Raw genomic sequence first — 144,179 nt, forward strand, 5'->3', positions numbered from 1 at the left:
AAGCAGAGTCGTGGATTGACCACGGGTTAGGAACAGTCGGTTACTTAGCTAACACCTTGAACTTCTTGGACCCAGACAAAAGACAAGCCCTGAAATACTTTGTTCTGACAGGGCTAAGGGAAGTAGAATTCCTGGCACACAAGGTGGCTAACCCAGTGGGCCAATTGGATGCTAAAACAGCTTGATGCTGTGAATTCCAGATTTCTCAAAGTAATAGCTTGCTGGAAGGGATTGAACCTTTGTAACTCACCCTTTAATGGTCCTATCCTATTTCCAGCAACAGAAGTAGAAGTGACGACTGAAAGGTGGAGGAAGGAGAGTCGAGACTCTTTGCTGCATCTTGCAGTATCCTTTTGGCAGCCAAAGACCGCCTCCACCTCAGGTCAGGCTAGAGCAACAGCTCTGCCACCACAGCCCTGTAGGCAGGCTCAGAGAAAAATCTCTACCTCGGGTCAAGAAGGCATCGAACCAGTACTTTTCTGGAGCCAAGGCCAAGGATGTGCAAGAGGAGGGGTAAAAGATCGAGGATAGGGATCCCAATAGAGGGCCCAATCCTTCTACTATACCACCAGTGGGAGAATGCCTGCAGTGTTATTGGAGGAGAAGGTGGTATCACAGAGCAGAAAGGTGGATGGTGGATGTCCTTTGATCCGGGTACCTCCTTCCGTTCAGCTCGCCCCTGGCCTGATTCCACCATTGGCGACGTTAGCATCCTATCTCCATGGATCACCAGAGTATCTAGCCCTTCAGGCAGAAGTCCAGGGTATGCTGGAGAAGGGTGCTCTCCAAGAGGTCGACAACAGTTCCCCATGCTTCTTCAGTTGACTCCTAATTGTTGAGCAGGCCTCACGAGGCTGGAGATGAGTCATTGACCTTTCAACCCTGAATGAGTTTGTTCAACAGACTCTATTTAAGAGGGAGACCACAGCCATGGTCAAGCAAGCGATCAGGCCTATGGACTTCATGATAACTGTAGATCTAAAGGATGCGTACTTCCAGATCCTCCAGAAAGTATTTACGGATGGTAGTGGATGACAGAGTATTCCAGTTTAGGGTGCTTTCCTTTGGCCTTTCAACAGCTCATCTTGTCTTTACATATAAGATCACTCTGGTCACAGCATGGGCACACGCCAATGGCATTCGTCTCCTCTGATACTGTACTTAGACGATTGGCTAATCCTGCCAGACTCGGAGGAAACACTTTGCCTTCACCGAGACAAGCTCCTTTTGTTTTGTTTCTATCTAGGGATCGGGGCTAAATTGAAAAAAGTCTGTACTGGTACCCATGCAAAGACTCGCATACCTCATTATGGACATGGACATGATCCATTGGAAGTTTTATCCATCTCAGGACTAAGAAAGGTAGCTCTCCCTTTCTTTCAACAACCACATCTGTCGGCACATTAGTGGCAGAAGCTACTAGGACGCCTGACATCCTTGGAGCACCTATTACCAGGAAGCTGTCTTCATCTTATGTCACTTCAGTGGGAGCTAAAGGGGAATTGATGCGGATAGGGAAAGAGGAAGGTAAGGGACTTACAGTAGTAGTTGGATGAGTCAAACCTCCAGAAAATTTTCCCACTCTTGACGTCTCCTCTGGAGTTCCTATTTTTCATAGATGCGTCTAAGGAATGTTGAGGAGCTCACCTCAGTCAACACATATGTGTCAGGGCTCTGGTCCGAGCAAGAGCTCTGAGAGCATATACAGTAAATATTTTTGAGCTTAGAGCAGGCTATTTAGCTACAGCATTTTTCCTTCTGGCAGGTCCCTCGGTGTTTATAATCAACAACACTAATGTAGTGGTCTGTATAAACAAACAAAGAGGTACTGTATCACTGCAACTATGTCATCTTGCAGTAGACAATATCAGTTGGCGGACCTCCTCTCTATTTCCCGGAAAGCCCGCTTGAAGGCAGGAGGAACGTAGTGACGGACAAGTTAAGCAGGAGGACACAAGTAGTCGGCTCTGAATGGTCTTTCAAGTCCTTGGATAGCGACTGAGATTCTGACTTCGTGGGTGGGGTTCGCTGACAGTAGACCTGTTTGCAACTTCTGTAAATCACAAGCTCCCCATCTACTGCTCTGTAGTTCGAGATCCAAAGACAGCATTCGAGGACACATTCCAACACCCATGAGATAGTCTCAAGTCTATGCTTTTCTGCCCTTATGCCTGATAAGGAGCGTCCTAAATAGAGTTCAAGCAACACCCAGTCTCAACAATACTTGCTGCTCTGAAGTATATTTAGTACCTGGACCTTCTACTTCTACTGGGGGAGACTGGGAATTGCCTCCTCTTCCCAATCTGTCATGCCAACTACAAGCCCAGATGTTTCACAGCACAGTGGAATCACTCTGGCTTCATGTGTGGAGGTTACCTAGCATCTCTCAGAGAGAGGCTTTTCATGCGAAACTGTGCAAGAGATGTCTGGAGACCACCGCAGATCCTCAACAGCAGTCTATTAAGCCCAATGAACCATATCCTGGGGTGGTGTAATGGAAGGGGTGTCTCTCATGTCAGAGCCTGTTTTCCAATAATTGCCAACTTTTTTACATCACCTATTCAAGGGGGTTGGAGGCAGGTCTCTCTCTCCTTTGTCCTTAAGTTTGTAGCCAAAACTCAGAATCCTTCAATCCCTGTGGAATTCCAGGTTTTTATTGTTTCAGATTATGAGGCTTAGAGGGGTGTCCTGTGAGAGTGCCGAGGTCCTATCTCAAGTGTACATGTTCTGTCACCTGCAACAGCTTTTTGTCAGCGCTAAAAGCCTCAATGCCAGAGTTGGCTGAATATTTACCTTACCTCTGAGGAGAGAGGCTCTTCTCAGAATTGGCAATGAGAGCCCATTACTTAGCCTCAAAGTCAGGTCTTTTTTCACTTTGGCGGATCTCTCCATGCTTATACGAAGTGATGGACAGACGTGTATTCTGCGAGGGGTGAGACCGCCATCCTCAGATGCTAAAGGTGTCTTCTCCGTTGAAGGTGTCCATGGAGAGGACACCTTTGTACTATTGGGGCTTACTTTGCACTGAAATCTTCCCTCAAATGGGTTTCCTTACTTGACTTAGCCTCCCAAAAGTAAGTTAGCATGCGTTACTTGTACCGAATGCTGGGAACTGGTCTCCTCTCCCCTTTGTTCCTTAGCTTCTAGATAAAATCCAGAATCCGTTTGTTTTTGATGCCAGGATTCTTTGTCTCAGATTGTGAGCCATAGAGTTGTAACAGACGATCAGGATCAACTACTTTTGGGGTTTTATAAGGCTGCTTGACTGCTACCTTAAGCATACACAAACATCTCGATCTTTCCTACAGCTCCTCTTCCTCAATACAAGGAGAGTGAAGGAGGTGACTTAATACAATCTTCTCCTTGCTGAGGCAAGTCAATAGTTGTACCCAGTCGCCATCCTGATCTTCTGTACCCAGTCTCCATCCTAACCTTCTGCTCCGGGAGAAGCTCGGTGTAAAACTCAGGTTACCAGGGGAATAGCTACAGCCCTGTTATTTAGTAAGAATCTCTCTGGTGCAAGTACTCGGGTAGAAACATAGAAATATCTGACAATGTTTTACTGCCCATTACCTGTGGTAATTGACCAACGGGTCCCTAGACACCTTTCGCTAGGATGTGTAGTAGCTACACTGTAGGTGGATAGCTGCCTTGGCTCCTTTCACAGGACTTATATTAGCAGATCGAGGATGGGAGGTTACGTGTTAGACTGGAATGAAAGTAAAGATTGATTGGCCCTTTCCTTTCCCATTTCATCTTCCCTTCTACTGGGGCAAAGCATCGGAAACCCTGTCAGGTAGAATCGATTCATCTGCAGGCAAGACCCACCTTACTGGTAGCTTTTCTACGACATGATATAGCAGTGTCATTCCACACACACCTTACGAGGAGAGGAGTGTGTAGTAATCAGGCAAACATTACAGTACTATACATATGCCACGTGGTGTGAACCAAGCAAACCCATTTAGATACATATACTACTTTGTTGGAATTAGGCAAACCCATTACTGTAGTACCGATATGTTTCAAGGTTACGACACCAAGATTTTCTGCTCGGTGTCCTTTATTGCACGGGCTGTGAACCCACTAGTATAGTGCATGAAGTATAAGGAAACTGAACTCTCGCTACCCAGAAGGTCTGAGTTTAGGAATCCTGGTATTAGTTTTCCACCCAGTTGGAACAGGAACTTCCTCCCATCTAAGGATGAGTCTACTATGTAAAGGATGAAGATTTGTATTTGTCCTGTATTTTTTTTTCCTTACTATACTCGTACTTTCCTGCCATCACCAATCATTGAGCAAGTATATCGGCAAGGCTTCCCCCTCCCAGTCAAGTAATTACTGGCCCCTTGTTTACACCTTGTTATAAAAGTTTTAACTGCTGTATTACAAGCTTCGTTGATATATTTCCTAAGTAATTGACTCAGGTTTATATAATTGGGAAAAAACTAATTATCTCCAATTCATTATATTTTAAATAACTATTTAGAGGAGTATGATGCCTAACTGTTCCCCTCAGAAAGTATGTTTCAAGTTAGAGTGCTAATGGAACTGATTTTTAGTTCAAGAGGAAATCAGCAAAAACTAGGTAGTTGTTTATTGCATAGATGATGACAAAATGACATGCCTAATAACTAGCCTGCCATGCTTTGTTAGTACAGTACAGGAATAAGCCTTAAAAGCTTTTTACGTATTAAATTTCCTTTTTTAATATCAGAAAGCCAGCGAGTCTGACTTACCTGCCCGGTTGTTTACTCTAACATGACTTCCATTGTCAGTTCTAGAGGTCAAAGTGTTTCATTCAGTAAGGCTTCTGAATGTTAGTTACGCCTTACACAGTCCATATCCTCTCATGGAACCTCTATTTCCTTTATATGCTTCTCCCGCTAAACCCTGGCATTTTAGCATTCCTATAGCCCTGGTAGGTATGTAGATTGCAAAACAGAGGATAGGGTTGGTAGTCTGAATCCTTATAGCCTTCCTCTTGCTAAAGTAAAAACACTTATGCATCCTTGTTTTTCTCTTGTGGATGCCTTTCATATTGTAAGTTTCTCTTAGTTCTTTATCAGATAAAGATGTTCAGTTGCATTCTCTTGTAGAAAAGGTATTTGGAGGCTAGATACCAGTCATAGATCTCTCAGCCTTAGATGAGTTTGTTCTCCAAACTCTGTTCAAGGTGGAGACTAGAGCAATAGTCAAACAGGCTGTCAGACTGAAAGACATCATGATCATGTTAGATCTGAAAGATGTGTACTTCCAGATCCTGATCCATTCATCCTCAAGGAAGTACCTAAGATTTGTATCTCATGGAAAGGTACAGTATACCAGTTTTGAGTGCTGTGTTTTGATTTGATGACAATATTTTCTGTGTTCACTCTGGTCTCATCTTGGGCTCATGCAAACAGCATTCTATCTGCTTTGCTATCTAGACAGTTGGATGGTTCTGATGGACTCAGTGGAGACCCTTCTCCGACACCGAGCCATACTTGTTGAATTTTGCCGCGATGTGGGAATCATGGTAAACTAAAGAAGTCATCCTTAGCCCCCATACAGAACGTGGTATGTCTAGCCATGATAATAGACACATTATTAGGGAGTTTTTCCATTGCAGGAGTAATACATCATACCACAACACACCTATTGCAGTGCCTGCTGGGCCATTTGGCTTCGTTAGAATGCCCATGCCCGTTGAGATATTACCGCTAGAGTTATTTGGTCCTTTGACTGGCCAGACATTACTACATAGAGTAGTATCCCTCTTTCTGGTTACGGCCCATTTTTCTTTGCCTACACATACATTGAATACATATTCTTTCCACATTCTCTTCTGTCCTCACAGACCTAACAACTCTTCTTTGTTCAAAGGGTTAACTACTGCACTGTAATTGTCCAGTGGCTACTTTCCTCTTGGTAAGGGTGGAAGAGACTCTTTAGCTATGTGAAGCATCTCTTTTAGGAGGACACTGTAATCAAACCATTGTTCTCTAGTCTTGGGTAGTGCCACAGCCTCTGTACCATGGTCTTGTCTTGGGTAAGTTTTTATAGTTATATATGAAAGATTTATTTTAATGTTGTTACTGTTAAAATAATATATTTCAATTGTTCATTACTTGTCATATAAATTGTTTATTGCCTTTCCTCACTAGGCTATTTTCCCTGTTAGAGCCCTTCTGAGAGAGGTAGATCTTTCTCTCCCCTACCAAGTTGATCTTCATGAATGCATCAAAAGAGGGGTGGGGCACTCGCCTGTTACATCACGTGGCCTCCGGACTATGGTTCTAGTCAGACTGGCAGTACCACTTAAACCTCCTAGAGTTGAGGGCAACCTTCTTTGCTCTTCGACAGTTCCTTTCAGGCCACCAGTAGTGTAGATGAGCGACAACATGACTGTGTAGTGGCAAATCTAATAGACCTGTTTGCAACATTCCTAAACCACAAACTTTCAGTGTACTGCTCGCCAGTTCCAGACCTACAGGCAATGTTTCAAGATGCTTTCCAACATCCATTGGATGACATGGATGATTATATGATTTCTCCCAATTTGTCTGATCCTAAGGCTCCTCAACAAAGTGAATCCTCATCCAACCTAACTACGGCGCAACACGCAGTGGTATTCGAATCTTGTATTGCTGCTGTCGGGAATTCCAAGGGAGTTGCCCTCCTCACACGAACTTCTTTGTCCTCAGGGTAAGATATATCACAGAGCAGCTGTCACTTCACATCCAGCATCTCACTCAGAGAGGCTTTTTGTGACCTGTGGTGAAAAGATGCATAGAAGTACCTTGGGAAGGCCTCTATCACCATCTTGTGGTTGGTGTCAGTCCTGTCGGAGCCACTATTCCCATCAATTGCTGAGTTTTAATTGCATCTCTTGAGAGGCAAAACTATGCTGTCTCGTCTCAGCATTAAAAGGCCTTGAGCTATAACTAGAGTGAAGGGGGCTCTTATTTCCTCTTCGGCAGAATTATCTTTGTTCATACGGTACTTTGAGTTGTCTTGTCCTCGGCCAGAGGCGAGACCTCCTCCTTGGAATGTGGTTAAGGTCCTTCGTGCTCTGAAGAATGCTTCCTATGAATAGTTATATAGAGCTTCATACTGAGTCCTTATCCTCAAGACAGACTTCCTCTTCACTCTCACCTCTGTGAAAAGGTTGTACTGTAAATAACAAGGGTTTGTATTCGTGTCGGAGCAAATGACATATTTGAAAGTAATTTGTACTTTACCTATCTATATAAACCTGAAATTCATTACACATTCCTATCTTGCCATCACCTTCCAGTAAGTCATACAGCAATCAAAATTGGTGGAGGTTGAGTGCAAGTGTGCTAGGCTGAGTGGGAGCCTCTCCAGCTACTCCCTCCCGCCCAACCGGAGGGATTGAGATGCCACCTTGCTTAGGTTTTTTATGGCTGTGAACACCCAGTTACACCAAGTTCCTCTTTATAAAGAACTACAGAATTATATAGTTAGGAAAAATACAAATTACTTTTAAAATTGTCATATTAGTGTAAAAGCGATAAAGGACTTGAGTAATCCAAAGTCAAAGCAAAGTTCTGTGATCAACAAAGCAGCAGAGGTGACTGAAAAGTGGAAGAACTAGGGTATGCAGGTGTACTGTAATTCACATGGCACTTCAGAGATACAGATGCATTATTCTTTATTTGCTAAAAGTTTGTTTAGAGAGATTATTTTACTAAGAACAGCCTATTCTTGGGTAAGCATGAAAGTTCCCGTTGATATTACACTCTTGCTACTAGAAGACTTCTCACAGTACATCTCTGGCATAAATAGTATTGTATTTGTATGCATATTGCAAGAGTTCAAAAGTCATCGCAAATTATATTCCTGACTGGACTGCAAAGTTGCAGAGCTCGATCGTGGCCACAGCGCCATGTAATCTTAAAGAAATTTGTTTGCCTTACACTTAACTCTGATGAGTTTATATTTTTACAGCATCCCATCTTCTCCCAGCTACCTTTTTCTTAAAGTTTCATTTTAGCCCTTCTCAGAAACTTCTATGACTATTTCTACAATTTTCTTCTCATATTAAAAATGAATACTTTGGGACAGGCTATGGATCCAAAAATGTAACTTGGTTGTCTGGTTAGGCCACTTTGAATTGACAATGTGAAGGTTAAATGATAAATCATTCATTTTGCAAGCTCTGTTTTTTCAAGACAACAAATGAATGGAAATATTCTAAGTGAAAAGTAATATCAAAATATTCCATCAAAATAATTACTGTGTTATTAGAAGATATAAATGAGCAAGCTTATTATTTTTTTTCTATCAAATTGTTTGTAAGTTAAGGATTAATAAATGCTAAGTGAAATATGCAGTGAACAAGAAAAGTAATTTATTCTTTTATATATTTCTTTTGGTATATTGTATAGGAATATTGAAAAATAAGGTGAATAAATACATTGCAGCATTTGAATAGAAATTTAAACATTATTTTTCCCTCTTTTAATTTTCATCAGTTAACAGGGCAAACTTATTTTGCATAGCTGTTCCTGAAGTAGAACTAGGGATATCATCTTCATTTTCCTCTTCTTTTCCATCTTCCTCTTCAATATCCTTGTCACTTACTGGATCTTCTTCCTCAATGTCGTCATCTTCATCTTGACTAAGTTCTCCTTGTGGATCATAATAGGTTCCTTCTCCTTGTGCATCATCATAGGTTCCTTGAATCAGTTTTATCCTTTTTATCTCTGAGTCCGACTCAAATTTTCCTTGAAAAAAGAAAATAATTTTAACCTTACACCATTTTGTTACATTCAAGTGAATTAGTTAACATCTGATTTCAGCACCTAATAACCAAATTCAACAGGCAATATCTGAAAGTAACTTGATTTAATCTATTTGTACAAAAACTTACTCATGATAAAAGACTAACACTGCTTCTCTTGCACATATATTACTAAACAAGGTTACAATTTAAAATTAAAGTTAACAACATAAAAACATTTGTTCTTAAACGAATACAAACTTTTCATCCTCTAAATAGATGCCAACTTCAGAGCACGGTCATTGAATTGTTGACAAGGTAATTTGTTACAGACATGCGAGATGAGAGGGAATCCCTGCCCACCTCTCTGACCAATTTCAGCCATAACCAGTTTGGATGCACTATTGTATCTTTTACTCACCTGATGGGCCTCGAGACATGTGGTAGAAAGGGTTTATTTCTTTAATCTCCATATGTTGTCTAATTTTTGTGGGGCTTACTGTAAGCACTCCTCCAACCCCCTTGAGAGTCATTTGCTCTTCCAACCAATAAGACGATGAACTCCACTCTGATTGTTTCATGGTAATAGCCTTTCCCTAAGAAGAGTTACTCTCTAAGAACAGTGTTGCCTATACTGGTGTGCCTGAAAATGAACATCACAAGTCGCCACACTCTTAGACCCTCCAACATGAGAAGTGCAGTGAAATGTGGTGCCAGAGTCCGTGTGTGTTTCCAGTGCTCCAATTGTTACAAAATGACAAAATGTTTCATGGTTTGTGCTGTGGTAAAGGAACCTCTTTTTGGTTTCCTTTAAGGGAGAGCAGTTCTTTTTGGTCACCCAAACAATAATTCCTCTGTTGCAGCAAGGAAGGGCAGTTGGCAAGGGGAAGTAGAGGGATTTTGGTCTCTTTATTCCTCCTCTACCTACCCATTCCGCCTCCTAGTCTCCTTGTCTGACACTTTTCCTTGAGAAGAAAAAATGAAGAACGATTGCGTGGGAAGGCCTCGCGCTAAAATCCGCTAACTGGTACTTTGGGTCATGGTGAAGTGGTGTGAGAGCCTAGTGTGCCAGTTACCACTGTTTTGCTGGATGCAGGAGAACGGTTCTCCTGGACCAAATACCAGCACTGTAGGCCAATTTTCCCATCACTATTGTGACATGGAGGATTGTTCTTCACCATTAGTCCTGAAGTCCATACTAAACTCACTTGCCAACTGGTGCTTTTGGGGTCGGTTACCGAATAGTCTGATGTGACAGCTACAGTACTTTTCACCTGGTGCAGAGGAGCAGTCGTACGCGAACCAATCCCAAGCACCATATGATAGGCCAAGGATAGTTTCAATCGCTACCCGGCTGAGCAGTTACAGAGCCTAAAACACCAACTGGTACCTTCGGGGTCGGTCATCAGAAAGTGAGCATGAAGTGACAGTTTTCACTGGTGGCAGGTGAACAGTTCTATCAGGACTGAACACCAGCACCGTAGGACAATGAATGTAAAAGGTACGCTTCTGTTTGAAGCTGTCCTCATCCTATACTGGGGAGAGACAATTTGGTAAGGCAATTGCTGCTTTCATACCGGTAGCAGATGAACAGTCCCTCCCAGGACCAATTACCAATACTGTCAAATTGTGAATTTTTCGTCCTCTGTTCCAAAATTTTGAAGGACCATTTGCCTTTTACCATTGACAGTGCTGAGCTGCGCAAAGCGACAATACAAGTTTAACCAAACCACATGCTTGCGCGAGAGGGAGGTTCGTTGAGGCTTGTGTGAGATCAGTACATGATGCAAGCCACCCACCTGCTTCTGAGCACCGAGCCATTCTCCAATGTCCATCCAAACATCATTACACATTCTTTTAAGTGCCAAGCCACACTTGTGAGTACCAAGCCATGCTCCACATTCTTTCGAGCACTAACCAAGGCTGCACATCCAGACCTTCCTTGAATCTTGCAATTCTGTCCTGCACTGAGATATTAAGGTATCTTATTTGCATTCCTAGGTATACTAAGTTTTATTTGGGGTACCAGAATAACTGCAGGTACATATATGCAGACGACCTGTGCATTTCTGCACAATCAGACTCCTTCAACACCATCAAAGAAAGACTACCAAACGCCTAACTACCCTCTCCTACTACAAAGAGTGGCACCTCAATGCCAATCCAAATATAACAGGTTTGTGCCTTCCACCTGAACAATCACCAGACAAACAGAAAGCTAAAGATCAAATGGAATGAAAAAGAACTGGAAAATCACCCCTACTCAGTCTACTTAGGTGTCACCCATAAAGTAGCAACTGGGAACAATCTCCTCAGCAAAGTCGCACACAAACTGTTACTCTACTCAGGAGTACAGTGCATTAGTGTGGGCAAGATGATGCCATGTGCATAAGGTAGACCTAAAGCTAAATAAGTCCTTTTGGATTATTACTGATACCCTAAAATCAACACCCTTACCATCTTTACATAAAATAGCTGGTATCCCACCACCCCATATGCGATGAGAAACACTGGGAAAAACTGAAAAGAAAAAAAAATTAATGACCCTAGGCACCCACTCCACAATCATCAGGAAGCAAGGCAAAAATTTAAATCTCGCAAAAGCTTTGCAACATTGGATGAACTAGAACCAATCCGGGCAGCTGCTCACAGGCTCGAGAAGTGGCAGGAAAGTAACCGATTTTCATCCCAGTCCAAACAAAGTCCTACCCAGCGGAACAACCCTCACCAGGAAGGACTGAGTAACCCTATACAGAGCAAGGGTAAAAGTGGGCAAAACTGGAGATAACCGCCACAAATGGGGATTAGCCACCAACCCTGAATGCCCATGTGGGGTATAGCCACCAACCCTGAATGCCCATGTGGGGTATCACCACAAACAATGGAACACATCCTAGTAGAGTGCCCAATGGGCCCTCATTGCTCAAATCAAGACCTCAGAGAGGCAAACAATGCCCTCCTGTGGGTTCGACAGTAGCGCGATAAGATATAATGACCACAATCTCCAGATCAAGGGAAAACTGAAGAAGTCTGTCTTGGTGAAGGAAAAGGGTCTCCTCCATGTCTGCTAGAATTAGTCTAGATAACAATGTCTCATGAACACTTGAGGGGCTGTTGAAAGACCAAGCACAGCACTCTGAAATAGAATACCCTATAGTGGATAACAAAGCAGAGGTACTTCCTTGACGATGGATGGACAGGGCTCTAGAAGTAGGCATCTATTAGATCCTATGTAATCATGAAGTCTTTTGGTCTTACTGACTGTGGCTGTGGTCTCCAATTGGAAAGAAGTCTGCAGAACAAATTCAAATCCGATTAGTCGGTGACTGGTCTCCAGTCTCCAAGATGCCTTCTCTACAAGAAATAGTCAATTTTAAAAGTCTCTTTGAGACTGCCCTTCTCTAACAGGGTCTAGACTTCCGCTCTTCTCTAAGTGTCTAAACTTCTGTCTGAAGGGCTTCGTACTTCGCTGACTCCTTCGTGAAGCACAATGATCTTGTTAGGGGAAAAATCAGGGGAGTAGGAGAACTGATGAACGGGATGACATAACTTTAGGAGGTCACTTGACTGCGTACAAGTTTGGCCAGTGTGGCACTGCCACCTGAGCTTCAGTCATACCCCCCATGGTAGTACATTGTCCACGTCTACCAGACTTCTCCTCCTTAGCCTTTAGCTATCTTTCCCTGAAAGGGCAGCCTCTGGGGGGTTACTCTTCTTGGTGTTAGACTGCCTTGGACCTTACTTGAATTCTTTATGGGCTTGTCTTACAACTGGAGGTGCTCTAAGCAAAGCAGGTGTCAAAAAGGTAGGCCAGGGTGTAACGGCTCGGTAGAGGAGGCAGTCTTGGCTCGCCTTCCTCCACTTCTCGGTCATTACCTCAATGTCCTCAAGAAGAAACAAGGAGTTCCAGAGATGAAGGATCTCCCTCCTTGGCACCTGCCCCTGGAACTCGGGGAACAACGTCACACCTCATCAGGTCCCAGTTGGCCCACTGGTTCGCCGCATTATGAGTTAAGAACTCCATCGCACTTGCATCTACAATACAGAACTCTAAAAATCTCAGGGTCTGAGAGTTCTCCAGGGTTGGCTAAATAGTCAACAGTCCCTGACCAGTGGTCCACCCAGGAGGAGACATGAAGAGTATCCTTTGCCATCCTCTCCTTGTTCACGGCATCATCAGTGGAAAACACAACTGATTGTGCTGCCAGCTTCTCAGAGCTAGAGCCTTACGCCAAGGCCGATGCTGCAGTGTCTTAAGGGCAGAGAGGGAAAGTCATCAAGAACACTATAGCTCTACATCACGAAAGAAGCTTTGAAGATCTCGCAGCCATAATGGAGTTCTTTTATGTAAAAATCTGAGTCAACCTTTGCAATAGACCACGCCGCAAACTTTGACCATGTTAACTCTGTCTGTTGGCTGTAGGAGCACAGCATAGAACATCTGTAGTTGCATCCTTCCCCTCCTGGATCCTCACTAAGACCATTGAAAAGTAATGCATGCTAGAACTTGCAGAAAGGTGGACTCTGATTCGCTTTCCAGCCTGTTTGAAGCCTTGGGGCTACCTGGAGGTGGGAGATCACCTACCAGTGTCAGATTTGTAACCAGCCGGAGTTGAGGTGGGTCATCGTCAACATCGGGAACTGCCACGGAAACTGCCACAGGGGAGAGAGGCCTTGGAGATTCGTTGACTGCTTCTGAAAACTAGGTCTTATCATAGATTGGAAACCCAGTTCGTCAAGAGGCGAGTTTGTGTCCTTACTTTCTTGAGCCTTATTAGCAAAACAAGAGAATGCTGGGTTCCCCCCTCTGCCCCCTTAGTCTCCAGACACTTATGTAAGGTTGAACTGGGATGGGCTTTGGTGGAAGGTGTCCTTGCCCTCGCTATGTACTCAATAGGCAATAGCCTTAAAGAGTCAACAAATAAGATCTTTCTGAAAGACTTCGATAACCTATGGGTCTGTGGGTGAAACCACGTCCCTGGCAGTGGTGGTACCTGTCTTCGGCTTATGGCGCCTCTTGAGTTGTCTAAATATGGTAAACCCCTAAGTCCTCCAAAAAAGAATAAAGGGTTGAGTTCAGCAGTCCTTGGCTTGAACTTCTGTCTCAAGGGGGTGCTGGGAGCCTCAAAAGTTTAAGAGGACACAGTTACCTCCCTAGGAGTTGACACAGTCTTGAGCAACCTGTAACACGTAGGTCTTGCGAGTCACCACTGTTAGCTCGAGAATGGAATGCGAGCCTTGTGCTATAGGAGTGCGCTACCCTCATTGGCGAGACATTCTCAGCTGATCATTGGTGAGCGCAAGCTAAAGGGGGTTGTGCTGGTTGAGCGACCATAGATGCACGCGAAGCAGGCTACCTTGCCAGTTATAGTATGCTCAAGAGTTTGTGAGAGTGAGCAAGGCACAAGTGGATGAGTTTTGCAGAGTAACACGCTGCTCTTTCAACCTAGCCAGGTGAGCGAGATGGTGTCGCACTTGGCGTGCTAACACCGAAATCTGTACATACTGGAGACTCGGAGAGTCTTGCAAAACCCGAGTGGCGTGCAGGGTGATACACTGGTCTGCAGACCACACTGTTGTGTGCTGCGCTACACACGTACTCAGAAGGATTGTGAGAGCTATCGTCCACGAGCTATGCTCCAAAAACCTAGAGCATGCAGGGAACGAATCGTGCTAGCGCTTCCAAGCTACCTGGGGAGAAAGACCCAGGGGAGGACAACCTCTCATGCTCGCAAAGGGTCAGTGGGCTCAGATCCCTGTCATTGCCTTGAACACACTCTCCCTGAGTACTAACCCACAGATACAGTACTTGGATGGTCCAGGATTGCCTGAGGACAAAGGTCTGGAGGCTTTAAAAGGGAAATTGCCAGAGCCAACCCTGGCAGGAGCACAAACTAACATCTCCAAGAGCTGGTCCACTGATAGTGGATCCGAAAGACCCAAGGATGGCCACAAGAGATGCAAGACACCTCAAGATACAGACTCCAAAAGGGAGGAAGGTTTTGCACTCTCACTAGGGGAGATGGTTAGAACTTCCTGACCCGAGGGTTAAATGGCCACTGCTCTTGCTCGATCATCCCATGAAGAGACTGGGGGAGGGTAGCAAGAGCAAGAGGGAAAAGTCTGGACTTCTTCAACTTCCATGCAAAGAATCCCTTTTAGACTTCTTTCTCCTCCTGCCATAATGCTCCCACTGGGAGGATGGCCATTTCTGACATTCGTCGTATGGAGTGTCCTGTGCACGCAGGGTTAAGTCGGTGCGGATCCTTCTCCAGCTTGAACATGAGCATCCTGCCACGCCACATGCCAGAACAAACCCACAAGTGCTTTCTCAATGCACACAGACCAAACACACCAGTAAAAGAAAAGGGAAAAATTTTTAATTTTGAGCCAGTGCCAAGAGCATGAAAGAAAATGTCTGCTCTCAACCACAGCTGAAATCAAACTGGAGTTGTAGTGAGGGGGGTTGCTTACCCTCTTCACATTGGTAACAACCAGTACAATTGTTAACACCTCGTTAAAATTTTTATAGCAGAGCTCCAACTTGTGCTGTTATCTTCTCCTATGTATAGAACAATGGTTTGTATTCATGTAGGAACAAATAAGTTTTGGTGTATTTTTCTATGAAATAAATTCTATACCAGATATTCAATATTATTCAATATAAAATAACATAAAAACTTTATCAAAATTTTATAACTAATGTATTTTCCCTTAACATTCCTATTACAGATAGAAAGTGAGGATGAAAAGCTCATTTCAAGTCAAGAAGATCCCCATAGATTAGGAAATCTGCAAAATTTACTTTTAGATTATAATTTAAACTTTCTATTTAATAAAATAATATTTGCATGTATTGTATCATTTTTATTCCTGATATGAGGCCATGTGCCTCATTTAAATTACTTTCAGATTATAGCCTTTCTTTTCATTAACTTACTAGAGGCATGTATCTATCGAAAGAAAAAAAAAGAGAAATTCTTATTTATGTATTTTAGGAGTAAATGTTTATAAACTGAGCTCCTGGAGAAGAAGCAATATGAACCATCACGTAACTATAGAAATAAATATTATTGTCAAAATTCTGTTTTTTTATTCTCTTTTAGTAGATAAAAAATTCAAATATTTAAAAATTTACAATCTTATAATAATCTTATAAAAATTCAAAATGAAATTATTTCAAAAGATTTTACAAAACTTATTCTTAATAATCTTATAGCTTTACCCCAGAATCCTACAATACAGTAGTTACAAGACTTTAGTAAAATGTGGTACTGTATTTGGGTACAGAATTTAACATTTAAGGAAGAACAGTAATGAGTATAGCAATACATGATGGCAAAAAAGCCTTTCAGAACATTACCATTACTCCTACCTATAATTTGATTAAAACTTTTATTTGTTACTCTAATGCCTCTTATTTTACCTATCTTTCTCATTTCTAACATTATATACCAAAGGTTACTAACCTTTATCCTTTGAATATCCTGGTGGCCTTTGGTACATGATAAGAGACTTGTGACCATTAAGGCAAAATCGAAGAATTTCATTTGCTGCTCGTGATACATCTGCCACACCTCGAGATTTGGTTCGATAATTACGTTTTTCTGCCCAAGCTGTTAAATTAATCCAATTATTTTATAAAATAGGAAATGTGTATTTTAATTTCATACAACAGGTTACAAACAAGTGTAATCAAATAGGCTATAACAAAAATATGCATTTTAGAATGAATATATGTCAGGCTGGGAGGAACATAGAGAGGAGAGGTCCTCCTTTTCTGTTTCATTTGTTTGATGTCGGCGAACCCCCAAAATTGGGGGAAGTGCCTTGGTATATGTATGTATAAGACTGAAAGCAACTACTGTATGGTATTGCCTTAATCAAGATGAGTGGTTAAAGAAAAGAATTCTTATGGATCTTTCAATTTTCATGAAAAAAAAAACTAATTTCTTAACCTGAAAAAAAAAAACCCTGAGTGAACTTAATGAAATTTACTCATGCTGCAAAGTAGAGATGAACAGTGAAGTTACATCCCCCTTTCAATTGCAAAACCCCTGTAATTTGTTGGCATTCAAAATGATGTGCATGATGCAAGTAGTTGAGCGCCTAAATGGGTCTCAGTGAGGGTTAATGTAGAAAAATAAGGACATCCCCAAAAACATATAAATAGCTAAAAGAATCATGCAATGTGAAACGCCATCCACAAATGGAAAACGAGGTTGCTTAAGAGAGCCTACTTTAGCGAGTGTAGTGATATTACGATCCAAACTAATAACTTGATCTGTTCAAGCTCCTTATTGGCTAGTAAAATCAATTTCAAATTAATTACCTGAGCTTTAAGGAGAATATAAATCGGCTAAATATCCCATTTTTAAGGTGGCTTTAAATATTTTAATTGATGGGGCTCAATAGAAGCGAGACATATTGATAAAGTTGAAATAAAAATGATGGGAAAGTTCAGGCAAGGTCAGAGATATTGCCCTCGGGCTAATTTTGGAGACAAAATAAAAAATGTAGTGTTCAAGCCCTTCAGTTCCCAGGTGAGACTTATATTGGAAAATCTTAAATGGATGGCCAGGAACAGCTCAAACGATTTAGGCAAACAACTATCACATTTCGTGAGTCACCTCTCATGAATTGCTAAGCTAAAACCTATCAATATAGTTATTATTATTATGCTTGGAAGGAACCTATTGGTTTCGGTTTCATATGATAAAACTCCTATGAAGGTAGCAACAAACAAATAACTAGAAGTGAGATTAATGTGAAGGAATAAAAAATTCTGGGGAGAAACGGGAACTAATTGATATTTTCCACACCTACATACCGTGCAGTGAAAGATATCTCTATCCTCAAAGAATTTCAAATTGATAAAACTAAAACTTTTTAATGAGCAATTTTAACACATAATAAACATCTAACCTTCGCATATCAAATAACTTGTCCATTCTGAATCCACATCATCCTTTGAAAGATGCAACTTGAGTATCTTTGGGATATCTAGTCGGGATGCTATATACTGTACCACACTGATGGGATCACGGACTTGTGCCACAGGAAAACTTCCAAGTAGGACCTGAAAATTTCAAATACAGTAAATACTTTTCTGATTATCAGTGATATGTACAAATTTCAAACTGATTATATTTTATGATACAATCTTACTTGGTGCATAAATCTTACAAAGGTAAGATGCATTATGCTAGATTAGAAAAATCTGATTCTTTTAAGAAAAATGTGGAACCAAGAGTAACGTCAAGACCATTTAAATGATGAAGAGGACCCTTAAAACTTTGGTAAAGGACATATATAGACAATAATAACAATGCTCATAATAATAATAATGCTGTCATAAATATATCAAAGGGCTTTATGAAATTTTATTTAAAATTTGATGTTATTAGTAAAAAGAGATGCTGTCTCCTACTGGGCAATTTCTCTAGTGTCAGTTACATGTTTATTATTATTAGCCAAACTACCAGGGTATTAAGCCCAAGGGCTCCAACAGGGAATAATATCCCAGTGAGGGCTCCAACAGGGAAAAATATCCCAGTGAGGAAAGGAAATAAGGAAATAAATAAACTACAAGAGAATAAGCAATTAAAATAAAACAATTTAAGAACAGTAACAACATTTAATTAAATCTCATATATAAACTATAAACACTAGAGAACTCTACCCCAAAACAATGGAAGACCATGGTACAGAGGCTTATGGCACCACCCAAGACTAGAGAACAATGGTTTGATTTTGGAGTGTCCTTCTAGAAGAGCTGCTTACCATAGCTAAAGTCTCTTCTACCCTTACCAAGAGGATAGTAGCCACTGAACAATTACATTACAGTAGTTAACCTATTAAGTGAAGAAGAATTGTTTGATAATCTCATTGTTGTCAGTTGTATGAAGACTGAGGAGAATGTGGAAAGAATAGGCCAGACTAATCAGTATATGTGTAGGCAAAGAAAAATGAGCTGTAACCGGAGAGAGGATCTAATGTAGTACTGGCTGGTGAGTAAAAGGACCCAATAACTTTCTATTATTATTATTATTACTTGCTAAGCTACAACCCTAGCTGGAAAAGGAGCTGGTATAAGCCCAGTGGCTCCAACAGGGAAAATAGCCCAGTGAGGAAAGGAAACAAGGAAAAATTAAATATTTTAAGAACAGCTGACCTGAGGTGGGGTCAGGGATTGGGTCATTCATATGAATAGAATAAGAAGAAGTTTTGGAAAGAAGTGAAGAGAGTAAGGAAGGCTGGCTCAAGAATTGAAAAGACAGTGAAAGATGGAAATGGAAGGTTGTTAAAAGGACAGGAGGCAAGGAAAAGATGGGCAGAATATTTTGAAAGTTTACTGAATGTTGAAGATAATAGGGAGGCAGGAATAATTGCTGTTGCAGGTGTTGAAGTGCCAGTGATGGGAGATGAGAATGAGAGAGAGATTACAATAGATGAAGTGAGGAGAGCACTAGATGAAACGAGAGTAGGAAAAGCATCTGGTATGGATGGTGTGAGAGCTGAGATGTTGAAGGAAGGGGGTATGACTGTACTTGAATGATTGGTGAGATTGTTTAATATGTGTTTTGTGTTGTCAATGGTACCAGTAGATTGGGTCTGTGCATGTATTGTACCACTATATAAGGGTAAGGGAGATGTGCATGGGTGTTGTAATTCAAGAGGTATTAGTTTGTTAGGCGTAGTTGGAAAAGTGTATGGTGAGTAATGATTAATAGAATCAAGGATAAAACAGAGAATGTAATCTTAGAAGTACAAGGTGGTTTTAGAAGAGGTAGGGGTTGTATGAATCAGATTTTTACAGTTGGGCAGATATGCGAGAAATATTTAGCAAAAGGTAAGGAGGTGTATGTTGCGTTTATGGATCTGGAGAAAGCATATGTAGAGTTGATAGGGAAGCAATGTGAAATGTGATGAGGTTATATGGAGTTGGTGGAAGGTTGTTGCAAGCAGTGAAAAGTTTCTACAAAGGTAGTAAAGCATGTGTTAGGATAGGAAATGAAGTGAGTGATTGGTTTCCGGTGAGAGTGGGGCTGAGACAGGGATGTGTGATGTCACCGTGGTTATTTAACTTGTATGTTGATGGAGTGGTGAGAGAGGTGAATGCTCGAGTGCTTGGACGAGGATTAAAACTGGTAGACGGGAATGACCATAAATGGGAGGTAAATCAGTTGTTGTTTGCGGATGATACTGTACTGGTTGCAGCCACAGAAGAGAAGCTTGGCCGATTAGTGACAGAAATTGGAAGTGTGTGAGAGAAGGAAGTTGAGAGTTAATGTGGGTAAGAGTAAGGTTATGAGATGTACGAGAAGGGAAGGTGGTGCAAGGTTGAATGTCATGTTGAATGGAGAGTTGCTTGAGGAGGTGGATCAGTTTAAGTACTTGGGGTCTGTTGTTGCAGCAAATGGTGGAGTGGAAGCAGATGTACGTCAGAGAGTGAATGAAGGTTGCAAAGTGTTGGGGGCAGTTAAGGGAGTAGTAAAAAATAGAGGGTTGGGCATGAATGTAAAGAGAGTTCTATATGAGAAAGTGATTGTACCAACTGTGATGTATGGATCGGAGTTGTGGGGAATGAAAGTGATGGAGAGACAGAAATTGAATGTGTTTGAGATGAAGTGTCTAAGGAGTATGGCTGGTGTATCTCGAGTAGATAGGGTTAGGAATGAAGTGGTGAGAGTTAGAACGGGTGTAAGAAATGAGTTAGCAGCTAGAGTGGATATGAATGTGTTGAGGTGGTTTGGCCATGTTGAGAGAATGGAAAATGGCTGTCTGCTAAAGAAGGTGATGAATGCAAGAGTTGATGGGAGAAGTACAAGAGGAAGGCCAAGGTTTGGGTGGATGGATGGAGTGAAGGAAGCTCTGGGTGATAGGAGGATAGATGAGAGAGAGGCAAGAGAGCGTGCTAGAAATAGGAATGAATGGCGAGCGATTGTGACGCAGTTCCGGTAGGCCCTGCTGCTGCCTCCGATGCCTCAGATGACCGCGGAGGTAGCAGCAGTAGGGGATTCAGCATTATGAAGCTTCATCTGTGGTGGATAATGTAGGAGGGTGGGCTGTGGCACCCTAGCAGTACCAGCTGAACTCGGTTGAGTCCCTTGTTAGGCTGGGAGGAACGTAGAGAGTAGAGGTCCCCTTTTTTGTTTTTGTTTCATTTGTTGATGTCGGCTACCCCCCAAAATTGGGGGAAGTGCCTTGGTATATGTATGTATGTAAGAATAGTAACAACATTGAAATAAATATTTCCTATATAAACTACAAATACTTTACCAAAACAAGAGGAAGAGAAATTAGATAGAATAGTGTGCCCGAGTGTAACCTCAAGAAAGAGAACTCTAACCCAAGACAGTGGAAGACCATGGTACTGAGGCTATGGCCCTAGCCAAGACTAGAGAAAAAGCTTTGATTCTTGGGTGTCCTTAGAAGAGCTGCTTACCATAGCTAAAGTGTCTCTTCTACCCTGACCAAGAGGAAAGTGGCCACTGAACAATTATAGTCCAAGAGTTAACCCCTTGGGTGAAGAAGAATTGTTTGGTAATAAATATCAGTGTTGTAAGTTGCATGAGGACAGAGGATAATATGGAAAGAATAGGCCAGACTATTCATTACATGTGCAGGCAAAGGAAAAGTGAGCTGTAACCGGAGAGAGAATCTAATGTAGTACTGTTTGGTGAGTCAAGGACACAATAACTCTAGCAGTAGTATGAGAACAAAATAAAATTACAAAGTACACGTACCTGCAATGGCATATCCACAGTAGATGGAAACACCAAACCAGGACAATCACAAAGTTTGATGTTCTTGGTCAGAAAAATTGTTTGGAAATGTTTGGTGTGACCAGGTGTTCTACTTACGCTTACAACCTACAAAATAAAAGAGTTATTCTTATAAATGCATTCAGTTTGCATTGAGTTGGCAATTTATAGTGGGATTTGCATTATTTTTTTTTTTAATATTTGTATTTTTACATTCAAATTCAATTATCTTTTATTACAGACAGATGTTCTTTGGCAATTATAAATACACATTCTTAAAACTCTAGAGGATGAAATATAAAATAGGTACTAAAAATTATTTTGAAATGAATGTGAATATTTTTTCTTCTGAACATAGACATAGGTAGATTACCTGAGTGACAGCACTTAAATTACCAATAATATCACTAAGCTGATAAAATACTACATCATAATGAAATATTTTACAGAGTACAGTAAGTAAACTAAGAATAGATGTTTTCCAATGCTTAAACATAGTTGAATTGTATAAGTAAAGAAGTTAGTCAATCATTATTATAATACCATTTTCTGACTTCTTTAACCTTTGTAAATAAAAGGTTATGGTTTTACACCTCAATTCTGGAAAAAGACGGTAGGCCAAGAGCTACAAAATGAGTGAATGCACTTACATGCCTTAGAATAGTCATGAGACTTAGTAGGCTATCATTATAGTACAGTATACTTTTATCTTATTTATATTTCGCCTTTTTGCTCCAGAAGATGGTCATATTACAAAAAGACACACAAAATTCTGAAAAAGCATTATCCTAAAGTTGCTACATTTAGTAAGATTTTCTCTCATGCACAGACCTCTGTGCAAGTAATCGAAACGGTTATCGTCTTATTTTTGAGTCGTACATTAATATTCTAGGTACTTTATCTTTGGTACAAAACATAGCAGTACCAGCCGAACTCGGTTGAGTCCCTTGTCAGGCTGGGAGGAACATAGAGAGGAGAGGTCCCCTTTTTTTGTTTCATTTGTTTGATGTCGGCTACCCCCCAAAATTGGGGGAAGTGCCTTGGTATATGTATGTATGTATGTACAAAACATAGTTTTGCTTTGTTAACAGCAACTGATGATATTTGTAGTGAATTGAAGTAGATTTTTTAATAGATCATCCATTCAGTCTTATTCACATTTAGTGATAAAAGCCTGTCAGATATAAAGTTATGACGTATGTTTACAAGCTGCTGTAGCCAACCTACTGAAGGAGCATATAAAACAACATCATTAAACATAAAAACAAATTATTTAAAATTAAATCGGTAGGATAATACTGTATCCCACTTTTGTCCTACTCTGCAGGAGCTAGGTAAATCACTCGACAATGCATGGCCCCATTTGACAGTCATTCACTGATTTTTATACCACACCTTTAGAAGTTCAACAATATACAGTACAGTAGTAAGGGACATCTCAAATTTTAAAAGTAATTTATATTTTTCCCAATTATACAAACCTAAGTTCTTTAATCAGAGTATTACTAATGGTCTATTAAATTTCTTATTCCTGATCTAGATATTAATCTTTGGCACCGTCGTTCAATTAGTTCATTATGCATGTTGCATAAGATTTTTCATAACTCTGACTATCCTTTACATTCAGATCTCCCAGGACAATTCTATCCTGTTCGTAATACTAGGCAGGCAGTTGATTCTAATAGCCAGGCCTTCTCCATCATGAGGCTCAATACTACACAGTATTCTAGAAGTTTTATTCCAGCTGTTACCAAGTTGTGGAATGATCTTCCTAATCAGGTAGTTGAATCAGTAGAACTTCAAAAGTTCAGAGTTGGAGCAAATGTTTTTATGTTGGCCAGGTTGACACGAGTCTTTTTATAGTTTATATATGACATGTCTGTTTTTGACGTTGTTAATAGTTTATATAGGACATATCTCTTTTGATGTTGTTACTGTTTTTAGAATATATTGTTAATTTATTCTCATCATTTATTTATTTCCTTATTTCCTGTCCTCACTGGGCTATTTTTCCCTATTGGAGCCCTTGGGCTTATAGCATCTTGCTTTTCCAACTAGGGTTGTAGCTTGGCTAATAATAATAATAATAATAATAATAATAATAAGGTGGAATGGCCATTAAAAATTTAACAAGATCGTTATAACTCCTGGCATGTAGCAAGGAAGCCCATCCCACCTGTCAGTCAGCAAGACTAGCAGTTTTGACCTTTAACCCCAAGACTTGCAAGGTGCTTGAGGTAGGAAGTGTAATTTAAAAGACTCGGGTTTGCATCATCATCATCATCATCATCTCCTCCTATGCCTATTGACGCACAGGGCCTCAATTAGATTTTGCCATTGGGTAGTTCTCTAAAGAGCTCTACTAAACATGTTAATAGATAAGGATCCTGCTTGCTTTGTGGTCATCAAATTGCCACAATAGTCATCCAGAGACCAGGCCTTATCAGGCTGAATAGGCAAAAGGCATTGGAATCCAGGTGATCCCATGGGTGTTGGACGACAGCATCCTCGAACACTTTCCAAGAGTTTAAAATGGGGGGAACCGAACACCAGGAGTTTTCTGTTTAGCCATGTGGTGAAAGGTCAATCTTCAGGTATCCTAAGAGCACAAGAAACCCATTTACTGTGCAAGGATGAAGGGAACACTCAGAACCTACAACCTACCCTAGCGACTGAGCATGTCTTCTAGTAGATTCCTTGCCTTGAATGAATCTCACTGACAGCTCTACAGCATTACCACTGCTCAGATATGCTCCTGGCTCATCAACTTGCAAAGCCTGTAAGAGACAGTTCCTCCTTGTTTTTTGATGAACTCCCCATTACTACTGTTGGAAAACTTGCAGTGCTTGGAATGCTACTTTCTTTTCCAACAGGTTGATATGTAGGAGCTTCTTCTTGGGCCACACCCCTGAGCCAATTTGCTTCGTCAGATGTATCCGCCCCAACACTGCCCCTTTGAATGCATTTGAGAAGGGCATCTCTGGAGGTGAGGAGTTGAGTAAAGCTCCCCAGGAAAGATTATCCCTTGCCTCCTGTTCCACTGGAACAAGATGTGATAGGAGATCCCTGGACGTCTACCCGAGATGGAGATATGGAAGGTGCAATGCTAAACTATAAGGAAGTAAAATAATCTCATAGTTGAAGCGGAGGTACTTCCTGCTGGACTGAAGGATGGGGTTATTTGGAAATACCAGTCATTCAAATCCACTAAAAGCACAGTCTTTTTCTGATGGTAGACCACATGGTAATTGGCATCTCCATACTAAAAAAAAAAAGTTTGATAACAAACTTAATTCAATGGTGAGAGGTCAATGACTAGACTCCAGGCCACCGTTGACTTCTACACCAGGAAAAGCCAAATGTAGAACCCAAGGAACTGTCTCCAATAATTAAAAGCACATTCTTTTCCTCCATCGCTTTCACCTCTGCTGCCAAGGATAGAACTTCCAGCAATTTTGGAGGGAAACTCTGGAATGCCATTAATGTGGAAGTGAGGGGGAGGTTGAAGCTCTTCTTAGGGTAGGTAGTATATGTCCAGAATGGATTATACCACCCACTGCTCTACTTCATGTTTCTGCCACAATGTCCAATGGCATAAAAGGCTTCCCCCACTTACGGCAGCTGGAGGAGGGGACTGCCGACTCAACGTCCCTTCTTCCCTCTACCACCCCTCATGCATTGGTCAGGCTGTGGACGAAAGGGTGGAGCACTGTCCAAGCATTTCATGAAGGAAGAAGAAACTGGAGATCCTAATCAAAGCTGATCTTGACAGCGTAACATGATCTCATCCCTGCTGTCTTCGAAGGGCTTGGACCCTTGAATGTAAATGCATTAAGAATGAGGGCGTCATGGCTAGCATTCCTCCACTTCTTCACCATTGCTTCTATGTCCTTCTAAGGAAAAAGACATGCCTACATCACTGGGGCGTTTCCCCATCTAACTTGACTGGAAAGTTAGGTGTCTGCAGCTGTCCTCTATAGGGACCCAGCGGACCTATTAGTTGGCTGACTGGTGAGTAAAGAAGGTAAGCACCTTTGCACCGGTTGAAACCCACTTGCTGTACTTCTCCAAATTACAAATCCTGATAAATGGTGAAGTGATAATATTATAATTATCAATTTTATCATTATAAAAGGTTGAAAGACTGTACCCTCTGTTTTGAGTCTCTCCACAGGCAATGCTGCTATCAAAGTAGAAAATGCATGAATGACAGGAAGAGGAGACAGGTTCTCACCTAAAGGTATGTAGAATGTTCTTTGTCAAGCTACTGAGGTTAGCAGGGTCATAACTGACCGGTTAGTAGTTAGACTGCAATAAATTCTAAATACACAAGAAGATCTTTTGGCAGGTATGAATGACAGAAACAAAGTGATGAATAAACTCATAAAATTCTGAATAGCCTCCCATCATAGCCAGAGCTACTAAAAGAGTTCAGAGACCTCAAACCATTTGTTATTACATTTACACTTGTTCCTCGAACATTTGGTTTATTTTGACTTAACTTCCAATTGGTCTCGGCGCAGGATGAGTGTGGTCATTAATCAATTTTTAATAGTTGTCCCCCCCATAATTGGGCAATGCAATGTTTTCAAAACCACTTATAATGTCTGGAAGAGGCATGGGATTTTCTTTTCTTACTGATTTCTCATCAAAACATTTTCACCCTCACTCCAAGACTAGTAGCAATTCCATGGGATACAATAACATTTTCATTTTCTCAACAAAATCTATGCAATGATTTTAATTGAGCTTTGGAGAATTTCATCTTAAAAATAAATTCCTCACATGGATTAGACTATCTCCATATTAAGTAGTTATCTTATGCGCACCATAATGGAGCTCTTTGATAAAAGAGTTTCAACTGGGAATGTGGCTGCCAGATGACTGCTGAACCACAATTATCATACCCAAAAGAAAATCTTCTATAACTCTATACTGGTTTTCATTTTGGAATAATCTTGTGTTACTTCATAATACTTCTGAATGCATCTCAATTTTATTTAAAAAATAGATTCCCTAATGTTTGAGCTTCATTACTATCTTGTATCTGCATAGGTAGCAATGAAACCTTCAAAGAAAGTGAAAAAGGAAGATGGTCTGACCCAATAATAGAATGCAACACATATATTGCATATGTTGTCGTCATCATCATCTCCTCCTAAGCCTATTGACGCAAAGGGCCTCGGTTAGATTTTGCCAGTCGTCTCTGTCTTGAGCTTTTAATTCAATACTTCTACATTCATGATATCCAACATCGGGCTTTATAGTCCTAAGCCATGTAGGCCTGGGTCTTCCAATTTTTCAAGTCCCTTGTAAAATTGGAGTGTAGACAAAACAGTTAAACCACCAGGTATGGCCCATTGCATCACTTTTCCCATGACTACTGTATAATTATAGGAGGTCATAACATCATCACCAATGCAATAACTACAATGGAGGAAAAAGCTTTGCAGCTCACTTCCAAAATATGATTCAGGTCAAGTATTAATATCACCAAATACCAAATCTTTCCATTTGGGTGATCTGACATAAGATAGTGTAATTTTTCTATGCAATCTATGTATACTGGATGAGTACAGAAGATAGCAGGTAATACTTATGAAATTTTTGTCTTTTCATACCAATACATATAAGTTTCACTCACTGTATACAAGTGGCAAGGTTTTTTCGATAAAAAAAAAGCAACTCACCCAAATAGACAACCAACTAATGAATTATCTGATGAATCTACTAGGATACTGCATAATAGGCATATTCAAAATTTACACTACTCCAGTAATCAGACTCATACACTGGAAGCAAAGTCCCCTGCAGACAGACTGCATCATCAGAAACACAGGTTAACTGAATGCTAAAATAAAAATTTTTGAGTAATTCACATATTTCCTAACTATAAAAACCAGAGTCCTTTAATATGAGTATGCTTTTACGAGTAGGTGGTAGTTACTGCAAGGTGGCGGGGAAACCCTACCCACCTAACAGACCACCGAGTCCTCACTTGGACCTTCAGTCTACGACTTGCGACAGGGTTGAGGTGGGAAGTAAAACTTAAAGGATTCAGGTCTGTCTAGCTATGAAAAATACAAATTACCTTAAAAATTTGTGACTTGTCACAACACAAATCCTCGTCCTTCAATGGGAGACTTTTCCTTAGGAGGAAGTCTCTATAACTAAACTGGTTGGTTTACTATCCCAGGAAATGTCCAGGAATTTTGGTCCTGTACAGGAACAAAAGTAATGACCTTAGTCAACCTCCTAACGACCTGAGAACGAGGGTGTGAATGTGTTAGGTTAGTTCACTACCAGGAACTAATAGATGGTCAAGGAAAACCGACATCTGTGTGGAGGACAAATTGTTAGGATGTATGATCCTGACACAAGACACAGGGAGTGAGGACAGTGATTACCCAGAAATAACTTCCTTGAACAATCTACACACCAATTACTCATAAGACCAGAAGAAAGCCCTTATAAGCACAAATACCCTAAATAACTCTTATGAATGCTTCACAATCTGGAGGGAAGACAAAGAAGATTCAATTTATCAAGCTCAAGTCAACGAGAAGACTTAAAGACAAAAGCATGTGCGGAGTATTGACACCGTGGTTATTGCCATTAGCCACTAGATTGTCTCATTACACTACTATACTAGAGGCCTAAGCCTATTGAAATGGAACAGAAAAGTTAATTTTTAGTTTTGGGTATATATATCGATGGATACCAAACTTTGAGAGAGAAGCAATATGAACATCAGGGTAAGTTCGCAGAAATATGTTATTTTCCTTAGTAAAATAAATTTTTGAATATACTTACCCGATGATCATATAGCTGCATCCCTGCTGCCCGACAGAAAAAACCTACGGGAGGAATACGCCAGCGATCGCTATACAGGTGGGGGTGTACATCAACAGCGCCATCTGTCAAGTAGGTACTCAAGTACTCGATGTCAACAACGAACCAATTTTCTCCTCTGTCCCACTGGTTCTCTATTGGGGAGGAAGGGTGGGTCCTTTAATTTATGATCATCGGGTAAGTATATTCAAAAATTTATTTTACTAAGGAAAATAACATTTTTCAATATCAAACTTACCCGAAGATCATATAGCTGATTCACACCCAGGGGGGTGGGTAGAGACCAGCATAACAAGTTGACATTATGAGCTAAGTATTCCGTATTTCATTTTAGCAGTTATTCAGAATAACAACCATAAAATAAATAAGTACCTGGTAAGGAAGACGACTTGAACAATTACTCTGCCTTTTTAAGTACGTCTTCCTTACTGAGCCTCGCGATCCTCATAGGATGCTGAGCGACTCCTAGGAGCTGAAGTATGAAGGGTTGCAACCCATACTAAAGGTCCTCATCAAAACCTCTAATCTAGGCGCTTCTCAAGAAATGATTTTGACCACCCGCCAAATCAAGTAGGATGCGAAAGGCTTCTTAGCCTTCCGGACAACCCAAAAATATTTCAAGAGAAAGATTAAAAAGGTTCTGGAATTAGGGAATTGTAGTAGTGGAGCCCCCACCACTACTGCACTCGTTGCTACGAATGGTCCCAGAGTGTAGCAGTTCTCGTAAAGAGACTGGACCTTCTTAAGATAAAAGACGCGAACACTGATTTGCTTTTCCAATAGGTTGCGTCGAATATATTCTGCAGAGATCTATTTTGTTTAAAGGTCACGGAAGTTGTGACAGTTCTAACTTCGTGTGTCCTTACCTTCAGCCAAGCTTGGTCTTCCTCATTCAGAAGGGAATGAGCTTCTCGTATTAACAGTCTGATAAAAATAGGATAAAGAATTCTCTGACATAGGCAAAGATGAATTCTTAACTGAACACCATAAAGCTTCAGACGGGCCTCGTAAAGGTTTTAAAATAGAACTTAAGAGCTCTTACAGGACATAATACTCTTTCTAGTTCATTACCAACCATACGATAAGTTTGGAATATCGAACGATATTGGTCAAGGCCGAGAAGGCAGCTCGTGTTTGGCTAGAAAACCAAGATGTAAAACATGTAGCCGTTTCGGATGAAAATCCGATGTTCTTGCTGAAGGCATGAATCCCACTGACTCTTTTAGCTGTGGTTAAGCATATCAGGAAAAGAGTCTTAAAGGTGAGATCTTTCAGGGAGGCTGATTGAAGTGGTTCGAACCTGTCTAACATAAGGAATCTTAGAACCACGTCTAAATTCCAACCAGGTGTAACCAAACGACGCTCCTTCGTGGTCTCAAAAGACTTAAGGAGGTCCTGTAGATCTTTACTGTTGGAAAGATCTAAGCCTCTGTGACGGAAGACTGATGCCAACATGCTTCTGTAACCCTTGATAGTGGGAGCTGAAAGAGATCGCTCTTTCCTCAGATATAAGAGGAAGTCAGCTATTTGAGTTACAGAGGTACTGGTCGAGGATACGGATACTGAATTGCACCAGTTTCGGAAGATTTCCCACTTCGATTGGTAGACTCTAAGGGTGGATGTTCTCCTTGCTCTAGCAATCGCTCTGGTTGCCTCCTTCGAAAAACCTCTAGTTCTCGAGAGTCTTTCAAAACTCTGAAGGCAGTGAGACGAAGAGCGTGGAGGCCTTGGAGTACCTTCTTACGCGTGGCAGACGTAGCAGGTCCACCCTTAGGGGAAGAGTTCTGGGAACGTCTACTAGCCATCGAAGTACCTCGGTAAGTTATTCTCTCGCGGGCCAGAGGGAAGCAACTAGTGTCAACTTTGTCCCTTCGTGAGAGGCGAACTTCTGCAGTACCTTGTTGACAATCTAGAACGGAGGGAATGCATATAGATCTAGATGAGACCAATCTAGTATAAAGGCATCTAAAAGAACTACTGCTGGGTCCGGGATAGGTGAGCAAAGTATTGAGAGCCTCTTGGACATAGAGGTTGCGAAGAGATCTATGGTTGGCTGGCCCCAGGTGACCCAAAGTCTCTTGCATACATCCTTGTGGAGGGTCCAATATGTTGGAATTATTGTCCCTTCCTACTGAGACAATCTGCTAAGACATTCAAGTTGCCTTGGAAGAAACTTGTTACTAGTGAAAAGTCTAGACCTGTTGAACAGGAGAGGAGGTCACTTGCGAACTCGTACCATGTCAGAGAGTAGGTCCCTCCTTGCTAGGAGATGTACATCAAAGCAGGGAGTTGTCCGTGTTCACCTCCACTACTTTGCCTTGAAGGAGAGACCTGAAGCTTTTCCAGGTCAGACGTACTGCCAGAAGCTTCTTGCAGTTGAAATGCATTGTCCTTTGACTCGAGTTCCATAATCCCGAGCATTCCCTACCGCCTAAGGTCGCACCCCAGCCTACGTCCGATGCGTCTGAGAAGAGAACGTGGTTGGGAGTCTGAACAGTCAGGGGAAAACCCTATTAAAGGTTGATAAAGTCCTTTCATCAAGTCAGACCAGACTTATCTTCCGGAAACCGGGATCGAGACCGCTTCTAGCGTCTTGTCCTTTTCCAGTGAAGAGCTAGATGAAACCGAAGAGGACGGAGGTGTAGTCTTCCAAGTGACACCAATTGAACCACGGATGACAGTGTCCTAACCAGACTCATCCACAGCCTGACAGGGCCGTGTTCCTTCTTCAGCATCTTCTGGATGGATAGCAGGGCTGGGGGTTGATCGTCTTGTTCAGCCATGTCCTCATCAGAGGGTTCCTCATCCGAAACTGATGAGGAAACGGCAACGGAGTGGGCAACGTCTGACTCGCTGAATCCGGTCGCACTGGTGGATGCGTGACGGAGCCGGACACAAGATCATGGTACTGCTGCACAGTCTGTGAACTGTCAACCATGGGGAAGCGAGGAAGTACAGCGACAACCCGAAACTGTCTAGACTGTCTGGGTTGTGCAGACAACCCCTTATCGGGTTGCTGAGGTTGCCGCACTGCGTCACAACAAGTCACCTCTGCTGGTTGTTGAACGTCTTCCCAGTGACACACTGAACGTCCACAACCACCTCCGAGAGTCGCTTAACGTCAACGTGCGACTGGCAACCCACACTGGGTTGCACCGGTGGAGGAACCATCTCAACTGGCGGACGTGAGTAGGATACCTCAGCGTCAACAGGGCGTACAACCAACCGGTAGGAAGGTTGTTGGCAAGAAGGTTCTTCTCCGTAAAAAATCCTCTATCAAGGACTAAGCTTGGACTGCATGTCTTGCAACAAAGCCCAAGGTCTATGGGAGCAGGTGTGGCAACAGACGGGGTTAGCGACTGAAGCGGAACCATTTACCCTCCCTGGAAGCATGTTATGCTTTAATTAAAGTCCATAGGAGGCTAAGCAGCTTAAGGCTCCTCTCCAAATGACAGAGTCCTCAAGGGAATATCAGAAGGAGGGAGAACAGCACTTTCTCATCTACAGGAACCATGTCCGAGAAAAGCTAGGTTATCTCAGTGAGGGTTTCACTGGTGCATAAGCAGCAGACCAGAAGGCAACGTTATGAAACTGCTTGACAGTCTGTGAACTGTCAAAAACTGAACTGTCAACCCCAACAGGTGCGTGAGGACATACAGCACTGGTGTATTAGTAGCACACCAGAAGGCAACGTCATGTAACTGTTTGACAGTCTGTGAGTTGGCAACAACCAAAGCTGTGTGGGGAAGCCTCAACTCCTGACTGACTAGTTTGCTGCGGGCGAGTGGCGGTAACCACAGTGTGTTGCGGAGGCTGACACACCGTGTCAAAACACGGCAGCTTGTGGTAGCTCACGCACGGCAACGGAGTGCTCCGTGTGTCTGTGGGAGTCAGCATGCGTCTGGCAGGGTCGACTGCGCATGGGTGGAGGAGCTCTCACAACAAGAGTGTGGGAGCAGGCAGCCATGCTGGGCGCACAACCGTGGCAGGCTGTAGGCCAACGGGTGCATCGTCAACCTTCTCCGCAGTCGGAGTGTGGGAGCTGGCAACAACAAAAGCGGAGTGCTGGTGCGTGAGAGGGACTGCCGTGGGTTGCGGAGCATGCCGCATTGCGGCAAAACACGGCAGCTTGACAGCACCTTCCCACTGCTGATGCGGTAGCTCACGCATGTCAACGGAGGGTGCAGCATGAACATGCGTCTGGCAGGGTCGACTGCGCATCGGTGGTGGAGCTCTCACAGGTGGAGTGTGGGAGCAGGCAGCCGCAGTATCTGCTGAGCGCACAACCGTGGCAGGTTGTAGGTTAACAGGTGCAGTGTCAACCTTCTCAGCACGATACTCCTGCATGAAGGAAGCAAGCTGAGACTGCATATCTGCAGCATGGACCACTAGGGTCTATAAAAGACGGCAACAAACGGAGCTACTGTCCGTTGTGACTGAGGGTCTAAAACAGCTGGTGCGGCAACAGACGGAGTTACTGCCTGTTGCGGTACCACCTTGCCTCTCTCGGAAGGTGTGTAGTCGTCGGATGACTGCAGCGAGTCCGAACTGACCCAGTGGCTACACCTAGGCCGTTGGACTTGCGCGGAAGGGACCGACTTGCATTTAAAAAGCTGCAAGATTTGGTCCATGGTTTCTGCGAGAAACCTCTTCCGCAGACGAGGAATAAATGGGCTCTCTCGTCTTTGTGTGGGTGGGGTGATCACGTCGGCAACGTGTGTAGATACACCCGAAACCACGGAGGGAAACGTCTGTTCGTCGATCAAGGCCTGTGGAACCCATAAGTCCTTCGACATTACTTCTCCCCTGGGCTTGGGAGCTTGTAAGAGGTATCGGACTAGGTGAACAACTGGCACGAACAGACGAACCCTCGAACGCAACACTGTAACACTTTGCGCATATCACTTTATCACTTTTGATTTTCTGTTTGCACTTATTTCACTGAAATCGAAACTTTAACTGATTTCCACCTGAAACACGTAATCCTATCCTTCATTAAAAGGTAGTAATTGCGAAAACAGTTTACAATGCAACAGAAAAACATAATTAAAGATAAAGAATTCAGTGGCTGGAAAAGAGACTAAACACTAGATCAAATAAACTACGTTTAAAATCTCTCACCGCATAAAGCCTGGGAACAAGAATAAAACTCTAGAAACGTTTTACCTTCTTCCCCTACAGCGACAAGGGAGAAGAGTAAAAAACGAGAACAACGTTACCCGCTTGAACGAAACGTTTATTCTCCTCTCTCTCCCTCCGTCTCTATCCTTCTCTCTCTTCTCTCTTGACTTAGAACCAAAGAGAAGAGCCCAATTATATATCGTTAAAACATATTATTTGCTAAAGGAAAAAACTGAAAGGTTTCCCAAATAAAAAGTTCCTTATTTAGAATTTAAACCATTTAAGCTAAGAAAGAATGAACGAAACGCTAGAATCGGTTTACTCTTACTGCAACGTGAAACCGTGAAATACTCTCTCTCTATCGTAACGATAGAGCGCATGTTGAACGTTCTGAACGTCAACAACTGCGGAGACAAAACTAAACGTTAGTTCATCTTTGAAAACAGTACGAGACTATCAAAGAAATTCTTTCAAAAACATAAAATTAAAAAAGGTATAAATTCTTAAAAGGTAAATACGATATGACGGGCTCAAAGTTAATTAACTTCGGTTCCAAGTAAGGACCGCCTACTATTAGGAAAGGTCGCATATAAACAAACATAAAAATTAATTTTTATAAGTTTATAATAAATGGAAAGTTAATCGAAGAGGCCTTAAAGGCGGAGAGATATAAAATAAATAGATCTATAACTTGTTAAGCAAAATTACCAAAAACCTAAACACACTTCCGTCTAAGGGAAGGGTCGGCCATTTAAAAGTGAAAGAGAGTCCATACTCTCTTCGAGTCCATACTCTCTTCGGCACCATAATTAAATCTATCCAAAACGAGTTCAAGTTTTGAAATGAAGATAAAACCCCTGCATAGCGAAAGCTCAAAACTGGAATAGTGTACTTCCCCAAATCAATGTGAAAACAAATCCAGTTAGGGACGGCGTATTTAGTAGGTCTTGCCTGTGGCACGACAGAGGGAAAATTGGTTCGTTGTTGACATCGAGTACTTGAGTACCTACTTGACAGATGGCACTGTTGATGTACACCCCCACCTGTATAGCGATCGCTGGCGTATTCCTCCCGTAGGTTTTTTCTGTCGGGCAGCAGGGATGCAGCTATATGATCATCGGGTAAGTTTGATATTGAAAAAACAAGGTTATGACATATCAATAAGTGCTTCTTCTTACCTTTTTTCCCATTAGTGCATTAATTAAAGATGATTTTCCAACATTTGGATGTCCAATGGTACCAATAGTCAAGATTCCATCTTTAAAACGTTGATAAGCCTCTGGTGCAGTGTTTTGTGAATGAACAACATTTGTTTCAAGAACATCTACAGAAGTATCATCTTCAGTTACTAGATCTCTCTCCTCTTCAATCTTTTTCTTCCAGGGCTTTAGGTTCACTAAATTAAATAAAAGAGAGAAGTATTAGTCAGTTATCTTGAATATATAATATTTCAAATAGACTACTAACTGACACTATAATAAATAATACTGAAAATAGCATAAGGTAGAAAAAAACTCTAACTTGAAAGAAGTTAAAAATATAACGAAAGCTTCAAATTAAACTACTAATAAAAAGCCACCAGTTTTAACCCTTCTACCCCCAATGGACGTACTGGTACGTTTCACAAAACTCATCCCTTTACCCCCATGGACGTACCGGTACGTCCTTGCAAAAAACTGCTATTTACATTTTTTTCGCATATTTTTGGTAACTTTATGAGAAACTTCAGGCACTTTCCAAAAGAATGAGACCAACCTGACCTCTCTATGACAAAATAAAAAAAACCTGTTAGAGAATTTAAAAAAAAATATATTGCAAAATGTTCTTGAAAAAGAAAATGCCAGGGGGTTAAGGGTTGGAAAGTTCCAAAGAGCTTGGGGGTAAAAGGGTTAACCAAGGTACCATCACGTTTAGCAAATAATTATTCTTACTTTGAGATTTAATATTGGACACTACCCAAGACTCGTGATATCAGTCACAATAAACTAGTTGTTAGGTTTCTTTCAACTAAAACTACTATGAAATATCCAAATGCATGACATTTTACCCGATACCACAGAAAGTGCAGAATTTCCAAAGGCAACAACTTGGATTTCATTCATATTAAACCCAATAAAAGGTAATGCTGAATAAAAAGACATGACGATGATAATTACTTTAAATTATACAGCCAATGTTATCTAAACTTCCAACTTAATTTCAAGCCTCATTGTCAGTCATTGTTTTATTTACATTAAATGTATAAGGTTTGCTTAAGGTTTCATAACCACTTCATATTTTACAAGGCTCAGCCTTCCTCTGTTATAATTAAATTCAACTAAAATTTTCTGACACAGAAACCCCCATCATATACAACATTATTGACAGTAGCCTAACAGAAAATTTAAGCTCCTCTCTCAGCCAAACGTAATTACTGTTAATGGAATCAAGGTCTCACCGGAGTCATCCACTAGCTTTTCACAAGCATCCACTAAGCCTAAAGCACTTTCAGCGGCCATCCTTAAGAGACCTCTCTTGCCTCTGCGTCCCTCTAGAGAAAAGAATGGAACTACAATTAACTTTGGGAAGTGCTGCGCAAAATAATGTTTCCAAGCTAGAATCAAAGACGGCGGGAGAAGGTCAGACTTGTTCATGATGAGGATGATACCTTTATTTTCCTTTTCCACTAAATGTTTATAAAGGTATGGAGGAAACTGTGCAACCTACGTAAAAGAAAAAAGAAAGAAAAATACTGTAAGCAACGACTTATCCAGAAAGGTGATTTCCTTAAAAATCTAAGTACTGTACTTGAAAATAACAAATAATATTTTCAATACAAATAACTTACTTAAAAAAAAAAAAGCCAAATTGATTTTTTCACACAGCAACTGAAAAAAAAGATGCCCTTCATCTACAGTCGTTTAGTCTGAACAACTGTAGGCCTAAGAGGGACAGTTGAGTGGAAAAATACACACTTAAAGAAATATATTTCATTATAATTGTGTGACTTCACAAATTTTTAGACTACAAATAATAAAAACAATCCTTCAATTCCACCTTGCAGTTAATTCATGTAGGGTCCATCTGGTTTTTGATTGCATACAGATATTGCTTGCAAGTCTGCCCTTACACAAATAGCTAGTAAATCTCAATCCAAATCAAGTTGTTCATTTTATATTATTCATTGCATATACATAAATAATTAACATTAATAGCTGTAATGGAAATTATATCACACACCATATTTCTAAATTCAAAATCCCAGAAATTCATAAGAGTAACAAGATGCAGAAGAGGCCTTAGTCAGGGGATCACGTGTTCCTGTCTCCTAGTGAGGACAATTTTTACCAATATTCGGTATTCAAAAGTTTAAAGTTGGAGCAAATGTTTTTATGTTGACCAGGCTGACATGAGTCTTTTTATTGTTTATATATGACATATCTGTTTTTGACGTTGTTAATAGTTTATATAGGATATATCTGTTTTGATGTTGTCACTGTTTTTAGAATGATTTATTGTTAATTTATTCTCATCATTTATTCATTTCCTTATTTCCTTTCCTCACTGGGCTACTTTTCCCTATTGGAGCCCTTGGGCTTATACAATCTTGCTTTTCCAACTAGGGTTGTAGCTTGGCTAGTAATAATAATAATAATAAAGAAGGAGATTTACCAATGAGTCGAGCTTGACTCTAACAGAGTTGGGATGAATAAATTCAGGACAGAAAAATATATATATTAAACCTAACAAAATAAAAAATAATCATTTAGTAAATATAAAAGATAAGAAATATATCGAGATAAAAATCTGTGATAAATAAAAATTTAATTTATATCGATAAAACTTGAGCTTTTTTAAAATGTTAAAATTTTAAATTACACATCCATGGGTTAATTTCATATGACCAATAGGCAATCTTGCTAAAATAACCGTAACGCTATCCTTTATCTTTCTGTTATTATTGTTATTATTATTATTATTATTATTTTTATTATTATTACATAACTCTTATTGGAAAAAACAAGATGCTTTAAGCGCCAGGGGCTCCAACAGGGAGAACTAGCCCAGTAAGGAAAGGAAACAAAGAAATAAATTAAAAGAGAAGAATAAATATTGAAAATAAACTATTTCAAGAACAGTAACAACATTAAAACAACACTGTTCTGATGATTCCCATGGAGAAACAACAGGTTTTATATGTTTTAATTCATTAACCTCAGATTCATTATTTCAAATATTTTACAATATTGATACTATGTTTTAGTGGTTACAAAATATCCTTTATGGAGAGTTTAATGTCATGTTGTGGTAAACTTATATCTGAAATAGCAGCATAATCTGCTTTTTCATTACCAACGATTTCAAAATGGGCAAGAATCTAGAATTAAGTATTTCAATATTTACCCCTTGAAAATTCAATTTGGTAAAGAGCACTTTAATTTTTAATACCAGTTGGTTCTTATGCATGTAACCTTTGATGGCTTCTATGGCACTTCTTGAATCGGAATAAATAACAAACTTGAGATTCACCATACCTTCAATTGTTTAAATAATGTCAGTTGCAAGACGCCTTTCCACTACCAGAGGATGTAGTTACCACTGTGCACCTTACAAGCTGGCCCTTGCAACCGAGTGTCTGCTAGTATATTCCTCTTGTCTGGAATGTACCTTGCTGACTACTCCATAGTGTGAAACACTGCCCAGATGTGTATCTGCTTCATCAGCTTGCAAAGGGAGTATGAGACTATGCCCCCTTACTTGTTGACGTAAGGCACTACGCTGGTGTTGTTGTTCATCAACATTAATGAGTGTTTCCTCAAACAACAAACAATAAGTTAGCGTCAGCCAGAAAAATGTTATTTTCCTTAGTAAAATAAATTTTTGAATATACTTACCCGATGATCATGTAGCTGTCAACTCTGTTGCCCGACAGAAATCTAAGGTCGGGATACGCCAGCGATCGCTATACAGGTGGGGGTGTACACAACAGCGCCATCTGTCGAGTAGGTACTCAGGTACTTCTTGTCAACAAGAACTCAATTTTCTCCTCGGTCCACTGGTTCTCTATGGGGAGGAAGGGAGGGTCCTTAAATTCATGATCATCGGGTAAGTATATTCAAAAATTTATTTTACTAAGGAAAATAACATTTTTCAATATTAATCTTACCCGATGATCATGTAGCTGATTCACACCCAGGGGGGTGGGTGGAGACCAGCATACATGTTAACATTAGAAGCTAAGTATCCCGTATTTCATTTTAGCAGTTATTCAAAATAACAAACATAAAATAAATAAGTACCTGGTAAGGAAGTCGACTTGAACCATTACTCTGCCTTTTTAAGTACGTCTTCCTTACTGAGCCTAGCGATCCTCTTAGGATGCTGAGAGACTCCTAGGTGCTGAAGTATGAAGGGCTGCAACCCATACTAAAGGACCTCATCACAACCTCTAATCTAGGCGCTTCTCAAGAAAGAATTTGACCACCCGCCAAATCAACCAGGATGCGGAAGGCTTCTTAGCATTCCGTACAACCCAAAAAACAACAATAAAAAGCATTTCAAGAGAAAGATTAAAAAAGGTTATGGGATTATGGGAATGTAGTGGTTGAGCCCTCACCTACTACTGCACTCGCTGCTACGAATGGTCCCAGGGTGTAGCAGTTCTCGTAAAGAGACTGGACATCTTTGAGGTAAAATGATGCGAACACTGACTTGCTTCTCCAATAGGTTGCATCCATAACACTCTGCAGAGAACGGTTCTGTTTGAAGGCCACTGAAGTAGCCACAGCCCTAACTTCATGTGTCCTTACCTTCAGCAAAGCAAGGTTTTCTTCCTTCAGATGAGAATGGGCCTCTCTAATTAAAAGCCTGATGTAATAAGAAACTGCGTTCTTAGACATCGGTAAAGCAGGTTTCTTGATAGAACACCATAAGGCTTCTGATTGTCCTCGTAATGGCTTTGTACGTCTTAAATAGTACTTAAGAGCTCTTACTGGGCAAAGTACTCTCTCTAGTTCGTTCCCCACCAAGTTGGACAGGCTTGGGATCTCGAACGACTTGGGCCAAGGACGAGAAGGAAGCTCGTTTTTAGCTAAAAAACCAAGCTGCAAGGAACATGTAGCCGTTTCAGATGTAAAACCTATGTTCCTGCTGAAGGCGTGAATCTCACTGACTCTTTTAGCTGTTGCTAAGCAAACGAGGAAAAGAGTCTTTAATGTGAGATCCTTAAAAGAGGCTGATTGAAGCGGTTCGAACCTTGCTGACATCAGGAACCTTAAAACCACGTCTAGGTTCCAGCCTGGTGTGGTCAACCGACGCTCCTTTGAGGTCTCAAAAGACTTAAGGAGGTCCTGTAGATCTTTGTTGGTGGAAAGATCTAAGCCTCTGTGGCGGAAGACCGCTGCCAACATGCTTCTGTAACCTTTGATCGTAGGAGCTGATAGGGATCTTACATTCCTTAGATGAAAAAGGAAGTCAGCTATCTGCGTTACAGAGGTAGTGGTTGAGGAAACTGCATTCGCCTTGCACCAGCTTCGGAAGACTTCCTATTTTGACTGATAGACTTTGAGAGTGGATGTCCTCCTTGCTCTGGCAATCGCTCTGGCTGCCTCCTTCGAAAAGCCTCTAGCTCTTGAGAGTCTTTCGATAGTCTGAAGGCAGTCAGACGAAGAGCGTGGAGGCTTGGGTGTACCTTCTTTACGTGCGGCTGACGCAGAAGGTCCACTCTTAGAGGAAGAGTCCTGGGAACGTCCACTAGCCATTGCAGTACCTCGGTGAACCATTCTCTCGCGGGCCAGAGGGGAGCAACCAACGTCAACCGTGTCCCTTCGTGAGAGGCGAACTTCTGTAGTACCCTGTTGACAATCTTGAACGGAGGGAACGCATACAGGTCTAAATGGGACCAATCCAGAAGAAAGGCATCCACGTGAACTGCTGCTGGGTCTGGAATCGGAGAACAATACATCGGGAGCCTCTTGGTCATCGAGGTAGCGAATAGATCTATGGTGGGCTGACCCCACAGGGCCCATAGTCTGCTGCAAACATTCTTGTGAAGGGTCCACTCTGTGGGGATGACCTGACCCTTCCGGCTGAGGCGATCTGCCATGACATTCATGTCGCCCTGAATGAACCTCGTTACCAGCGAAATCTTTCGATCTTTTGACCAAATGAGGAGGTCCCTTGCGATCTCGAACAACTTCCTCGAATGAGTCCCTCCTTGCTTGGAGATGTACGCCAAGGCTGTGGTGTTGTCGGAGTTCACCTCCACCACCTTGCTTAGATGGAGGGACTTGAAGTTTATCAAGGCCAGATGAACTGCCAAAAGCTCCTTGCAGTTGATGTGAAGTGTTCTTTGCTCCTGATTCCACGTGCCCGAGCATTCCTGTCCGTCCAGTGTCGCACCCCAGCCCGTGTCCGATGCGTCCGAGAAGAGACGGTGGTCGGGGGTCTGAACAGCCAATGGTAGACCTTCCTTGAGAAGAATGCTGTTCTTCCACCACGTCAGTGTAGACCTCATCTCTTCGGAAATAGGCACTGAGACCGCTTCTAGCGTCATGTCCTTTCTCCAGTGAGCAGCTAGATGATACTGAAGGGGGCGGAGGTGGAGTCTCCCTAACTCGATGAACTGGGCCAGCGATGAAAGTGTCCCTGTTAGACTCATCCACTGCCTGACTGAACATCGGTTCCTTCTCAGCATGCTCTGGATGCATTCTAGGGCTTGACTGATCCTTGGGGCCGACGGAAAAGCCCGAAAAGCTCGACTCTGAATCTCCATACCTAGATAGACAATGGTTTGGGATGGGACGAGTTGGGACTTCTCTATATTGACCAGGAGACCCAATTCCTTGGTCAGATCCATAGTCCATCTGAGATTCTCCAGACAGCGACGACTTGACGGAGCTCTTAAAAGCCAGTCGTCCAAATAAAGGGAGGCTCTGATGTCTGCCAAGTGAAGGAATTTGGCAATATTCCTCATCAGTTTGGTAAACACAAGAGGTGCCGTGCTTAGGCCAAAGCACAGGGCTTGGAATTGGTACACGACCTTTCCAAAGACGAACCTTAGGAAAGGTTGGGAGTCTGGATGGACGGGGACATGAAAGTACGCGTCTTTCAGGTCTAGCGAGACCATCCAGTCTTCCTTCCTGACCGCTGCTAGGACCGACTTCGTCGTCTCCATTGTGAACGTCTGCTTGGTGACAAAAGCATTGAGAGCACTGACGTCCAGCACCGGTCTCCAACCTCCTGTCTTCTTCGCTACCAGGAAGAGACGGTTGTAGAAGCCCGGGGATTGATGGTCCCGGACTATGACTACCGCTCCCTTTTGTAGCAAGAGCGACACCTCTTGATGCAAAGCTAGCCTCTTGTCCTTCTCCTTGTAGTTGGGAGAGAGGTTGATGGGAGAAGTTGCTAGAGGGGGACTGCGGCAGAACGGAATCCTGTACCCCTCCCTTAGCAACTTCACAGACTGAGCGTCTGCACCTCTGTTCTCCCAAGCTTGCCAGAAGTTCTTGAGCCTGGCTCCCACTGCTGTCTGGAGAGGTAGGCAGTCAGATTCTGCCTTTTGCGGACTTGGAACCCTTCTTCGATTTGCCACGATGACTGTCGGCACGGGTACCTCCTCTGCTGGAGGTTCTGCCACGAAAGGGCGGGATGAACCTAGACGCTGGTGTGTCCATCCTAGGTCTAGGCACGGAAGGTAAAGCTTTGGCCTTACGTGCGGAGGAAGCCACCAGGTCATGGGTATCCTTCTGGATCAACGAGGCAGCCATCCCCTTGATCAGCTCTTCCGGAAAGAGACACTTGGAAAGCGGAGCAAACAACAACTCCGACTTCTGGCAAGGAGTGATCCCAGCCGACAAGAAGGAGCAAAGATGTTCTCTCTTCTTGAGCACTCCCGACACGTACGAAGCCGCAAGTTCACCGGACCCATCCCGAATGGCTTTGTCCATGCTAGACATGATAAGCATGGCAGAGTCCTTATCCGAAGGGGAAGTCTTTCTGCTTAACGCTCCCAAACACCAATCGAGGAAGTTGAAGATCTGAAAAGCACGAAAGACTCCCTTCAACAGATGATTCATGTCAGAAAAGGACCAGCAAATCTTAGATCGTCTCATAGCCAGCCTGCGGGGAGAGTCAACCAGACTTGAGAAGTCGCCCTGGGCAGAGGCAGGAACTCCCAAGCCGGGTTCCTCTCCCGTGGCATACCAGACGCTAGATTTGGAAGCAAGCTTGGTAGGCGGAAAGATGAAAACAGACTTTCCCAGCTGCTTCTTGGACTGCAACCACTCTCCCATAACCCTCAAAGCTCTCTTGGATGAGCGTGCGAGTACAAGTTTGGTGAAGGCAGGAGCTGCTGACTGCATGCCCAGAGCAAACTCGGAGGGAGGAGAGCGAGGGGTTGCAGACACAAACTGTTCCGGATACAAGTCCCTGAACAAGGCAAGGACTTTCCGAAAGTCTAAGGAGGGAGGCGTAGACTTGGGTTCTTCTAAGTCGGAGTGCGGATCGTCCAAATGCGCAGCTTCGTCATCAGATACTCCATCATCCGAAAGCTGAGGAGGAAGTGGCAAAGGTGGAGCAGAAAGCTGAACGGCTGAATCCGGCAGCACGGGTGCATGCGTAGCTGCTGCGGATCCAACATCATGCCGCTGCTGGTCAGTCTGCGAGCTGGCAACAACAAAAGCAGAGTGCTGGTGCGTGGGAGGGACTGGCGTGGGTTGCGGAGCATGCCGCATGGGTTGCGGAGCATGCCGCATTGTGTCAAAACACGGCAGCTCGACAGCACCTTCCCACTGCTGATGCGGTAGCTCACGCATGTCAACGGAGGGTGCAGCATGAACATGCGTCTGGCAGGGTGGACTGCGCATCGGTGGTGGAGCTCTCACAGGTGGAGTGTGGGAGCAGGCAGCCGCAGTATCTGCTGAGCGCACAACCGTGGCAGGTTGTAGGTTAACTGGTGCAGTGTCAACCTTCTCAGCACGATACTCCTGCATAAAGGAAGCAAGCTGAGACTGCATAGTCTGCAGCATGGACCACTTAGGATCTACCGTGGTTGGTGCGGCAACAGACGGAGTAGTTGCCTGCTGCGGAACCACTCTACCTCTCTTGGGAGGTGTGCAGTCTTCGGAAGACTGCGGCGAGTCCGAACTGACCCAGTGGCTACACCTGGGCCGTTGGACTCGCTCGGAAGGGACCTTACGCTTGAGAGGTCGTGAGACCTTGGTCCAACGTTTCTTCCTCGAAACTTCTTCCACAGACGAGGAATGAAAGGGCTCATTCGTCTGTTTGTGGATGGGACGATCTCTGACAGATACGTCCGCAACCACTGAGGGTACATCCGTACGCTGATCAAGGCCTGCCGAACCCTTTGGTCCTTCGACATTGCTTCTCCCCTGGGCTTGGGAGCTTGCAAGAGGTCCCGGACTGGGAGGACGACTGGCACGAACAGATGTACCCTCATGCGCAACACTGACACTGACACTTTTCACTTCACTTGCACTCACTACACTTCCCACTGCACTTTGCGCTTTCAACTCTTTGACATCTGCCAAAAGTTGATTCCGGTCATCAGCTAATGACTCCACTCTGTCACCAAGAGCCTGAATGGCACGCATCATGTCCGCCATGGAGGGTTGAGCACTAGTAGCAGGGTCGGGAGTCACCACTACAGGGGAAGGAGTAGGTTGAGGGGCATGGGGAGAGGAAAAATCAAAAGAGCGAGAAGAACTCCTCCTGATCCTATCCTTCTCTAGCCTACGTGCATTCTTTAGGAATTCGTTAAAATCGAAATTCCGAAAGCCCAGCGCATTCCTCACATCGATCTTCCAATTGACAGGATTTACCCCTACAATTGGAACAAACGGTGTGAGGATCTATGGAGGCCTTCGGAAGACGCCTAGAACAAGCCCTAACGCTACACTGCCTGTACTTAGGGACTTGAGAATGGTCAGACATCTTGAATTGTAGAAATAGTCAAGGGGGAATTCCAAAATCTAGCAAAGTTCATTAACAATTAATCCAAATTTAATCAAAAAGCTTGCTAAGCTAATGATAAAGGTTCCTGAATAGCGAAGGCTAAAATCTAGAGCGAATACATCACCAAAATCGTGAAAAACAACTCCAGAAACAACAGCGTATCCAAGTAGGTCTTGCCGGTGGCACGACAGAGGAAAAATTGAGTTCTTGTTGACAAGAAGTACCTGAGTACCTACTCGACAGATGGCGCTGTTGTGTACACCCCCACCTGTATAGCGATCGCTGGCGTATCCCGACCTTAGATTTCTGTCGGGCAACAGAGTTGACAGCTACATGATCATCGGGTAAGATTAATATTGAAAAAAGATTGTACGAAAGGTAAATGAAAAAGTTACTAATGAATGGTGACAGAAGCAGATCTTTCTTGGAATACTTGCATCTTGAGGACGTTGATGTGCAGATGCCTTTCTTCTTCAGTCCACATCCCCCAGGCGACCAGGTCATCCAAGTGCACTCGCCGGCCCTCCTTCGACGCATCCGCGAATAGTTGCTTGTCTGGAGGCGGTGTAGTGGTTAGTGGGTTGTGCCTGGGTATAGCATACAGACATACTATCTGATGACCCCAATCTTAACTAACCCACACCTAAATAAATGACCCCGTCGGAACAATGTAAATTTCTGGGCAACCCCCCTGTTTTGGTTCTTGGCAAGGGAACCCAATACTGTAAGCTATACTGTACGTGCAAAGGATGAACAGGAGCGCGTGCTACCCCCTTTGGTGAGACTAAGTTCACCGATTGTAGGCATGTAAAATCCAAATGGATGAGAGGGTGCACAGCAGTTGGCGCGTGAACGTGCGACTGTTTTGCGTGCTCTACCTGAGGAGGTAAGGTCTGCTTAATGGACTGAGAGCGAGCGCAAGACATGTGAACAAGCCTGTGAAGGCGAGCAGATGGCCAAGTGAGTGTGATGGTAATCACACCTGGTGAGCATGCACAGTCCCCTGTGATTCTCGGAAGGCAGCAGTGGTGCATATGGCGAGCCACCAGATGATCACTAGAGAGTCTAGCTTACGAGCTACCTGGGGAGATGAGCTCCCAGGTGAGGAAAACCTCTCACTCTTGGGAGGAGATCTGCTGAATGTCCCCGAAAGGTTGCCTGGATCAGAAGGGAGGGTGAGGATGCGCAACCCTATCCTCGCATGAACTCATCCCAAGGAGGCAAACATATCCTCTAACTCACCCTAAAGGGTAAGCTTACTGAGGCAACACTCGCTAGAGCGCTACCCCCGTAGATCCTTCAATGGGAGAGGAGAAGGGACTCCCTCCTATTGGCTCTAGAGGGATAAGTGCCGAAGCCAACCCCAGCAGGAACAGACGTACCGTCCTGCTGAGGCACATGAACCAACACCTCCAGCAGCCTATCATTCGACAGGAACCTGTAAGTCCCAAGGAAAGCCACAGTAGATGCAAATAATCTTAGGATGAGGACTGCCCAGGGTAGGAAGGTTTCATCGCCTTACTAGGGTAGATGAGAACTTCCTGACCAGAGGGTTGCCGGAGTGGTAACCGTCCAACGCTCTTACTCAATCGACCGCCGGAGGCAGCCAAAAGAGAAGGGGCAGAGGGGTGGGTACCAGGCGAGGGTAGAATTTGTCGGGATTTCTGAGACATCAAGGAAGACTCCGAAGGTGAAGAATCCCTTTTAGACTTCATCTTCCTCCTCCTGCAATACAATTTCTATGAGAGGGAAAAATTTCATAAAAATGTTATTTTCATTAGTAAAATAAATTTTTGAATATACTTACCCGATGATCATGTAGCTGTCAACTCCGTTGCCCGACAGAAATCTACGGTCGGGATACGCCAGCGATCGCTATCCAGGTGGGGGTGTACTCAACAGCGCCATCTGTGGTCAGGTACTCAAGTACTTCTTGTCAACAAGAACTCAATTTTCTCCTCGGTCCACTGGTTCTCTATGGGGAGGAAGGGCGGGTTCTTTAATTCATGATCATCGGGTAAGTATATTCAAAAATTTATTTTACTAATGAAAATAACATTTTTCAATATTAATCTTACCCGATGATCATGTAGCTGATTCACACCCAGGGTGGTGGGTGGAGACCAGCATACATGTTAACAAAGAAGCTAAGTATCCCGTATTTCATTTTATTAGTTATTCAAAATAACATAAAATAAATAAGTACCTGGTAAGGAAGTCGACTTGAACCATTACTCTGCCTTTATTAAGTACGTCTTCCTTACTGAGCGTAGCGGTCCTCTTAGGATGCTGAACTACTCTTAGGAGCTGAAGTATAAAGGGCTGCAACCCACACTAAAGGACCTCATCACAACCTCTAACCTAGGCGCTTCTCAAGAAAGAATTGACCACCCGCCAAATCAACAAGGATGCGGAAGGCTTCTTAGCCGACCGTACAACCCAAAAACAACAATAAAAAGTATTCAAGAGAAAGGTTAAAAAGGTTATGGGATTATGGGAATGTAGTGGCTGAGCCCTCACCTACTACTGCACTCGCTGCTACGAATGGTCCCAGGGTGTAGCAGTTCTCGTAAAGAGACTGGACATCTTTGAGATAGAATGATGCGAACACTGACTTGCTTCTCCAATAGGTTGCATCCATAACACTCTGCAGAGAACGGTTCTGTTTGAAGGCCACTGAAGTAGCCACAGCTCTCACTTCATGTGTCCTTACCTTCAGCAAAGCAAGGTCTTCTTCCTTCAGATGAGAATGTGCTTCTCTAATCAGAAGCCTGATGTAGTAAGAAACTGCGTTCTTAGACATTGGAAGAGAAGGCTTCTTGATAGCACACCATAAGGCTTCTGATTGTCCTCGTAAAGGTTTTGACCTTCTTAGATAGTACCTAAGAGCTCTAACTGGGCAAAGTACTCTCTCCAGTTCGTTCCCCACCAAGTTGGACAGGCTTGGGATCTCGAACGACTTAGGCCAAGGACGTGAAGGAAGCTCGTTTTTAGCCAAAAAACCGAGCTGCAAGGAACATGTAGCCGTTTCAGATGTGAAACCTATGTTCCTGCTGAAGGCGTGGATCTCACTTACTCTTTTAGCTGTTGCCAAGCACACGAGGAAAAGAGTTTTTAATGTGAGGTCCTTAAAAGAGGCTGATTGGAGAGGTTCAAATCTTGATGACATAAGGAACCTTAGGATCACGTCTAGATTCCAGCCTGGAGTGGACAACTGACGTACCTTTGAGGTCTCAAAAGACCTAAGGAGGTCCTGTAGATCTTTGTTGGTGGAAAGATCCAAGCCTCTGTGGCGGAAAACCGCTGCCAACATACTTCTGTAACCCTTGATCGTAGGAGCTGAAAGGGATCTTACGTTCCTTAGATGTAACAGGAAGTCAGCAATCTGGGTTACAGTGGTACTGGTTGAGGAAACTGCATTGGCCTTGCACCAGCTTCGGAAGACTTCCCATTTAGACTGATAGACTCTGAGAGTGGATGTCCTCCTTGCTCTGGCAATCGCTCTGGCTGCCTCCTTCGAAAAGCCTCTAGCTCTTGAGAGTCTTTCGATAGTCTGAAGGCAGTCAGACGAAGAGCGTGGAGGTTTGGGTGCACCTTCTTTACGTGAGGTTGACGTAGAAGGTCCACTCTTAGAGGAAGAGTCCTGGGAACGTCGACCAGCCATTGCAGTACCTCTGTGAACCATTCTCTCGCGGGCCAGAGGGGAGCAACCAACGTCAGCCGTGTCCCTTTGTGAGAGGCGAACTTCTGAAGTACCCTGTTGACAATCTTGAACGGCGGGAATGCATACAGGTCGAGATGGGACCAATCCAGCAGAAAAGCATCCACGTGAACTGCTGCTGGGTCTGGAATCGGAGAACAATACAACGGGAGCCTCTTGGTCATCGAGGTAGCGAACAGATCTATGGTTGGCTGACCCCACAGGGCCCAAAGTCTGCTGCAAACATACTTGTGAAGGGTCCACTCTGTGGGGATGACCTGACCCTTCCGGCTGAGGCGATCTGCCATGACATTCATATCGCCCTGAATGAACCTCGTTACCAGCGTGAGCTTTCGATCTTTTGACCAGATGAGGAGGTCCCTTGCGATCTCGAACAATTTCCTCGAATGAGTCCCTCCCTGCTTGGAGATGTAAGCCAAGGCTGTGGTGTTGTCGGAGTTCACCTCCACCACCTTGTTTAGCTGGAGGGACTTGAAGTTTATCAAGGCCAGATGAACTGCCAACAACTCCTTGCAATTGATGTGAAGTGTCCTTTGCTCCTGATTCCATGTTCCCGAGCATTCCTGTCCGTCCAATGTCGCACCCCAGCCCGTGTCTGATGCGTCCGAGAAGAGACGGTGGTCGGGGGTCTGAACAGCCAAAGGTAGACCTTCCTTGAGAAGAATGCTGTTCTTCCACCACGTTAGAGTAGACCTCATCTCTTTGGAAACAGGAACTGAGACCGTCTCTAGCGTCATGTCCTTTATCCAGTGAGCAGCTAGATGATACTGAAGGGGGCGGAGGTGGAGTCTCCCTAACTCGATGAACAGGGCTAGCGATGATAGTGTCCCTGTTAGACTCATCCACTGCCTGACTGAGCATCGGTTCCTTCTCAGCATGCTCTGGATGCATTCTAGGGTTTGGTTGATCCTTGGGGCCGACGGAAAAGCCCGAAAAGCTCGACTCTGAATCTCCATACCCAGGTAGACAATGGTCTGGGATGGGACGAGCTGGGACTTCTCTAAATTGACCAGGAGGCCCAGTTCCTTGGTCAGATCCATAGTCCATCTGAGATTCTCCAGACAGCGACGACTTGTGGGAGCTCTTAAAAGCCAGTCGTCTAAATAGAGGGAGGCTCTGATGTCTGCCAAGTGAAGGAATTTCGCAATATTCCTCATCAGTCTGGTAAACACAAGAGGTGCCGTGCTTAGGCCAAAGCACAGGGCTTGGAACTGGTACACAACCTTTCCAAAGACGAATCTCAGGAAAGGTTGGGAGTCTGGATGGATGGGGACGTGAAAGTATGCGTCTTTCAGGTCTAACGAGACCATCCAGTCCTCCTGCCTGACCGCTGCTAGGACCGACTTCGTCGTCTCCATCGTGAACGTCTGCTTGGTGACAAAAGCATTGAGAGCACTGACGTCCAGCACCGGTCTCCAACCTCCTGTCTTCTTGGCTACCAGGAAGAGACGGTTGTAAAAGCCCGGGGATTGATGATCCCGGACTATGGCCACTGCTTCCTTTTGTAGCAAGAGCGACACCTCTTGTTGCAACGCTAGCCTCTTGTCCTTCTCCTTGTAGTTGGGAGAGAGGTTGATGGGAGATGTAGCTAGAGGGGGATTGCGGCAGAACGGAATTCTGTATCCCTCCCTTAGCCACTTCACAGACTGAGCGTCTGCACCTCTGCTCTCCCAAGCTTGCCAGAAGGTCTTGAGTCTGGCTCCTACTGCTGTCTGGAGAGGAAGGCAGTCAAAACTTGCCTTTTGCGGACTTGGAACCCTTCTTGGACTTGCCACGGTGACTGTCTGCACGGGTACCTTCTCTGCTGGAGGTTCTGCCACGAAAGGGCGGGATGAACCTAGAAGCAGGTGTATCAACTGCTGCAGGGCGGAAGGGTCTAGGCACGGAAGGTAAGGTTTTAGCCTTACGTGCAGAAGAAGCCATCAGATCATGAGTATCCTTCTGGATAAGTGAGGCAGCCATCCCCTTAATCAACTCCTCCGGAAACAGAGACTTGGAGAGAGGAGCAAACAACAACTCTGACTTCTGGCAAGGAGTGATACCAGCAGATAAGAAGGAGCAAAGATGTTCTCTCTTCTTGAGGACTCCTGATACATATGAAGCCGCAAGTTCACCAGACCCATCCCGAATTGCCTTGTCCATGCTAGACATGATCAGCATGGCCGAGTCCTTATCTGAAGGGGAAGTCTTCCTGCTTAAGGCTCCCAAACACCAATCGAGGAAGTTGAATATCTCGAAGGCACGAAAGACTCCCTTCAACAGATGATCAAGATCTGAAAAGGACCAGCAGATCTTCGAACGTCTCATAGCCAACCTGCGGGGAGAGTCAACCAGACTTGAGAAGTCGGCCTGGGCAGAGGCAGGAACCCCCAAGCCAGGTTCCTCTCCCGTGGCATACCAGACGCTCGACTTAGAAGCAAGCTTGGGAGGAGGAAACACAAAAGAGGTCCTTCCCAGTTGCTTCTTGGAATGCAACCAGTCCCCCATAACCCTCAAAGCTCTCCTAGATGATCTGGCGAGAACAAGCTTGGTGAAGGCAGGCGCAGCAGACTGCATGCCCAGAGCAAACTCGGAGGGAGGAGAACGAGGGGTTGCAGACACAAAATGTTCAGGATACAAGTCCCTGAACAAAGCAAGGACCTTGCGAAAGTCTAAGGAAGGTGGCGAAGACTTGTGTCCTTCAACATCAGAGTGAGGTTCATCCAGATGAGCAGCTTCATCATCCGATACATCATCATCCGAAAGTTGAGTTGTGAGTGGCAAAGGCAGAGCAGCAAGCTGACCGGCTGAATCCTGCAGAACGGGTGCATGCGTACCTGCGGATCCAACATCATGCCTCTGCTGGACAGTCTGCGAGCTGGCAACAACAAAAGCAGAGGGCTGGTGTGAGGGAGGGTCTGCGGTGGGCTGAGGAGCATGCGGTATGGTATGCAGAGCATGCTGTAAGGTATGCGGCTCATGCTGCATGGTATGCGGAGCATGCTGTAAGGTCTGCAGAGCATGCTGCATGGGCTGAGGAGAATGCCGCATAGTACTGGAACCCGGCAACTCCTGATGCGGCAGCTCACGCATGTTAGCAGATGGTGCAGCAAGAACATGCGTCTGGCAGGGAGGACTGCGCATCGGTGGAGGAGCTCTCACAGGTGGTGTGTGGGAGCAGGCAGCCGCAGTATCTGCTGAGCGCACAACCTCTGCGGGTTGTAGGCTAACAGGAGAGGTGTTAACCTTCTCGGCATGATACTCCTGCATGAATGCCGCAAGCTGAGACTGCATAGTCTGCAGCATGGACCACTTAGGGTCTACTGTGGTTGGAGCAACAACAGACGGAGCAGTAGCCTGTTGAGGGACCACTCTACCTCTCTTGGGAGGAGTGCAGTCATCAGATGACTGTGGCGAGTCCGAACTGACCCAGTGGCTACACCTGGGCCGTTGGACAAGCTCGGAAGGGACCTTACGTTTGAGCGGTCGTGAGACCTTGGTCCACCGTTTCCTCCTGGAAACTTCTTCCACAGACGAGGAATGTAAGGGCTCATTCGTCTGTATGTGGATGGGACGATCCTTAACAGATACGCCCGCAACCACTGAGGATACATCCGTGCGCCGATCAAGGCCTGCCGAACCCTTTGGTCCTTCGACATTGCTTCTCCCCTGGGCTTGGGAGCTTGCAAGAGGTCCCGGACTGGGAGGACGACTGGCACGCACAGATGTACCCTCATGCGCAACACTGACACTGACACTATGCACATCACTAGCACTAACACTTCCCACTGCACTCTTCGCTTTCAGCTCTCTGACATCTGCCAAGAGCTGATTGCGGTCACTAACCAACGACTCCACCTTATCACCGAGAGCCTGAATGGCACGCAACATATCAGCCATTGCAGGCTGAGCACTCGTAGCAGGTTCGGGAGTCACCACCACAGGGGAAGGAAAAGGTTGAGGGGCATGGGGAGAGGAAAAATCCACAGAGCGAGAAGAACTCCTCCTATCTCTCTCCTTCTCTAACCTACGTGCATATCTGAGGAATTCGTTAAAATCGAATTCCGAAAGCCCAGCACATTCCCCACATCGATCTTCCAATTGACAGGATTTACCCCTACAATTGGAACATACGGTGTGAGGATCTATAGAGGCCTTCGGAAGACGCCTAGTACAAGTCCTAACACTACACTGCCTGTATTTAGGAACTTGGGAATGGTCAGACATCTTGAATTAGAAGTAGTCAAGGGGGAATTCCAAAATTAAGCAAAGATCGTTAACCAATAAGTCAAATTAATTCCAAAAGCTTGCTAAGCTAAGGATAAAGCTTCCTGAACAGCGAAGGCTAAACTTTAGAGCAAATACATCACCAAATCGTGAACAAAAGACTCCAAAATCAACAGCGTATCCAAGTAGGTCTTGCCGGCGGCACGACAGAGGAAAAATTGAGTTCTTGTTGACAAGAAGTACTTGAGTACCTGACCACAGATGGCGCTGTTGAGTACACCCCCACCTGGATAGCGATCGCTGGCGTATCCCGACCGTAGATTTCTGTCGGGCAACGGAGTTGACAGCTACATGATCATCGGGTAAGATTAATATTGAAAAATTAAATAGGTAATAAGATACAAAAACTTAAACACTTCCATGACAGCATGAAAGTCAGGAATGAATGCTATCATAAGTTGTATAAAAAAAAAAATCAAACCCTTGAAAACAGTTTTGATGAGTAAAATGACAAATTCGAAGATAATTTGTATTTTTCCTAACCATACAAACCTTTGCTATTTACATTGGGTTTACCTTTTAGCGTAGCTGAAATGGCGAGCCATTAGAATTTAACGAGGGTGTATTACCCCCGCGCTAGTTAGCAGGGGGTAGGGGAGTGGTAGCTAGCTACCCCTCCCCCCCTCACACACTGGTGAATTGCTTCATTTTCACTTAGAGGTAGGACTTGTCTTGGGGGACAGGGCTGGCGGGCAAATATATGTAAATAGCTAAGGTTTGTATGGTTAGGAAAAATACAAATTATCTTCGAATTTGTCATTTGTTCCATAACCGAAATACAAACCACGCTATTTACATTGGGTGACTTACCTCTTAGGAAGGGTGGAAAGTCCCCAGCCATACTGGCTTTGGCTTTACCCGGGGACTCAGAATCCGAGTGAGTTGCACTCGAGAAAAGGAGTCCCTGCACCTCACAAGTTCCTTGCTCCGCAAGGAACCGTGTGGCCTACATAAGCTTGTGTGTGAAGGAAGAAAGTGTGACCCGTCCTAGGCAGTTGACCTGGAGTTCCAGAAGGAACTCTGGGTTAGGACGTTCCCAATACCACCTCGTCAGGGTATGGGGGACGCGACAGTATTAACTCAATACTCGGAACACAAGGAAGCATGGTTTACTTGCAGAGGTTTGAGGTCAGCTATGCAGAGACCAGGATGCTGCTTCCCAGTAGAGAGGATGATGAAGAAAGAAGTAAGGGCCAGACATACTTCTTTCGTTCATGCAGACTAAAACCTGATAACAATGCCCTCAACCTTCTGCTACCTGTCCAAAAAGGAGCCTGAGGTTAGACCAGCTGTTGTGTAGCCACCACAGAGCGATAGAAACATATCGATACTCCTGTGGGTCACGTCCTGCAGGAAGCGGGCTGCGAAGGTCATTAGACGCTTCCAGACTCCAGCTTGTAGCACCTGCGTCACAGAGTAGTATTACTCGAAGGCGAGGGACGTTGCGATGTATCCGACATCGTGCTGTAGGGCGACGTGACGGGGGAGGGTCTGGATTCAGGTCGAGATGAATGCCCTTGAGTCCGAGCTGAAGAGGTATGCTGGTGACTCTCCCCCGTGTCCTTCTTGTGCTCCCAACACAACTGCATGTGAGGACAAATTGCAGCTGTTCCCAAAGATAACCCCTCGATTCCTTTACTGGCAAGAAGGAGAAGGTTTTGGGGCATCTGATACAGAATGGTGACTCGAAATCTTGAAGGAATTGGACTGAAGGGCCGGGACCCCAAGATTCTGAGTCTAGCCAACAACTCAGGAGTGAACCTGAATGTTGCCTACCCCCATTCCTTAGAAAGGGCGGAGTCGTACGAGACCAAGAAGATTGCTTACTCACTGGCCGCGGCCAGGGTGAGCAGGAGCCCCAAGACGGAATACGATCAGAGGCCTGTCGTAAAGGGTCTTGAGAAGATCTCTTAAGGGACTAAAAAGTCCGAACCATGCTCCATGCTGGAGGTCTAACTCCGACTGGGGCAGGGACGTTCACAGCTTCGCATGAGCGAGGAAAGGTCCAGCGGGAAGGAAAAAGTTTATTCCTTTCAGCCTGAAGGTCAGGGAAAGGCTGAGCGACAGGCTTCACTGCCTAGAGCGGAAAGGAGTTTCCTCCCGCCGAAAAGCAATAAGTTCGTTATTGCTGGAGAAGAGGCCTCAAGGGAAGAGGTATATCTCCCACGACACCAACCACAGAAGACCCTCCACTTCGCCTGGTAGACCCCTGCGGATAACTATCGCAGATAACGCGACCTCCGCCCCGCGACTGTAGCGGGTTGTCTCTCCTTGGGGAGGAGGCGTAGTGTCTCCAGGCGTAAAGCCGAAGCGATGCCCCGGCTCGTGAAAGATGTTGCAGTGTGGTTGTTTGAGTAGCCTGTGCCGTGGGAGAAGCTCTCCCGGGAGTTCCGTCAGGGAAAGCAGAGGGTCCGGAAACCGTTCTGTGTATAGTCCCAGTGGAGCTCTCAGGGCCATTGAAAGGTTGACAGACAACCTGGTCTTGTTGAGACCCATTCTCAACAGACAACAAAGGAGGGAAGACGCAGGCGTCGATGTTGTCCCACCATCACCGGAATGCATCTTGCCAAAGAGTCTTGGGGTCTGAGACTGGGGGGAAGAACAGCGGAAGCTCGAGGTTCCAAGCTGTCGCGATCAGGTCCCCCAGGCTGGGACTAGTTGGTTACTAAAGGCCAAAGACCCCCAGGTACACTCTATCTACGAGGCTCTGCTCAGATAGTCGGAGAGAACATTCCTCTGCCCGGAATGAGCGAGCCGATAGTGGTATTGAGAGGATCTCAAATCATCTCAGTATCTTTACTGCAATATGCGAAGGTATGAAAATGCGTCCCTTGCTGGTTGGAACACGCCAGTACCATGAAGTCGTCGCGCACGGAGCGACTCGGCAGGAGCTGTAGGATCTGTAGAGGGGCCAGACTACGGCCCCTAAGTCTGCCTGAATGATGGAGAGGTATCCTTCAGGTCCTGACCATAGGCCTGAACCGGAACATGCCCCCCCCCCCCCCTTTTCTTTGACGAGTCCGAGAACAGCATAAAAAATGTGGGGAAAGGACGAGAATATCCACTCCCATCAAGAGGTTCCATAGGTCAACACCACTTGCAGGTCTAATCGCTCCGCTGGTCCCATAGGGTCCAGAAAGTCCGGTTAATCGATGCTTTGAAACCACCGGAACTTGGGCAGCCCCACAGGGAACTTATCCTGAGGCGACCGTTCGGAACTTTAGACGGGTCAATGAGAAAAAGAGACCTAGGAAACGTTCCAAGGTAGGGCTGAAAGCTCTGCTTGACTGAGAACAGGTACTGCGACTCTCCTCAGCCTTGCCACAGTCAACTGAAGGGAAGGCTCGGAGGAGGCGGCAACAGAATCTGGCGTCCCCAGGCGGTCACCCATCCAAGTACCGACCAGACCCGACGTTGCTTAACCTCGCTGGACGGACGAGAAGCGGGGTTTCCAACGTGGTAAGGCCGTTGACTCAATATCATGGCTAGATACTCCAGATGTTGAGGCAGAAGTAGAGAAGGCTCCTAGCAAATTACCATGAACCCCCACTCATGGTAAGGATCCGGAAGCTTGTCCCTGCATTGAAGAAGGTCGAACCCGAGCCTACCGGAGTTGACCATACCTTCAAAAGGCGAAGGAGGCGGAAGCCTGCTCCTGAGGGGCCATGAGGAAAGCAGGGAGAGTTCTCTGGGGAAAAAACCTGCGATGCCACGGCGGGATCGCCACACTGCATCTTAAGCAGGAACACCTGTAGTCTAGGCTGAATTCCAAGAGCTTCCTGGAAGATGGATGGAATGGAAACTGAAAGTACCCGTCCTTCCGATCCAGGGCCTAAGGAGTCCTGTCGCCTCGTTACCAGTCTGATCGATTCTGCTGTTCCACGCTGGACGAAGTCTGTTCGACAAACTTGATCAGAGCTGAGAGGTCGACTACAGAATTCCCGTCTCAGATGCTTTCCTACGAGAAAGGATCGACTGAAGAAGCCAGGGGGTGAAGCCGTCGACAATCTTATGGAGGACCTTCTCCTAAGGCATGGATCATTCTGCCCAAACGGGCAAAACTCTTGCCGACCCCATGGCATAGAGGTTCAGTGACACTGAATTCGCTGACAGAGACGGCAGGCGCGATATCCTTGGCTGATCACGGAGATCGTGCAGGAATCGGCATCGGGAAGCTGTTATCCGGATGAGTAACCTTAGGCATCCTCCCAGCGTGAGATCTGCAAGGGGGGGTTGCCAATCCTAGAGTTCGTGAACTCTGCCGCTCCCTCAAGGATTATGCCCCCCGGGGAGAGCCTCCTGTGCTACCTGTTCCTGACAGGAGGGGACTGCTATTGGACACCTTGTTTTAGTTGTCGTAGCCGGTCCGATAACTTAGGCCGACGAGGCTGAAAGAAAGAGGCGCTGGAGCCCTGCAGGGTCTGGAAGAAAGCGCCTTGGAGGAGTGAAAACGGAAGTCGACTTCCTCCGCACAACCGCTGTCTATGTCTCTGTCCTTGGGCACAAACAAGCTCTTCCCAAGGATGGAAGGGTGTCTGAGATTGTCAACATCCACGGATGAGACACCCGAGAGGAAGCCCTCGGTCAATGCGTCCAGATGGTCCAACATCGAGCTTGCCTGCAAGTTCGAAACTTGGCGATGAAAAGCCAAGGTGTTTGAGCCCGAGAGGAGGAAAGTTCCCATGATCTTCCTGGAGCTTCCTTGTACAAAACCTCGGGTCGCAACCGAGGAGGGAAAGGACCTGGTAAGCCCCTTTCACGAGATGGAGAAAAGGAAGGGGTAAACAAGTCACCCCTTGGCCGATGGAGAAATCTCGAATGGAAAGCTCCCTGGCAAAACCCCTCCAGGGAATGACGGGGAAGGGCTAACCCAGGTTCTGGAAAGAAGAATGTTGCTCAGACCTCCCTGAAGATTCTTCCTGCTCTTGCAAGTGCCATGCTCTGCGTTTACGGGGTGAGGCCGTGTTCTGGAAATACGCTTCAGAAGACTCGCCAGGCTGGTCATGTTGCAAAACCCCAATGGGAATCGCGGTCGCAATCGTCCTGGCGCTCGCGCGATGGTAAATCAATGGTTTGCGCGTGGCCGAACGTGGAAGCGCCCATGCACGGGCACGCAGGAACGCAAACGAAAGTACGCGAGGAAGGGCGAGAGCTGGTGGTTGGCGAGCGATGACCCGTAGGCGAGCAATGGATACTGCAGGAATCAAGCCGACGTTCGCGCGATGGAACACCGTAGGTTCGCGCGACGGAACACCCTCGGTCCGCGCGACGGAACACCCTCGGTCCGCGCGACGGAACACCCTCGGTCCGCGCGACGGAACACCCTCGGTCCGCGCGACGGAACACCCTCGGTCCGCGCAACGGAACACCCTCGGTCCGCGCGACGGAACACCCTCGGTCCGCGCGACGGAACACCCTCGGTCCGCGCGACGGAAAACAGTCCGTTCGCGCGACGGAATACCGTTGGTTCGCGCGCGGGCGAACATTGGAGAGCATGTGCGCGGTCGCGCATGAGCGTAGGTGCGCGGGAACGTGGGCGTGCGGTCGCGCGGGCACATGGCCGTGTGGACGCGCAGGCACGTGGGCGTGCGGGTGAGCGCAGGCGGTCGGGAGACCGATGACGCGTAGGCGGGCGATGGCGCGTTGACGAGCGATGGCGCGTTCTGGCGAGCGATAGCCCGTAGGCGAGTGAAGGAGCGTTGGCAAGCGATGGCGCGTCGGCGAGCGGTGGTGCGTTAACAAAACGCTAGCGCGCAGGCGAAGAATCGCTAACGCGAGAGACTAGTGATGGTTAGCGCGCATCGCGCTAACAGAAGGCGCGCAGGTGCATCAGGAAGGTGAGCGCTGAAGCAAGCTGTTAATCAGGCGAACCTAGACGGTCAGAAAAAACCGTTGGCGCCCATTGGTGCGTGGCAGAAAAGGGCGCGCAGATGTGCGCTGGCGATAGAAGGACAGAAGTAAAGGTGAGCGCTGGCGAGCAGGAGGAAGATCTACGGCAAGACTCAGCTACCGGAGATCATGGTCCACAGCAGGCGAGCGCTAGATCGCTACTGATGGTGTCCAGGGGAACTGACACGCGTGGCAGATCGATGGCGATCTTTGACGCGTAGGAGATCGCTGACAAGCAGGCGAACGTTGACGCGTCTGTGGTCGCTGGTGAGCTGGTGATCGCTGGCGAGCAGAAGGCAACGCGTGGAAGCCTGTGCGTAGAAGAAGAGTCCTTGTCCAAGACCTGAACCGAAGTTCCAGATCGCAAGGGCGAACGTTGAACAGGAGAGCGCTAGCGATCAGGAAAGCGCTGATGAGCAGGAGAGAGCCTGTGCGCTAACACTGAGCAGGAGAGCGCCTGTGCGCTAACACTGAGCAGGAGAAAACACAGCAGAAGGGCGCGCAGGGGAACCCTGACACACAAGGGAAGCACCCCCGTGGGAGGCAACCCTTTGCCCCGAAGGGATCGTTGTCCGTCGGGAGACTGAAGTCCGTCGGAAGACCGTTGTCTGTCCATCGGGAGACTGATGTCCGTCGGAAGACCGTGTCCGTCGGGAAGACCGTTGCCAGTCGGAAGACGAGGTCAGACTGCTGTCCATCTGCACCAGGGGCGGAGATTCAAAGAGGCGCCTCTTAGCACCCTTATAGGGAGATGGGAGGCCCTTACGACGTAGCGGACGGTGAGCCTTACGGCGAAGGCGGCCAACAGCAACAACAGCAGAAGAGTCCTCCGAAGAGGAGTCTCTATGAGTGTACTCTCTCGCGAACGAAAGAGAAACACTTCATAGAAGAGACGGGTCAGCCAGTGACCTAAAAGGAGCAATCCTCCGAAGAGGGGCTCCTGCAGTTGCCCAGCCCCTTGAGCGTAACTGCAGGTGCGACCGCTCAGCATCAAGAGCATAGTCGCATGAAAAAAAGGCAAGAGAAGAACCCTCCAAAAGGGGAAAAACTCAAGCCTGGGCAGGAAAAACTTCCCTCGGAAGGAAAGTTACCCACCCAAGGAGGCGAGCCTCCTGATTGTTCTAAAATGAACTGGAGAGCTGCCAATCGTCACGGGAGTACTTCCAGGAGAAGGAAACACGCCCCTGACGAAGATCTATAGGGGAGGCAGCAACAGCCGAATCCCCAGGCCTCAACAAGACAGCTCACTCCGTTGTCACATTACAGAAACGAACTAGATCGGTAACTGTAAAAAAATAAAACAAAAAACATTAGTTAACATTCATTCCCCCGGGAAGGCTCCGAAGAGGAATCCCGAGGGAAAGGAACACAAGAATTACACAACAGGCACGTGCCCCCACAACCACTTACACTCACGGAAGGAGAGCTGTAACCAACACAGAATTATAACAATTATAATTATGTAACTATGTAATTATGTAATTTAAAAATGAATGAACACCAAGACAGAACGAAAACCCCGAAAGGAATCGTTCAACAAAGCAGAAAAATCAACAAACACAATTAGATTAATAAACTAATTGAGACAAAACGTACGGCGTAGTAACCCCCCCACCACACGGGAAGGAAGCTACAAAGGCGTAGTAAAAGTAACGTAGTAAAAGGGTGAATGACCTCAAGAGAGAGAGAGAGAAAGACCGAAGTCAAACTCGATCGCGACCCATGAAATTACACCATGGTGGCCTAACTGCCGAGGGCTCCACGGAGATATCTTACACTACACACAAAGCACAAACTATGAAAAGGAAACTTACTGATTTCTATACTCAAATATATACATAAACATGAGAAAATGTTTACATATATATTGAGTAAAAGAAAAGTAAGTGATCAAGTAAAGACAAAACAAACAATGGCTGCCAAGCGAGGACAAAGACAGACGTCTGTCCATGTCCGAGCCAAAAGTGAAAATGAAGCAATTCACCAGTGTGTGAGGGGGGAGGGGTAGCTAGCTACCACTCCCCTAACCCCCGCTAACTAGCGCGGGGGTAATACACCCTCGTTAAATTCTAATGGCTCGCCATTTCAGCTACGCTAAAAGGTAAACCCAATGTAAATAGCGTGGTTTGTATTTTAGTTACGGAACAAATAAACACTTTTACTACATTAACTCATCACTAAGAATAGTGAACAACTAATCCAAAGCATGATTTACTATTACATTGCTCAACAGGAGATGCAGTCACTCACAAATAATGAAGCTTGGTAATCATGTCGATTATTTAGGACAAAAACTAAAGATGGTGGCTACAGGCATACAAAGCTCCCAAGAAGTATTGTCCCCAACATTAGTTCCAGTTTCGGTGATGACATATCTCAACACTAGAGGTACTGAGATAGGTTCTATAGAACCTGAACACATGGTTCTCCCTTATACAAACCGAGCCCATGCTTTACACATTGAAACACTGGCCCTGGGACAGGGAAGACAATAATTCTTTGGTATTTCAAGTCATATTGGACTCCCTGTTCTAGCCTTCAGCAGTAAAGTCTTTGCGAACTACAAAACATTGTAACTTATGAAATAACATAAAAAAACCAGTACAGGGTTATTACTTTCTCAGGTCCTACAAGAAAAATTAAAATTATTTTAATCATAGTCTTATGTAACTGCCAGCTTTTTAAATGTGTTAGGAATCTAAAATAACAACTTTCAGTGCTAATCAAAAACTGTATTAGGATACAGTACTTTAAACCAGGAGAAAGTTTCAATTTACCCCATATATCCGCGTATAAACGACACTTGAATCCTAAAATTCCCCCCTGAAAATTGGCGGTCGTCTTATACAACCGATATGAAAATCCCACCTTGAATTCCAAGTGATGTTTACAGGTAGGCTACCTTAAGCCTCGGTACAATAACCGATAATACAGGTAAACAAGGGATTTTGACGAAGGAAAAATCTATTTCTGGGGAGAGACCTGTGACGCCCGGTGAAAAGAGTCCTTCTTTACACTTTTCTGATATAAATCTTCCAAATATACCAGAGAAAGATAAAAGCATGGAATGCAGAGGTTACTACCCTCGCGCGAGCACCTCGTGGGTGTCGTGTATACATCAGGGGCGTATGAAAACCACTATTCACAGGCTGTCTTCCATTTAGATAATTCCTTCATCAAAGGGAAGGGCCGTAACAAAGGCCCCAGAAACCACACTTGGACCACGCCACCGTCACCCAACACGAACGCCCTCTAGGTCATTCTTCTGTTTTGGAATTGCCCGCATAGTCGTATTTTTTTTGTGCTCGGTGTTTTTCAAGTGTTTGTCGTTAATTCATCATGACTGACGCTGCTACTTCACCTTTACCAATGTTAAGTACCATAGTTTGTTTTGACAGCTTTTTTCAGTACAGGGCATTTGTTCTCTTTCCAGTAATGTGGATTTTAATTTTGGAAGCGGCTTGGCCTTCCTCGGTGATGGCAGCCATGTTGGATTTGTTCGCTTCGCTAGTATTTCAAGTTAATATTGCCCATCTGGTACTCTGTCATCTAGGTTATATCACTTACGTTTTATGACCATTATTATTATCATTATTTTATTATTGCTTTTACTATGGTATTTGTTTGCTAGCAAGTCCAATTTGAACGAACGAAGAATAACGTTCTTGCCTTTGTTATATTTTTCGTACACGCCTCGGGAAGGTGGTCGTTTTAGACTATATCTTTATATTTATTTGTTACGATGTCGTTATTCTTAGTTCTTGGTTATTACAAGTTTATCATTATTCTTATATCATATTATTGTGTGCTTTTGGTTCTTTGTAATGTAACCATGAGAGCGTGAGTATGGAGTTCTCGTGTTCTGTTACTACAGTTACGAGTTACCCTTTCTCTCGTTTTCTTTCTTAAGCTCGAGTAAGGAGAGGTGGATTTCCCGTTTTCCGTTTTATACGCTCACGAGTTATCCCGGCCTCCCGGCCTCCTCTTCTTCTCCGGGTTTATGATATTACGTTTGATGGTATTTACGTTTTATTGATGTGGTTACTGTTAATATAGCTAGCATTATTAATAGGTTCCGTTAGTGTATGAGTCATAATTTTGGGATCGCTTTATGCCGCCACCCGTAGTTCCGTTCTCTTCGGAACGTTCACCGCCTTGAGTTATACTCTGCTATAATGGATACTCATTGGGTTGGGAACTAGTTAGATATTTGGAGTGCAACGATGAAACCCGGCACTCAGACTCCGGCTTCGACCTTATGCACACGAACCTTTTTCATGATTAATCACAGTTTCATTATTACGGTCCGTTTTCACCGAATCTCCGGCTTCACTGGAGATCACACAGACGTTCAGCATTGAGGTTAACATTAACCTTGCATGTTATTGGCATAAGTTCATGATAAATAGCCTATTTGAGGAAAAATTCAATATCAACAATGAAATCAACTTTTACCTATGAGAGTCCAGCTAAGAAAATGTAAACAGAGTAATAAAGTAACATTCTCGCTAACCTTTATCTTTCTCTTTCCTTAACATTTCGATAATTTTAACGGTAGTGTTAATAACAGTAGTAATAATAACTAAATTAGCATAATATTCCTACGGCAAACCCTCTACTGTGCAACAGTATGGCACGCCTCCTGTACAGTGAGCCCTCGCTACTTCGCGGTTCGACCATCGCGGATTCACCACTTCGCAGATTTTTTTCATAACCTATATATATAAACATATCGCGGATTTTCCGGAAATTTCGAAAATACCGCGATATATGAAGACCCCAAATACGATATTTCGTTACCTGTAATTCCATTAATACTGTAATTAGTAATATCTGCTCTTACTGATTGTTCATTGCATTACATATGACATATAATTCAGTACAGAAAGAAATAAAACACGAAAAGAGAATGTGATCATACGATAATTCAGTACTGTATACAGTACGTAGTAAAATTAAATCGAACCTGAAACGCAAATCAGATGCAGTCATACCGTATTAGAATGGTGTAAGGCTGCTGATGGCTACTATTGTACTACAAATGTAATGGATGTGCATCTTTTCCATGAATCTTTTGTATGTATACGTACGTAGTACTGCATCCAATAATATTCTTTGTTGCAATAATCACATCTCGAATAAGCGTACGAGAGAGAGAGAGAGAGAGAGAGAGAGAGAGAGAGAGAGAGAGAGAGAGAGAGAGAGAGAGAGAGAGAGAGAGATTGACACACATAGAATGAGAAATGAAACAAAAACAGTGATGAGAGAGAGAGAGAGAGAGAGAGAGAGAGAGAGAGAGAGGAGAGAGAGAGAGAGAGAGAGAGAGAGAGAGAGAGAGAGAGAGAGAGAGAGATTGACACACATCGAATGAGAAATGAAACAAAAACAGTGATGAGAGAGAGAGAGAGAGAGAGAGAGAGAGAGAGAGAGAGAGAGAGAGAGAGAGAGAGAGAGAGAGAGAGAGATCCAATAAAACACACAATAGGACAAGAAACAAAAACAGTGATGAGAGAGAGAGAGAGAGAGAGAGAGAGAGAGAGAGAGAGAGTGAGAGACATATCCTACAACAAAACAAGCGTAAAATGGCGTACGTAAAGCTGTACTGTATACGTAGGGTACCTTGTACTTTGAATTGGTAACTACTACGTAGCATATAAGACGGATTGTGATTGGTTCAAGCGCTGATAGATGACGAATCAGAACCCAAGTTTTGTAATCTAGCCTGTGATTGGTGTTTTGACCGCTTCTCCAATCTCCAGCATCTTTTCGCGGCCACTTCGTTCGCCGCTCTCTTGCCGGGTAGATACTGCTACATTATTGTGAACTTTAATCTGTGCTGTGCGTGACTGTTTTAAGTTGAACTTTTTGTTGAACTTTCTGTTAAACCCTACTGTACAATGGCTCCCAAGCGTTCTGCTTCTACTAAGGCTGGTAGTGAGCCTAAACGCCACCGAAAGATGATGACGATTGCTGAGAGGGTGACGCTTCTTGATATGTTAAAAGAGGGCAGAAGTTACGCGGCCGCAGCCCGCCATTTTGGAGTGAACGAATCCACCGTTCGCTACATCAAGAAGGACGAGGCGAACATTAGAAAGACGGATACCATCACCTTTATAGGATCAGCGAAGCGAGTCGTTACCACGCGTAACAAAACGATCGTACGCATGGAAGGTGCTTTTGCAGTGTGGATTGCCGACTGCCGGAAGAAGAACATAGCCTGGGATACAAACACCATCCGAACCAAGGCTTTGAGCTTGTATGAGAATTTTGCGGCAAAGGAACCTCAAGACGACGATGGCGACCATGCTGAAGAAGATGATGTAGATGAACCTCAACCAGGGACATCCACTGATTTCCAGCCTCAGAAACAACGTTTTTCCGCCAGCAAAGGATGGTTCGCGAAGTTTCAGAAACGCTTCGGCCTGAAAAGCGTTTCCCAGCATGGCGAGGCTGCTTCCGCTGACACTGCCGCTGCTGCAACTTACGCGAACGAGACGTTCAAGAACATTATCGCTGAAGGTGGATACAAGCCGGAACAAGTGTTTAATATGGATGAGACCAGCTTGTTTTGGAAGAGAATGCCGTCGCGAACTTTAATGTTCAAAGAAGCAGCCAAAGCCTCTGGCTTTAAAGCGTTCAAAGATCGCGTAACCCTCGTGATATGTGGCAATGCTGCTGGATTTTTGCTAAAGCCGGGGCTTATTTACAAGTCGAAAAATCCTCGCGCTTTGAAAAATAAAAATAAGAATCTCCTTCCCGTGCACTGGATGCATAATCAAAAAGCATGGATTACGAAGATGCTGACCTCCAACTGGTTCCACCAGTGTTTTATCCCGCAAGTCAGCAAATATCTCTTAGAGAAGGGCTTGCCATTCAAGATCCTTCTCCTTATGGATAACGTTGGTGGACACGCAACTGACCTGTCGCATGAGGGCATTCAGGTTGAGTTCCTGCCACCCAACACCACGTAATTAATTCAACCGATGGACCAGGGGCTTATCAGGGCGTTCAAGGCCCTCTACACGAAAAATACCTTGGCGGACCTCGTTGCGTGTGTGGATGCTGCCCAAGAAGATGAAGATAAAAATTTCAATTTGAAGGCGTACTGGCGGAAGTACACTGTAAGAAATGAAACCTGCAACCATTAATGCGAGCTGGAAGAAGTTGTGGCCCCAGATTGTTTACGACGACGAGGGATTTACACCGTCTGAAATTCAACACTCTGCAATACGCAAATCTGTGCAGTTGGCTGCGATAATTGAAGGTGACAGGTTTGGCGATATGACGACTGAAGACATCGACGAGTTGTTGGACTGCCATTCCCAGCCGCTAACTGACGCAGACCTAGAAGACCTGACGAAATCGGCCAGTGAAGAAGAGAGTGAAACGCACGAAGAGACCCAAGAAAATGTCGAAGAAACGGGCTTAACATTAGAACGGCTTGCCAAGGTCTGCAACCATGCGAAGGAGTTGAAAGAAATGTCGCAACAAGATCGATGACGACATGACTCCCTACAGGATGCTCTTCGAGCGAAAAAAGAAGCAGCGGCAGCAACTTCCGATCACAATGTTCTTCCAGCCTCGCAAATAAGAGCCAGTTCCTCCTGCTAGTACGCCTTCGGAAGAAATTGAAGAAGTGTCTCAGGAAGAAGTTGAAGAGGTGTCTCAGGAAGAAGTTGAAGAGGTGTCCCAGGAAAAGACACCTCCGTCTGAAGAGACGTAAAATACTATCATTGGCTGCACAGTAGAAGACATCATCAGCTTCATCATCATCATTTCTACTGTGCAGCAAATTCATCGCCATCATCATTCAAGTTTTTCTTCAACTTCTTTCGTGGTGAGTACAGTAACAATCTTTATTCTTTACTTTAATATTCTAACATTTTAATATTTGTGCCTGTTTTAGTTTAGTATGCATTAAGTTAAAGGGAAGGTTTTAAAAGTCTGAATATACATGTTATAACCTATCATATTTTTTTGTTTAAAATTTACATTTACTGTACGTACGTAAAACAACTCTCTCTCTCTCTCTCTCTCTCTCTCTCTCTCTCTCTCTCGTAAATTGTTTTCCTGCTTTGCTACGTATGTACTGTATGATTTTATATAGATACGGTAAATAATATTTGTAATACTGTAACACATCTTAAAAGCTTTTACTGTGTTTATCATTATTTATCACTTTCATCATGCGCGTTAAATGCCTTCGTTTGTTTACTGAGCGTACTTTATGACGCCGTCGTTTTAGGCAGCGTCATAAAGAAAAACATTTCATTTGGAAGTCCTAAGAAAAATTAAGTAAAACATTGGTAAATAACAAAATCAACATACTGTACTGAATAATCAATATAATCGATGCAAAAACTAATCTATACACAGATGTGTAAATGCGTTTGTTTCTTCATTATGATCAGAGATAAACGTAAACAAAACATTGATTGCCATTTTTTATCGTGCTTTTTGGCGTGTTTAGGAAACGCATGATATAAAATCGCCTTTAATATTTGTGCCTGTTTTAGTTTAGGGTACTGTAGTACATGCATTAAGTGTTCTGTACATTAAAGGGTAGTTTGTTAACAGTACTACGTACAAGGGAAGGTTTTAAAAGTCTGAATATACATGTTAAATAAATACGTAAATATGGTGTCACTACTTCGCGGATTTTCACCTATCGCGGTCGGGTCTGGAACCTATCTACCGCGATAAACGAGGGCTCACTGTATATAATGCAGGTCTCAACTTTAATAAAAATTATGAATAATGAAATAGCATAATATTCATTATTCATTAAAAATCCATCATAATTCAAATCTTCCTCACTTTCTTCAATCTCCCATTTTCTCGGTCATATCAAACGATTTTGCGGCAACACAATTGTTTGATTCCTTGGCTGCTTGCATAACTTTTAATTTAAAACCACCCTCGTACTTTCCTCTTTTTGCTAGTGGTTCCATAATTAATGTGAATACAAGCTCATACGAAATTAAACTGACTTACAACTGAAATTAGGAAAAATATTTTGGAAATGGAATATACAATTATCGTGTGTAACAGTTTAAAACAATCACAAGATCGTAAAATTATCATAAATTATCATGCTGTCATTAGTGGTGGTTGTTATTGTTGACCAAACGCAAAAAAACCGAAGGGTAAAATATTGTAGTTGTAATTATATCATATTCACTTGAAGCTCTTAGTATAATTAGTTATCACTTAGATGTATAAATACATTCTTTTGTTCGCTATGATCGGCAATGAAACATAAAGTAAACAATGGTTTTTATTCTAGGCAGCGAATTTAGAAAATATATGTTATAAAATCACCTTTATTTCATTTATTTGAATTTCTAGGGATAAGGTAGCTAAAACAATATTACTAATATCCACATTTCATGATCCACATTTGGTAGATACTGTATCTGTTGCTACAGAAGCCAACCTTCAAACAGATGTGTACGTGCATTTGTTTGTTCATTATGATTGGCGATAAAACGTAAACAAAACAACGGTTTCCAATTTTGGCGGTGTTTAGAAAAAGCATGATATAAAATTACCCTTATTTTATTTATTTTGGATTGCTAAGGATATAGCAAAAGCTAGCCTATACACTGATAGATTTGTAATTCAACTATCTTATACAATAGAAGACCTAAATTAATTAAAATTTGACCTGGTCTTATCTACAGGTCATCTTATACGTGGAAATATATGGGACACGTGGAAGCAGGCGAGCACACTCTGTCTCGACACGTGGTGCACAACGTGTGCGGATCGATGTTCACCTTAAAGAGCCATGCCCCGCATGACTTACCGGCCTTGGCACCGGGACAACGGCGTTGGGATTCCATAAGGGCAACCACAAGCAACACAAGTAACACAAGGAAGGGATAGGAACGGGAAAACACAAAGGGAACACGTGGAACACAATGGTGGGTCGAACGGGATGTGAGAGAGAGTGGCGAGATGTTATCTACGCCGCGACCAGATGCTTACTAACGACAAAGACCCAGTAGCGCACCCACGCGCTGACCCCGGGTCGCCTCAGGGCACGTATCCATCCGCCACGGAGGGACCCGACAAGGGAAACCGGAGATAGGGGGGACTACGCAAATTTCTTGGTCGGAAAGGGAGGAGATCCCAGATAGTCCTAAGAAAGTGGTTCGAGGTAAGTACTCCGTGTTGGAACAAATATGGTATTCAAGGACAGAATTTTACAAAATTGTTATACTTCTGGAAAATCAATAACTAAATGAAATGTTTTATCAAGTGAATATTTTAGGTTGTATACTTACTGGAAATCTGGCATCTACAATAATCAGAAGAATATCAGACATTTCTGTTACCCTCCATAGTTGTCGCCAAGTTTCCAAGTTCAGTTCATACATGCTAAGATCAGCTTTTGAAAATTCTTTGTCAATTTTTTCACAAAATAGTCGAAAGTGTTTATTTTCATTCATGTCTAATTCCTCTTTAGACATGTTTGCTCGCCATGGAGGTCTGGATGGATAACTTAAACCAGGAGGATAAAAATGTTCTGTACCAGCTTCCATTTCGCTTTCTGATAAGAAATCTATTGGCTGACTATGAAGAGCTCTTCGCTTCTCTTTATCAGCAGCTGTTTCCTTTCTGAATTTTAAATTGTATCTGAAAAAGACAAGAAAATTTACTTTAGCTCACATTGGTGGAGAATATATCCACGATTGTTTAGACCTAAAATCCTTGAAACAATATTTTACTTTGTATATTTTCAAATGCAGTACAGCACCAGGCTTCAAGTCTGAAATTTTTAAAACTACATTACCCCTCCATTCAGTCATTTTTTTTTTTTTTAATAGAAGCCATTGTATCATATGGTACCAAAGAACACATTTAAAAATACAAAATAAAAAAGCACAAATATTAGGACATCATAGATCTTTATAATGTATTGAATGATCTTGTGCCTTAACCAGAAAACACATTAAACCTATATTATATTAATCATTGAAACAATTTTAATGATAAAATTTATGCTTAACTTTGAGTCATTAAACAAAATACAGTATCAACTACATAAGAGCTTATAAACTATACTATAAAATTTGCAAAATTCCTCTCTCAACATCGTATACCTTTCCCTCTTAATACACTCATTGTAGAACCACTGTACATGTTAAGGCTGAACCAGCGTCCATTAGTCATGGAATTCTGTATAACTTTGTGATATAATAACATACTATGAAAGTGTTCAAAGACCTGCAACCAAATATCAAAATACAAAAGAGCTACTAATCCTTTTTGCTGAAACTGGTGTCACATGGAAAATCATCATAGAAATTACCTATCTATTAAAAAGGGGGAGACTATGCAGCCCAATGACTCAAACTTGACTAAAAGAGCTAGGAGGAAATAAGATGAACTATTTAAAATTGAATAATTATTTAATAAAAAATCTATTTGGAACTTTCCAACCTTTAACCCCCAGGCGTTTTTCTTTTTCAAGCACGTTTTGCAATATTCTTTTTTTTAGATTGCGCTGACAGCCTTAATTTTTGTCATAGAGAGGTCAGGTTGGTCTCATTATTTTGGAAAATGCCTGAAGTTTCTCATAAGTTATCAAAAATATGCAAAAAAAAAAAAAAAAAAAAAAAAAAAAAAAAAATGCAAATAGCAGCTTTTTACAACAACGTACCGGTACGTCCATGGGGGTTAAGGGATGAGTTTTGTGAAACGTACCAGTACGTCCATTGGGGGTAGAAGGGTTAATAAATTGGGAACATGAAATGAGTCAACCGAGTGTCCAAGTTACTTGACTGAGAAAATACGCCATTTTCATAATTGTAAGGATAGCAGTGGCTTTTATATACTATCTAAAATTTTGGGACCTGAATGCAATGTGGATTGCCTTTTTAAATTTCTTATGGATACTGGTTTATTTAATAAGATTTAATCATGAGTTGAAATAAGATGCATAATATTCGTTAACTATATTCTATGGCATCAATGACCTTTGCTGTTACGATGCCAGATAATACCTAATAATCAATCAATCAATCAAATGAGTCAACCCAAATTATCTATGTCTATGTACTGTACTTATCAATTGTGTTCTTGGCCATTTACTTACCTATTAACTCTTTGATTTCTGCCAGGTTGGTAATTGATGGCCATAACTTCTTGATAATCCATAGCCTCTTCGGGTGATGCAATAGTAGCTTCAGTTGTGTGGAAATCATCGCTTTCTTTCATGAAAAGCCAAAGGAAAATATATTGCAGTTTTATGAATGCTCAAAGGACTTATAACTTAACACATGAAAATTCAGTTCTTTATATGACCTTGGAAAAAAAATACCCAGCAATATTTAGCTATTTTAAAAGATATATTGCTTTAAAATCTCTATTTTTGTCAGTGCTCGTTTCTGTGTAATAAAGGATTTGTATAATTGCAGAGGACCAGTTTTTTTGAAGTAGTAGAACAACTTCTTTAATTTTGCGTGTTCTAGTTTTACCCCATTAATAAGTAAATAATTTCAGCAAACCCTAATTAACTTGAAATATAATTCAGCTTTGTTGTTATTTCAATCTATAAAAATAAAGGAATTTAATTTTATAAACACAAAACTTTCATTATTAATCCATTATATACATTACTACAGTAGGGTCCCGAATTATGTGTGTTCGAATTATGCGATTCCCCATTTATACGGTCGGTAGTTTAAAGAAAAAAAAAATTTTTCTGCAAAGCTGTTCAAAGTCTACAAGTCAAGCACTACAAAATATATTAAATCTATTGTCTTTTTAGGTATATTGGTAGCCCTAAATACAATGCTTGATAATAAATTTTACCAAATGATATTTATCTTACATTTTATTAACATAATTTCATAATAAATAGCCTAATTCAGGAAAAAATTCCATATCAACAATGAAATCAACTTTTAACTATGCAAATCCAGCTGACAAAATGTAAGTAATTGTGGTTACATTCTCGGCAATCTTTATCTTTCTCTAAACTTTCGATAATTTTAATGGTATTGTTAATGAAGGTATATTCAAGCATTATTTTTATTTAGTATAGAATATATAAAAGCTTTAGTTTTCCCTGTGGGTATTCAAGATTTTCACACGTAGGCTGGGTTCGTTAATCGGCAGTGAATAGCGTAAATTTCGGTAACAAGTCAGCAATATTTTGTCATCTTCTTAACAGTATAGATTTGCTTTACAATGATTTGTTTTGTATAATACAAGGTGTAATTATAAAATCCTCTCCGAAAGAGAGAGAGAGAGAGAGAGAGAGAGAGAGAGAGAGAGAGAGAGAGAGAGAGAGAGAGAGAGAGAGGGAGAGAGAGAGAGAGAGAGAGAGAGAGAGAGAGAGAGAGAGAGAGAGAGAGAGAGAGAGACCAAAATGAAATTAACATTCTTTGCTTCAAGTGGTACAAGAAACAAAAACATGACATTCGATTTCAACAGCTGATTCTCTCTCTCTCTCTCTCTCTCTCTCTCTCTCTCTCTCTCTCTCTCTCTCTCCGGTGTTATACAATACTTACATATACTGTGGATGAAGAACCCAAAATAGGTTTTATTAAAAAGCGTCAATTAAACATGAAACAAAAAAATTTATACCGAGTATAAATCCAATTCAATCGTAGCTGAAAATATGACATCCGATTTTGTCAGCAAACCACTATTTTTAGGAAACTTCACTTTATTCTAGAAAACTGCTACTATTTAAATAGTTTATTGTGCTTTAAGAAAACCCTGTACTTTTGTTTTAAATTTCGGAAATGTTTTATAAATCGAGTATTGCTGACTTATTTTTTTTTAACTTTTGGCTGTGATCAGATCAGCTGATGTCCAGCTCTCGCTCTCAAGAATATGAGTGTACGAATACAATAAAAAAGCAATTTTTATACCATTTCTTAACTTATTCAAACCATCTATAGTTAATATTACGTAAGCACCAATGTCTTATAACCTATTATATTTATTGTTTAGTACATTTTAAACCATCATTCTCTCTCTCTCTCTCTCTCTCTCTCTCTAGGATACCTTTCGCTACCCCGCTCATTTCTCACCTCTCTCTATCTCTCTAACAAATGAAATCTTTGTTGTTTCACAAAGTTCAGTTTTATTAAAAATCAAGCATGATTTAATTTTCCTTACTTCTCCAATCTCGCACCATCTCTATCATATAGAACGTTCTAGCGGTAACCTAATTATTCGATGACTTGAAAAACAGGCCTAGGACTTTTTTCTTCTTTTACCTTTTTCCAAATGGTTCCATAATTGAGGTGGGTACAAGTTGACTTATAACTGCAGCTAAGAAAAGTATTTTGGATATGGAAAGGACAATTATCTTTCGTAACAGTTTAGAATTATCGTAAATTACCATACTGTTAATAGCGGCTCTTTGCTATTGTTGATTAAACGTATGAAAAAAAGTTTTCCCGCTTTGCTACGAATTTAGGAATTTATATGGATACGGTAAGTGAAATATTTGTGATAACATAATGTTTACTAAATGCTTTTAATATCAATAGTTATCACTTTAATCCTGTGTGTTTAATGCGTTCGTTTGTTTATTATGATCGAAGATGGAGCGTACAGTAAACAAATGGAAGGTTTCCGTTTCAGGCGGCATCATAAAGGAAAACGTTTTTTCATTTATTTCGAAGTTCTAAAAAAAATTAAGTAGAATAACATTGGTAATAACAAAATCATCATATAAAACTAACCTATACAAAGATGTGTAAATGCGTTCGTTTCTACGTTATGATCAGAGATAAACGTAAACAAATCATTGGTAGTCGTTTTCTATTGTACTTTTTTGCGTGTTTAGGAAACGTATGATATAAAATGGCCTTTATTTTGTTAATTCTGGATTTTCAATGATACAACAAAAGCTAGTCTATGGAGGGATGGTTTTGCTATTCACCAGTTGTCTTATACAATAGATATGACAAACATTAAAATTTGTCTGTATTTTGGGTCGTGTTATAACGGGAAATATACGGTGTTTACACCCATCCTGGTTGTAATTTTAACTATTTTTCAAGTTATTAGAACTTTAAAGTATATTAAATGTTTGATTTATTTACAAGAACAATTTGATATTATAAAATAATACAGTATAGTACATAGAAAGTATTGGAAATGGGTGGTAAACACGTCTGAATAGGCAAGTTGCTGGATGCCATGGCCCAAATGTAATTATTTCTGTTAGTTGTGTGTTTCGAAATATACGATTTTCCATTTATACGAGGTCATTGATCGACCAAATTCTCGCATAATTCGGGACCCTACTGTATATATTGCATCATTTGAAAAAAAATTATATTTTGATTATAAAATAAATTTTTGAATATACTTACCCGGATAATATATAATAGCTGACGTCTCCGACGGCTCGACAGAATCCAAAAACTCGCGAGCGATTGCCATGAAGGTAGCGGGTGTGCCCACCAGCGCCGACTATCGGCCAGATACCGCATATACATGTAAACAGCTCCAGTTCTTCTCATCCCGCTGGGTCTCTATCGGGGAGGAAGGGGGGGCCTTTAATTTATATATTCACCGGGTAAGTATATTCAAAAATTTATTTTATAATCAAAATATCATTTTTAAATATTAAACTTAGCCGGTGAATATATAATAGCTGATTCACACCCATGGTGGTGGGTAGAGACCAGTATTAATACAGTTTACGGCGTATATGCTTAGAGTTTTTGACAGTTATATCATAACAAAACCCAAATAAATATAGGTACCTGGTAAGGAAGCTGACTCTAACGATTACTCTGCCTTGTTAGTCCGCTTTCCTCACGAAGCCCAGCCATCCTCTTAGGATGCTGAAAGACTCCCAGGAGCTGAAGTATCCAGGGCGACAACCCATACAACAGGACCTCATCAAAACCCTTAATCTGGGCGCTCTCAAGAAATGACATTTGACCACCCGCCAAATCAAAAAGGATGCGAAAGGCTTCTTAGCCTTCCGTACAACCCAATTAAAAACATTTCAAGAGAAGATTAAAAGGATATTGGAATTAAGGGAATGTAGTGGTAGAACCCTTACCCACTACTGCACTCGCTGCAACGAATGGACCCAGTGTGTATCAGTCCTCATAAAGAGTCTGGACATCTTTTAAGTAAAATGACGCGAATACCGACTTGCTTCTCCAAAAGGTCGCGTCCATAATACTTCGCAGAGATCGGTTTTGCTTAAAGGCCACGGAAGTTGCTATAGCTCTTACTTCGTGCGTCTTAACCTTAAGCAAGCAACGATCTTTTTCACTCAAGTGAGAATGAGCCTCTCGGATTAAAAATCTAATAAAATATGACAAAGCATTCTTTGACATAGGCAATGAAGGCTTCTTAACTGAGCACCACAAGGCCTCAGATCCACCTCGTAAGGATTTAGTCCGAGCTAAATAAAACTTCAGAGCTCTAACTGGACACAGCACTCTTTCAAGCTCGTTGCCTACGATCTCTGACAGGCAAGGTATATCAAATGACTTAGGCCAAGGACGAGAAGGCAGTTCATTTTTGGCCAAGAAAACCAAGCTGAAGTGAACATGTGGCTTTATCTGTAGAAAAGCCGATGTTCCTACTGAAGGCATGAATCTCACTGACCCTTTTAGCCGAAGCCAAGCACACTAAGAAAAGCGTCTTGAGGGTGAGATCCTTCAGGGAGGCTGAATGTAATGGCTCAAACCTGTCGGACATTAGGAACCTTAGGACCACGTCTAAGTTCCATCCAAGAGTTGCCATACGACGCTCCTTAGAGGTCTCGAAGGACTTAAGGAGATCTTGGAGATCTTTATTATTGGACAGATCTAAGCCTCTATGTCTGAACACAGACGCCAACATGCTCCTGTAGCCCTTAATAGTGGGCGCTGAGAGGGAGCGAACATTTCTCAGATGTAGGAGAAAGTCTGCAATTTGGGCTACAGATGTACTGGAAGAGGAAATGGATGATGACTTGCACCAGTCTCTAAAGACTTCCCACTTCGACTGGTAGACCTTGATGGTAGATGCTCTCCTAGCTCTCGCAATCGCTCTGGCTGCCTCCTTCGAAAATCCTCGAGCTCTTGAGAGTCTTTCGATAGTCTGAAGGCAGTCAGACGAAGCGCGGGGAGGCTTTGATGAAGACTCCTTACGTGGGGCTGCTGTAAGAGATCCATCCTTAAAGGTAGACTCCTTGGAACGTCTACCAGCCATTGAAGTACCTCTGTGAACCACTCTCTCATGGGCCAGAGTGGAGCAACCAATGTCAACCTGGTCCCTTCGTGAGAGGTGAACTTCTGCAGCACCTTGTCTAGGATCTTGAAAGGTGGAAAGGCATAAACGTCCAGGTGAGACCAGTCCAGCAGGAAAGCGTCTATGTGGGCTGCCTCTGGATCTGGAACTGGAAAACAGTAAGTCGAGAGCCTCTTTGTCAGAGAGAGTCGCAAAAAGATCTATGGTGGGTTGACCCCATGTCATCCATAGCTTCTCGCACACAGTCTTATGCAACGTCCACTCCATGGAGATGACTTGTCCTCTTCTGCTGAGGCCGTCCGCCAAGACATTCATTTCCTTGCACAAATCTCGCCAAAGGAGAGATGTTACTGCCTTAAATGGAGTTCCTTCTGATCCGTGGATCAAAGACCCGAGCCTTCCAGACTGTCCAGTGGAGCTCCCTAACCCAAATCCGATGCATCTGAAAACAACACATGGTTTGGGTTCTTGATCGCAAGAGAAAGACCTTCTCGAAGTCTGATGTTGCTGTCCCACCAAGTCAGACATGTCTAGACTGAGTTGGAGATTGGGAAAGAGATACTCACTAAGCCCTTCTCCTTGTTCCAATGTTTTAGGTGAAATCGGAAAGGGCATAGGTTGAGTCTCCCCAGAGAGATAACTACTCCAGTGATGAAAGAGTTCCCACGAGGCTAGTTCAAACTCTTACAGAGCAACTGTTTTTCTCTTGCAAGTGAAGGACTTTTAACAGAGCTTGTTCCATTCTTGCGGGAGACAAAAAGGGCCGAAAAATCAGACACTGTATCTCCATTCCCAAAAAAAGAATAGTCTGGGATGGGGTACTGTAAGTTACGACTTCTCTACGTTCACTATGAGACCTAGCTCCTTGGTTAGGTCTAATGTCCATTAGAGGCTCTCCAGACAGCGATATAATGACGACGCCCTGATCAGCCAGTCGTCAAAATAAAGGGAGGCTCTGAATCCTCAAACAATGTAGAAAGCTTGCTACATTTTGCAAGGGCCTTGTAAAAACAAGAGGAGCAGGAATGAGGTCGGAGTACAGTGCTCGACAGTGGTACATTACTTTCCCGTCCACAAACCTCAGATGTAGTTGAAAGTTTGGATGAATCGGGATGTGGAAGTATGCATCCTGAAGGTCGAGAGAGACCATCCAGTCGCCTTCCCTTAATGCTGTCAAGACAGCTTTGGTAGTCTTCATCGTGAAGTTTGTCTTGACAATGAACACATTGAGCGCACTTACATCTTAAGTACTCCTGCAGTGAACGTGGCTGCCAGATCATTGGAGCCATCCCTGATAGTCTTGTTCCTGCAGAGAACGTGGCTGTCAGATCATTGGAGCCATCCCTGATAGCCTTGTTCATGCATGACATAATTGTACAGCAAAACTTCAAACGCTCGAAAAAACTCCTAACAGGAGATGGTCTAGCTCTGAAGCCGACCATAAAATCTTGGAGCGTCTCATGGCCAGGCGCCGGGGAGAGTCTATGAGGCTTGAGAAGTCTCTCTGGGCAGAGGCAGGAACTCCCAAGCCGAGAACTTCTCCCGTGTCATACCAGACGCTCGCTCTATAAGCCAGTTTAAAAGGAGGGAAAGCAAAGGCTGTCTCCCCCAAACTCTTCCTGGTGATCAACCAGTCGCCTAGCAAACATAAAGCTCTCTTAGAAGAGCGAGAGAGCACTAGCTTAGAAAACAACGGCTTCGAAGTAGCTAGGCCTAGTGTAAACTCTGACGTTTAGGCGAACGAGTAGCAGCAGTTACAAAATGGTCCGGACAAAGATCCTTAAAAATCAGCATGATTTATTTAAAGTCCATAGAGGGATGAGCAGCTTTAGGCTCCTCTCCGTCTGACAAAGTCCCCAAGGGAATATCAGTAGGAGGGGGATCAGCAACTTCCTCATCTGAAGGAACCTCGTCCGACAATTGCCGAGTCTCATGAAAAGGAGTCCACACGCAAAGGAGCAGCAGTAGCAGTCAAGGAAGCGACGTCATGTCGCTGCTGAAAGAACTGACCAGTAATAACCACAGGAGTTGATGGACGCTCGACGTCAAGTCGAGACTGCCTTGACTGCCTAGACTGAGCAGTCAAAACAACCCTTGACTGCGGTGCTTGACGCTCAACGTCAAAACAAGGCAACTGAGCTGGTTGGCGAACGTCCTGAACGTCAACACGAGACTGCGGCAGCGGCTGAACGTCAACACGAGGCTGCGGCAGCGGCTGAAAGTCAACACGGGACTGCAGCGAGTGAGGATCCAAGTCACGTGACTGACGTGACAAACTACCGACATCACGTTTCATAACGTCAAAAGGACGAGTAAATGCTCGTTTGGGCGGCTGACGGCCAGAGTCTCGTTTAGCGTAACGGCGACTCGAAAGCGAAGGTTCATCGTGAACCTGCTCAACGTCATACTTCTCCATAAGGGAGGCAAGCTTAGTCTGCATGTCCTGCAGGACAACCCATTTAGGATCAACGGGAGTCGGAACGGGCCGAGACGACGGTAACGTCTGTGTTGGCAAAACATTGCCTTTACCGCGACCCTCGGACCCCGTGTTACGCTTGCGTTTAATAGGCGAACCGTCTTCCGACGACTGCAAAGGGTCAGAGCTGTCCCCATGGCTACAGCCAGGATGCTGGACCTGTCCTGAAGGGACTGACTTCTGCTTTAAGGGTCTAGAAACTTTGCTCCAAGGTTTCTTTTGCGAGAAGCCTTCGGATGACGAGGAGAAAACAGCCTCGCTCGTCTTATGGTAGGGGCGATCTTGCGAGACACGCCCGATACCATAGAGGGAACGTCTGTTCGTTGGTTAAAGCCTCTCGTCCCCATAAGTCCTACGACATTACTTCTCCCTGGTAGCATGGGAGCCTGAAAGAGGTCTCGGACTAGGTGAACGACAAGCACGAACAGACGAACCCTCGGTCGCAACACTAAAAAACACTTTGCGCAATTATCACTTTATCACTACGATTTTCTGTTTTTGCACTTACTTCACTGATATCATATTTTTCAATAATTTCACATTAGGCATGAATAAAACTGATTTCTACCTGAAGCACGCAATTCTCCCTTACATCAAAAGGTTATAATTGCAAAATGAGTCGTATAATGTAAGCACATTAGTACAAGCAAAAATCAGTAACCATATAAATCGAATAAAACGGAAATATATAAAGTTAAAAAGGATCAGTGACTGGGGAGGAGACTAAACACTAGTTCATTAAAGACTACGTTTTCAATCTCTCACCGTACAGTGCCTTGGGACGAGAATAAAAACTAAAAACGTTTTATCCTTTCTCCCCGTACAGAGACTTGGGACGAGAGTAAAAAACTGAATCGAGAACAACGTTACTCGCTCCCAAACTCCTTACTTGGGACGAGAATAAAGATCTGATCGTTTTCTCTTCCTCTCTCTCTCTCTCTTGATTTCACACAGAAGAGAAATGCCCACTCACCCTTCGTCAATAAACAGGTTATTTGACCAAAGGAAAAAACTGAAAGGACTAAGAAATTGAAAATTAACAAGTTCCTTTAAATTAGTATTTATAACACTTCAGTTTGAAAGAAGAATGAACAAAACGTCAAAATCGATTTACTCTTTCTGCAAAGTGAAACCGTGATTCTCTCTTTCTCTATCGTAACGATAGAGCGCAAACTGCGTAGCATAAATAAACCAAACGTTAGTTCATCTTTGAAACAGCACGAAGACTATTCAAAGAAAATCTTTCATAAAATATCTACTAAAAAATATTCATTTCATAACTCTTACAGAGCAAATGATTTAAACTTAACGAAAATAAAAGTTGAATGGGCTCAACGTTGTTTAACTTCGGTTTCCAAGTTAGGACCGCCTACTCTCGGACTAGGGGAGGAATAGGTAAGGCCGCATATAAACAAAACATAAAATTTATCTTGATGTTTAGTATAAATGGAAAGCTAATCGAAGAGGCCTAATAAAGGCGGGTGAGATATAAAATATATAGAGGAAAATCTATAATTAACAACAACAATTTATAACGTGATAAGATAATTGCTAAAAGCCTAAAACACACTTCCGTACACTAAGGGAAGGGTCGGCCATCTTTACTCTACGGAAAAAACCAGAGATAAAAGAGCAAGGGCAAAACACTTTTACTTTCCTTTCAAAAGCATTTCTTTTGAGGATAGTATTGAATAATCCAACACGGCGAAAGCAATAAAACCAAAACCAAGTACTTCACCAATTCGGTAGAAAACTCGAGGTCATAATAGCGAGTGGAATCGACTTGTCGATGAAACCGACAGAGAAGAACTGGAGCTGTTTACATGTATATGCGGTATCTGGCCGATAGTCGGCGCTGGTGGGCACACCCGCTACCTTCATGGCGATCGCTCGCGAGTTTTTGGATTCTGTCGAGCCGTCGGAGACGTCAGCTATTATATATTCACCGGCTAAGTTTAATATTTTAAAAATATTGTTTACATTGTATTTTTTTCTTTTTATAGATTTTATATCAATTAGTTTTATTTTTCTATAATTTGAAAAGAAATATCAATTAATGCCAGCCAATAATAAAACTGCAAGAAAATTTATAAGCTAAGGTTGGGGGGTTTGGGGGAACCTATAGGTCTACCCGACCCGCCAAATCATCAGCAGCCACAGCCTGGCCCTCCCTGGTTCTAGCTTGGGTGCTGATCATATTAGAGAGGAGGCTTGGGGACTGACCATATGGATGTTCAGTTTCTATGGCATTGTCCTGCTAGCTAGGGCATTGTCACTGTCCCTTGACACTGCCATTCATGAGTGGCCTTATACCTTTAAATCTTGAGCCCTCCGGTCAGGAAGTTCTTTCTGTCTCCTCTAGCAGGGCGGCAAAACCTTCCTTCTTTGGGGTATCCACATCATGTGAAGTTCTTCATCTCTTGTGGCCATGCTTGGGACCTTCATGTTCCTTGTCGAAGATCAGGTTATTTGAGTTGTTGTTTTGGGAAGCACACCAGGACAGCCCATCTGTTCCTGCAGGGGTTGGCCTCAGCTCTTACCCCTCCAGAGCCAACAGAAGGGCTCTATTCTGTCACTCCCAGGACATCATCCGCTGCAGCAGATCCTCTTCGCTCGAAGGATCTGCGGGATATCGCCTTTGCGAGTGTTGTTCCAGCACAATCACCCCTCGATGTGAGTTTGCATCTCAACACTAGGTAGGGCTTGCCATTCCTCATAAGGGGAGTGCTCAGGAGAGCATTCTTCCAGTGCACCCACCTCTCAGGCGTTCATCTTTCAGGGTGAGCTCATCCTCCCTGGAGTAGCAGTCTGGTGAGTGTTCCTCCAACACTCTTACCCTCAGGGGCAAGATCGTGAGCTGAGCTCACTCAGCGTGAGGCTGGGCTTGCCCATCATCCAGCTTTTGAGCACACCAACCCTTTAGGGACCTTTACTGGGAGTTCATCCCACCAGGTAGCTCATAAGTGCCAGTGCGAAGTCGCCATTAGCCATTGCTTTTTGGAGGTAAGCTGCTTGGAGCTCCCGGATGATTCGTGAAGCGATCATCCAGCAGACAGGTGGTTCTCACGACGTGAAACATCTGTCTTGCGAGACTTACAAAGTCTCCGGAGTGAACAGGCTACTGAGCACACTCGCTAGGTGCAATCACCATTGCTATCAGCTGGCTGGGATAAAAATTCTGCTAGTCATCTGCTCTAGCACCAGGAACGCCCACCTGTGCCTTGCGCTTAGCCTCAAAATACTAGGAAGTCTTTGCCTGCGCAGGAAAGGTACTTTAAACAGCCAGCCTTTCATGAGCCTCCTGCTACTTGGCCCCAACCCCTTTTCGGTCAGGCTCGCTCACAAACTGTAGGGTTTGTCTCGCCGAAGGGTGCAGCTAGCACCACCCATGAGGTGCGATTCTTTCCATTGCAAGCAACTGATGCGCCATATGCTCCTATAACGCATCCTACCCAGTCATGCGTTCCTATTCAGGTTTCACAACCTGCATGCAAGCCTACAGCAGTCTCAAGAGAGGCTTGTCTATTAAGAGAGGATTTTAAAGCTCCAGCGGAAGACGTTTCAGGACGAATATTGTCTGGAAACCCAAAGGTTTAAACCAAAACTTGCCAAACTGGAACCATTTTTTGCAGAACCTAGACATTTATATTTTAAAGCTGAACCCGAGATACTGCAAGAGGAGGCAGGACACTCCTCCTCTGGGAATCGAGATCTCCAAGGGAGGTCTTGTTTACTGACTCCTACTGGCTTTCACTGATCAAACTTGTCAAAAAAGCTCCTTCCTCTGAGGCCTTATAACTAAAGACCCTCTCAGTTCAAGACCCTACTAAGTCTGTTCAGATTAAAGGGCAGAAGGAGGATGCCAACATCCTTGCCTCCTTCAGTGGTAGGGCCCGTGAGAGGAAGGACAAGAATACGCTTCCCAAGCACTGGTCCTCCAAGATCCTGGAAGATCTGAGTCTTCAGAAGCTGGTTGAAACTCGTGAGGCAGGAGTTGACCCTCCTAGGCCTCATTCCCCTGTGGCACAACACAATTATGACAACGATCAATTTCCGACTTGACTACGTTCAGGTTTCGAGATGGATGATGACTATTCATCAGATGATTCCATAGGTTTCCATAGGTGAGCTTCCAGCTCCTGTCAGTGCAAAGGCTCCTGACACACAGGAAGGAGAGTCAGAGTCGATCTTCATGCAAGTCCTCTGAATATGGATAAAAATCTGAATATTGGTAGAATTAGTCTTTCAGATTCCAGGAATTAAAATTGTTAATTCCTGGCATTTACAACTCACAAAATCTATTTATAAGAGGTCTAATAAAATTATGAGCGAGATTTATTGAACTCATCATAGCTATTTCTAAATAACAGTTCCTTTATATTTGATACATTAACACCCATCTAATACAGTGCCTACAATCCTGTATTTAAACCTCTGCTGAGATTATAAAAAAAAAGACATAGAGCATTCTTTATCTCTACAAAGAGAACAAACCAATTCACGTTGTGCTCAGCTAAATAAAGCTTTTTCATATACTGTACTTTACCTTTGCATTGTGGAAGATATTCCTGAAGCTATTGGGCTTTAGTTAATAACAAAGAATAATTCATCAATTTTAGACAGATCAAATCACGCAAACAGGCCAAAGATGGTACAACAAAATAAAAATATGTGAGGAGAACCAAGCAGGGTTAACAAACCATGCCTGACAATCAGTATTACCTGACAATTGGGTGTCAACTGGAATAGAGAGTACATTAGTGGAATAGTAAGAGCAGAATTTCAAATATATTTTAAATATGATTGATGAAGCTGGGCTTAAAGAAAATGTAAACAATTCCAGGTAGAAATCATTAAAATAACAGAAAATACAAACTTTCTACCAATCTGGCCAAAAGAAACAAGAGCCATGTAATTACATATTAACTGGAGATAACTTACCATCTTCGCCATCAGCATGCTGTCTCCGTGCTCTGCGAGCAATTATTTGTTCTTTTTTCTTCTTTCCACTAAATGGTACCTTTCTTCGATAATGAGGCATCTCAAATGAATACTGAAATTTAAAGTAATACATTAAAATTAAGTAAATTTCTTGAGTAATATTAATTTTTATTACCTATTACCAGGCAATATATAATTCTGTATTTACCTCTACTGGTTAGATTAGCTTAGATCAAGATTATGAAAATTATCATGATTCATATCTAAGCATACATTGAATGTGATTGCACAGAAAAAAATATAACATAGCTATTAAAATTACAAAATGCTCTGTTGCTCCATTGATTAGGGACAATGGTAAACTACAGAAAGACAAAATGATATTTTGATTATAAAATAAATTTTTGAATATACTTACCCGGTGAATATATAATAGCTGACGTCTCCGACGGCTCGACAGATTCCAAAAACTCGCGAGCGATCGCCGTGAAGGTTGCGGGTGTGACCACCAGCGCCGACTATCGGCCAGATACCGCATATACTTGTCAACCACTCCAGTTCTTCTCAGTCCGCTGGGTCTCTATCGGGGAGGAAGGGAGGGCCTATAATTTATATATTCACCGGGTAAGTATATTCAAAAATTTATTTTATAATCAAAATATCATTTTTAAATATTAAACTTAGCCGGTGAATATATAATAGCTGATTCACACCCATGATGGTGGGTAGAGACCAGTATTAATACAATAAAGGCGTATATGCTCAAGAGTTTTTTGACAATTATTTCATAAAAAACCAACTTAAGTATAGGTACTACCTGGTAAGGAAGCTGACTCTGATGATTACTTTGCCTCATTAGTCTGCTTTCCTCACGAAGCCCAGCCATCCTCTCAGGATGCTGAAAGACTCCCAGGAGCTGTTATATCCAGGGCGAACACCCCTATAACAGGACCTCATCAATATCCTTAATCTGGGCGCTCTCAAGAAACAACATTTTGACCACCCGCCAAATCAAAAAGATTGCGAAAGACTTCTTAGTCTCCCGTACAACCCAAAATAAGATTAAAAATTTCAAGAGTAGATTAAAAGGATATTGGGATTAAGGGAATGTAGTGGTAGAGCCTTCACCCACTACTGCACTCGCTGCTACGAATGGTCCCAGTGTGTAGCAGTCCTCATAAAGAGTCTGGACATCTTTCAAGTAATATGAAGCGAATACCGACTTGCCTCTCCAAAAGGTCGCGTCCATAATACTTTTAATGGATCTATTTTGCTTAAACGCTACTGAAGTTGCTATCGCTCTGACTTCATGAGCCTTGACTTTAAGTAAATTACGATCCTTCTCACTTAAATGAGAGTGTGCCTCCCGAATCAAAAGTCTAATAAAATAAGACCACGCATTCTTAGACATGGGCAAAGAGGGCTTTTTAACGGAGCACCATAAAGCCTTTGAACAACCTCGTAGCGGTTTAGCTCTGGATAAATAAAATTTAAGAGCTCTAACGGGGCATAGCACTCTTTTAACTTCATTCCCCACAATCTCAGAAAGACTGGGGATATCAAATGATTTAGGCCAAGGACGAGACGGAAGTCCATTCTTGGCCAAAAAACCAAGTTGAAGAGCGCATACTGCTTTATTAGTGGAGAAGCCGATGTTCTTGCTAAAAGCATGTATCTCACTAACCCTTTTAGCCGAAGCCAAGCACACCAAAAAAAAGTGTCTTGAGGGTAAGATCCTTCAGGGAGGCTGAATTTAATGGTTCAAACCTGTTTGACATAAGGAACCATAGGACCACGTCCAAGTTCCAAGCAGGAGTCGAAATATGACGCTCCTTGGAAGTCTCGAAAGACTTAAGCAAGTCTTGGAGATCTTTGTTATTAGAGAGATCCAAACCCCTATGCCTGAAAACAGAAGCTAACATGCTTCTGTAGCCTTTAATGGTGGATGCAGAGAGGGAGCGACCGTTTCTCAGATAAAGCAGAAAATCCGCAATCTGCGCTACAGAGGCACTTGGAAGAGGAAATAGAGGAGGACTTGCCCCAGTCTCTAAATACCTCCCATTTCGACTGATAGATCCTGATGGTAGAGGATCTTCTAGCCCTCGCGATCGCTCTAGCTGCCTCCTTCGAAAACCCTCGAGCTCAAGAGAGTCTTTCGATAGTCTGATGGCAGTTAGACGAAGCGTGGGGAGGCTTTGATGAAATCTCTTTACGTGAGGCTGTCGCAAGAGATCCATCCGCAACGGCAGACTTCTTGGAACGTCTACCAGCCATAGAAGTACCTCTGTGAACCACTCTCTCGCGGGCCAGCATGGAGCAACCAACATCAACCTGGTCCCTTCGTGAGAGGTGAACTTCTGCAGCACCTTGTTTAGGATCTTGAAAGGTGGAAAAGCATAAACGTCCAGGTGAGACCAGTCCAGCAGGAAAGCGTCTATGTGGGCTGCCTCTGGATCTGGAACTGGAAAGCAGTAAGTCGAGAGCCTCTTTGTCAGTGAAGTCGCAAAAAGATCTATGGTGGGTTGACCCCATGTCATCCATAGCTTCTCGCACACAGTCTTGTGCAACGTCCACTCCATGGAGATGACTTGTCCTCTTCTGCTGAGGCAGTCCGCCAAGACATTCATTTTTCCTTGCACAAATCTCGCCAAAGGAGGGATGTTACTTGCCTTAAATGGAGTTCCTTCTGATCCGTGGACCAAAGACCCGAGCATTCCAGACTGTCCAGTGGAGCTCCCTAACCCAAATCCGATGCATCTGAATACAACACATGGTTTGGGTTCTTGATCGCAAGAGAAAGACCTTCTCGAAGTCTGATGTTGCTGTCCCACCAAGTCAGACATGTCTAGACTGAGTTGGAGATTGGGAAAGAGATACTCTCTAAGCCCTTCTCCTTGTTCCAATGGTTTAGGTGAAATTGGAGAGGGCAAAGGTTGAGTCTCCCCAGAGAGATAAACTACTCCAGCGATGAAAGAGTTCCCACGAGGCTAGTTCAAACTCTTACAGAGCAACTGTTTTTCTCTTGCAAGTGAAGGACTTTTAACAGAGCTTGTTCCATTCTTGTGGGAGACGAAAAGGCCCGAAAAATCTGACACTGTATCTCCATTCTCAAATAAAGAATAGTCTGGGATGGGGTACTGTAAGTTACGACTTCTCTACGTTCACTATGAGACCTAGCTCCTTGGTTAGGTCTAATGTCCATTAGAGGCTCTCCAGACAGCGATTTAATGACGACGCCCTGATTAGCCAGTCGTCAAAATAAAGGGAGGCTCTGAATCCTCAAAAAATGTAGAAAGCTTGCTACATTTTGCAAGGGCCTTGTAAAAACAAGAGGAGCAGGAATGAGGCCAAAGTACAGTGCTCGAAATTGGTACATTACTTTCCCGTCCACAAACCTCAGATGTTGTTGAAAGTTTGGATGAATCGGGATGTGGAAGTATGCATCCTGAAGGTCGAGAGAGACCATCCAGTCGCCTTCCCTTACTGCTGCCAAGACAGATTTGGTAGTCTTCATCGTGAAGTTTGTCTTGACAATGAACACATTGAGCGCACTTACATCTTAAGTACTCCTGCAGTGAACGTGGCTGCCAGATCATTGGAGCCATCCCTGATAGCCTTGTTCCTGCAGAGAACGTGGCTGTCAGATCATTGGAGCCATTCCTGATAGCCTTGTTCATGCATGACATAATTGTACAGCAATACATTGACAGCTGGAGAGACCTTCTTACTTAAGGCTCCCAGGGACCAATCCAACAAATAAAAACTTCAAACGCTCGAAAAACTCCTAACAGGAGATGGTCTAGCTCTGAAGCCGACCATAAAATCTTGGAGCGTCTCATGGCTAGACGACGAGGAGAGTCCACAAGGCTTAAGAAGTCTCCCTGGGCAGAGGCAGGTACTCCCAAGCCGAGAACTTCTCCTCGAGCTTCTCCTGTGTCACACCAGATGCCCGAGCGAGAAGCTAATTAAGAAGGAGGAAAAGCAAAAGCAGACTTTCCTAAACTTCTCCTGGATTCCAACCAGTCTCCCAGTAAGAGCATGGCCCTCTTGGAAGAACAAGAGAGAACTGACTTCGTAAAAGTAGGAGTCGAAGAAAGTCATGCCAAGAGTAAACTCAGACGGCGGAGCAGCCGTTACAAAACGAGTAGGACAAAATTTCACTAAAGAAATTCATAATTAAAATACAAGGGATTGTTGGACCACCCTAGGTTACTCCTCTTCTGAATGACTCCCCAAAGGTACATTAGTTGAAAGGGGGTCATCAACTTCTTCAGAAGGCACATCATCTGATAAATCTAAAGTCTTGCGAGAAGGAGATTTATATTCAGAATGACGTGAAGGAAAAGCCTGACAGGCTACATCAACTTGTATATGAACAGAAGTTAAAGTTGGAGGGTCGATGTCACGTTGTGACTGCAGAGAATGTTATTCTACTACACGTCGTGACAGAAGTAACTGACGTTCAAACGTCCCGTAGTAACAGCGGTGACTGCTGGTCGATGCTATATCGTGACTATGATGACTGACCCTCGACGTCACGTCATGTCTACGGTGTCTACCGCTCAACGTCACGTCGTGTCTGTGGTGTCTGCATCTCAACGTCACACTGTGACTGCGGTGGCTGACGTTCAAAGCGATCAAAGTTACCTCGAGATTTATGCTCCGCATCTCGCTTAACAGCAAAGCTGTCACTAGAGATAACGTCAGCGTGGCGTAACAAAGCTGTCACTAGAGATAACGTCAGCGTGGCGTAACAAAGCTCGTCTACAAGGTTGAAGACCCGAATCACGTATCCCAGAACCGTGACGTACAAAAAGCAAAGGATCCTTTCGCACAGGAACAGGATCGAAAGCTTCTATTGAAGAAGAAAGCTTTAACAGCATATCTTGCAAAACACTTAACTTCGGATCAACCTGTGACTGCGGCGGCTGACGTTCAAACGTCACGTAGTAAACAGCAGTGACTGCTGATCGATGCTATATCGAGACTACGGTGACTGACACTCGATGTCACGTTGTGTCTACGGTGTCTACCGCTCAACGTCACGTCGAGTCTGTGGCAGAAACGTCTGTACATGAACGTCATCGCTATGAACGGGACTCTTATTATGACTACAGCTAGGACGTTGAACTTGTTCTGAAGGAACTAATAAACGTTTCAACCGTCTCGAAACTTTACGCCCAGGCTTTTAAAGAGACGAATCATCGGAAGACGAGGAGAAACTTCGTCTCTCCTGTCTTAAGGCAAGGACGTGCTTGCCGAGCAACGTCTGATACCTTTGAGGGAACGTCTGTTCGTTGGTTTACACTCCTCACTCCCTTAGGTCCTACGACATTCCTTCTCCCTGGTGCAGGGGAGCCTGAAAGAGGTCTCGGACTAGGCAAGTGACAAGCACGAACAAACGAACCCTCCGCAACACAGAACATGTTTTTTTTTTTTTTGCACTTACTTCACTGATATCGCATTTTTTAATAATTTCACATTAGCCATGAATAAAACTGATTTCTACCTGAAGCACGCAATTCTCCCTTACATCAAAAGGTTAGAATTGCGAAATGAGTCGTATAATGTAAGCACATTAGTACAAAATGAAACACACATGCAAAAATCAATAAACATATACATATATATCGAATAAAACGGAAATATATAAAGTTAAAAAGATCAGTGACTGGCGAGGAGACCAAACACTAGTTCACTAAGGACTACGTTTTCAATCTCACCGTACAGTGCCTTGGGACGAGAATAAAAACTAAAACGTTTTATCCTCTCTCCCTGTACAGAGACTTGGGACAAGAGTAAAAAACTGAATCGAGAACAACGTTACTCGCTCCCAAACTCCTTGTACAGAGACTTGGGACGAGAATAAAGATCGGATCGTTCTCTCTTTCTCTCTCTCTCTCTCCGTCTCTCTCTCTCTTGTCACTCACAAGAGCATGGCCCACTCACCCTTCGTCAATAACAGGTTATTTGACTAAAGGAAAAAACTGAAAGGACTAAGAAATTGAAAATTAACAAGTTCCTTTAAACTAGTATCTAAAACACTTCAGTTTGAAAGAAGAATGAACAAAACGTCAAAATCGATTTACTCTTTCTGCAAAGTGAAACCGTGATTCTCTCTTTCTCTATCGTAACGATAGAGCGCAAACTGCGCAGCATAAATAAACCAAACGTTAATTCATCTTTGAAAAAACAGCACGAAGACTATTCAAAGAATATATTTCTTAAAATATTTTCTAAAAAATATTCATCTCATCACTCTTACAGAGCAACTGTTTTAAACTAAACAAAAATAAAAGTTGAATGGGCTCAACGTTGTTTAACTTCGTTTTCCAAGTTAGGACCGCCTACAAAGAATAGGTACGCATATAAACAAAAACATAAAATTTATCTTGATGTTTAGTATAAATGGAAAGCTAATCGAAGAGGCCTAATAAAGGCGGGTGAGATATAAAATATATAGAGGTAAATCTATAAATATCAACAATAATTTATAAAGTGATAAAATAATTACTAAAAGCCTTTAACACACTTCCGTACACTGAGGGAAGGGTCGGCCATCTTTTCTCTATGGAAAAACCAGAGATTAAAAAAAAAGCAAGGGCAAAACACTTTTCCTCTCCTTTCAAAAGCATTTCTTTTGAAGATAGTATTGAATAATCCAACACGGCGAAAGCAATAAAACCAAAACCAAGTACTTCACCAATTCGGTCGAAAACTCGAGGTCATAAAGCGAGCGGAACCAACTTGTCGACAAGACCGACAGAGAAGAACTGGAGTGGTTGACAAGTATATGCGGTATCTGGCCGATAGTCGGCGCTGGTGGTCACACCCGCAACCTTCACGGCGATCGCTCGCGAGTTTTTGGAATCTGTCGAGCCGTCGGAGACGTCAGCTATTATATATTCACCAGCTAAGTTTAATATTTAAAAATAAATTTTGAAAGTAATTTTTCAATTTTTCTTTCTTTAACTCTTGGACATGTCTCTTGTTTCTGCTGACAACGCTGTGCTATGACTTTGGATTTAATTTTTCGGGAGGGAATAAACATCAGCATCTTATAACACTGTCACTGGATATGAACTTGAGCGGCCAGCCAGTATTCCGCCCTTGAGTCAGATTTCCCTCATTGTCCATCCCCCTATGAGTTCTAATATAAGACAGTATCGGGAGAAATCAATTCTCCTTTCCGAAAGAGACCGTGGTCCTTCTAAGTTTGATGTACACACTCGCTAGCAATATGTCTCCGAGTTTGCAAGGAATTTGGATTCTGAATCAATGTTTACCAAAGAATGCTTTGTTTCGTGCTTGCAACCTTCTCTGACTAGATCAGAAAGCCCTGCCTCACCAGACCTTGTCCGTGCTCAGAATGCTCTTGATACCCAAGTGAACAACAACAGCGTGATCTCACACTAGCACGCTTAACTTTTGCGAACCTCTGACGCCCTTAACACTAGCGCACACAGTGACAGTTTCTCTTTAGTGTGCTCTTCCCACGAGGCAATACTCCCTTACTTTCCAGGGGTTGGGTCGAGTTGGGCTGGATTAGGTTATGTGGGTGTTGTTGTGTTGCAACATATTCACGTTTACCTACACACACTAAACCATGATATACAGTATGTGAAGAAATCTATTCATTTATGTCATTTCCAAAATCATATTAGTCCTGATCAATATTAAACTATACTATAATACAACCACCACAAGCTATATATTTCCTCAACTAGTTTTGCTTGATTCAAGGTTGTATACATGTATTTAGGTATCTCCACCCAAAAATCTTGGTTTCTCATTGAGACCCCCATAATAGTTTCAAATAAAGAGGGGGGTAGGGAAACAAACGAACAGTATTTACCAACGTCAAAGGTCAGAAATGAGCGAAATATAAGATAACCACTCGGAAAAATATATGGTTAATGTATTTGGCATGAAATTAAAGTATCGAATACAAGTTTTTAACACAAACTAATATCGGAAGATATATTCACTTTGATGTACAGAATCCAGTCAGGTCAAATATGAAAATTGGGGCGTATGTATTATGACGGCCATACCCGTTAACGTCCTTATGTCAACCCTATCGCTAAAAATGCGGCAGTAAGTTTTATTATAGTTAAGGACGGAAAAAGCTTTTCTACTAAAAAACAGGTGTTTCCTATAAAAAAACGGTTCGTTTTCTTCGAAAATTACACATTTCTACAGAAAATAAAAATTTCATTATCTTAGGAATAATAACCATGGGGTTAGCGTGCGCAGCTCAGCATGTACTGCTTGCCAGTACACAGGAGCTTGACGTTTATTTTTTTCATGAACAAAGCGAGCACACGGCGGAGCAAAAACCATTAGATTTCTAAAAAATATCTTCATTCTTAGATGGTCTAACAGGTTTTCGGTTTATTTGCCGTTGAAATGAAGATCAAATTCTATTAAAGCCCATTAATTACTAAAGGTAAAACTATTTTTTCCGTTCAAATGGTTGTTCCGTCCGTAACTGTAATTTTATCCAGCAATGTAAGGGGGTACATTCTCTTGTTTTCCAGATGTTTCGATAATGTGGATTTGACAATTAACGTGGAATACGCTATGTGATACTCTAACTAGTAAATATTATAGGTTTATCGTTAAGGAAATATAATTTTACCAGATTATATACGTCAAAAGTATTTTAGGTCCTGAATGACGGAACCAGGAAAGCAACTCTTAGAGTAACTTTGCATTAACACTCGAAAAAAATATGCTTAATAGATTTAACAAGACATATTAACGTAAAGATGTCATACTGTAGTTACTTACGTCTAAATTAGAGTAGAGTCTTAGAAGATGTTAATTGTATTCACTCGGAAAATGTTAAGTTGTATCGTGTTAAAACTAGTTTTTGAAACGGAATAGGCTTGCGGCCACTCTTCAGGTTCAGGTTCAGGTTCTGGGGTGAGGCATAGCCTTTACAACGGCGCCTCTGTGTCTTTTAGTTTTGTGCGTTCCTTATTTTCACTAGTTTTTTCTCTTTTCATCCACATTTGTTGTAGTATACTTTTCTTATTTTCAATATTCTCTTCACAAAAAAAGGAATTTTCCAACTGTTTCGGCACTATCTTCTTCGTATGGTTGTTGGAGCTCAATTGCTTTTATTCTTATATCACTAAACTGTGGACAATATAATATAAAGTGGTTAGCATTTTCTTCTACATCACAGAATACACAGTTTATATTTCCATCTTGGTGTCTGTTTCTTATATTCAAGCCCAATGAGTTTGTCTTTGCTCTGAATAATAAAATTGACGAAAATGTATTGTCATACACTTCCTCCTCCTTGATTTCACTTTTCCAGTTTTTATACAAAATTAGACTCTCCTTACACTCCATTTCACTCTTCCATTTGCTTGTGTCCCATTCTCTTGTTCTCTTCTTTATGTCCTCTTTCGTACATCTCTTGACTTCTCTCATCGCCATCCCACATTCTTCAGCATACTTCTTCACATGCATCCACTACTTCCTCTCTTTTTCTTCCATATCATTGACTATTGCTGTAAGTAGGTCCTTTTCTCCCTTAAAAATGCTATTAAGGTACCTCAGCTTACCATCCATTACCCTTGTTTTCATAGCAGATGCTCCTACACCCCCTCTCAAGGCTACAATTGCTGTATTCTTTACACCCCCTAACATCCTTCTATACACTCCATTCTCTATTCTCTGCAACTTTTCTATTTCCGTTTCCGTTAAGTTAATCACATTTGTTCCATATAATATAGAAGGTAGTGCTACACTTTTCCAGTATGTTTTCCCTATCAGTATCTTATTACAACTTTTTTCTATGATCGAATATGTAAGATTAGCTAGCTTTTGCGCCTTAACTATCATTTCACTTTTCTGTGTTTTGAACATATTCCTACTATCATCTACCTTGATACCTAGGTATTTAATATTGCTTACTACTCTTATTCCCTCTATATTATCTGGTTTCTCCTTCATATTATATATAAGTACGCTACTTTTGTCTCTATTTATGTCTAAACCACACTGCTTTCCTATATCTATCACTTTCCTTATGTTTAGTTCATCATCCTCTATATTCTCAGCAAGCACTAGGACATCATCAGCAAAAAATAATACTACTAGCTTTATAATATCATTTTTAAAACCATTACCTTCCTCTTCTACTTGTTTTATAATCTGATAAGTAATTAATTTGAATAATGTTGTAGAGGCAGTACAGCCTTGCTTTATTCCACTACTTACGCTCAATTTTTGTTCTACTCTTTCCCCTATGTCTAACGTAGTCAAGTCTCCCATATATACTTCAGCTATAGAGTTAATTATACTAGTATGTACTTTATATTGCTTTAATGTTTCTATCAGTGCTTCCCTTTTTATGGAATCGAAAGCTTTTTTGAAATCTAAAGAGGCCACTATGAGTTTTTTCTTATTTTTGAAAGTTTCTTCGACCATGTATTGTAAGATGAATATATTATCCTCAATCTTTCCTCCTTCTGTAAATCCCGCTTGACTATCCTCTATGGCATTATTACTTTTTAGATGCCCTTCTATTTCATCCTTGATAAAAGCCATGTATATTTTATATGATACATTTGTGAGAGCTATAGGTCTCAATTCCTTTGCTGTTGGCTTGTTTTTCTTTTTTAACATTTTTGTTCTGGATTCTTTCCAGCTTTTGGGTTTTTCTTTGCTGGCTAGTTCCTCTTTGTAGCAGTTCACTGGTGTATTCTTGCATATATCACTCATCATCATTGCTTTGTAGTAGTCTGGCTTTAGTCCATCTGGCCCAGCTGCTTTACCTTTCTTTAGACGTTTTAAGCATTTTTCTAATTTACCTTTACTCATTTCAGCGGCGGGCATGGGTTTAATTATTCCTTCGACATTAAGTACAGCATCGTAATGCTCCCTTAGATGTTCAGGTATACTATATTCATTTACAGTTATAATGTCGTTTTCTCTTCTCAAATTATCCAGGTATTCGCTCTCCTCCTCATTCCAGATCTCAGTTATTCTATTTTCATGAGTGTTGTAGACTGTTTTCCAAAATTTTACTAATTCTTCTTTAGCCTCTTCATCTGATAGTTTATTTCCTCTATCTCCATATAATTGTATTGCCTCGCTTTTTATTTCTTTGCAATTTCTTAATTTGTTTATGTTTCCCCATAGTTTATTGTTTTTATCATCTCTTATCTCCCTGGTCTTCTTTTTCTCATATAACGTTATGCTCTCTTTCACCAGTATTTGTACTTCTTTCTTCTTATGATTGTATTTTTTTCTAATTCTCTTTTTATCCTAATATTTTTTCATTTCTCTTTTTTCTATTAAGTTCCTCTCTTTCCTTAATCTTTCTCCTTATTTCCTCAGTTACCCAAGGTTGTTCTTTGGTCTTCCCTTCATTTGTTACCCTTCTCCTATATGTTTTAGCCAAATGTTCTTGTTTCATTTCTGCCATTATTATGTTTAGCTCATCAATGTTTTTTACATCCTTGCTGACAAGTTTTCTCTCTATAGATTTCACATATTCGTCTATATCTTTTGCGTCACTGCTATAATATGTAATTTCTTCCCACTTCCCTTTATTGTAATTATTTTCGCTATTTGTTTTTACTTCCAATTCTACTGTTATTAGGTTGTGATCTGATATGTCTAATACTGTTTTATCTTCATCTATTTCCATACATTTAAATTGTTTATATAGCATATTATTTGCAAGAACAAAATCAATAGCACTATGCTGATCTTGTCTATGCCACGTGTATAGTCCTGAGCACCTTTCATCTCCATTTGATAGTGTTAGGTTGTGGTTACCCATCCAATCTAGCACCATTTCCCCATTTCTGTCTACTTGTTGGTGCCCAAGAAATCCCACGTGGCCGTTAAAATCCCCCATAACTAGCAAAGGAGTTGTTTCTCCTGCTTTTTGTATTAATTTTTCACATTCCGCTTTCAATTCTTGATCTCTTTTTCTATCTTCTTCTGTATTTCCTGCTGCGAAATATACCAGTATTATCAGGAATACTAAGCTGTGGATTTTGCACTGTACCATTATTATATCACTATGTTTTGTTTCTATTTCCTCTGCTTCAGTGATATCATTGTTTTTAAAAATTACATTAACCCTCCACCCTTTTTGTCTTTAAAATCCCTTCTTTTTTCTAACTTTAACAGACCTTTACTCAGCTGTATTTTATCTATTTTTTGGTGCGTTTCTGTCAAACAAAATATATGAATTTTATTTGTGTTCATCTCGTTTTCTATTTCTATTAATTTCTGCTTGGTTAGTGCTTGGATATTTAACAGGCATATTTTTATACATTGGCTAACTTTTTTATACCTTTCCTAATTCGCTCTGCTTGCGTTTGCTTCTTGACGAAAATTGTCGTTTCTTACTAGTTCTCCTCTCTTTATGTACCACCCCTGCTCTCCATTTTCTTTTTTCTCTCTCAATTCCTCTAGCAACTTCCTTTCTTTTTCCCTTTCCATGAAAGTGAGGTCAGGTGCAATGAAAACTTGTCTCAACTCCTCTTTTGTTGATTTCCTGAGGTGTTTTCCCCTTGCAATTATTCCCCATTTTTCCTTAGTGCTTTTAAACTTAACTAGCAGGGGCCTTGGTTTTTGTCTTTGTCCCTGTTTCTCTCTCTCTCTCTTCCCTTGGTTTGCCTAACCTACCCACTTCTTCAACTTCTTCTAACAACTAATAGATATTTACAATGCTTCTCAGTTTACACTTCTTCTTCTTGTTCTTTTTATTATTAAAAAGGAAGTAAAATACTTTAGGACATGAAAATAGTTTAAGAGAATATACAACAAAAGTAGAGGAAAATGTAAGAGATAGACAAATAGACAGAATAGAAGGAATGAATCTGATAATAAAAGAGGCTACAGAAGAAAAATTGGCAAGAGTATATAAAAGGAAAGTTCTTGATGAAGAAAAGGTACATGAGCAACCCTGGATGAACGATGAAATAAGAAAAGGCATAAAGGTAAGGAAGGATTTAAACAGAAAGAAAAGAAATGAATCCAATGTCGAAGTAAAAAAGGTATTAGAAGAGAGATATGATAAAAAAAGAGGGAAGTGCAAGAAATGATAAAGAAGGAAATTACTAGACTTGAAAAAAAGATAACAGAAGAAATAAAAATGGATAAAAATTAAAAACTCTGGGAGAATATTGATAGAATAAGGAACAGACAGAAAGCCCATGGCAAAGTTATACAACTTTATGGAGAACAAGGAAATAAGCTAAATAAGGAAGAAACAAAAGAGGAATTAATCAAGTACTGGAAAACTATATACAGTATTGTAAGCATGAAAATAAAATAGACTCAGTTTGGAATGAAGAAAAACAGATAAAATATGAAAATGAAATAGCGCATCAGGAAGACACCACAAGAATAGATGAATATAATATCCCGGACATACTTAGGGAACACTATGACCTTGTAATGGTAACAAAAGGGAAAATAAAACCAATGAAAAATCCAAAAATCACAACAGAATAAGTAAAGAATTGCCTGGGAAAATTAAAGGCAAAAAAAGCGGCAGGACCAGATGGCCTAAAACCCGAGCTATATAAGGCACTAGGAAAAAGCAAAATATGTCTTGAAACCTTACAGAAATTTTATCAAAATGAGTTGGACGAAAAAGAAAAACCAAATATGTGGAAGAAGTCAAGAACAAAGATGATTGAAAAGAAAAGAAGGCCAATGGCAAAAGACCTAAGACCCATAGCTCTATTAAACATTTCTTATAAAATATTCATGATGATGGTGAAAGAGGAAATAGAAGACCACATAAGAATGAATGGAGAAGACAATGAATGTCAAGCAGGATTTACAGGTGGAGGCAGGATAGAGGACAATATCTTTATATTACAGTATTGTGTGGAAGAGAGCTATAGTAACAAGAAATCCCTATTAGTAACCGCGATAGACTTTAGTAAAGCATTTGACTCTGTAAAAAGGGAGGTATTAATAGAAGTTTTAAAAGAATATAAAATTAACACCAAAATCATAAGTGCAATTGCAAATATTTATCAAGGAGATACTACGGGCATTGACTTAGGAGAAGGTATAGAACAAGAAAACGGATTTTGAGCGAAGCGAAAAATCTATTTTTGGGTGAGATAGCCATGGCGTCCTGATGGAAGGTTCCTTATTGGTAGCCTCCTTGGGTATATAACTACTAAGATATTCCCAGAGAATTTAACCACAGGTTATCACAGAATTCTAACTTCTGGAGCGAGTATCCTAAAGGTTTCCCTTTAAGACATTGTATATCAACAGGGGACGCATGTATCAACGCGCCACATAGCTATCTGCACCCCACATAGAGTTAACACTTTGATATGGAGGGGCGGAGAATAGCTGGGGAGCCGTTCCACAGCTATACTCGTCCGTGGCTACTTTTGGTACTCGAAACGTAAACAAACGGGCGCCATTGCTAAAAGACGTCACGTCCGTCCTCATCCTGATGCCAGTTGCTTGCCGATCACCATGATACAGCAGGACAGGGTGGGGCCTGAAAGGCTGGACAAGGTAGCAGGGAGGGTCCATCAGGACGCCATGGCTATCTCACCCAAAAATAGATTTTTCGCTTCGCTCAAAATCCGTTTTCTTGTTCTATACCTTCTCCTAAGTCAATGCCCGTAGTATCTCCTTGATAAATATTTGCAATTGCACTTATGATTTTGGTGTTAATTTTATATTCTTTTAAAACTTCTATTAATACCTCCCTTTTTACAGAGTCAAAAGGTAGATTTTCCCTTGTAGAGTAAGTGTAGAGCAAGTGCCGAGGGCTTTGAATAAGGTAAGCATAGTGACCTCGATAGAGGTTCCGTGGGGATGTAACTTCCTGCCCCCCTTGGCAGAGAAGTCCCCACAGACCATGCCGAAGATCAAAGTGGTCATCGAAGGGCTACCCACTTTGCGGGGAGAACGTGAAGAACTCGGAGACAAGACAGAATGGTTGGTATTCATATAGGAACATTCTCAATGACAGACAAGTGGTGGTTAGGCACTGTATTTTGTAGCAAGAGAACGATCTGGTCTCGAAGGTATAGCGCAAGTAAGTATTCAGTTAGGAATATTACATAGCATAGGTGAGTATATAATATGGATTGAACCTATTATTCTTCATCATTTTTTAAAAGAAAAGGGGATAATGAAACTATGACAACCATGTATTTCATAGTATAAGTAGGAGCGGATTGAGACGCACAAGTAATAAAATAGAAATTTTATTTCACAATTGCAGAATATAGTAAATAAATGCAATAAGGGATGTAAAATTAGTTTACAATAAATTATAATGTACATAGTAATGAAAGACTTCGCTCTTGAATCTGAAAGAAAATTTCAAATTATTAGAAGGCACAGGTTCCAGAAGAACGTCAGTCTTTAATAAGGAAAAAAACACATCATGCTCTAGGCATGCGGCACTCATGTGACGACTATGACATTTCACCTTGTAAAGAACAGTCTATGAAAAACACTAAGTGTCTCTGAATTCACTACGTATCACACGAGGGTCAACATAAGCACCCGAAGAGTTAAAGTCCCAAGTAACTCACTGTTCTATGCAGAGTTAGGTGCAGGTTTCATAACACTACCTTCGGCTACCACGAAATGTTTGACTTCATGCACTTGTTTCGCGTAATGCTTGAAGAAAACACGCGACGATTTCCAACCTGTGAAACTCTTGAGGCTTTCGAAATTCATGCTCTGGAAAAAAATTCAGAGACGATGCGACTTTTCTAGGATCATGACCTGCGGGTGTACTGTCAGGATCTGCTCTGCGAATGAAGTAGGTGATTTTCGCTCTTAGTTGTTTCAGTGACAGGTCGCTACCCGATGTTTCTCCTTTGAAGAGTTGGCCTCCACCAAAGTCAGAAGTTCTACGAAGATAGACCTTGAGGCTCTCTACCGGACATAGAGAGGCATCTTCTTTCAGGGGGCAGATTCTCCAAGGGCCCCATCTTTTGGTGGGTAGTTCGTTTTTAGCGAGAAACGTCGGATCCGGGAAGAGGGTAAGGTCTCCTGAGTCTGTAAACAGGATGTGACCCTCGTCTCTTGATAATGCCACTATTTCGCTGACTCGGGCTCCTGAGGCAAGAGCAAAAAGAAATATAACTTTTTGAGTCAGATCCTTGAGAGGGCACGAATCGTTGTCCAAGTTGGAGGCAAAATGAAGCACCTTGTCCAGGGACCAGGAGATAGGTTTTGGTGGGGGTGCTGGGCGTAGACAAGCGCATGCCTTCGGCAGTTTATTGAAGATGTCGCTGGACAGATCAATCTGGAAGGCGTACAGTAGTGGTCTAGTCAAGGCCGATTTGCAGGTAGAAATCGTGTTGGCTGCTAAGCCCTGTCCATGAAGGTGAATGAAGGACATGCAAAAATCAATGGTGATTTCCGTAGGATTTTTTGCTTTGACGAATGAGACCCACTTTCTCCAGGATGATTCGTATTGCCGTCGTGTGGATTCGGTCTTGTATTCCTCGAGGAAGTCTAGACTTTTCTTCGAGATCCCAAACCTCTTCTTCGCGGCTAGGGAGAGAAAATCATGAGATGAAGGTCCCTGACTTTCGATGATGAAGCGAAGACAGTCGACTTCTGTACTTGCTGGGAGAGAACTGGGCCCGGGAGAGGGATCAGCGTGGGCTGTAGCTCCAGGACTAGGGGGTACCAATTGCTCCGGGGCCACTTGGGAGCCACTAGGGCCGCTGTCCCTTTGAAGGTTCTCAGTTTGGAGAGGACTTTCAGCAGAAGGTTGGTGGGAGGAAACAGGTAGATCCTGGACCATCTGTTCCAATCCAGTGACATGGCGTCCACTGCTTCTGCCTTAGGGTCCTCGTACGGGGCCACATATCGAGGAAGTTGATTGTTGTCGCTCGTTGCGAAGAGATCGATCTGAAGTTCTGGGACTTGGTGAGAGATGAAGGAGAAGGATCTTGTGTCTAGAGACCATTCCGACTCTATCGGGCTTGTCCGAGATAGAGCGTCCGCCGTCACGTTGCGGAATCCTTGTAGATGAACTGCAGACAGGTGCCATTTCTTCTTCTCTGCCAGACGGAAGATTGGGAGAAGCACCTGATTTATCTGGGGCGATCTTGAGCCTTGGCGATTGAGACATCGGACTACCACCGAGTTGTCCAGGGTTAGACGAATGTGGATCGAGGAAGGCGGGGAGAGTTTCTTCAGAGTTAGAAGGACCGCCATGGCTTCCAAGATGTTGATGTGAAACGTCTTGAATAGGGGAGACCATGTTCCTTGAGCCTGTTTTTGGTGGGAGTGACCTCCCCAACCCTCCAGCGAAGCGTCCGTGTGGATGTTGAGTGATGGAGGTGGGTGTTGAAGAGGGTTTGGCTTTTCAGGGCCTTTGCTTCCGACCACGGCTTTAGGAGTAACCGAAGTCTGTTTGGGAGCCGTCTCTTGAGGTCTCTTCGAGCGATGGATGCGGAACGTCTCCAGACTCCCGCGGCATCCTTTAGCTGTGCATGCAGCACTGGGTTTGTCACTGAGGCGAACTGTAGAGAGCCTAGAACTCGTTCCTGCTGACGTCTTGAGATCCGTTTGGATTTCAGCAGTCTTTTGACAGACCCTGCTATTTCCTTCCTTTTCTTCTGGGGAATGGAAAGGCGGTGTGACTGAAGATTCCACTGGATTCCTAACCATTGGAACTTCTGAGCTGGAGAGAGGCGAGATTTCTTTCTGTTTATCTTGAATCCCAGGTGTTCCAGAAACTGGGTGACTTTGTTGCAGGATCTTAGACAATCTTTGGGCGATGGAGCCCAAACCAGCCAGTCGTCGAGGTAGGCCATCACCTGGACGCCGCGGAGGCGGAGCTGTTGAACGATGGCGCCTGCCAGCTTTGTGAAGATCCGTGGGGCCACATTGAGGCCGAAGGGCATGGCCCTGAAAGCGTAGCTTTTCCTTTGGAGTCAAAATCTTAGGTAGGAGGAAGCGTGGTGGTTCATTGGAACGTGCCAGTAGGCATCCGCCAGGTCTATGGAGACCGTGTAGGAACCTTGAGGCAGAAGGGTCCTTATCTGTTGACGAGTCAGCATCTTGAACTTGTTGTTCGCTATGAACTTGTTGAGGGGGGATAAGTCTAGAATGACTCTGAGTTTGTCAGAGTCCTTCTTGGGGACGCAAAACAGTCTCCCTTGGAACCTGGTTGACTTTACCCTCCTTATCACCTTCTTGTTCAAGAGTTCTAGGACATATTCTTCCAGAAGGGGGGTTGACTGTTGGAAGAACTGCTGGAAGGTTGGGGGTGGTTGAGTCCAGCTCCAGCCTAGACCCTTCTTGACGATGCTGTGTGCCCAGGGATCGAAGGTCCAACGATCCTGGAATTGGCGGAGTCTTCCTCCCACCGGAAGCACTTCATTGCTTCTGGTTTCCCGAGGGTTTACTACCTCGGCCGCTAGCTCCCTTTCCTCCTCTGCCTCTGGAGGGACGGCGAGATGCTTCTCTGCCTGCACCTCTGTTTGAGCCTCTACCTTTGGGACGAAAGGTAGTCGACTGTTGCTCAAAAGCAGGGGTGAAGACCGGCGACTGTGACAAGACCGGTTGGGTGACCAGCTGAAAGGTCCGCTGTGGCTGAGCTGCCACTTGGGAAGTAGCGGATCCCGGAAACTGCCGTCTCTGTTGACGTTGCTGGGGTTTCGGTTTCGTGGGTTTCCTCTTAGGTTGAGGGCCGTCGTCCTGAGAGGATTTCCTTTTCTTCGACATGCTCCACTTGTGGAGAAGGTTCCTGTTCTCCGTGGCGGCCTTGTCGGTGATCTCTTTCACAAGGGAGGAGGGAAAGAGGTGCTTACCCCAGATGTTGGAGGAAATCAGCCTCCGGGGTTCGTGTCTCACTGTAGTACTGGAGAACACGAATTCACGACAGGCTCTACGAGCCTTCGTGAAGCTGTACAGATCCTTTACTACGGTCGCCAAATGTGTTTTGGCGAGAACCATGTAGTAGTCAGGGACCCTAGTGTCACCGGCCATGACTTCGAGCTGTACTTGGAGGGACATAGATGCGGCGAGCCTTTCCTTCGTATCATGTTCCCGACGAAGGGGATGGTCATTAAGTTTTGGGAGGTCTTCATTAAACTGACGGCCAGCGACGTCAGGTTCTAGTTTTCCCACCACAAATGTTGACTGGACATCTTTCCAGTGTCTAACATCAGGGGGAGTAGTCAGGGAGAAGGGTCTGCACTCCTCCAGTGCAGGGCAAGGTTTTCCTTCCTCCACTGCCTTATGCACCGCAGTGAAGGCCTTTTCCAAGAAGGGGAGGGTCGCATCGTCTGGTGCGACGTAGGTAGGGTGCTTCTTGCTAAGCGCTGGAAGTTTCGAGCAGCTGAAGCCCCTACTTTTCACTGTATTGGCCAGCATAGCCTGGGCCTTCGAGAGATCGAACACTATAACCTCCTTCGGTTCGGTCTCTTCTTTAGAGGCAGGTTCAGATCGAAGTCGGACGTAAGAGTCCGGGTAAGCCTCAAAGTTTGGGAAGAATTCCACTTCTTCCAGCGCGATCGAGCCGACCTATTCGCTTATGAAGATCTTGCCCGTCGTAATTGGCATGTGCTCGGCATACCTCCAGGGGTTGGTATCTGAGCATGCGGGGAGGTCCTTAACCGAAATCCTTTTCGGCTGCTTCGAACTTCCGATGTTGGACCTGAAGAACTCATGCGTCTCGCGGAGTTTCTTATCCATGAGAGCCTCAAGCATTTTGAAGATCTCCTGGGTGTTGGATGGGGTGGGATCCGGGGTAGCAGATGTAGACGGGAGTGATATGTCCGTCAGTGTAGGAGTCGGTGTGGGGGTGGAAGGTGGAGCGACCTCCTGCTCCGACTCAGGGTATTCCACCTGGTCTTCTTCATAGTCCAGTTCGTCGCCCATGAGGTTCCTCTCCGTGTTCTCCGACACTTACGACATACGTTCCGCGTTGTCGGCATCCAAACAGCACTCGTGCATGGACTGAGCCATGACTACATCTGGTTCCACCGTTATCTGGACGGTGGGGATCTGATCCTTGGGGACCACTGAGTCTGGGGATGCCTTCGGGAAAAGCAAGGCCCTCAAGTCTTCGGTGGCAAGGTATGGTCCGGTGGCGTTCTTCTGGAAGCCACGCACCCACTTGCGTAGCTTCTCTCGAGAAGAGTCCCTAACCTCCGCTGAAGGAGGATTGTCGAACGCTTCGACCAGGCGGTCCTTGTAGACTGTACAGTGCTGCGGGTCCCAAAACTTCAGATCGCCTTTCTTGTTGGCGCAAGGGGCGTGGGTCCTACACGCCGTGTGCCCGTAGAAGTGCGGGCGCTTCACTCCACAGAAGTTGTGGTCACATTTCACGTACTCCTCCTGTAAGAGAAAGAGAACATGAGTATACGGAAGTCATACAAATGACTTATATTACTCTAAAGTTAAATATTAAGAAGTTAACTTTAACTTAATCTTAAATAATTAATAACATTGTAATGTTAGAGAGTGGAGCGGGAAATGAAGTAGATAGACACATACTCCGTGTATCCCGCCCGGCTGGTTACCGTAACCTTATCAATAGGCAATTTGTTTGTGGCCGAGGACACAAGACAGAATTCTTCATAGATCGCCAGGGAGGCAAAAGGTAATTCTAGCAGGAATTGCCTAAGATGTAAATCTAAGACTGAGACCACTCAGGCCATTAATATGGGGGGGGGGTGTAGAAGACCCTATAGGGCAACGGTTTCCGGCAACCAGCTGTGCTAAGATACACACAGCATGCTGGAAAATTGTGATATGCAGGAAGACAGCACGGCTATTAATAGAACGGTAAAACAATACCTATCTATTTGGGTAGCCAAGCCATCTGGTTGCAGTGTAGGGCTATCAGCATGGTGTTGATAGCTGGGAGAAGGGGTGCAAGTCTCTTGGCGTCTCCGGAAGGTGCCGGCAGACCGGCGGCACGTTGGAGGCCGCTCCAGTAGAGTTTCTGGCATTAGTGAAGACACATAGAGAAGTCAGGAGTAATGCCAGGATGGCGGCCGCCGGCACAGCGGCGGCACGCCGGCGGGAGGCGGAGGCTCCGAAGGCTTGGTGACAAGGTCATAGGATAAGGAAAGTGGATATAGCATATCTGGACCGCCGGCAATGGATGCCGGCACGCCGGGGGCCGGCCCGATGGACGGACGACCGAAGCTAGGAGGTATAAGGGTAGGCCATCGGCTGTACACCGACGGGAGGCGGAAGCCCTCCGGCACACGGAGGACTGTCGGCTAGGGGGAACTAGGAATGTGTCACCAAGGGAGGACGGTATCGCCGGCAGTAGAGGCGGCAAGGGACCAGCACCAGGACAGGAAAAGAGACAGAAGGAGGGATGGAGGGGTAAGGATACGAACCCCATAGCATCCCACCTGAATGGGTGTACCCATGATAGAGGCTAGCCCTATCACCCACTGGCAGGGGGCCGGGTACCAGAGTAGCCCAAGGGAGGGCCAGGGAACACCCAAGAGGGGGGAGAACCCCTGAGGACGAAACGCATCCAGTGGCTAACCCCATAGGACACTATGAAGGGTATATGTACCAGAGCGGACTGCACACAGGGACTCAAGATAGCCCTGTCACTCCACCCTAAGGAGGAGTTGTAGGACAGGGGACAGATGAGTATAGGCTAACCTAAGTATAGGCTAGACCATACAAGGGATAGGGGGGGGGAGGGGAGAAGAAGAAGGGTCTTCCATAGGGGAGGCTCTGTACCAAAGCGGCCACCAAGGAAGGGAGGACGCTCCCTAGCCTAAGGTAGGCAACCTGGCTGAGAACGGTGCATGGGTACCGTTTCAAGCAAGGCACAGATCTAGCTCCCCCCGAGGCCTAACCTAGAGCAGGGATGTTACGCCCTAAGCTAGGAAGGCTGGAAGACGTATCGCAATTGCAAGGAAGGTCAGGTAACCTAACCTCAGCAATTGAGGAAGGACAGGCCGTTCCTCATTCTCGGACGCAACCCTAAGGGGGGATCATTCCCTTAGGGAGGACAGAGAAGCGATAGGTACTCTGGTATGGACTTGATCCCCTTACATGGTAGGGGGAGCAAGGCTACACAGAGGGAATGCCCTAAGGCAGGGGGTGAAGGGAGCATATAGGGGTCCTACATTTAGGTTAGGTTAGAAAGGCACACTATCAAACCTATCCCCTATATGGCCCCTGAAGGCAAAAACACTTGCATCACAGTAAACAGTATCATAAAATAATGCCACTATCTTCATAACTTAACCTAGGATCACTGGAATATATCATGCATGAACACTGGTGATAGGCGCTCTGGCCTAGGGGCTAAGCTAGCGATCTAGTATGGGGTCAGGCGATGACCGATAAAAAAGCGTCAAAACACGATATATGAAGTTCCTAGTTATGAAGACTAAATAACTAATAGTATCAATTAGTTAAAGGGCCGGAATAAGCTGTTCAGGCTAGCTAAATAACGCATGCAGGGTAACAGCGACGCCATAAAATGGCGTGTCCGGTAGTAGCACAGCTCTGCCAGAAAACATGAAATATCTCGAAAAGTAAAAGTTACTTTATGGTCAGAGCTTATTTAAACAATACTGGGACCTGGTACTCAACTTTCCAGAAGAAGGCGAGGCCGAAGGTAGCGACATTACGAAGATGCAAGCCGATGAAAAAAGCACAAGGGAAAATCCGTCTTAGCAAGGCAAGCTACTAGAAGAAGGATGAGGACGGACGTGACGTCATTTAGCAATGGCGCCTGTTTGTTTACGTTTCGAGTACCAAAAGTAGCCAATGACGAGTATAGCTGTGGAACGGCTCCCCAGCTATTCTCCGCCCCTCCATATCGAAGTGTTAACTCTATGTGGGGTGCAGATAGCTATGTGGCGCGTTAATACATGCGTCCCCTGTTGATATACGATGTCTTAAAGGGAAACCTTTAGGATACTCGCTCCAGAAGTTAGAATTCTGTGATAACCTGTGGTTAAATTCTCTGGGAATATCTTAGTAGTTATATACCCAAGGAAGCTACCAATAAGGAACCTTCCATCAGGACGCCATGGCTTGAGCCCAAAAATGGAGGTTACAAGTGAAATTAAACAAGGTTGCACAGGATCAACTTCACTTTTTAAACTGATTACATATATTGTCATGAAGAAAATAGAAGTGGAAGGAAACGGTTTCAGAAATCAATTAATAAAGATAGAATAATTATTTTTTGCAGATGATGCCTTAATAATTGCACAGGATATACATAATGCAAAGCGTAACATTCAGATATTAGTAGAAACTAGTAAAAAAACGGATTTTGAGCAAAGCGAAAAATCTATTTTTGGGTGAGATAGCCATGACGTCCTGATGGAAGGTTCCTTCAGTAGCTTCCTAGGGTATATTTAACTACAGGGATATTCCCAGAGAATTAAACTAAAGGTTATCACAGAATTCAAACTTCTGGTGCGAGTACCCTAAAGGTTTCCCTCTAGGATATCGTATATCAACAGGGGACGCATGTATTAACACGCCACATAGCTATCTGCACCCCATATAGAGTTAACACTTCGATATGGAAAGGTGGAGAATAACTGGGGAGCCGTTCCACAGTTACACTCGTCCGTGGCTGCTTTTGGTACTCGAAACGTAAACAAACGGGCGCCATTGCTAAATGACGTCACGTCCGTCCTCATCCTGAGGCCAGCTTCTTGCTAATCTCCATGATACAGCAGGACAGGGCGGGGCCTGAAAGGCTGGACTAGAATAGATGGGAGGGTCCATCAGGACGTCATGGCTATCTCACCCAAAAATAGATTTTTCGCTTCGCTCAAAATCCGTTTTTTGGGTTCAAGCCATGACGTCCTGATGGAAGTGTACCAGAGAATTAATGTATCGTGGAAATTTTCCCCTTTTTATGCAAGTGCCAAGGGCTTCGAATAGAGGTATGTAACCTGTCCTTGCTAGAGTTTCCGTGGAGATCCAGCTTCCTGCCCCCCTGGCAGAGAAGTCCTGGTGGACCATACCAATATCTCGAAGCGATCATTGAAGGGTTACTCACCCTGCGGAGAGTTCGTGCAGGACTCGGAGACAAGACATAAGGTCAATATTCGGGTAGGAATATTACCAAGCATAGGTAAGTGATAAATAATTACTACGCTCCTTGGAGGAGAGATCAATCTGGTCTCGAAGGCAGGATGAAGGTAAGTATTCAGGTAGGAATATTACCACAGCATGAGTGAGTATATAATACAAGTATATCTATATTATTCTTCTCTTTCAAAAGGAAGGGGTTAAATGAAACTATGACAATCATATATTTCATAATAATAATAATAATAATAAAATAGACATTTTATTTCACAGATTGCAGATTATTGTGATAACAATTGCAATAATAAGTGTAAAGTTAATTTACAATAATAAAGAATAATGTACATAGAAAATAAAAGACTTCAATCTTGAATCTGAAAGAAATTTCACTTTTAGAAACACAAGTTCCAGAGGAACGTCAGTCTTTTTCAAAGAAAAAACACATCATGCCCTAGAGCATGTGGCACTCATGTGAAGTCTATGACATTTCACCTTGATAAGAACAGTCTATTAGAAACACTAAGTGTCCATGAAATCACTATGTATCACAAGAGGGTCAACACAGGCACCCGTAGAGTTAAAGTCCCAAGTAACTCACTGTTCTATGCAGAGTTAAACGGCAGGTTTCATAACACTACCTGCAGCTACCACGAAATGTTTAACTTCATGCACTTGCTTCGCGTAGTGCTTGAAGAAAACGCGCGACGATTTCCACCCTGTGAAGCTCTTGAGGCTTTCGAAATCCATGCTCTGGAAGAAGTTCAGAGAAGACACGACTTTTCTAGGATCATGACCTGCGGGTGTACTGTCAGGATCCGCTCTGCAAATGAAGTAGGTGATTTTTGCTCTTAGTTGTTTCAGTGACAAGTCACTACCCGATGTTTCTCCTTTGAAGAGTTGTCCTCCACCGAAGTCTGAAGTTCTTCGAAGATAGACCTTAAGACTCTCCACTGGGCATAGAAAGACATCTTCCTTCAGGTGGCTGATTCTCAAAGGGCCCCATCTCTTGGTGGGTAGTTCATTCTTTGCGAGAAACGTCGGATTAGGGAAGAGGGTAAGTTCTCCTGTATCTACGAACAGGATATGACCCTCTTCTCTTGACAATGCCACTATTTCACTGACTCGGGCTCCCGAGGCGAGAGCAAAAAGGAAGATAACTTTTTAAGTCAAGTCTTTTAGAGGGCACGAATCGTTGTCCAGGTTAGAGGCAAAATGGAGCACCTTGTCCAGGGACCAGGAGATAGGTTTTGGCGGAGGTGCTGGGCGTAGTCTAGCGCATGCCTTTGGTAATTTATTGAAGATATCGCTGGACAGATCAATCTGGAAGGCGTACAGTAGTGGTCTAGTCAAAGCCGATTTGCAGGTGGAAATCGTGTTGGCTGCTAAGCCTTGTCCATGAAGGTGAATGAAGAAGGACATGCAAAAATCAATGGTGATTTCCGTAGGATTTTTTGCTTTGACGAACGAGACCCACTTTCTCCAGGAAGATTCATATTGCCGTCGTGTGGATTCAGTCTTGTATTCCTCAAGGAAGTCTAGACTTTTCTTCGAGATTCCAAACCTTTTCTTTGCGGCTAAGGAGAGAAAATCATGAGATGAAGGTCCCTGACTTTCAGTGATGAAGCAAAGACAGTCAACTTCTGTACTTGTTGAGAGAGAACTGGGCCCGGTAGGGGGATCAGCGTGGGCTGCAGCTCCAGAACCAGAGGGTACCAATTGCTCCGGGGCCACTTGGGAGCCACTAGGGCCGCTGTCCCTTTGAAGGTTCTCAGTTTGGAGAGGACTTTCAGCAGAAGGTTGGGGGAGGGAACAGGTATATCCTGGACTATCTGTTCTAATCCAGTGACATGGCATCCACTGCTTCTGCCTTGGGGTCCTCGTACGGGGCCACATATCGAGGAAGTTGATTGTTGTCGCTCGTTGCGAAGAGATCGATCTGAAGTTCCGGGACTTGGTGAGAGATGAAGGAGAATGATTTTGCGTCTAGAGACCATGCGATCTCGAGCCCTGACGATTGAGACATCTGACTACCACCGATTTGTCCAGAGTCAGACGGATGTGGATCGAGGGAGGCGGGGAGAGTTTCTTCAGGCTGAGAAGAACCGCCACGGCCTCCAAGATGTTGATGTGAAACGTCTTGAATAGGGGAGACCATGTTCCCTGAACCTGTCGTTGGTGGGAGTGACCTCCCCAACCCTCCAGTGAAGCGTCCGTGTGGATGTTGATCGATGGAGGCGGTTGTTGAAGAGGAATGGACCTTTTCAGGGCCTTTGCTTCCGACTACGGCTTTAATAGTAAGCGAAGTCTGTTTGGAAGCCGTCTCTTGAGGTCTCTTCGAGCGATAGATGCGAAACATCTCCAGACTCCCGCGGCATCCTTTAGCTGTGCGCGAAGCACTGGGTTTGTCACAGAGGCGAACTGTAGAGAGCCGAGAACTTGTTCCTGCTGTCGTCTTGAGATCCGTTTGTATTTCAGAAGTCTTCTGACAGACCCTGCTATTTCCTTCCTTTTCTTCTGTGGGATGGAAAGGCGGTGTGACTGAAGATCCCAATGGATTCCCAACCATTGGAACTTCTGAGCTGGAGAGAGGCGATATTTCTCGGTGTTTATCTTGAATCCCAGATGCTCTAGGAACTGGGTGACTTTGTTGCAGGCTCTTACACAATCTTCGGGCGATGTCGCCCAGACTAGCCAGTCGTCTAGGTAGGCCATCACTTGGACGCCCTGAAGGCGGAGTTGTTGGACGATGGCGTCTGCCAGCTTGGTGAAGATCCGTGGAGCCACGTTGAGCCCGAAGGGCATGGCCCTGAAGGCGTAACTTTTCCTTTGGAGTCGAAATCCTAGGTAGGAGGAAGCGTGATGATTCATTGGAACGTGCCAGTAGGCATCCGCCAGGTCTATGGAGACCGTATAGGCCCTTTGAGGCAGAAGGGTCCTTATTTGTTGCAGAGTCAGCATCTTGAACTTGTTGTTCGCAATGAACTTGTTGAGAGGGGATAAGTCTAGAATGACTCTGTGTTTGTCGGAGTCCTTCTTGGGAATGCAAAATAGTCTCCCTTGGAACCTGGTTGACTTTACCCTCCTGATCACCTTCTTGTTCAAGAGTTCTAGGACATATTCTTCCAGGAGTGGGGTTGACTGTTGGAAGAATTGCTGGAAGGCTGGGGGTGGTTGCGTCCAGCCCCAGCCTAGTCCCTTCTTGACGATGCTGTGTGCCCAGGGATCGAAGGTCCAACGATCCTGGAATTGGCGGAGTCTTCCTCCCACCGGAAGCACTTCATTGCTTCTGGTGTCCCGAGGGTTTGCCACCTCGGCCGCTAGCTCCCCTTCCTCCTCTGCCTCTGGAGGGGCGGCGAGAAGAATCTCTGCCGGAACCTCTGCTTGAGCCCCTACCTCTGGGACGAAAGGTAGTAGCATGTTGCTCAAACGCAGGGGTAAAGACCGGTGACTGCGACACCACCGGTTGGGGGACTAACTGAAAGGTCTGCTGTGGCTGTGTGGCCACTTGGGGAGTAGCGGAACCCAGAAACTGCTGTCTCTGTTGACGTTGCTGGGGTTTTGGTTTCTGAGATTTCCTCTTAGGTTGAGGGCCATCGTCCTGAGAGGATTTCCTTTTTCTCGACATGCCCCACTTGTGGAGAAGGTTCCTATTCTCCGTGGCGGCCTTGTCTGCAATCTCTTTCACCAGGGAGGAGGGAAAGAGATATTTACCCCAGATATTGGAGGAAAACAGCCTCCGGGGTTCGTGTTTCACCGTCGCGTTAGCAAACACGAATTCACGACAGGCTCTGCGAGCCTTAGTGAAGCTATACAGGTCCTTAGTCACCGTTGCCAAGTGTGTTTTGGCTAGGACCATGTAAAAGTCTGGGAATCTAGTATCCCCGGCCATAAGTTCTCGCTGTACCTGGAGGGACAGCGATGCGGCAAGCCTCTCCTTCGTATCCTGTTCCCTACGAAGGAGGTGATCATTTAGCCTTGGGAGGTCCTCATTGAATTGACGACCGGCTATGTCAGGCTCTAACTTCCCCACCGTGAAGGTTGACTGGATGTCTTTCCAGTGCCTATCATCGGGAGGAACGGTAAGGGAGAAGGGTCTGCACTCCTCCAGTGCAGGGCAAGGTTTCCCTTCCTCCGCTGTCTTTAAGACCGCTGTGAAGGCCTTTTCGATGAAGGGGAAAGTCGCAGCATTCGGCGCAACGAAGGTTGGGTGCTTCTTACTAAGCACCGGCATCTTGGAGTTGGTGAAACCCCTACTCTTCACCGCCTGGGCCTTCGCGAGATCGAACGCGATAACCTCCTTCGGTTCGGTCTCCTCCTTTGAGGCTGGTTCGGACCTGAGCCGGACGTAACAGTCCGGATAAGCCTCGAAGTTCGGGAAGAATTCCACTTCTTCCAACAAGATAGAGCCAACCCTCTCACTGATGTAGATCTAACCAGTCGTGATTGGCATATGCTCGGCATATCTCCATGGGTTAGTTTCTGAGCAAGTGGGGAGGTCCTTAACCGAAATCTGTTTCGGTTGTTTAAAGTTAACTAGAGTAGACCGGAATTGCTCCTGGGTTTCTCGTAGCTTTCTTTCCATGAGGGCTTCAAGCATCTTGAAGACCTCCTGAGTGCCCGATGGAAGAGGGTCCGGGGTGGCGGAAGTTGAAGGAACAGGTTCCTCGGACAGTGCAGGAGTCGCTGCGGGAGTAAGAGCGGGAGCGACCTCGGTCTCCGAATCAGGATATTCCACCTGATCTTCCTCATAGTCGAGTTCCTCGCCCATGAGGTTCTTCTCCGTCTCTTCTGACACTTCCGACATACGTTCCACGTTATCAGAATCCAAGTGGCACTCATGCATGGACTGGGCCATGACAATATCAGGTTCCACCACGAGCTGGACGGTGGGGATCTGATCACGGGGGATCACAGAGTCTTTGGATGCCTTTGGGAAAAGCAAGGCCCTCAAATCTTCGCTGGCGAGATACGGTCCGGTGGCGTTCTTCTGGAAGCCACGCACCCACTTGCGTAGCTTCTCTCGAGCGTTTTCCCTTGCCTCCGCTGAAGGAAGGTCGTCTAACGCCTCGGCCAAACGACTCTTGCAGACTGTACAGTTCTGCGGGTCCCAGTATTTCAGGTCGCCTCTCTTGGCGGCGCAGGGGGCGTGGGTCCGGCACGCCTTGTGCCCGTAGAAGTCCGGGCGCTTCACTCCACAGAAGTTGCTTTCACACTTCATATACTCCTCCTGTAAAAGAAAGAGATCATGAGTACATGGAAGGCATAAGAATGACTTACATTACTCTAAAATTAAGATAACTTAATCTAAATTTTTAAGCATTAAAGTAATTCACAAGGTATTATAATGCTTGAGAATAGTGAGTGGGAAAGGAAGTAGATAGACACATACTTGTGAATCCCGCCCAGTCGGTTACTGTAACCTTATCAGTAGGCAATTTCTTTTGTGGCCGAAGATCACAAAACGGAAATCCATATGGATAAGCCGTGGTGGGTAGAAGCTAAGCCTCTAACAGAAATTGCCCGCGAGGTGTAGCAGGGACTGAGACCACTCAGATCCCTGGGTAGAAGGGGACTAGGAGAAACCCCTTATTAGATATAGGTTCCGGCAATCGGCTGCACTAAGACACACAGAGTATGCTGGAATATTGTAATGTGCAATCAGACAGCACAGCCAGAATTTTAGATGGTAAGACAATACCTATATATGGAAGTGGCTAAGCCATCTGGCTGCAGTATGTTGGCTGTCGGCATGTTGTCGGCAGGTATGAGAAGGGGTGCATGTCCCTTAACATCTCCGGGGGGGTGCCGGCAGACCGACGGCACGCCGGAGGCCGGTCCTGCAGGGTGGAAGGCATCAAGACAGACACATTGAGTCTGTGCCGGCGGTCACCGGCAGGAGGCGGCGGCTCCGGCAGCCGAAGGCTGACGGCCTGGTGAGCTTGGATCAATTCATAAGATGGATATGTATACCTAGACCGCCGGCAATCAATGCCGGCACGCCGGTGGCCGGCACCGAAGGTCGGCCAGCTGTTACTAGGTAAAATGAGGGGTGGGACGTCGGCTGTATGTCGACGGAAGGCGGCAGCCTCCGGCACACGGAAGGCTGACGTCTTAGAGGGGGGAGAGCATCTTATGAAAGAATGTCACCTGAGGTAAAGGCGGTATCGCCGGCGGTGGAGGCGGCAAGAGACCGGCACCAGGATAGACGGAGAGAAAGGTAAGGAGGGATGGAAGGGGTAAGATTTCATACCCCTCCGGCATCCCTCCGGAGAGAGTGCACTCATGATAGGAGTGGATACTCCTAGCATCCGGCAGCAGGGAGCCGGCAGTCGGCCGGGTGCCTGGGGTAACCCAAGGGAGGGTTAGAGGGCACTCAAGAAGGGGGAAACCCCCGCCGGCCGGACTGCTGCCGGCAACTACCCCCATAGAATGCTATGAAGGGTATGTGTACCAGAGCGGCCAGCTCAGCAGGAGAGCAAGTTAGCCCTACCACTCCACCCAAGGGAGGAGTTGTAGGACTAAGGACAGATGTGTATAGGCAAGCCTACACCAAAGGGATAGGTGGGGAGGAAGAAGATGAGGGGTCTTTCTATAGGGGAGACTCTGTATGAGAACAGCCACCAAGGAGAGGGAGAACGCTCCCTAACCTAGGTTAGGTAACCCAGAATGAGAATGGTACAGGAGTACCGTCTCAAACTATAATAGTGCAGAGTCAACCCCCAGAGCTTAACCTAGAGAAGGAGGGCTAACTCCTAGGCTAGGTAAGCTGAAAGACACATCGCAAGTTGCAGGGAGGGAGGGCAGAGCCGTTCCTTATTTCTCGGTCACGACCCTAAGGGAGGATCATTCCCTTAGGGTAGACAGAGAAGCGATAAATGCTCTGTTTGAAGACAAGATTCCCCTATATAGAAGGGGAAGCAAGGCCACACAGAGGGAACGCCCGCAGGCAGGGGGATTAGGGAGCATATAGGGGTTCCTACATTAAGTTAGGGTGGAAAGATACGCAATCAACCCGGTCCCCTATATGGTCCCCGAAGGCGAAAACACTTACATCACAGTTAATAGTATGTTTAATAATGCCACAATCTTCATAACTTAACCTAGGAACACTGGTATATATCATGCATGAAAACAAGCACTAGGCTATCCAGCCTAGGGGCTAAGCTAGCGATCTAGTATGGGGTCGAACGGCGACCGAGTCTGAAGAGCGCTAAAACACGATATAAGTAATTCCTAGCTATGAAGACTAAATAACTAATAATATTAATTAGTTAAGTGACCGGAGAAGGCTGTTCTGGCTAACTAAATAAAGCATGCGGTATGAACAGCGACGCCATGAAATGGCGCGTCCGGGATCGGCACAGCTCGGCCACAAAACTCAATATTTTATGAAAAGTAGAAGTTACTTTACGGCTAGAGCTTATTTAAACAATACTGGGACCTGGTACTCGACTTTCCAGAAGAAGGCGAGGCTGAAGGTAGCGACATAACGGCGATGTAAGCAGATGAAAAACGTACTCAAGGAAAATCCGACCAAAGCAAGGAGCTACAGGCTGAAGGATGAGGACGGACGTGACGTCATTTAGCAATGGCGCCCGTTTGTTTACGTTTCGAGTACCAAAAGCAGCCACAGACGAGTGTAACTGTGGAACGGCTCCCCAGTTATTCTCCACCTTTCCATATCGAAGTGTTAACTCTATATGGGGTGCAGATAGCTATGTGGCGTGTTAATACATGCGTCCCCTGTTGATATACGATATCCTAGAGGGAAACCTTTAAGGTACTCGCACCAGAAGTTAGAATTCTGTGATAACCTTTAGTTTAATTCTCTGGGAATATCCCTGTAGTTAAATATACCCTAGGAAGCTACTGAAGGAACCTTCCATCAGGACGTCATGGCTTGAGCCCAAAAATGTGGGTTGGAAATTAATAAAGAAAAGAGTAATACAGTATTATGATTTACAATATGAAAGAAAAGCCAGATAACATAGAGGGAATCAAAGTAGTAGAAAGTTTGACATAATTAGGAATAAAGCTAGACAATAGTAGGAATATATTTAAAACTCAGAAAAGGGTAATGATAGAAAAGGCACAAAAATTAGCTAATCATGTTATTTTTATTAGTAAAATAAATTTTTGAATATACTTACCCGATAATCATGTAGCTGTCAACTCCGTTGCCCGACAGAATTCTATGGAGGGATACGCCAGCTATCACAATACTAGAAGGGGGTGTACTTACCAGCGCCACCTGTGGCCAGGTACTATAGTACTTCTTGTTGACACCTCCTCAATTTTTCCTCGGTCCACTGGTTCTCTATGGGGAGGAAGGGAGGGTCAATTAAATCATGATTATCGGGTAAGTATATTCAAAAATTTATTTTACTAATAAAAATAACATTTTTCAATATTAAACTTACCCGATAATCATGTAGCTGATTCACACCCAGGGGGGTGGGTGAAAACCAGTGTACAAGATTAAAGGATAGCTAAGTATCCCATATTTCATATAACAGTTATCTCAAATAACAATGAAATAATAAGTACCTGGTAAGGAAGTCGAATTGAACCGTTACTCTGCCTCTTTTTTAAGTTCGTCTTCCTTACTGAGCGCAGCGTTCCTCTTGGAGGCTGAATCAACTCAAAGGTGCTAAAGTATATAGGGCTGCAACCCCTACTAAAGGACCTCTACACAACCTCTAACCCAGGCGCTTCTCAAGAATGAATTGACCACCCGCCAAATCAAAAGGATGCGGAAGGCTTCTTAGCCTACCGTAACAACCATAAAAACAACAATAAAAGCATTCAAGAGAAAGGTTAAAAAAGGTTATGGGATTAAGGGAATGTAGTGGCTGAGCCCTCACCTACTACTGCACTCGCTGCTACGAATGGTCCCAGGGTGTAGCAGTTCTCGTAAAGAGACTGGACATCTTTAAGATAAAATGATGCAAACACTGACTTGCTCCTCCAATAGGTTGCATCCATTATGCTCTGCAGAGAACGGTTTTTATTAAAGGCCATCGAAGTAGCTACGGCTCTTACTTCGTGGGTCCTTACCTTCAGCAATGCAAGGTCTTCCTCCTTTAAGTGAGAATGGGCTTCTCTAATCAGAAGCCTTATATAATACGAAACCCCGTTCTTGGACATGGGCCTCGAAGGTTTCTTGATGGCACACCATAAGGCTTCTGACTGTCCTCGAATAGGTTTAGACCTATTAAGATAATACTTGAGAGCTCTGACAGGGCAAAGAACTCTCTCTAGTTCGTTACCTACCATGTTGGAGAGGCTAGGTATTTCAAACGATCTAGGCCAAGGACGTGAAGGAAGTTCGTTCTTTGCTAGGAATCCGAGCTGAAAAGAACATGTTGCAGATTCGGTCGTGAAACCAATGTTCTTGCTGAAGGCATGAACCTCACTGACTCTCTTAGCTGTTGCAAGGCAGACGAGAAAAAGAGTCTTGAGGGTAAGGTCCTTGAAGGAAGCTGACTGGAGAGGTTCGAACCTAGGTGACATAAGGAACCTTAAGACTACGTCTAGGTTCCAGCCTGGAGTGGATAGACGACGCTCTTTAGAAGTCTCAAAAGACTTAAGGATGTCTTGAAGGTCCTTGTTGGAAGAAAGGTCCAAACCTCTGTGGCGGAGAACTGAAGCCAACATACTCCTGTACCCTTTAATCGTAGGGGCTGAAAGGGATCTCTCATTCCTAAGATGTAATAGGAAGTCAGCTATTTGGGTCACAGAGGTATTGGTAGAGGATACTGAATTGGCTCTACACCAGCTCCGGAAGACTTCCCACTTAGATTGGTAGACTCTACGAGTGGAAACCCTTCTTGCTCTGGCAATCGCACTGGCTGCCTCCTTCGAAAAGCCTCTAGCTCTAGCGAATCTTTCGACAGTCTGAAGGCAGTCAGCCGAAGAGCGTGGAGGTTTGGGTGCAACCTGTCTACGTGAGGTTGACGTAGAAGGTCCACTCTTAGAGGTAGAGTCCTGGGGATGTCGACTAGCCATTGAAGTACCTCTGTGAACCATTCTCTTGCAGGCCAAAGGGGAGCAACCAGCGTCAGCCGTGTCCCTTCGTGCGAGATGAATTTCTGCAGGACTTTGTTTATTATCTTGAACGGTGGGAATGCGTAAAGGTCGAGATGGGACCAGTTCAGCAGAAAAGCATCCACATGAACTGCTGCAGGGTCTGGAACTGGGGAACAGTACAGCGGAAGTCTCTTGGTCATGGAGGTGGCAAACAGATCTATGGTAGGTTGACCCCACAAGGTCCAAAGTCTGTTGCACACACTCTTGTGGAGGGTCCATTCCGTGGGAATGACCTGATTCCTTCTGCTTAGGCGATCTGCTGAGACGTTCATGTTGCCCTGAATGAACCTCGTGACCAAAGTGAGGTTTTGACTTCTTGACCAAATGAGGAGGTCCCTTGCGATCTCGTATAGGCTCCTCGAATGGGTCCCTCCTTGCTTGGAGATGTAAGCCAAGGCTGTGGTGTTGTCTGAGTTCACCTCCACCACCTTGCCTAGCAGGAGGGACTTGAAGTTCAGCAGGGCTAAATGAACTGCTAGTAGCTCCTTGCAGTTGATGTGGAGCGTTCCCTGTTCCTCGTTCCACGTTCCCGAGCATTCCCGTCCGTTCAAGGTCGCACCCCAGCCCGAGTCCGATGCATCTGAGAAGAGATGAAGATTGGGGGTCTGAATAGCCAACGATAGGCCCTCCCTGAGAAGGAGATTGGTCTTCCACCACAAGAGAGTGGTCTTCATCTCTTTGGTGACTGGGATAGAGACTGCTTCGAGAGTCAAACCCTTGTCCCAATGAGCTGCAAGATGGAATTGAAGAGGGCGGAGGTGGAGTCTCCCTAGCTCGACGAACAGGGCCAGTGATGAAAGGGTCCCTGTGAGACTCATCCACTGTCTCACCGAGCAACTGCTCCTCTTCAGCATGCTCATGATGCAATCTAGGGCTTGGCTTATCCTTGGGGCCGATGGAAAAGCCCGAAAATCCTGACTCCGAATCTCCATTCCCAGGTACACAATGGATTGGGAGGGAATGAGCTGAGACTTTTCTATGTTGACTAACAGACCCAGTACTCTGATTAAGTCCAAAGTCCAGTTGAGACTCTCCAGACAGCGACGACTCGTGGAGGCTCTCAACAGCCAGTCGTCTAAGTAGAGGGAGGCTCTGATGTCCGATAAGTGGAGGAATTTTGCTATATTCCTCATCAGATGCGTGAACACCATAGGAGCTGTGCTTAGGCCAAAACACAGGGCTTGGAATTGGTAGACAACCTTTCCAAAAACGAATCTCAGGAAAGGTTGGGAGTCTGGATGAATAGGAACGTGAAAGTAGGCATCTTTCAAGTCCAACGAGACCATCCAGTCCTCCTGCCTGACCGCTGCTAGGACCGACTTCGTCGTCTCCATCGTGAACGTCTGCTTGGTGACATACGCATTGAGCGCGCTGACGTCCAGCACCGGTCTCCAACCTCCTGTCTTCTTGGCCACCAGAAAGAGACGGTTGTAGAAGCCCGGGGATTGATGGTCCCGGACTATAACCACTGCCTTCTTCTGCACAAGTAGCGACACCTCCTGGTGCAACGCTAGCCTCTTGTCCTCTTCTTTGTAGTTGGGAGAGAGGTTGATGGGAGATGTGGTCAGAGGGGGTTTGTGGCAGAATGGAATCCTGTAACCCTCCCTCAGCCAACTGACAGACTGGGCGTCTGCACCTCTCTTTTCCCAGGCTTGCCAGAAGCTCTTGAGTCTGGCTCCTACTGCTGTCTGGAGATGCGGAGAGTCAGTTTTTTCCCTTAGAAGCCTTGGAACCTTTCCTAGACTTGCTCCTGGAAGAGTCTGGACGGGAGCTTCCTCGGCTGGGGGCTCTACCACGAAAGGGCGGTATGAACCTCGTAGCAGGAGTATCAGCCACTGGGGTGCGATAAGTCCTGGGGACTGAGGTAGCAACCTTAGTCTTACGAGCCGATGAGGCTACAAGATCATGTGTGTCCTTTTGTATCAGGGCAGCAGACAAGTCCTTAACCAGCTCTTCGGGGAAGAGGAACTTCGAGAGCGGAGCGAAAAGGAGTTGAGACCTTTGACAAGGTGTAATGCTGGAGGAAAGGAAGGTACATAGCTGTTCCCTTTTCTTAAGAACCCCTGACACAAACATCGACGCAAGCTCGCCAGATCCATCTCTAATGGCCTTATCCATGCAGGACATTAATAGCATGGCAGAATCCTTGTCCGCAGGGGAGGTCTTCTTGCTGAGGGCCCCCAGGCACCAGTCTAGGAAGTTGAACATCTCAAATGCTCTAAAAACACCCTTCAGGAAGTGATCAAGGTCTGAGAAGGTCCAGCAAACCTTAGAGCGCCTCATTGCTGTTCTACGAGGCGAGTCTACCAGACTTGAGAAGTCAGCCTGGGCAGAGGCAGGTACTCCCAAGCCTGGTTCCTCTCCTGTGGCATACCAAACGCCCGCTTTAGAAGTGAGCTTAGTCGGAGGAAACATGAACGAAGTCTTTCCAAGGTGTTGCTTAGTCTGCAACCACTCCCCTAAGATCCTTAACGCTCTCTTAGAGGACCTTGCTAGGACTAGCTTAGTATAGGTAGACTTAGCTGGCTGCATGCCCAGCGAAAACTCAGATGGCGGAGAGCGGGGAATAGCAGAGACAAAGTGGTCTGGGTATACCTCCCTAAACAGAGCCAAGACCTTACGAAAGTCAATAGAAGGTGGAGAAGACTTGGATTCATCCACGTCTGATGAGGGATCCAGGTGTGCCGCCTCATCATCAGACGCCTCATCACCAGAGTGTAGCGAAGAGATCGGAAAGGTATGCTGAACAGCAGAGTCAGTACGAGCTGGAACAACAATATTAGTGGTTTCCTCTTCAAGACTCTGTTGAGGGAACACCTGAGGCTCAGACTGCAAGGGCTGATCAAAAGAAGTAGCAGAAGGTAGGCGCATGGGTGGAGGAGGCTGACTCCTAGCATGAGTGACTGAACTCAAGGGTTGCGCTTGCTGAGCGGAAGGCGGATGCGCAGTAGCAAGTTCCTGAGGAACGAGTTGAGGTTCCTGAGGTGTGGGCTGAGAGCGATGAGGTAGTGGCTGCGCAGAACACAGTAATTGTCTCGCGAGTTGAGGCTCCTGAGGCGCAAGGCTAAGGTGTTGTGGTTGCTTTGAGGAGGGTTGAGCTCGCTGCAGCGAGAGCTGAGGAGACTGACTCATGGAAGGGAGAGGTTGTTGTACCTCAAGAGAGTGTTGCCTCACTGGTGGAACTGCAAGTGGAAGCGGAGGAAGTAAGGAATGATCTTCCTGTTCCCATTGCTGAGGTTGCCTTAAGGAAGGCGGAGGGAGCTGCACACCACTGGAAACAGTAAACTCAGAACGTGCTAAGGTATTCTGAGGAGCCTCAACATCGTACGCCTGGCAGGCAGTACTGCGGTCAGGCGGAGCGATCGCAGGAGGAGGTGTAACCTGCTCAGCCTGACACTCACGCATCAGGACCGCAAGTTGTGACTGCATGGACTGCAGTAGAGTCAACTTGGGGTCGGCAGACACTAAGGTCTGCTGAGGTAAAGCCTTAACAGCAGAGATCTGTTGTGGCAGAACCTTACTCCTCTTAGGCGGAGTGCATTCAACTGATGACTGCGGCGAGTCAGAGCTGATCCAATGACTGCAGCCCGGTTGAGTTCTTGAGGTCTGGACTCTGCGTTTGAGTGGTCTCGAGACCTGAGTCCAGCGTTTCTTCCCTGACAAATGCTCAGCAGACGAGTAAAAGACGGGCTCAATCGTCTGCAGGTGGGAGTGACGGTCTCTGGAAGACACGCCCGCAACCACCGAGGATACTTCTGTGCGCCGATCAAGGCCTGCCGAACCCTTTTGCCCTTCGACATTGCTTCTCCCCTGGGCTTGGGAGCTTGCAAGAGGTCCCGGACTGGGAGGACGACTGGCACGCACAGAAGTATCCTCACGCACCACACTGACACTGACACTAGCACTTGGCACTGCACTGACACTAGCACTCGTCACAGCACTGGCACTAATTCCACCCACTGCACTCTTGACCTTAAGTTCCTTGACTTCGGCCATAAGAGACTTATGATCACTTACCACTGACTCTACTTTATCGCCTAAGGCCTGAATGGCACGCAAAACAACAGACATATCAGGCTGAGGGCAAATAGTAGGTTCGGGGGTAGCCACTACAGGGGTAGGAAAAGGTAGGGGATCATGAGGTGAGAAGAACTCCTCCTAACTCTCTCTCTCTCTAACTTGGTTGAGTACTTAAGAAGACGGACAAAATCAAGTTCCGAAAGTCCGGCGCATTCCTCACATCGATCTTCTAACTGACAGGGCCTTTCCCTACAGTCAGAACAAGCGGTGTGAGGATCTATCGAGGCCTTCGGAATACGCCTATTACAAGACCTACATCGTCTATGGGTGGGGGCTTGTGAAATGTCAGACATCTTGAATCAAAAGAGTTAGCCAAGTGGGGTTTCAAAATCAAGCAAAAGATCGTTAACCGTTAAATCAGAACTAAATAATAGCTACCTAAGCTAATATAGAAGTTTTCCAGTAAAGCGACAGCCGAAATCTGAGAGAATACTTCACCAAAAGCCGTGAAAATACTCGAAGATCATAAGCGTATCCCAGAACGTCTTGCCGGAAGCACGACAGAGGAAAAATTGAGGAGGTGTCAACAAGAAGTACTATAGTACCTGGCCACAGGTGGCGCTGGTAAGTACACCCCCTTCTAGTATTGTGATAGCTGGCGTATCCCTCCATAGAATTCTGTCGGGCAACGGAGTTGACAGCTACATGATTATCGGGTAAGTTTAATATTGAAAATAACATATTCAGTTATAGAGAAAAGTTGCAATAAAGTAATGATAGGAAAAACGTTCTGGAAAAGTATTGCTTTACCATCTATTTTGTATGGAACAAATGTTATAAATCTAACAGAAACTGAAATAGAGAAACTACAAAGAATAGAGAATGGGGTATACAGGAAGATTTTAGGTGCCACTAAAAGCACAGCTAATACTACTCTAAGAGGGGAGATAGGTGCATCTTCTATGAAAGCAAAGGTGATGGATGGGAAGCTGCAGTACTTAAATCGTACCCTGAATGGAAAGAAGGAAATACTGAAAATAATTATCCAGGATATTCAAGAAAAAGAAGGAAGATGGTGGAAACAACCTGCAAAGTATTTGGAAGAATTAAGTTTAGGCATAAGACAAATAGGACGAATGAACAAGGCAGAAATAAAAACGGAAACCAGAAAGTGGGATACTGAAAAGTGGAAAGAAGAAATAGAAAGTAAAGTGAGCTTAGAAATATATAGAACGTGGAAGAAAGAAATTAAAGAAGAGTTAATTTATGACAATACATTTGCTTCAGTGATATTTTTTAGAGCAAGAACTAATACGTTAAAACTAAACATTGTAAATAGACACAATGGAGGGAATGTAAACTGTAATTTTTGTGAAAATGAGGAGGAAGATTTGATACATTTTTGTTGTTTTGCCAGGAATATAGAAAAGAAAGGAATGAAGTAATTGAGCTACAACAACCATACGACGAAGACCCAAAGAAAATAGTAGGATTATTTTTATTTAGTGAAACAAATATAGAAAAGAAAAAAGAAGTATTAAACATATTGTGGAAGAAAAGACAAAACAGTACAAGAAGGTAAACGTTAGAGGCGCCGTTGTAAAGGCTATGCCTCACCCCAGAACCTGAACCTATTATCATTATTATTATTATTATTATTATCATTTTCGTTGTTGCCAATTTTAGCTAAATTACGACTATTAACTGTTTAAAGGTCGCTCATGATTCATGAGTCATGAATAGCAGAGGCAAGGGACAGTGACATTGCCCTAGCAAGCAGGACAGTGCCCTAAAGACTGACTATATATTATATGATAAGCGCCCAAGCTAGGACCAGGGAGGGCCTGGTAATGTCTGCTGATAACTCAGAAGACAGACCTATAAGCTCTCCCAAACGCCCTAACCTTAGCTCACAAGGATGGTGAGTTGCAGCGACCAAAGGAACTAACAAGTTTGAGCGGGACTCGAACCCCAGTCTGGCGATGACCAGTCAGGGACGTGACCACATTGGCCACCGCGACCGTTAACGGATCTTTAGTACTATTATTGGAATTTCTTTTGGTAATAACGATCTTAATGAAAATCTTAAGTTTTACTTTTATTCTTTTATGTACTTTAAGATAATTTGGGAAAATTATACCTTTTACTGGTTTTTACAACATAATTGGGTACAGTATTTCTAAACTTTCTATTGAGATTTTTCATTATATCCCCCATGGTTCTTGATGCAGAACTGCTCACTTTGCAAAATAAGTTTGCAATCACTCTATTAAATAAGTAAAGTACAATGCTTAATTTCTACTCAGAATTACATTTGAACTTCCTCTATAAATGAAGGCATCGTTGCAAAGTCTATGCCTCAACCTTGAACCACAAAATGTCTTAATTAAAATATAAAAATAAGTTGGTATGATCCCTTATTAGCAGTTTTGGCAACCTATTGTATTTTCAAACTCTTCTTTTAACATTTATGACCAGATTTATGTATTCCAACAGCTCTCTGCTTAGATTTTACAACAAATCGGTCTCCTTAATTTTGGTTATGAAAATACGTTATCTTCTTTGCATAAGCGACAGACAAATATAATTTATGTCGTTTCCTTTGAATTTTTATTTTGAGCATATTTAACCTCTTATTTTTAGAATGTCTTTGTCCATGTCAATTTCTCTAACTTAAGACTGTGGGCCATTCCCTTCTGCGAATCTCAAGTTTTTCTTCCCTGTTTACTCTTTCCTCTCAATAAATCTTTTCTTAATTTCTTTTCTTCAGTGTCCTCTTCCCCTACTCTTTTATTTCATCTATTTTTTTTTTATATTTTATAATTACTACTGTGAAGAATATTCTTCATTATTAATGTTTCATTCTTATTTAGCTCATGCACGACTTAGTTTAGGTAACCATCTCCATTTTCTTGTTTGTCTCTTGTCAATCAAGATCTATAGCCAGTAATAAAACCGTGTTAATGTATGGATTGGGCTCTAGGACTTGGAGGAAGCAAAGCTTGAGAGAACAGAGATGAAATTGCTGAGGTAAATAATGGGAATATCACTGCTTGAAAGATTGGAAAATGATGTGATAGGAAGAATGACAGGCATAGTAAAGATTACAGAAGTGATGAGTCACGACTGAGATTACATGGGCCCGTGTTGAGTATGTGTAGGGTGTGAGGAGAGCTTGGGAGGAACCTGTTAAGGGGAGAAGATCGACATGGAGGCAGAGAATTAGATGGTGAGATAAGATGAAGGATGATATGGAGAGAAGAGATTTGATGAAGAGGATGCCTTTGATAGAATGCATTGGAGAGGGCTCATCAGCCAACAGACCCCTTAATGTAAGGACAGCAGTGGGAAAAGAAAATACCGATTTGTAGGAAACAAGATCGATTACAAATTTGTTTTAAAGCTGTTGAGAATATTTGGCAATTTAATAAACTACATGCTCGAGTTAGGATATGGCATAATTTATCATTTAAACACTGTTATTTACATGTTCTTGCATACAGTATTTTTGATAACTTTATGAGAAACTTCAGGCATTTTCCAAAAGAATGAGGCCTACCTGCCCTCTCTAAGACAAAAATTAAGGCTGTTAGAGCAATTTAAAAAAAAAAAGATACAGCAAAATGTGCTTGAAAGTTCAACATACCTTGGGGGTAAAAGGGTTTCCTGCTTAGACTAGGCATAACTCTCTCGTATTCATTGATATGAGATAGACCCTTTTTACCTTGCTAAGTTGGTAAACAATACACCACCTCCAGTCTCAAAGCTCCTTTCTATTTTACATTTCTCTTCAAATACTGCCACAAACTCTTCATGCTCAGTAAACTGGCTAGTACAGTGGTAACGTTTCTGCCTAGCATTTGCATGTTGGCAGATTTTTATATATTTTCAAAAAAATTAGTCCAGTTTGTGTCTCCTTCTGTGAACTGTAACTATAGAATAGGCCTAAATGAGATGGTTTTACATAAAAGATTATACAGCACATAAAGTAATTTTATTACTTTTTATATCTTTTATCATCATACAACGGTATGATAAAAAATATTTCCAGGAATTTGCATCAAATTACATTTTGTTTGCTCATATAGGTTTGTATAAAAAACACACCATGCCCTATTTTTCACCCTGTAATAAATCTAGACAAGTTGGCATTAATAAACACACAATAAATTGTAAAGATAATGCTTCAAATGCTGTTAGTAATTCTTTCAGTGTTTAGCAAGCACTATTAGCATCTTGGGATGGTGGCTAATACCAGTGGCTCATGAACTATGATTCATGGATGGTATTCTATCCATTTTCTGCAATAGAAATTAAACTATCAATCAGCTTCAATGGGAAGCATTCAGAAGGTTCAATGCCAAGAGGCATTTTGAATTCCTACGTGGATTAGGTTAGGCTACTGTTCTCTACCAATCAACTTGCAACTTCCTGAACAAAGTTAAATCTAACGTAGTTCCTGTATTGGTAATTGCACTTTTTGATACTTCAAGCAAAATTTTTTTGGAATAAATTTAATGATAAAAATTTTAATAATTTTAGTTTTAATAATTATTTCAATAATAATTTTAATAGTGGAATTGGTGGTGTAACCAGTTGTTTTAGCCGTCGGTAAGCACTGAAAACGTTGTAGAGGCCATGCAGTAAGTGCAAGTGTTGGTGAGGCAGTGATTTTTGCATTCCTTTATTGAGATATCATGTACCTTTCTTTGAAAGGCAACAATCCAAGCTATCTATATTAGCAACTGTGGCATCTAGGACCAAGTGTAATAGATTTCTAAAAACAAACCAACTATTAATTAAGGGATTTTGACGAAGGAAAAATCTATTTCTGGGAAGAGACCTGTGATGCCCGGTGAAAGAAGTCCTTCTTTACACTTTTCTAATCTAAATCTTCCAAATATACTAGAGAAAGATAAAAGCATGGAATGCAGAGGTTACTACCCTCGCGCGATCACCTTGTGGGTGTCGTGTATACAACAGGGGCGTGTGAAAACCACTATTCACAGGCTGTCTTCCATTTAGATAATCCCTTCATCAAAGGGGAGGGTCGTAACAGGCCCTAGAGAACACAGTTGGACTACCCCACCGACACCTACTACGCGCGCTCTCCAGGTCATCCTTCTGTTTTGGACTTGCCCGCTAAGTCGTTAAACAAACCAACTACTAATTATGACACATAGCAATGAGATAGTTTCAAAAAATTTCAGGACAAAGGTCTAACAAAGTTACACAGCCTACGAGTATCAGCCATCTATCTTGAGATGCTAGGTTGAGTCTTTAATAATAGCACTTGAAGCATTATTCATCTATATAAGCCATAAAATAAATAATCCCCAGATATGTGATATATCTATCTTGTAAAAAAATTCATTGATATAAGAAAAGATAAATAATTTCACTGGACTACGAGTCCCCAAACGTCCACCCTTTATATAAATAGCTTCATCTATATTCACAAAATGGTTAAAAAATTTAAGCAAAAAGTACTCTGAGATCATTTTTAACATATAAAATTCACAAAAAAATAAAAAAGATATTATATTATCTTTCCTAAAAAATTATAAAGACATACATGTATAAAAATAAGGCTACTGTTAACAATTAACGGAAGACAGAAATCCTCAAAGATTGAAAGGACTTGCAGTATAATTTTTGTCAGGAGTATTCTGTACAAATAATTCATCTTCTGATTCTGAATCAAATATCGTTCCTATATTTTTCAAATCCATTCTGCGGAGGTTTAAACTTGGAGGGGGCTCTCCTTGCATCTGGTATTCCTCGGAGCTGTTTCGGATACTATAGCCAAAGTACTGGAAAATTCCTGTGAAAAATCATAATAATGAAATGCCGAATAAGATTATCCAACACAGAATTCTATCATCTAAATAATGAAAAAAGTCACAACAGTCTATCAATCAGAAAGCTTTATTTAACAAAATATTGTTCACTGATGCATATTCATCTCAAATGCTGTTAACTAACTGAGAAAAAGAAAGTGAAAAATTACAATAATTGTGATTTCATACAAACAGTCTATGACAAACTAATGTCAAATATTCAAGTTAAGAAGAAGAAAATTAAAGAATGGAGTAAACTCATTTACTGAATCTCCAGTTATATAAAACAGAAGATACATGCACAGGAGAAATAATGAAAAGTAAATATCAGTGCACACAATAATACATCAAAGCATAAAAATTAATACAAGGAAGGTTATCACTATCAAAATTATAATATATACATGCACACTATTAGCAGAAATTTGCAAAATTATAAAAAATCAATAAATGACATTTTCAAAATATGTAGAGTATAAAATACAAATAAACACTGTTCACCAATTTTATGGCTGTATTAAAATTCTTGCCTAGCAATAAATCATTGCAAAATTTCATATGATGTTCCAGTCCTTTTGGTTGGAAATTATTACTAAGCTTCCTTTTGGAACTTCTTGAAATAGAACATACAGTATAGTCCCTCTCTCTCTTTATATATATATATATATATATATATATATATATATATATATATATATATATATATATATATTTATATATATATATACATATGTATGTATATATATACATATGTATGTATATATATATATATATATATATATATATATATATATATATATATATATATATATATATATAGTCAAATAAGCCATGCATCCATTTTGGATATCGACTACACAAGAGGTAGATCATTCATACAATTATCTTTGAAAAATTGCAGATATGTTTCTTGAGGGAAAAAGTTTATCTTTTTGAAACATCAGCCCTCTACCTATAACTACCTGAAATTTATTACAAAAGATAAAGGAATTCAATTTTATAATATTCTCAAAAAATAAAGTCTAAAGATGTGGATGGGCATATCTAAGAGAAGGCTAAATGGAATTCAATGATACTTTCCAAATTGGCATTACATATAATTATGTTAAAACACATTAGTTTTCAGAATTTTAGTTAAAGAATTTCATACAAATTAATAAAATATGGACGTTTATAAATGCAACCTATTTAAACAAGAAATTACTTTTTAAGATATCTGACACTGGTATTTTGACCTTAGTTTAAATATCATTTGAAAATTGGTAGATTTCTTCAGCAATAAACATAGTATTCCCAAACATTGTAATGGGGCCTAATGGCATTGACACGCCCCCTATGAATCTACATGCAGTTCAGCACTTATTTGGACTTCTTAAAGACAGAACGTACAACATGAAGGCATGCAAACAAGAACTAAGATGGAGTGCCATAAAGAGCAGAGATTTTGTGCAGGAAATTACCCTTCCATTGTAGTGCCTTCTTTTATCACTAACAGCCAATTAGCCATGCAAACTGACAGGGAAACCAGGAATGCAAAACATGAGCTCACAATTTGCTGGTATTTACATTTCAATCACTGAAATATCAAAGTACTGTGTTGTGCTACTACCATAATGCATATACTAAATTGAATAGTTATTCCATAAGGACCAGTCTAAATTGTACATGTGTGGCTATGCATATTCACATTATCAGGAAATCATTATGATGAATATATGGTCTGTCCAAGTTCTGCTATCCATCAGTATTTCCTCTTAGAAGATATGATTAAAATCGTTTATTTTTTTCAGTTCTATGTCCTATAACCAAAATAGAAATGGAAACTTGGATGAAGTAAGAAATTCAAAAAGAAAAAAAAAAACACTGACGTGAAATTAAAATGAAAGTTAGTATCGATTAATATCTAAAGAAACTCTGAGGTGTTAATGAGAAACGAAAGTAGCATAAGAATTGTGTTAGTGAAAAAATTAATATAAATACAGTACTCAAGAGTAACTTTACTGGGCCAAGTTATTGACAAAAACCAATGTAATATTTGTTCCAACAATGCAAATCTTCATCTTTTGGAAAGGAATATATTTTGAGTAAGTAGCTTCAATCACTGAAGATTGATAATCGCGTAGTGGCAGCAGTTGACTGAAGGGGTGTATCCATTCACTCACCTGTCTACATGCCATCACATGATAATTCATCTCCACTGCTGCTTGAGAACATTGACTTGGGTTTTCTGAAGTTATTACCATCTTTACAGCTTTGTTTTTATGCAATTTAACAGTGTTTGGTTGTCCTTTGCATTAAAGGTGATCAATGTACTTATCCCGGCCAAGATCATGGGTGTGGCCACATAATGTTCTCATCACGATCGATCCTCATACCTTTTGTTTTACGAATCCTCCTTCAAAGGAGTGTGAAAGTGGTTGTGTACCAGTGGCAGACGTTCAGCTGAAAACATAAAAACACCAAAAAAACCGCTGTAGTTGTCATTGGAAGTAATACACCTCCCTTCACTCCAACAACTCCATTTGGTTTCATGTCTCCTGTGATTTACAGGCTTCTGAAACATCAAAAGCCTATGCCTTACATTAGGTAAGGCATATCTGTAACCCCACCTTCTTCATAAAATGTTTCTCACTGATCTTTTGGGTGCATGATCCTGGGAACCTTTGTCATGGTTGTGGATAACCCTTTTCTGCACTCTGCTTGCATAAAATCTTACTTCTTATTAGTGAATATCCACCATATGCCTGAACAGCGGCCTTCATTACCTGTCCCTCCACCTTCTGAAATACCAGAAATCTCTCCAGGGTTTCCATTTAAGAAAAAGTTATTGAAGGTTCTAAGGCTACCCCTGGCCTCTTGTGGGTTCCTTTCTTTGCTACTTTCTTAGAACATTTAAAGGCTGTAGGGAAGAGGTGAGTGATATGTGTAGTAGATGTAAGGAGAGAAAGAAATGACATGTTTTTTCATCTCATTCCATTTTTCCTCGAATAGAAACTCTTCTTTTGTTAAATAAAAAATGTACAAAAAAGGGGAAAGTGTTGATAGTGCATGCCTTAGGAATGCCACGGTCAATGGTATCAACTACCATTCATGATGAAGGATGCATTTGTACATGTGTATGTTCTTTTCCTTAAAATACTTAAGCATGATTTATCATATTTTTGGTAATATGAGACATTTTAAGACATTACATTTAGTTTATATAAAAAACTGGTTTATGCCATAGCTTCCGGAATCAATTACAAATCTTCACTAACACAGTAAAAACACAAGAGAACAACAACCTTTACAATGATTTTTCAAGATCTCAAGTTTGTTTTTTTAAAGGTAAGATTTTCCACCACTTGACAGACTACAGAGCCTTCAGTTCACAACAAAAAGTCTCAATTGGTAAATATGAACCCTATGAAAGGTTCATATTACAAATTTCAATTAAAAGCAAAACTGCAAGATAAGAGCGTGATTTAGTGGGAGGCATTCCATATCGAAATCATGTGAATATTACCCACTTTCCCCTTCTTCAGCCACTTTAACATTATTAAGATTAAGTCATTCAGCAAACAAAAGTCACAGCATGGTATTGAGTGAGTTTGCCATGCCGAGCAGAAGTTACCATTGCTATATTTTCCATCCTTATCGAATAATACATTCAATCTTCACTTCTCCTAAATCTCACAAAGATATGTCTCCAGTTTTATTCTTTAGGGCAGATAATATAAATGGATAAATTCCTTAGCAAACTACTATCCAATGGAAAGGAAACTATATCATCCAGCTAAAGTAAGAGATCAAGGAAATGATTTCCCCAATTACATCATAACATTAGCAAACAGTAATAATAAACCCCAAAGAAAAGAATAAAGATGTCTCGAAAAAAAGACTACATTCGGCAAAAGCATCTCTGAAGCTCTAAGAGCCACTTGCAGCAGACAGTATGACCTATTAACTAATGTTTGCCTTTTTTTCTGGTAAACAGCGATTAAAGTGTCTAAAATGATTTACAATGAGAAAAAATATTATCCCAATTAATGGGCTGGTGATGTAACCAATCAAAATCTAACCAATTTAGAAATTACAATTTTTTTTCATTATTATTACTTGCTAAGCTACAACCCTAGTTGGAAAAGCAGGATGCTATATGCCCAGGGGCACCAACAGGGAAAACAGCCCAGTGAGGAAAGGAAAAAGTGAAAAATAAAATATTTTAAGAAGAGTAACATCATTAAAATAAATATCTCCTATGTAAACTATATAAACTATAAAAAAACAAGAGGAAGAGAAATTAAATAGAACAGCGTGCCCAAGTGTACCCTCAAGCAAGAGAACTCTAACCCAAGACAGTGGAAGACCATGGTACAGAGGCTATGACACTATACCAAGACTAGAGAACAATGGTTTGATTTTGGAGTGTATACATTAACTAGAAGTGAGAATCAGGAAAGACTTTATGTGTTTGGTATGAAGAAACACCACTTAAAGTAGTTAAATATAAAAAAATAAACCTACAGTATCAATCTAGCTTTTACTACTTATAGTTTCATTTGCATAAGCAATAGGACATACATTAAACTATAAAAACAAAACAATCCAAAAGTAGGTGACAATCTTGCTCTACTGGGGAATTAAAATATTTTAATGCTCTTCGCATCCAATAACCAGGTATTGTATATCTTTCAAACAGTAAATTATTAAAAATGAGATCTCATGTCTGACTGAAATTCAAATGAGATTCATGCACAATACAGTAAATGGCTATTGACATTACGCATCACAATTCAAGTACAATGCTTGTAAAACTAGAGCAAAAATCCTAACAAAATACAACAAAGCACAAAGTGGTTATACAAAGATGATTTTCACCACTCTACACTACACTGCATTTTTTCAAATAGATATGGTAGCTGCAAATGCAAATACAAAATGAAATTGATGGTAACAAATGATTAGTACTTACCTATGGCCATCCATATAGCAAATCGAATCCAAGTACCAGACGACAAATTAAACATTAAGTATAAATTAATGATAGCACTGATGGCTGGGATCCATGGAACTAAAGGCACCTGTGGAAAGATAAAAATGGCTGTGTAAGACCAAGTGTAAATGAATATAGTTTATAAGAAGCAATAAAGAAACAATAATAAAAGACACAAATATAATATAGTTATCCATTAACATTTGCAAATTTGATTATTCACAAGGAAACCCACAAACTCTTTAAAGAAATAGTCTGGGCATTCAAGGGATTCAGTTATATAATAAAGAATACACAACAGCATTTATTATTAGCATTATTATTATTTGCAAAAGTACAACCCTAGTTGGAAAAGCAGGATGCCATAAGCCCAGGGTCTCCAACAGGGAAATAGCCTAGTGAGGAAAGGGCAGAAGGAAATAATAGAAGTGATTAACAATTAAAATAAAGGAATTACCATTAAGATGATATTTCCCCAAAAATGAAATTACTCAAGTGCCATATGTGGATGAGATCATGATGAGAGGTAAATGGAGATGGTTTGGGTATGTTCTTTGCACTCCCCAAGAGAGATTAGTTCACCAAACGTTCAACTGGGCTCCACAAGGCACTGGAAGAGTTGGAAGACCTAGGTCTACATGGCTGAGGACTATGAAGTGTGAAGTAGGAGATGATGGATGGAGAAGTATTGAATTAAAAGCTCAAGATAGAGACGACTGGAGAAATCTAGGAGACGATGAATGGAGAAGTATTGAATTAAAAGCTCAAGATAGAGACGACTGGAGAAATCTAGGAGACGATGAATGGAGAAGTATTGAATTAAAAGCTCAAGATAGAGACGACTGGAGAAATCTAGGAGACGATGAATGGAGAAGTATTGAATTAAAAGCTCAAGATAGAGACGAATGGCGAAATCTAACAGAGGACCTTTGTGTCAAAAGGGATAGCAGATGATGAGGATATTTCCAATGGTGATCTACAAATTTTGAGCAGCAAACCAGAAATTGCTCAACTAACAGTAATTTGTTACAATGAGCATGCATTATTGCTATGCTACCGTCTACAATATATTCTCAATTACTTCAACCTTTTGGTTGCTATTTACAGATGCATACCAGGATTTATTATTGACGAGGGGAAAAATGCTTCTCTTGCCATTTTCTTAAAATTATCGACCTATCTCATTTCATATCTAGATAGGGATAGCCTTTGTATACAATAACTTCCATTTAGAGAATCTTCCTTTACTACCCTGTCTATTACCTCATTTTTATTAATTTCCACACGAGAGGAAACCCAGAATGGTCTTCCACTGTCTTGGGTTAGAGTTCTCTTCCTTGAGGGTACACTTGGCATGCTGTTCTGTCTTGTTTCTCTTCCTCTTGTTTTGTTAAATTTTTATAGTCTATATAGGATATATCTATTTTAATGTTGTTACTTTTCTTAAAAATTTAATTTTTCCTTGTTTCCTTTCCTCACTGGGCTATTTTCCCTGTTGGAGCCCCTAGGCTTATAGCATCCTGCTTTTCCAACTAGGCTTGTAGCTTAGCAAGTAATAATAATAATAAGAATGATTTCTTCTGCTGATATGAAATATGAAAGAGCCCCTCTTGAGCTTTTTGAATGAATAGGTGCAGGCTATAAAAACTGGTAAGAAAATCTTATACAGTATTCACTACTGTATTGAAGTCACAGTATAATTGCAATGGTTTTAACATTAGTTATTAATACAAGTTCCAAAGCATTCACTAATGCCATCATTTCTACAATGAATATAGAGGCACAGTTAGATAATTTAGCTACCTATGACTCCTCCTCGTAGACTACGACACATCCAACACCCTTCTCCGACTTTGAGACATCAGTATATAACTTTAATTGATTTTCATATACAGCACCATTTTCATGGAATTTAGAATCAATCTCTTTTATGGGAGAGTCTTTATGACTGATTTTGGGCATATGGATAATTAGGTATGACACAAGGGTGTCTCGAGAATACTTCATTTTCTGAATTCTTTTCCTGTTAAGAGAAACGTAAACAACTTGATCTATTAGTCTGATTCGAAAGAGGTTTGACGATCTTCCCCAACCAAAATCTCTCACAGTTTTTAGGATTTTTTAATATATATATCTATATATATATGTATGTAGCAAGGCTTTATCACATGGCCCACCACATTTCCACAGAGAATATAGATCATTTGATCTTACCATGCTTTGAAACCACCCAACTCCTCATTGAAGTTGAAGACTTAGTTGCCTAGGATAGTATTTTTCTTATTTAAAAGTCGCCTTTAATTTTGCTGGATCGTGCCTTTGGCCTCTTATTCTGTGGATGCCGATTCTCACATAATTTTCCTTTTTTTCTGAATTGTAGGCCCTCTTCAATATGACATCAACCCATCCCTTTTATGCTGCAAATGACTTTTTTTTCTTCTTTGTCATGACTAAAACTCTTACTGCTGGAAAAATCTTTATGCAGATTCAAGTCCTTCTGCCATAAGATGTGGGAATCACTAAACATCCTTCACTTTGTTGTGTCTTCTATCCATATGTTCAAAGTTTTCTCCATCTTTACTAAAACTTTGTCATTTACCTTTGCATGAATGTAGCAATGGATGGGGCCCTGGCGATCCTTGATCGTATCTCTTTTCTTCCCATAGAATCAAGTAACTTCAGCTAGACTTTTTCTCTTTCACAATTAAGAGCCACCACCTGTCAAGCCAACTTTAGCCCTTTGGCTAGCTTTCACTTCACTTGAAACACATTTAGAGGCCATGATTACACAGTACTGTACACAATCACATGGTAAACTTCCATATGTTATACATACATGGACAAGGCTATCACAGTAAAGGATAGAACTCAGGTCCCTTGATACCGGGCACACAACTCTTAACTCAATATGTTCACTGCATATAAGTGGCGTTCTGTGTATACTTTTGTATACTGGTAACAAAAGGTTATTCGCAAGAGGTAAATCTGCATTTGGTGAATTCATGGTCAAGTTCTATTTGTGATGTAAAATTTTTTAAGGAATTCTATAATTTGCTGTTTTCTTGGAACTAGAATACAAAAAATCAAATCTTACTATAAAACTTTCAGGTTAAATAACATACAAGTGGAAATTCAAATGAAATAAACAAGTTATAATAATTAAACACTTGATATCTGACATTTTACCATACTGTACAATAATAAGCTTTTATAGGGTTGGTATACCACCTTTAATTTCAGCTAAAAAAAGGGGGGCATGGCTGAAGAAATTAACCCTTTTACCCCCAGGCTATTTGGAACTTTGCAACCCTTAACCCCCAGGTGTTTTTCTTTTCAAACATATTTTGCAATATATATTTTTTAAATTGCTCTAACAGCCTTAATTTTTGTCATAGAGAGGTCAGGTTGGTCTCATTCTTTTGGAAAATGCCTGAAGTTTCTCATAAAGTTATCAAAAGTATGCAAAAAAAAAAAAATGTAAATAGCAGTTTTTTGCAAGGACGTACCAGTACGTCCATGGGGGTAAAGGGATGAGTTTTGTGAAACGTACCAGTATGTCCATTGGGGGTAAAAGGGTTAAACACGTTCAAAGAGGAACTTATGATGTAATTTTTATCATGATCTGTAATCACTTAGAATTATCAAGAACATTTTCATCTGGTAACCACCTAAATTATATGTTTGGATTGGTAATTATTCATTGTTTCCTATCTCAAAATTCTTACCTTAAATGCAAGTGGCTTCCTGGACTGCGGTTGACGAGAGATAACCACTATATTAATAAAGGTTATAATGAACAAGAGTGTTACAATAGTAATTGCACCAGATTCACCATCAGATATATTTTTCTGAAGTATCACAAGCAACATGCTGAGGATAGCAGAGAGGACGCCTGAAAAAAAGAAATATAACTTCATTAGTACCCCATAACCTCTGATTCATGAATACTGTTTTTGAAACAAATCTCATAACATCTTACACTTAAGAACTATTCTGTAATTAATCTCTTACATAAGACCATTAAAAATTACGTAATTGGGGTTGTGGTGGCCTATGTGGTAATGTCCTTGACTGGTGAATGCCAAACTGGGGTTTGAGTCAAGCTCAAACTCATTAGTTTCTTTGGTCGCTACAACCTCACTATCCTTGTGAGCTAAGGATGGGGGGTTTGGGAGAGCCTATAAGTCTATCTGCTGAGTCATCTCAGCAGCCATTGCCAGGCTCTCCTTGGTCCTAGCTTGGGTGAAGAGGGGGCTTGGGTGCTGATCATGGTCAGTCTCTAGGGCATTGTCACTGTCCCTTTCCTCTGCCATTCATGAGCAACCTTTAAACAGTTTAATTATCAATTCCTAAAATGTACAAAATGAGGTAGAGACTAGCCATATTTCAAAACAAGGGGGAATGTGAAATTATGAAAATGCTCTCCACTAATTCTTAAAAACTAATGTGAAAAATTGCAACTGAATAAATCCTTCACCATAAACCTAGGACAATGTAAGACAAAAACCTTAAAATGAAATTAAATCAATGACACTAATTTCATCACGGGCTATTTTTATCATTATTATTAGTTAAGGCTATGAATAACAATCACATTCTCTAATTCTGAATGTTAAGATGCAATTGTGGTTTTATATGGAATTAGGGAAACACCTAAAACCTTAAAGATTTATGAGGATTACTATCTTCACCATCAGAGGATATGAAAGGGCATAAAATTTCCCCAAAGTCAATAGCTTTTACATCTGGTTTCTGATAGATCTTAAAACTAACTGATCCTTGTGATTTACTGTGGTTATACTTGCTGCCTATTTGGGGTTATGGAGGGACAGTATTTGGAGTTCCATTACTTCATGAAATAAATCTACATCATCGGTTTCCTTGAATAAGTTCGGACTTCTGCAGACAGCACGATAATGCTAATACAGTGGCTTCTTTCTAGTTACAGATAAAATAGTTCACTGCTTTTAGTGCCCAGAAAGTTGCCGCTCAAAGCCAATATACACAATCCTCCTCTCTCAAAGGTGATTCATCCAAACCCATCCACGATACATCTTACCACAAGGAGAATATACACTATCCTCAAACACAAAGGGTTTCTGAAACCCTCTAGAATCTAGACTGTCTATTATAGGTTCCAAAATTTACCAATATTCCATATCAAAGACATTGGAGTGTTTTTTATTGATGCAAATGACAAGAAATTAGATATTATTAAATCTTTACGGTTAATTCTTTTATGATAAGAAAAGTTAAATTTCAGCCATTAAGGGATTAGATCCATGCTTAATTTTGAGCTTAAGCATCAGGAATTGGATCTCTACCTATCAGATATTATTGCGAATGCATTATATTGTAAAGTTTAGACTTCAAAAGTGAAGAGACAAAGAGACTGACGTATAAGGTACCACTTACCGCTAGAATATCCCTGCCTTTACTAAGGGCATGTGTTTATTGAAGGGTAAGAAAATGGGGACAATTTTCAATTCTTAAGATTTTACAGGTAAAGGTTGATTAAACAGATTCTGGAGAAGAAGCAATATGAACATCAGGTGTCTAGAAATAAAAAAAAATTATTATTAAAATTCTGTCTTTTGGGAGGGGAAACCGGCCCAGCAGGACTTACAAGTTCAAAATATGAGCCTGGTTTCAAGGTGTGGAAGGTTTGGGCATCTTTTAAGTTTTTTGAATGACAGAGCCCAAGTGCCTTGATGGAAAAACCAGTGAATGATTCCACTTTTCTAGAAACAAAAGGCCAAGGCTTAGGTTACTGCTATACCCTTCAAGCAGTAATTCAATTAATGCTTTGCTCCTAAAGTGAGAGTATACCTGGAGAAGGAGGGTTTATCATTCAAAGCATAAATTGCAGCCAAAATTGTTCTGTGACATTTGCAAAGCAGTGTTGTGGAAAATCAGAGTATGAGGGCCAAATATCTGCTACCCAACAAAACCTATCCTAAAACTTCTAGATTAAGGCATTACGAAGTGCATAAAGCATCTTAAACGGGCAAACATCTAAGACATTTTTTATGAAAATAATAATATTTATATGTACACGTTTTATGGAAAATCTTCTACACAGCTAGGCTACATGGAAAATTGGATTCAAATTCCCATTTTCTATGCAGATATATACCTATTCCAATAATTTGCTCCAATTATGAATAATTTTTACTGCAAGTACTCTATATGAACTATTTCTAGTTAATCTGATTTAATGTTTTTGCTACACTCAACATGCTTTGAGATGATAAAGATAGCTATAGATGCAGAGACTGACATGAATATACTAAGCTGCTGAACGGTGTTCACAGTCGCTGATGCCATTACATTCATTAAAGTAGTGATTGGCGAGTTGTAGCATCAACCGATCAATGCCTGTTTGGAAGAATTTGAGGTCAAGGCTGTAAAGATTTCAAATGCTTCCCTGAAATAGAAGGTAATGTCAGGGAGATATGACAGATGGTATGACTATTAGATAACAATAGATTGAGGACATAATCAAAGATGTCATTGAACATATACAGTAGAGGGGCATCGGGAAGAGTTAACAAGTGCTCCTTTAAGAGAACTCAATAAGTCATTAAAAGAAGAGGAAGATGAAGACTGAAGAAATTGAACTTCAGAACTGGACTTTGGAAGAATTAAATGAAGGGTTTATGAAGAAGTGATTTTAAAGAAAAAAATTAAAGATTACGATTCCCATAAGTAGAGATGCATTAAAGTGATTTGAGGTCTTAGGGAAGCTGTTATCTCTGCAGCATGCATACAATGACATGAAAAGGTTGAACGAAACAGGGAATCATTTAACTACCAGTACTGTCCCTAGAGGCAATACTCTGAGTGACACCTAACCAGGTGAAGGGCCTTTACTAGGAGCGAGCCTAAGAAGCTGTTGACTTTAAGAAGATGTTGCAACAAGATCTACTGCAAATGGGAGAATCAAAACCCTCATATATCAAATGTGCTTCACAGTATAGGGCTTACATTGCTATGAATTGTATAAATAATTTTGGAAATGGAATAGACAATTGTACTGTACATATGTATATTATGAACTGTCAATGGAAGGGTGATGTTTTTTGCAGGAAAGATGGCTATATTTAGATTATCCTCTGTAAATTTGTTATTTCCCATCAGAAACTACCTGAGAACAAGAGGATTAAATTATAAGGGAGCCACAAGTGATTCTAACATGTTTTTTTAACTACGCATCGAGGATCGAGTTAAAAAATATTTTAATAATAAAATTTATTTCTATACTCTTCTGATAGTCATATTGTCTTTTTACAAAAGCTTGGTTTATCAACATTTACCCATAAAATTTAAAACATTAAAGAGCTCAGAGAATCATCTGATGTAAAACGCCATCAATAGATGAAAAACGAGGTTGCTTAATGGTAATTACTTCAGCGAGTGGAGATATAATAGGATCAAGACTACCAACTTAATTTTCTGCCTCGAAACCTAGTTGTGTAAATTAGTGACTAGGAATGCACGAGGACAAGTATTTAGCAGCAGAAGGATCTAAAGTAATTAAAGGCGTCGAGGCTCTGTAAGAGGATCTTGACTTTGTAATGTGCAGTAAACTTTCAGAACCCTTACTAAATGGAACACTGTTACCCTATACCAAGCTAAGGGAGTTAGGTCAGGGTTAGCAAACAGGCAGTTAAGATCAGAATGATTGCCTACAAGCGAAGACTCACTAGCATTCTGAGATTAACCCTTTTACCCCCAAAGGACGTACTGGTACGTTTCACAAGACTCATCCCTTTACCCCCATGGACGTACCGGTATGTTCTTGCATAAAACTGCTATTTAAATTTTTTTTTGCATATTTTTGATAATTTTTTGAGAAACTTCAGTCATTTTCCAAGAGAATGAGACCAACCTGACCTCTCTATGACAAAAATGAAGGCTGTTAGAACAATTTAAAAAAAATGTTATTTTTATTAGTAAAATAAATTTTTGAATATACTTACCCGATAATCATGTAGCTGTCAACTCCGTTGCCCGACAGAATTCTATGGAGGGATACGCCAGCTATCACAATACTAGAAGGGGGTGTACTTACCAGCGCCACCTGTGGCCAGGTACTATAGTACTTCTTGTTGACACCTCCTCAATTTTTCCTCGGTCCACTGGTTCTCTATGGGGAGGAAGGGAGGGTCAATTAAATCATGATTATCGGGTAAGTATATTCAAAAATTTATTTTACTAATAAAAATAACATTTTTCAATATTAAACTTACCCGATAATCATGTAGCTGATTCACACCCAGGGGGGTGGGTGAAAACCAGTGTACAAGATTAAAGGATAGCTAAGTATCCCATATTTCATATAACAGTTATCTCAAATAACAATGAAATAATAAGTACCTGGTAAGGAAGTCGAATTGAACCGTTACTCTGCCTCTTTTTTAAGTTCGTCTTCCTTACTGAGCGCAGCGTTCCTCTTGGAGGCTGAATCAACTCAAAGGTGCTAAAGTATATAGGGCTGCAACCCCTACTAAAGGACCTCTACACAACCTCTAACCCAGGCGCTTCTCAAGAATGAATTGACCACCCGCCAAATCAAAAGGATGCGGAAGGCTTCTTAGCCTACCGTAACAACCATAAAAACAACAATAAAAGCATTCAAGAGAAAGGTTAAAAAAGGTTATGGGATTAAGGGAATGTAGTGGCTGAGCCCTCACCTACTACTGCACTCGCTGCTACGAATGGTCCCAGGGTGTAGCAGTTCTCGTAAAGAGACTGGACATCTTTAAGATAAAATGATGCAAACACTGACTTGCTCCTCCAATAGGTTGCATCCATTATGCTCTGCAGAGAACGGTTTTTATTAAAGGCCATCGAAGTAGCTACGGCTCTTACTTCGTGGGTCCTTACCTTCAGCAACGCAAGGTCTTCCTCCTTTAAGTGAGAATGGGCTTCTCTAATCAGAAGCCTTATATAATACGAAACCCCGTTCTTGGACATGGGCCTCGAAGGTTTCTTGATGGCACACCATAAGGCTTCTGACTGTCCTCGAATAGGTTTAGACCTATTAAGATAATACTTGAGAGCTCTGACAGGGCAAAGAACTCTCTCTAGCTCGTTACCTACCATGTTGGAGAGGCTAGGTATTTCAAACGATCTAGGCCAAGGACGTGAAGGAAGTTCATTCTTAGCTAAGAATCCGAGCTGAAAAGAACATGTTGCAGATTCGGTCGTGAAACCAATGTTCTTGCTGAAGGCATGAACCTCACTGACTCTCTTAGCTGTTGCAAGGCAGACGAGAAAAAGAGTCTTGAGGGTAAGGTCCTTGAAGGAAGCTGACTGGAGAGGTTCGAACCTAGGTGACATAAGGAACCTTAAGACTACGTCTAGGTTCCAGCCTGGAGTGGATAGACGACGCTCTTTAGAAGTCTCAAAAGACTTAAGGATGTCTTGAAGGTCCTTGTTGGAAGAAAGGTCCAAACCTCTGTGGCGGAGAACTGAAGCCAACATACTCCTGTACCCTTTAATCGTAGGGGCTGAAAGGGATCTCTCATTCCTAAGATGTAATAGGAAGTCAGCTATTTGGGTCACAGAGGTATTGGTAGAGGATACTGCATTGGCTCTACACCAGCTCCGGAAGACTTCCCACTTAGATTGGTAGACTCTACGAGTGGAAACCCTTCTTGCTCTGGCAATCGCGCTGGCTGCCTCCTTCGAAAAGCCTCTAGCTCTAGCGAATCTTTCGACAGTCTGAAGGCAGTCAGCCGAAGAGCGTGGAGGTTTGGGTGCAACCTGTCTACGTGAGGTTGACGTAGAAGGTCCACTCTTAGAGGGAGAGTCCTGGGGACGTCGACTAGCCATTGAAGTACCTCTGTGAACCATTCTCTTGCAGGCCAAAGGGGAGCAACCAGCGTCAGCCGTGTCCCTTCGTGCGAGATGAACTTCTGAAGGACTTTGTTTATTATCTTGAACGGTGGAAATGCGTAAAGGTCGAGATGGGACCAGTTCAGCAGAAAAGCATCCACATGAACTGCTGCTGGGTCTGGAACTGGGGAACAGTACAGCGGAAGTCTCTTGGTCATGGAGGTGGCAAACAGATCTATGGTAGGCTGACCCCACAAGGTCCAAAGTCTGTTGCACACACTCTTGTGGAGGGTCCATTCCGTGGGAATGACCTGATCCCTTCTGCTTAGGCGATCTGCTGAGACGTTCATGTTGCCCTGAATGAACCTCGTGACTAAAGTGAGGTTTTGACTTCTTGACCAAATGAGGAGGTCCCTTGCGATCTCGTATAGGCTCCTCGAATGGGTCCCTCCTTGCTTGGAGATGTAAGCCAAGGCTGTGGTGTTGTCTGAGTTCACCTCCACCACCTTGCCTAGCAGGAGGGACTTGAAGTTCAGCAGGGCTAAATGAACTGCTAGTAGCTCCTTGCAGTTGATGTGGAGCGTTCCCTGTTCCTCGTTCCACGTTCCCGAGCCGTTCAAGGTCGCACCCCAGCCCGAGTCCGATGCATCTGAGAAGAGATGAAGATTGGGGGTCTGAATAGCCAACGATAGGCCCTCCCTGAGAAGGAGATTGGTCTTCCACCACAAGAGAGTGGTCTTCATCTCTTTGGTGACTGGGATAGAGACTGCTTCGAGAGTCAAACCCTTGTCCCAATGAGCTGCAAGATGGAATTGAAGAGGGCGGAGGTGGAGTCTCCCTAGCTCGACGAACAGGGCCAGCGATGAAAGGGTCCCTGTGAGACTCATCCACTGTCTCACCGAGCAACTGCTCCTCTTCAGCATGCTCATGATGCAATCTAGGGCTTGGCTTATCCTTGGGGCCGATGGAAAAGCCCGAAAATCCTGACTCCGAATCTCCATTCCCAGGTACACAATGGATTGGAAGGGAATGAGCTGAGACTTTTCTATGTTGACTAACAGACCCAGTTCTTTGATTAAGTCCAAAGTCCAGTTGAGACTCTCCAGACAGCGACGACTCGTGGAGGCTCTCAACAGCCAGTCGTCTAAGTAAAGGGAGGCTCTGATGTCCGATAAGTGGAGGAATTTTGCTATATTCCTCATCAGAAGCGTAAACACCATAGGAGCTGTGCTTAGGCCAAAACACAGGGCTTGGAATTGGTAGACAACCTTTCCAAAAACGAATCTCAGGAAAGGTTGGGAGTCTGGATGAATAGGAACGTGAAAGTAGGCATCTTTCAGGTCCAACGAGACCATCCAGTCCTCCTGCCTGACCGCTGCTAGGACCGACTTCGTCGTCTCCATCGTGAACGTCTGCTTGGTGACATACGCATTGAGCGCGCTGACGTCCAGCACCGGTCTCCAACCTCCTGTCTTCTTGGCCACCAGAAAGAGACGGTTGTAGAAGCCCGGGGATTGATGGTCCCGGACTATAACCACTGCCTTCTTCTGTACAAGGAGCGACACCTCCTGGTGCAACGCTAGCCTCTTGTCCTCTTCTTGTAGTTGGGAGAGAGGTTGATGGGAGATGTGGTCAGAGGGGGTTTGCGGCAGAATGGTATCCTGTAACCCTCCCTCAGCCAACTGACAGACTGGGCGTCTGCACCTCTCTTTTCCCAGGCTTGCCAGAAGAACTTGAGTCTGGCTCCTACTGCTGTCTGGAGATGCGGAGAGTCAGTTTTTTCCTTTAGAAGCCTTGGAACTTTTCCTAGACTTGCTCCTGGAAGAGTCTGGACGGGAGCTTCCTCGGCTGGGGGCTCTACCACGAAAGGGCGGTATGAACCTCGTAGCAGGAGTATCAGCCACTGGGGTGCGATAAGTCCTGGGGACTGAGGTAGCAACCTTAGTCTTACGAGCCGATGAGGCCACAAGATCATGTGTGTCCTTTTGTATCAGGGCAGCAGACAAGTCCTTAACAAGCTCTTCGGGAAAAAGGAACTTCGAGAGCGGAGCGAAAAGGAGTTGAGACCTTTGACAAGGTGTGATGCTGGAGGAAAGGAAGGTACAAAGCTGCTCCCTTTTCTTAAGAACCCCTGACACAAACATCGAAGCAAGCTCGCCAGATCCATCTCTAATGGCCTTATCCATGCAGGACATTAAGATCATGGCAGAATCCTTGTCCGCAGGGGAGGTCTTCTTGCTGAGGGCCCCCAGGCACCAGTCTAGGAAGTTGAACATCTCAAATGCTCTAAAAACACCCTTCAGGAAGTGATCAAGGTCTGAGAAGGTCCAGCAAACCTTAGAGCGCCTCATTGCTGTTCTACGAGGAGAGTCTACCAGACTTGAGAAGTCAGCCTGGGCAGAGGCAGGTACTCCCAAGCCTGGT

General features: G+C 43.0%; 2 protein-coding genes and 1 pseudogene across 3 annotated transcripts in view; all 3 read right to left on the reverse strand.

The window, feature by feature from the left end:
- Positions 1 to 8,339: 8,339 nt before the first annotated feature.
- LOC137618038 (guanine nucleotide-binding protein-like 1) lies at positions 8,340 to 91,891 on the reverse strand. Of its 2 annotated transcripts, none has more exons than XM_068347958.1 (10): positions 91,740 to 91,891; positions 82,947 to 83,058; positions 70,401 to 70,515; positions 68,587 to 68,938; positions 35,906 to 36,170; positions 34,647 to 34,864; positions 21,478 to 21,603; positions 17,654 to 17,807; positions 16,198 to 16,344; positions 8,340 to 8,732 (listed from the first exon to the last, which is right to left on the reverse strand). In XM_068347958.1, the coding sequence occupies exons 2-10, from the start codon at positions 83,044 to 83,046 to the stop codon at positions 8,467 to 8,469; spliced, it is 1,743 nt and encodes a 580-aa protein (XP_068204059.1). In that variant the 5' UTR covers positions 83,047 to 83,058; positions 91,740 to 91,891; the 3' UTR covers positions 8,340 to 8,466. The 2 variants fall into 2 exon arrangements, with proteins under 2 accessions (XP_068204059.1, XP_068204060.1); XM_068347959.1 differs by having other exon boundaries at positions 91,736 to 91,856.
- LOC137618556 (5S ribosomal RNA) lies at positions 55,763 to 55,881 on the reverse strand (annotated as a pseudogene).
- Positions 91,892 to 125,059: 33,168 nt separating the features above from the next.
- Positions 125,060 to 144,179, reverse strand: part of LOC137618042 (cationic amino acid transporter 2-like) — a 71,034-nt gene continuing 51,914 nt past the window's right edge. Inside the window, exons 14-16 of the mRNA XM_068347964.1 lie at positions 135,638 to 135,804; positions 131,892 to 132,000; positions 125,060 to 126,921 (exon numbers count right to left, since the gene is read on the reverse strand). Coding sequence (XP_068204065.1) covers positions 126,722 to 126,921; positions 131,892 to 132,000; positions 135,638 to 135,804 — 476 coding nt within the window. The 3' untranslated portion in view covers positions 125,060 to 126,721. The remainder of the gene's footprint in view (positions 126,922 to 131,891; positions 132,001 to 135,637; positions 135,805 to 144,179) is intronic.

The sequence above is a fragment of the Palaemon carinicauda genome, chromosome 24 (assembly GCF_036898095.1).
Source record: "Palaemon carinicauda isolate YSFRI2023 chromosome 24, ASM3689809v2, whole genome shotgun sequence".
Lineage (NCBI taxonomy): Eukaryota > Metazoa > Arthropoda > Malacostraca > Decapoda > Palaemonidae > Palaemon > Palaemon carinicauda.

Coding starts and splice junctions, on each gene's coding strand:
- LOC137618038 (XM_068347958.1), bottom strand. CDS start 83,046: ATGCCTCATTATCGAAGAAAGGTACCATTTAGTGGAAAGAAGAAAAAA. Junction 21,604..34,646: donor ATGCACTAATGGGAAAAAAG/GTAAGAAGAAGC, acceptor TTTATTTTGTAG/GTTGTAAGCGTAAGTAGAAC. Junction 17,808..21,477: donor CTGTGGATATGCCATTGCAG/GTACGTGTACTT, acceptor TGAAATTTTCAG/GTCCTACTTGGAAGTTTTCC.